The sequence below is a fragment of the Pelophylax lessonae genome, assembly GCF_965119305.1.
Source record: "Pelophylax lessonae genome assembly, chromosome: 5".
Lineage (NCBI taxonomy): Eukaryota > Metazoa > Chordata > Amphibia > Anura > Ranidae > Pelophylax > Pelophylax lessonae.
In genome coordinates this window covers 388,900,225-389,044,403 of record NC_138772.1, presented here as the reverse complement: position 1 = coordinate 389,044,403, position 144,179 = coordinate 388,900,225, and positions in this window count along the sequence as shown.

Genomic DNA, 144,179 nt, shown 5'->3' with positions numbered 1-144,179 from the left:
CCCTCCCCTGGCAGCTGGGGGAGGGCGCATGCTCCAGCACTGCCACCCCTGAGTTGATATCCCCCTCAACCTGCAACTCGGCAAACATGTTAGGGTGTACCAACTCAGGACTGGCCTCCCTGACTCTCCTCCCCCTAACATTCCTAACAGTCACCCAGCTGCGTACCTCTGCTGCTTGCATCTCCTCTATTCCTTCCTCCTCTATGCTGGCCCCTGCCAGCGCCTGATGGGTAAAGTCCAAGCTCCTTTCCAGGTTGTAGATGCCACGCAGTCTTGTCACTGTGTTCTCTAGATCCACGATGTGGGCTTCCAGAGCAACAAGTCGCTCACATCTTGCACAGCAGTATTCTTCCTCGCTTGTTTCATCAAGGAACGCATACATGCCGCAAGAAGTGCACTGAGTGGCATCCCCAATCCTGTCGGACATTATTACCCTCTACTCTATGGGGATAATATTAACGACCTGCTCTTCCTTACCTACACTACCTCTAACTTCCCTGGTACAAAACCTGGGGTACCCACCAGTCGCTAATACCCTCACCAGTCACTAGATACTCACCAGTCGCAAGGATCCTCACCAGTCGCAAGGATCCTCACCAGTCGCAAGATACTCACCAGTCGCAAGGATACTCACCAGTCGCAAGGATACTCACCAGTCGCAAAGATACTCACCAGTCGCAAGCTACTTCACCAGTCGCAAGGATACTCACCAGTGCAAGGATACTCACCAGTCGCAAGGATACTCACCCGTCGCAAGGATACTCACCCGTCGCAAGGATACTCACCAGTCGCAAGGATACTCACCAGTCGCAAAGATACTCACCAGTCACAAGGACACTCACCAGTCGCAAAGATACTTCCAGTCGCAAGGATACTCACCAGTCGCAAGATACTCACCAGTCGCAAGCTACTTCACCAGTCGCAAGGATACTCACCAGTGCAAGGATATTCACCAGTTGCAAGGATACTCACCAGTTGCAAGGATACTCACCCGTCACAAGGTACTCACCAGTCGCAAGGATACTCACCAGTCGCAAAGATACTCACCAGTCGCAAAGATACTCACCAGTCGCAAGATACTCACCAGTCGCAAGATACTCACCAGTCTCAAGGACACTCACCAGTCGCAAAGATACTCACCAGTCGCAAAGATACTCACCAGTCGCAATGATACTCACCAGTCGCAAAGATACTCACCAGTCACAGGGATACTCACCTGTCGCAAGGATACTCACCTGTCGCAAGGATACTCACCAGTCGCAAGGACACTCACCAGTCGCAAAGATACTCACCAGTCGCAAAGATACTCACCAGTCGCAAAGATACTCACCAGTCGCAAGGATACTCACCTGTCGCAAGGATACTCACCAGTCGCAAGGACACTCACCAGTCGCAAAGATACTCACCAGTCGCAAGATACTCACCAGTCGCAAGGATACTTACCAGTCGCAAGGATACTCACCAGTCGCAAGGATACTTACCAGACTTCCCAGGTACTCAGTTGCAGAGACAGTCACACAGCAGTCAGTCGCAGTACAGACAAACAGCTATTGATTTCTTACAGAGTACAGTCACACAGCTTTCCCCCTGTTTGCAGCTGCTGCTCTACTCACAGCTGCTGACACACACACACACACACTGGGACGGATGTCTCCTCCTCCTCACTGGGCACGGACGGTCCTCCTCCTCTTCTTCCAGGCACTAAGGAAGGCGGGTTCTGACCTCCGCCGCCGCCGCCGCTCTCTGCCTCGGCTCCCGTCCTCCACCTCCGCTCAGTTGCTGGTCCCTGCACGGTGCACCCGCACCCCTTGTGCGGCTTCCCCCGCACGTGTCCCCGCAGCTCCTCTTCCTTCCTCCTCTCTCCCTTGCCGCACGAACCGCACTATTAGCAAGCAACTTGTGTCACTATACAGTCTATCCCTGCTCCACACAGCAACCTCTAGCCACAGAATACAAAGTTCTTTGCTGTCAGGTGAATGCCTGTTGGCTAATTTTTGGGGCCTGTACTGACCGACACTTACTTCTTTATCCTGTGAATGCCTAATTTTTCAGACTGGCATTGAAAATCAATGGGTCTGTAAACGTTCCGCTAAATTGTGGAACGGATGCGTACCCATTTTACAGACGTGTGAATAGACCGTATATGTATTTGACATGTATTTACTGGCTGCTGTCCATTCTGGCTGATTTAGAAAAAAAATAAATACATTTTTTGGCTGAAAAAAAAACAAACAAACATTTTTTATGGCAACATTTCCAATAGCAATACTTCGGGTATGTCAGTGTCCATGTTGTGGGACTATGTGTGCACAGCTAGTAAGTATTTTGTGGCTGCAAATATGACCTAGAAAAAAGTGAATGGGGTCTGCCGCGAACTTGCGGTTCGCGAACATTTGAGAAAGTTTGTGGATGGCGTTCGCAAACTGCCCCATCCGATGTTCGTCCATCACTATTTCTGAAAAGTCAGGAGCAGCTGCAGAAGATGTATATGTGCCAAGGCTCTGGTACTTTGAGAGCCTGCGCTTCCTGACTGAGCAGTCTGAACCAAGACCATCCCTGTCAACTCTGCCTTCCACTTCTGCAGAGGGCCCATGTCCTGAATCACAAGAGGAAGATGTAGAGGAGCCAACCTTGACACAGGTGTAGGATTTAAGAATATATTGTCTCCGACTAAACAAACATTATCTCGGCAATATTTGAGCCTAAAAGTTATTGTAAAGTCTGTTATTTTGTGGAAAAAATCTAAGAAATATGTGATAATTTCTCTACACTACAACATTATAATAATGTACAAATTTCCTACACAGGAAAGTGTAAATGTGGAGGAGCCAAGTGGAAGCATAGCATCAGGGCAGCCAATACCCACACAACCTCCAGAAAAAAAAGAAAAAAAAAACCTGGAGGATGCCACTTCTTGTACTTAAGCCATGCCTCTGTGGCCCTCCAAAGAAAGCCAGATGAGGCAGATTCTTTTGGCTTTCTAACTGCCAACAAATTGCGCCTTATGTCAGAGGAGCAACACCAAATGGCTGAGGTCCTCCTTCTACAGGTGCTCAACAAAGGTGTCCAAGGCGAAATCCATGCACACACACACCTTTCTGACTATCAACCACCACCTCCACCTCCACCACAGTCACCACAGCCGCATGGCACTCAGTGGCAATATGCACCTGATCCCCACCAACCAGCATGGTCTCAAGATTACCACTATGCACATTTATAAATGCAATTGATTTATGATGTGTTTTTTATGTTTCAGATTATTATGTTTTATTTTGTATATTTGAGCACGGAATGCACTTTTTGTTACAGCGATATATGTTTGAATTAGAAGATCTCTAGGGTGATTTATGTTGTTTTTATTTTTTAAATAAATAAAATGGTTCCAACAATACTTGGCTATCTTTTTATAAAGAAAATGGCATCTTTGGAGTAGGCAGCAATATATGTATTATACGTGTATGAGAAAAAGGAGAAAGGGACACAAAAATAGTTTTGTATTTTACATTAATAATCCACTGATAATGGTGTTGTGTTAACACCATGCAACATGCATAATAGCCAAATCATTCACATCACAACAGAACACATGCCTCTTTAAATAAGTGAAAAATAAATATCAGCAGCAGCTTCATTCTTCTCACAATAACCAAGATGAGCATGTGCACTGCATTTCAAAAATGAATTTGCCTGCCGCGAGAAGAATGTTCTTTCTTAATACAATTGCTAGTTTACGTACCCAAATATTTCCAGGTCGTTCTTTGCTTCCGATCATGCGTGTTCATATTTTAGATTTTTGTCAGATGAATTCTGTACAGACCTCCCCGAAAATCAGATGTTCTTTTCACGTACGTCAAAAATTATATAGCCTGCACATCAGGATTTTTTCGTCCGAAAAGTCGGGATCGGCTGTTCGAAAGAACTATACTAACAATCCGAAAATCGGCAGATCGTTCGTTGGACGAAATTTTCCTTTCCAATTTTCGTATCGTGTGTATGGGCCTTTAGGGTTGCCCTGATTGTTAATTTTTTTGTAACTCATTTGACTGCATTATAGCCACTAGATGGAGTTGAAAATCATAGGGAATACATACATTAGACACATTACACATTTGGGAGAGGGGAGACATTCACACAGTGGATTTTTTTTTTTTTTTTTTTAAACATACCCCTGAGTTTCCATCTTCATGCACAGTTTTATCATGAGTGTTTTCAAAAGCTTCATGAAAGATATCACCTACACTTTTACTTACCTACTGAAAGTAAGATATGAGGCTTAGAGAAATAGGATGAGCTTTAAAGTAGAGATGTGCAGGGCATTACTAGATTACCTATAATATAGAGTCGTTCTTGGAATCTGCAATTGTTTTCTTATGTCGACAGTGATGAGCAAATGAGTCCTATCCAGGTGACAAGTATCAGACAGAACAAGAAAAATCTCCTCTATTGGAACATCATTTAATATCTGACAAATATAAATCTGATCAAGAAGGAAGCAAAAGCATTTTAAATGACAGATGTTCTTTCCAAAGATGTTGCAGTTTTGGTTCTGAACAAAGATTGCTTTAGGGTCATAGTTTCCAAGGTACTGGTAAATATCAGTTAACATTTACACCATATAGGTGCATTATTTTAGCGACCCACATTAGAGCCCTCCTAAACCATGTCTATCCTCCATCCATAATCCACAAATATTTATTCATTCATTATGGTGGGATAATGAGCAGAAACATGCAAATAATCCTTTCATGTCCCTTGGTCAAAACCTGTTTGGTTATAATTATTTAGTAAATAAAGTGTTAATGCACTAAAAGTGAAGCTACATTGAATATTTAAGAGATTCTAATTTTATTTCAGAGTGTTGATGCCAGTCATTGATAATAGTAATGCAGAGCACAACACATGACATGTACAATAAAAAAACACCAGGTGCTAGCCTGTTGGTCATTCTGGATGTCAGTAGGGCAACCTAAGCTTATGGACCTATTGCTGTTGGTACATCTGTTGCTGTTCCCTTACTTATTGTTTTCTGTACAGGATTGAATAGTTTTGCAAAGTGTTCCTAATTAATATAATGTTCACCATCTGCTTTCTGGAGCACATAGGGATGATTAATAGACAAGTGACAAATGTCTCTCCCATGACCCTAAAAACAGATTGGATATAGTGGTAGAACCCACTAAGGAGTGCATGCGTTACTTTCAGCTTATGCTTTGTATCATATATCATATTCATATATAGAATTTACACATGCAATGTTCTGGAATGTCCTAGTTTGATGGATATTTATGCCCTAATATTCATATCATTAAAATATTACTGCAGGTTTACCAGCCTCCTTGGTCCTAATGCAGTTTTCTTTTAAATTATTATTCAGAAACAAATTCCAAGAAGATTACCATGCATACTAATTATGAGAAAATAAACAATAAACAACAGCAATAAAAATATACCTAATAAACAATAAATAGCACCTGTCATTGAATATCATTAGACTGGTAGACTTCCTATGACAAATATAATCAACTTTGAGATCTTCGAAATTACCTAATAAATATTGTACAGTCTTAAAATGTGAAATAGTATTACTTAACCACTTCAGCCCCAGAAGGTTTTAACCCCTTAATGATCAGCTCATTTTCTGTGATACGGCACTATGTTATTTTAACTGACAATTGCTATCAACTGTTATCTTTCTTTGAAAATGTTTTTTTCCTCTGAACACCAATTGCATTGCATTGCATTTCTCTCTGCAATGCCAAGGAAGAAAATGTAGAAGATGTTGTCTTGAACTTATTAGCAGTGGGGTTGATTTACTAAAACTAGATAGTGCAAAATCTGGTTCAGCTGTGCATGGTAACCAATCAGCTTCTAACTTCAGCTTGTTCAATTAAGCTTTGACAAAAAATCCCTAAGCCACTTTTGGACTGGAAGGATTTGCCCCCCTAATGACCAGCCCATATTTTGCGATGCTTCTCCTATGAATCACAGGAGTGAAGTTCGTTCTGCACTCCTGTGACTTATTTTCAGCTGACACTGCACTCAGCCGGTTCAGGCTCAGGAAAAATCCCAATCATATGGTTGGGATCCACCCAGATGCCTGGACTGGTACCTGGGTATGCCTCTAAGCTATGCCCTGAGAGACTGAGCCGGCCCTTCCACCCCCTCCACAGTCCAGCACTCTAGGGAGCGCTGAAGGGAAGAGCAGAGAGCCTCTGACTGACAGTCCCAGCTCTCCGCTCAGAGCGGAGGGGGGTAACTGAGTAATTAGTGATTGTTCAGTTCTCACTGCAGAGCCAGCGGGGGACAGATGTAGCATTGGATCGATGCTGCAGTCACCTAGGTAGGTGTAAATGTTTTTTTCTTTTTTTAATCCCAAACTTCTCTTTTAAAGGAGATGTATGGTGGTTATGTATTTTAAAAAAAATATGTTTTAGTCAAGTGAATATGATATGTTGCATATTAATATACTGCAGTCTTCTATCCATCTAGCAGATGATTCTCTGGTCTCCTTATTACATATTAGGTTATTTTAACTGTGCTGAAAGAAGCCTGTTTGCAGAACAGGAATGAGTCATCATCTTATCACAGGGCTAAAGTACAAGGTTTTTATCAAAGTAATCTGCAAAGTAAGCTTCATTTGCTGTACTGTCTTTTTAGCTAACCCATACTGCTTCTGGGTTTATGCTATATATTTGAAAAAAAAAGATAAAAAAGCAACATGAAGTGCAAGTCTTGCAAGTGATCCACACTACAAATAAAGCACCTATAGCTCTCCAGTTGAACTCTGCAGCAATTAAAAAGCTGAGCGATCAGTAGTCATGTGACCGTTCAGTTCTTGCTCTTAGAGCCAATGTGGGACAGCTGTAGCATCACAGCAGTGCTCCAGCTTAGAGGTGAGTATGAATGTTCTTTTTTTTTTTTTCAAAACAGTATACTTTTCCTTTAAAGTATATTTCCACTTTTGCAGCCAATTAGGATAACATCTACTTTAGATTTTCTATATGTTCTCATTCACATAGCATAACTTAAAAATATTTTAAAAATGCAGTTTGCCTAATCTAATTACTTTTTTAAGTAGATTTGAACACTACCTGTCTTTACAAAGGGTTAAAGTTTTGGAGGCTGGGTTTCATGCACTGTATGTTAATGAAGACAGACTTAGGACAGGCTTACTCTGACATTGTTCAAAGATCCTTTCAGTCAGTAAGTACACCTTCTCCTGAGAAACATTTAAAAGGTAAAAAAAAAAAAATCAGGTATGCTGTGTGAATAGAAGCGCATAACAAACATGTAGTGTGGCTTTCTCAAATTTAAAGCGGAGCTCCACCCAAAAGGGGAAGCTACGCTTGTTTGCCTCCCCCCCCCTCCGCTGCCACATTTGGCACCTTTTGGGGTGGAGCAGGTACATTGTTTTGACAGGTACCCGCTCCCAATTAGGGATGATCGAACGGTTCGGGTAGACCATCGGTTCGGCCCGAACATTGGGTGTTCGAGGTTCGGCCGAATTTAGAACTTTTTGCCCAAAAAGTTCGGAATTTGGCAACCAGAACCGACCAAAATGCAATGGGACAGGAAATGGGCTTTAAAAGCCCATGATTTGACCAGAACCATTAGCAAAAGCCAATTGGGGGGGGCAGGAGAATGCTAGGAATGTGATTGGAGTGACTAGGGGGTCCATAGACCAATCATTAGTGAATACGCCCCCCAGTATATAAGATAGCCCCCGCCAAATTCCTAGCATTCTTATACGGGACATGGAAGAGAGTGGAATGCTGTTCTGTTACTTCTGTTACAAAGTGTAACAAAGTGTCATTTAGCATTTATTAATGTGAGGAAAGGGATATCTAGTGTAGTTAGAGTGCTCTTTTACACTTTAGTTAGCTTTAATTTATTCAGTTTCTGTAGGGAAAGTGTTAAGTGTAAGGGGACCGTAGTGTAGTGTAGGGTTAACTGACAGTGACTGCTATGGCAGGGTGACCAAACCCTTCCATAGCAGGGTGACCGCTATAGAGAAAAGCTAGTTTCTCTCAAGTCACTTTCGCTGCAGTAATATGGCTTCGCCGCCGCCAGCATTCTTTTTGGCTGCAGGCGTTGCTAGTGATTTTTTGAGCACATGTTTGGAGTCAGACATGACATCTGAACATGTGTATAGGGGGTATATATACACACCCATGTCTGTATATATACACCTAGACATATATAGGTGTGAAAGGAGCAGAAAAAAATACTTGCGCTAATGAAATAATTAACACCAATATATTTACGCTCCTATCACACCTATATATGGCTAGGTGTGTATATACATATAAGTATGTGTGTATATACACCACTATACACAAGTTCAGATGTTTTGCCTGCCTCCAAAGAACCCAAAAAAATGCCCAAAAAAACGCTAGCGTAAAAAAAAAAAAAACTCCCAGGTGTGTTGTTGCAGGCATTTTTTTGGGGTTTTGGAGGCAGGCAAAACATCTGAACTTGTGTATACGGGTATCAGGGCCGTCTTTACCAAGGGGCAAACCGGGGCAACTGCCCAGGGCCCAATATTTATCGAGGGGCCCAAAAGCAGGCCAGGTCCACTATCACCGCTATTTTCTGTCACTTGTAGCACAGAAGCACAAGTGACAGGGCGCTGCTCAGTGGCGTCGGCAGGGGGGGGGGGGGGGCTGACAGGGGCTATAGCCCAGAGTGTTCCTCCAAAAAGCCCTGGGTCTCCTTTTCATGTTATATAACTATTAGCCCCGACTCTGTTCCTCTCCCTCCCTTCTCCGATGGCTGCCCCGTCCTCTGCTCTGTGTGTATACCGTGCAGGTGACGGCTCGGGAGGTGTAGCTGTGTCCTATCCATGCCCCGCCCACACTGCTCCGTCCACTCCAGCATGTCTGCAGCCCAACCTCATACCATGAGCTTCACACACATTCCTCTCCCCCTCCCCCTCCTGTCTGCTCCATCTGTGAGGGAAAGGTGGGCGGGAAGATTAAAAAGAAGCAGCCGAGCGACAGCCTGGAACTGCTGAATGAATGGGACAGTGAGCCCTCAGGATTATTCCAAGTGAGTGATCACTTTCACTGACCATACCTTGCTCTCCCCTCTCTCCAGTTGCCCTCTCTGTCTCTTTGATCCCCCCTCTCTGTCTCTCTGATCCCCCCTCTCTGTCTCTCTGATCCCCCCCCTCTGTCTCTCTGACCCCCCCTCTCTGTCTCTCTGATCCCCCCTCTCGGTCGCTCTGATCCCCCCCCTCTCTGTCTCTCTGATCCCCCCCTCTGTCTCTCTGATCCCCCCCTCTCTGTCTCTCTGATCCCCCCCTCTGTCTCTCTGATCCCCCCTCTGTCTCTCTGATCCCCCCCTCTCTGTCTCTCTGATCCCCCCCCTCTCTGTCTCTCTGATCCCCCCCCTCTCTGTCTCTCTGATCCCCCCCCTCTCTGTCTCTCTGATCCCCCCCTCTCTGTCTCTCTGATCCCCCCCCTCTGTCTCTCTGATCCCCCCCTCTCTGTCTCTCTGACCCCCCCTCTCTGTCTCTCTGATCCCCCCCTCTCGGTCTCTCTGATCCCCCCCTCTGTCTCTCTGATCCCCCCCTCTCTGTCTCTCTGATCCCCCCTCTCTGTCTCTCTGATCCCCCCCCTCTCTGTCTCTCTGATCCCCCCCTGTCTCTCTGATCCCCCCCTCTGTCTCTCTGATCCCCCCCTCTGTCTCTCTGATCCCCCCCTCTCTGTCTCTCTGATCCCCCCCTCTCTGTCTCTCTGATCTCCCCCCCTCTCTGTCTCTCTGATCCCCCCCCCCTCTCTGTCTCTCTGATCCCCCCTTTCTGTCTCTCTGATCCCCCCTCTCTGTCTCTCTGATTCCCCCTCTCTGTCTCTCTGATCCCCCCCTCTCTGTCTCTCTGATCCCCCCCTCTCTCTGTCTCTCTGATCCCCCCTCTCTGTCTCTCTGATCCCCCCCCTCTCTGTCTCTCTGATCCCCCCTCTCTGTCTCTCTGATCCCCCCTCTCTGTCTCTCTGATCCCCCCCTCTCTGTCTCTCTGATCCCCCCCCCTCTGTCTCTCTGACCCCCCCTCTCTGTCTCTCTGACCCCCCCCTCTCTGTCTCTTTGATCCCCCTCTCTCTGTCTCTCTGATACCCCCCTCTCTGTTTTTGCCACTTTCTGTTAATAAACTCCTTCCTTCCCATCATCTCCCCATACATTAATGTACTGTATCACAGAATTACTTCATTAACTTTATCCATTTAGTCCCTATTCATACTGGTGTGATGCAGGAAACCCTGTGATTCAGTGTCGGTTCTCGCATCACACCAGAATTGCGCAATGGTTCACACTGAGATCTGCAAATCACTGGGGGTGTCAATGTAAAGTTAATGACACCCCCAGATTGGTTCAAAGATCACAGTGCAAACTGTGTAATGGTGCAGGAATCGGATCGCATGGGTTTTAACACCCATGCGATACAATTCCAATGAAAACCAAAAATAGGGACCTGCACCATTTTGGTGCGAATGCAATGCGATTTGTATGGCTGAAATCACCTTGCACAGACATCCTATTTTTATGTATGTCCCAAGAACGGAGGTGGGGGGGGCCCAAGAAAATGTTTGCCCAGGGCCCAATCAGTATTAAAGACGGCCCTGACGGGTATACATACCACTATACACAAGTTCAGATGTTTTGCCTGCCTCTAAAGAACCCAAAAAAATGGCCAAAAAAACGCCTGCTACTAAACTGGCAAGGTGTGAAAAGCGAGAAGCAAACAACCTGTTCTATAATTGCACTAATACAAACAATCCTTTTTTTATGGTTCTGTACATGCTACAGAGCTGAAACTTCACAGGTACACTTTTTAGACCCCCCCCCCCCCCCCAGATAATTTTTTAAAATTTTTTTTTTTCAATAATTGGCTCTCTATCAAAAATCTATCAAAAATTAAAATTTTTAAGAACTTTTTTTGTGTGATTTTGTGTCTGGGGGGTGTAAAAGGTGTACCTGTGAAGTTTCAGCTCTGTAGCATGTCCAGAACCAGAAAAAAAAGATCATATAGTTGTAAAAGGAGGGTCCCACCATCCCTGCTCTACTGAAAAATTATCTTTTTTTCTGGTTCTATACATGCTACAGAGCTGAAACTTCACAGGTACACTTTTTAGACCCCCCCAGATACTAAATCCAAAGAAATGTTTTATTTTTTTAAATTTTTTTTTAATTTTTTCAATAATTGGCGCTCTATCAAAAATGACAATTTTTAAGAACTTTTATTTGTGTGATTAATAGTCACTGGGGTATGACCCAGAACCCTAGGCACTTTTTAGGGGCATTTATTGGGTTTTAGGGCTACAAAATGGTGTTTTTTGATTTTTTTTTTTGATTGATTGATTTTTGATTGTTCTCTATCAAAAATTACAATTTTTAAGAACTTTTTTTTTTTTGTATGATTTTGTGTCTGGGGGGTCTAAAAGGTGTACCTGTGAAGTTTCAGCTCTGTAGCATGTCCAGAACCATAAAAAAAAAGATCATTTGTATTAGTGCAATTATAGATCTGTAATATGGCTTCGCTCTTTTCACACCTTGCCGGTTTAGTAGCAGGCGTTTTTTTGGGCATTTTTTTGGGTTCTTTAGAGGCAGGCAAAACATCTGAACTTGTGTATAGTGGTACATATACCCGTATACACAAGTTCAGATGTTTTTCCTGCCTCAAAAGAACCCAAAAAATGCCCAAAAAAACGCCTGGTATTAAACTGGCAATGTGTGAAAAGCGAGAAGCCAACAACCTGTGTTCTAACTTCTGTGACAAAATACAAACAATATTTTTTTATGGTTCTGGACATGCTACAGAGCTGAAACTTCACAGGTATACTTTTTAGACCCCCCAGATACTAAATCCAAAGTCAAAATAAAAAAAAAATCTCTTTTTTTTTTTTTTTTCAATAATTGGCTCTCTATCAAAAATGACAATTTTTAACCACTTTAATACAGGGCACTTCCCTCCCTTCCTGCCCAGGCCAATTTTCCCCTTTTAGCGCTGTTGCATTTTGAATGACAATTGCGCGGTCATGCAACACTGTACCTACACCAAATTTATGTCATTTTCCCCCCACAAATAGAGCTTTCTTTTGGTGGTATTTGATCACCTGTGCGATTTTTACTTTTTGCTAAACAAATAAAAAAAGACCGAAAAGTTTGAAAAAAAAAAAAGTTTTTTTGTTTATGTTATACAATTTTGTAAATAAATACGTTTTTTCCTGCACTGATGAGCACTGATGAGACTGCACTGACAGGCACTGATGAGGAGGCACTGATGGGGTGGCACTGATGGGGTGGCACTGATAGGCAGCACTGATAGGCGGCACTGATATGTGGCACTGATAGGTAGCACAGATATGCAGCATTGGTGGGCACTGATAGGTGGCACTGCTGGGCACTGATAGGCGGCATTGATGGACACTGATAGGTGGCACTGACGGGCACTGATAGGTGGCACTGACGGGCACTAATGGGCACTGATAGGCGGCACTGGCGGGCACTGATGGGCACTGATGGGCGGCACTGACGGGCGGCACTGATGGGCACTAATGGGCACTGATAGGCGGCACTGGTGGGCAATAATGGGCACTGGTGGGCGACACTAAAGGATGGCAATGATGGGCACTTGTGGGCAGCACTGATAGGGAGGACACTGGTGGGCATCACTGATGGGGAGGGCAATGGGGGGCTCCCTGAGCCCTGATTGCCATCCCTGGTGGCCATAGTGGGCATCCCTGGGGTCATAGTGGGCATCCCTGGTGGATCTAGTGGCATCCCCCCCCCCGAGGGTCTGCACTGGTAATCAATGATCTGATTACCAGTGCCGACCCCCCCCCCCTGTCAGGGGAGCCGCCGATCGGCGCTCCTTTACTCGTGCCTGTCAGGCACGAACTAAGGAAAGCCGATCAACGGCTGTTCCTATTTACTATGTGACCAGCCGTGATTGGACACGGCTGATCACATGGTAAAGAGCCTCCGTCAGAGGCTCTTTACCGAGATCGGAGATGCAGGGTGTCAGACTGACACCTCGCATCACCGATCGCCGCTCTGCGCGCCCCCGGGGGGCGCCAAGAGCTGTGTTATCCTGCTGCCGTCATATGACGTCCGGTCAGGATAACACAACCACATTCCCGCCGTCAATTTGTAATAGGGCGGGCGGGAAGTGGTTAAGAACTTTTTTTTGTGTGATTAATAGTCCCTGGGGTATGACACAGAACCCTAGGCACTTTTTAGGGGCATTTATTGGGTTTTAGGGCTTCAAAATTGTGTTTTTTGATTACCGAAGTTCGGGTCCCATTGATTTCAATGGGGTTCTGAAATCCGGGCCAAACTTTCGGGAAGTTCGGATGTTCTGGCCGAATCGAACTTTTGAAAAGTTCGATCATCCCTACTCCCAATTCCAACTGAGCCAGAAGTTTGGTCCCCCTCCTTCCCCCACAGCCTTCTGGAACAGTTCACTCATGTACTTCGCTCATGAGGCCGCAAGGCATCACTGCCAGATTCCCTTAGTCAAGATTGTGGTGCCAGCACCCAATAGCTGATTGAAGAATCATCCCTGGTGAGGACACCGCTGGATGCCAGGACAGGTAAGTGCCCTAATATTAAAAGTCATCAACTACAGTATTTGTAGCTGCTGACTGTTCTTTTTTTGGGGGAGCCTGGAGCTCATCTTTAATTGCAAATATGGAAGTATGCTTTAGAAACCACAACATTCTATGCTAGACTTTTTAATATTATTATTCAGGATTTCTTTAGAGCCAACAGATTGTGCAGTGCTTTACAATATAAAGAAATACAGTACAATTACAAAGCAGTTCAATATATGAGGTGCAGCTTACAAGTTAAGAGGACATGCTAGACTTTTGCCCCTTAAATATAAAAAAAAAAGGATATTTTTTATTTTTTTTGCTCACTCTTCAAAACTGATTTAGAAGTTGAGTTCCTGTTATGTCTTGTTTTCAAAAAATAGTCATCATAAAGCAGCCAAATCTAATTATTGAGACATTACACATGAAAAGGAAGTTTCAAACGAACCTTGCACACATGTAAATCTATTCTTGCCATTCCTGTTACTTTTTTCTCTTAACAAAAAAAAAAAGAGGTATATTTATTAAATAATGTAATTAGATGTTCAGCATACATTTGTGGGTCATGAATACTAAACCACTTTTTTTTTGTCTGATATTTCCCATATTGTTTGCTGTTACTTTTTTTCCCTCATTTATTTGGAGACACATTTTCTTTCCTTTGACAATTACAGAAAACCTATGCCATTTTAATTACACCACACAGAAAGTGTAGTGTAGGTCTAGTTTGTGTTATTATTAAGTCACAATTAAGGAACAGAACCGTTTTCACAGCTGTCAGTAGAGAAATTGCAGATTCATGCAAACTAAAGAAAATATGTCCATCTTATAAAAAATCCCACCATCCCAAGTTTCCTTTCTTACATTTTTTAGATCATTTAGAGGTATTAAAAAGGAGGAAATTAAAACAGAAACATTGTTCCACAAAATGTTAGATTTAATTCAGACAACCAACTTATTAAATCTAAAAGTATCATTAATATGCTTCTATTAGATGAAATTGTAACTGGTCTGTAAAGTTTTAAGGAGTAGAAGTAAATGTTAGTTGTGCCATTGACATGGTACTCAAATGAAAAGTAATTTTAACTTAGTTGACTCCATGAAGGCACCATCGAATGGTTGGATGAGCGATTTTTATACTTTTTCATCTAAATATTTGAATGAAATTCTACAGGTGTAAGGCCAGCATTAAACCAAACACATACAACCCAAAATTATTATTATTATACAGGATTTATATAGTGCCAACAGTTTGCGCAGCACTTTACAGTGTGGGGAAGACAATACAGTTACAGTACAATTCAATACAGGAGGAATCAGAGGGCCCTGTTCGTTAGAGCTTACAATCTAGAAGGGAGGGTCAAGTGAAACAAAAGGCAGTAACCGAGGGGGATGGGCAGAGGGATAAAATGGAGGTAGAGTTGTTAGGTGTGAGTAGGATAGGCTTCACTGAAGGGGAGGGTTTTCAGAGATCGCCTAAAAGCTAATAGAGTAGGAGATAATCGGACAGATAAGGGTAAGGAGTTCCATAGGATTGGAGAGGCTCTGGCAAAGTCCTGGAGGCGGGCATGGGAGGAGGTGACAAGGGAGCTAGATAGCAGGAGGTTTTGAGAGGAACAAAGTGAGCGATTAGGTTGGTATTTTGAGACTAGGCTAGTGATGTAGTTGGGGGCTAAGTTGTGGATGGCTTTGTAAGATGTTGTTAGTATTTTGAATTTGATTCGTTGGGTGAGCTGAAGCCACTGGAGGGGTTGACAGAGAGGAGTGGCAGACACTGAGCAATTGGTAAGATGGATGAGTCTGGTGGCAGCATTCATGATGGATTGAAGGGGGATAGCCTGTGTAGGGGTAAGCCAATGAGAAGGGAATTGCAGTAGTGAGGCGCAAGATGACCAGGGAGTGAACTAGGAGCTTTGTTGTGTCTTTGGTTAGAAAGGGGCGTATTTTGGAGATGTTGTGGAGGTTAAGGCAGCAAGATTTGGACAGCGATTGGATGTGGGGCTTGAAGGAGAGTTCAGAGTCCAGGACAACACCTAGGACCTTGTCATGCAGGGATGGGCTGATAGTAATTCCATCAATATTAACAGAGAGATCAGGGGAAGGGGCACGTGGTGGAGAAAAGATTATTAGCTTGGTTTTGGAGGGATTGAGTTTGAGGAAGTGGTGTGACATCCAGACCGATATATCAGATAGTAAATTAGTGATACGTGCGGCGACTGAGGGAGAGAGCTGAGGGGTGGATAAATAGATTTAGGTATCGTCAGCGTAGAGATGGCATTGGAAGCCGTGGGAGGCTATCAGCTGACCCAGAGAGGAGGTGTAGATTGAAAATAGGAGGGGTCCAAGAACAGAGCCTTGGGGGATCCCAACAGAGAAGGGAAGAGTAGAGGAGGAAGTAGAATTGTACATAACTCCCAGTTTGGAGACAGCTTCCATATTGGAGACAAGTGGTTTCAACCAGGGGTGAGAGCTACCCCAGCCAGTAGCCAGGAGATCTCTTCCCAGGAGTCAGGGGGGCTTCTATGGAGGTGTCAGAAGAACCCCTATCCAAAAGCCATGAGTAGGCCATACAGCGGGGTGCTGCAACCAAAGGCTAAGTAAGCCAAGTGAACCAGGAGAGCTGGGCAACGCAGTCAGAGGAACTGCACCCACCTGTGTCCTCTGCAACCTCCTCCACAGCGAAGCCATAGCTGACAGCGCAGCTAGGGATCGGACCGGATCGGCTTCAAAAAGGTTCATTAAATTGCCCTAACTTGATGGATATGCTATGTACATGAGGATCTATCGTTCATAATATATTTCTATGGGAGAGTGTAAACCTGTCTAATCAGATGAGAGTGGAGTACGCGATCCGGTCAGCTGATTGAGGGGCTCATCCGAAATATTTGAAACGCTGGTTACCCCTGTAGTGGTGTCGCCCTCTGGTGAGTGCGGGAAGTGATAAGAGGGGAGCACTGATTTCCTCATCTAGCACCCACGTTTTTCGGAACTCTTTTCTCCATTCTCCTTGGATTTTATTCACTTATTTATGGACTTTTTATAGGATGTCTTTTTATATTTGAAACATTTTTTATCAATCTGTATTGAAGTTTTAGAACATACAGCCCAATATCTTAATTTTACTTATTCACCTTTTTTCACTTATTTATTTATATATTACCCCTCCTGAGATCACTGTAATTGGTCACATCTAGCTTATTGGCTAGTTTTCACGTGCATTCTTGTTCACTAATTTTTCCATTTGTTTACCAATTGGTTTATTTAATATTCACCTTTTTGGTCACATTTTCCATACTAGTAGTTACTTATACCTATAAGGTCACTGTCACTAATTTGCACTTATTCATTACTGCATAATTATTTATTAATATTATTTATTATTTGTTATTTGTGCATTGTACCATATATTGGCTTTCGGAATATTGGTTTATTATATTTATAGGATATACTTATTTATTTATTTATAAGGTCACTGCCACCACATTTGCACCTATTCACTATATTAATTCACAATTTTATTTATTTATTAATATTTATTTTTGGGCATTTGTGCATTGCACCAATACTAGTTTTAACCACTTAAGCCCCGGAAGATTTTTCCCCCATTCCGACCAGGGTTTTTTTTGCGATTCGGCACTGCGCGACTTTAACGGACAATTGCGCGGTCGTGCGACGCTGTACCTGAAACAAATTTTACGTTCTTTTTTTCCCACAAACAGAGCTTTCTGGTGGTGGTATTTGATCACCTTTTTCTTTTTACTTTTTGTGCTATAAACAAAAAAAGAGCGTCAATTTTGCAAAAATACCAATATTTTTCACATTTTTTTATATGAAATTCCCAAAAAAGCAAATGTAAAAATCAAAATTATTTAACAGTTTAGGCCAATTTGTTTTATGCTACATATGTTTGGTAAAAAAAATCGCAAAAAGCGTGTTTTGATTGGTTTGCGCAAAAGTTATTGCGTTTACTAACTAAGGGAAAGATTTTTGTCATTTTTGGTGTTTTTTTTTTAACGCGTAATGGCGGTGATCTGCGATTTTTCTTTTTGCGGTACTGCGACATTGCGGTGGACAGATCGGACCCTTGACTGACATTTTTGACACTTTTGGGGTTACCAGTGACATTACTGCAGTAATCAGTGCTATATATATGCACTGTTACTGCAAAATGACACTGGCAGGGAAGGGGTTAACTTTATTGGAGAAGGAGGGGTTAAGTGTGTCCCTAGGGGCGTGCTTCTAACTGTGATTGGACATGGCTACTGGTGTAGGAACAGTGATCAACGGTCCTACATAGTAGAACCGTATGATCACCATTCCTACACAGGGGAGAATGACAGGCGGCTTGTTTACATCAGCCGCCTGCCTTTCTCCCTCTCTACCGACGATCGCCAAGTGACCGGGTCACACTCACGGACTTCATGGGGAACGAGCCGGGGCGCGCGCGCCTCCGCTGGCGCGCGCTCGCCCGCTATTGGCTCACAAGCAAGTGACAGGCAAGTGACGTATATATACGTCACTTTGCCTGGCCGGGGCTGACCGCCGCAGTATATGTACTTGCGGCGGTCAGCAACCAGTTAAATATTGGTTCATTATATTTATATGACATACTACACCCTATTTATTTCCCTTTATTTATTGTGTGATTACATCTGGCAGCGCCAAATTACCTCCCCATTCACCTTACTTATGAGTATAGTTTACACTATATTTTGAGGTAGGCAGCAGCCATTCCTACATTTTTCTCTTTTACCCATTAGCGCGGAAATTTTGACTTATATACAATGGCTGAAGTTAACCCACTGGTTGCCTACAGCCTGACCACTGTAAACACCCCAGGCTCTGGCCAGCAGCCTGGAAAGAGCAGTGACAATCCAGGATGAGAAGAAGGGGAGCTGTCACTAGAAATGCCCCATCTGTCCTGATCCTCCTACACAGCCTGTAAGCAGCACATTGATCAAATTGATCACTTAAAGCCTGCCTCTGCTGGTACCTAGTACCAACACATTTCGGCATAAAACAAGGCCTCATCAGTGACAGCAAAAAAAAATCTAAAGTATCAAAAGGCAGAGCTGTTTATATCTCCAAATATAACTGAAAAGTTGCCAACATGTTGATTTTCAAAACTACTACCAAACAACCAGACATATTCGTTGTTTTCGATTTGCTCATTTATAACATGGTGCAAAGGAAGCCTAGCCACAAGCATTTTTTGAGTGTTTGCAATAGGGCTAAGCTGTGTGGACATTTTACATTTACATTTTTTTTCATGCTTTGGATTGCAGGATAAATTGACCCTATACCTGTGTGCATGATTAGGTGTAAAGAATTGTACACTCTATGTAAGGGATTCTTGGAATCCCAGTGTTTCAGGACATACCTTGAAATTGGTGCTTAAAAATGATTAAAGGATTATTTTCCTACTATTTTCTCCCAGGGTAACCGCATTGCCAGCATGTATGGCAGTAACAGACACCAACACATTTTGTTCTCTTAAGTAGGGACCGACTAATTTAAACACTACATAAATGTCATGTTGCTTTGGTGTCAGTTTATACTGGAGGGTCTAATCCCAAGTCCAAATATTAGACATTTACCTTAATGGTCTCTCTGACAACAAACACTCACAATGACATTCACATTTTCAGTGTATTCCCTAAATGTAGCAATTTAGAACATCTGTAACTCACAAGGGAGAATGAATAGTAAAGAATGAGATATAAACTGCAGACCAAAACATTTTTCTGCAGTAATCATTTATCAGGCTGAATTTCTACCATTAAACATTAGGGATGATATTAGGGTGAAAATTAAACATAACTGTATTTATCAGTGTACAGGTATGTCCTGGTCAGGAAAAGTAATTGAGCCCTTTGACTAACCAGCTGTGTTAAGCAATCAGTAATTTAAATGTGCCAAATAATAACTAAGTAAAAGAACTTACAGTGCCTTAAAAAAAGTATTCAAACCCCTTGACATTTTCCACATTTTCTCATGTTACATCCAAAAATGTAAATGCATTTTATTGGGATCTTATGTGATAGACCAACACAAAGTGGCACATATTTACACAGTAAAAACAAAAAAGATAGGGAGGCAAAACCCCTCTCATATGCCTTCCAACAAAATAGGACTTTAAAGGATGTGGGGCCGTCACATATAGATGAGCACTTCAACAAAAGTCAATTTTTTTTTTTTATATATATATATATATATAGAAACAGATGTATTCAGTATACAGAGTTAAAAACTTGTCATAAAGATATAAATAAGCAGAAAAAGCACAAGTTACATCAACTCCAATGTAATCTATGATTGCACATTTGTTGGGGAAACCCATTTAGACGGTCCAACATGTTTTGTGGAACATTTTGTTCATACATTGCTTCCTCAGGGACCATTAATGTTGGCTAAATTGTTTCTACAAACTTAAAAAGAAAACAGGCAATGAAAAACATAAACATAAATTCATATAATAAACAATTGTCATATCATAATAAACCAAAATTATAATTAATGTGCTCACCATTTCAAACTGTAAAGAACCTTTTGTCAATTGAGCATGGACAGCATGCGGAAAGTCACCAGCAGTGGCCATATATCCACCCGGCAGCAAGAATACCGGCGGGGGGTTGGGATTGATGTACACCCGACCGTGCCTATGTTACTCGGGCAGGTAGGTATTCACTTCACTTGGAGAGTGCAGGGGACTATAGTTGTGCCACCACAGAAATGTGCCGATCAATGAAGCGTCAAATCTTTAAGACATAGTGGACAGCCATATTTTACACCTCCCCTTTAATTTATTAGGAATATCTTAATCTAATTTGTAGGATAATCAATCATACTGCTATCCATGTGATATCATATAACAAACTAACCCAAAATTTTGACTGCATTTGTTTTCAAACTTCTTAGGCTCCATGTACACGGGACGTTGTTAAAAGTCCCTTTGAATGCTGGAATTTTTAGGACGTTTGAAACGTCCGTTCAGTCGCGTTTGTACCCGCGTTTAGCGGGCGTTTAGCAGCGTTTGCGGGCGTTTGCGTTTAGAAGCGTTCCTAGAGGTCAAAAAAATTATTCCCCTTTAAAATGGAAAAACGCGAACGCTAAACGCGGGTCAATGCGTTCAGACGCGTTCAGGCGCGTTTAGACGCGTTCGGACGCGTTTGTGCGTTTGAAACGCCGGGAAACACACGTTCGAACGCAAATAATTGCGTTCTAAAAACAGTCCCTGAACGCAACTGCCTGCAAATGACTGTAAACGACCTGGTGTACATGGACAGATAAGATAAAATGTAGATGGGTTCAGGGGCTTCTGAAAAAAACGCCCAACTGCTCCTAAACGGCCATTTCCAGCGTCCCGTGTACATGGAGCCTTATACCTTTTAATCCCTCCAGTAACACACTTTCTGTCCTATATTCACAACACTCACTTACTGTACTGTATTTATGGATGAGCAATTTTTTCACGCTAGGACAGGAAGTATCACCCCCTCCTCATCTCCATCACATAGGAGGCAATGTTCTGTAGTCTACAGAGAGATCTGAGAACTATGCTGATAACAGTCAACAGAGGTAGAGTGCATGGGAATTTATCAGCTCACAAGATTTCTGGTAGGTAAGCAGACACTTATTAAAAGACGGGGATCAGCGTTGCCAACCTATAAGATTGAAATGACTGGCATTTCCAAAAGTTACAAAATTAGTTTTAAGTGCAATTTCAATTTATGCCTCCAACAAGTACATTAGCAATGTGATTTAAGGTAGCTATTAAGGCAAAATTATATATTTATAATATTTATTTTATTTTCAATATAATAAGTAGTTCAGGGACAGGACTTAGGAGGGCAAGAAATTTGAATGGGTAGGTACAGACACATGAAATTAACTCTAACGGTGACACTGACAGCAGTGTACAGCAGCACAGATAATGATGACACCTCACCGACACAACATGTCCCTTCCTGAGTCACAGTGACAGTCTCTCTTCATGCCAGGTGGTTCCTTCAGTCCACTCCAGTCCCAACAGCACTGACAGTGCTGCTGCTCCCAGCTTGCCTTGCTGAGGCTTCGGCTGCTCAATGACATCACACGACATGTTCAGGCATCGCCTCTGCCAGACCCGCCCCCTGCAAGGCCCGAACACACTGTAGCAGGCACTCAGATGGTCTCGGCCAGCTCCAGGTGGGAACTGCACATGCATGTCACAGCCATATTTTTTACTGCCAATCTTCTCCTGTCAGTGCCATTTACTGGCAGGAAAAAAGTGCCTGTTTTTTATTGTCTGCTAGTAACAAACCTAACAGTTGGCAACACTGATGGGGATAATTGTTCAGCTGCCTTAATATTACTATATTACTAGGTGTGTATGCATGTATGGTTTCTATAAGTATACAAATTTAAAAAACAGTTCTGTAAAAAAAAAAAAAATTGTCCACAGTCATATGTTAATACATCTAAGAAAGCATTGGTGCAGTCACAGTTATATCTATAATAATGCCAACAGTACAGGTTTTTATTAAAAGAGATCTTGTAATGCAACCTATGTGTGTATTATATTTTATATTATTTTTGTATTACATTGTCACTAAACTTTGTTTTGAAATGGTTGCTTTTACTAAAATATGTTTTGTTTGTAGCAAGTTGCTGTATGTCTTTATTGTCATAAAGACATGGATGAGCAAGTTTGGGGTGGAGGAACTTGACTGGCCTGCACAGAGTCCTGACCTCAACCCCATAGAACGCCTTTGGGATGATTTAGAGTGGAGACTGGCAGCCAGGTCTTCTCGTTTAATATCAGTGCCTGACCTCACATGTACGCTTCTGGAAGAATGGTCAAAATTCCCATAGACACACTCCTAAAACTCGTGAACAGCCTTCCCAGAAGAGTTGAAGCTGTTATAGCTGCAAAGGGTGGGTCAACTCAATAGTGAACCCTACGGACTAAGACTTGGATGCCATTAAAGTTCATGTATGTGTAAAGGCAGGTGTCCCAATACTTTCGACAATATAGTGTATGTTGGGTCTTGTCAACCAGGACCCTGGACCTATGGTGTGAAGATATTTATTCTGCTGAGGGATTTACATACACTAACAGCACAGAAAAGTGTTTACTCAAATTCAGCGTCCCACTAATATTACAATGTTGCATAACCTTGTGCTGGCTGAAACTTAAAATGGTACCCTAAGCAAATTCTTAAAAACACAATAAATGTGACTCCAGTCATATGGAAGCCACAAAGGGTGCACAATTACACAAGTTTCGCCCTCTGAACAAAGAGGGAATGAACTCGAGGAGTGAGTGGGAATGAACTCAGGGAGCATGACTTTTATTGGTTCATGGTCTTCTAAAACCACCAATGAAATATACCCTGCTCTTTTTAATGAGTTTGTGAATTGAGAGCCTTTTTGTCTATCAAGGCTTCTCATGAAGAAAGGGACCTGTTTTGTAAGTAGACACTTTCACTTTGCCCATGCAGGGTAAAGCAGCAATCTCTGCAAATGGATCCCTGATGCTTTATCCTCAACCTTGCCAGTGCTCACCCGCCGATCCTTTCTCCATCACCACAAGTAACATTACCTTCATTTCCAGGTATAGGGGAGCATGCAGCTTTATCACCTGTGACAGCGCCCAGACCTAGCCAAGTAATGTCACTGCTCCCCCTGGTCACTGACACCAGGTTCATAGAACAGCAAGGGAGCACAAGCAAGGTGAGTACAGCAAGGTTTTGGGGTCCCTTTCAGAGACACTGTCACTTTACCCTACCTGGGATAGACAACATTGTCACTCTTTAACAATTTTTGATACTCTAAACCATGTAGAGCAAAATATAGAGAGCAGATCATAAGATAAATGGATTCTTTTAGTTCAGCTTCAAAGACATGGTTCTAAATTGCTTACATTTTAATGTCATTTCTATGACATGGCTTTTTGTCAGAGTTCCCAATATAAAAATTATTAAGTTTACCCGATACATTATCCATCATTCACTGTATAGCTATTAAAATTCAAAAATCAAACAAGGAAGCTGCAATGCAAGGCTAATTACCTGTTATCACAGATTCTCTGTTTGTAGAATTCATTAGAGATATTGGATCACTTCCAGTATAATACCACACATTCATAAAGACATATGTCAGTTTATGTATAACCTAAACAAATAGTCATCAAACACTGTTTCACACTGACAATAAACAATTTTTACTATATTAACAAAAATGTTCAGATTACTTTGTTTAATGTCTCTCGTAGCTTCAGCATATTATATTAATGATACATTTATGGTAATAGAACTATGACTTTTGTTAATAGTTTGGCACATCTTCCAAAAGATTATAAAGGCATAATGTATGCCATGCTGTGACAGATGGCATTTACATCCAATGGGATTTGCATTTTATGGCACTGTATGAGCACGCTTGCTGTTTTGCTTAATATACAGCTTCCTAGGTCCCTTCGTATAAAACATTTAGGTTATAGGAACAAATATATTTTCTTCATATGGTATACCTGAATGTTGACGGAATTCCTTTCTTAACCACTTTACCCCCAGCCACTGTGCTGCTACTGCGGCACAGTGGCTCGTTCCCGTCCAGCGACGTAGACCTACGTCGCTGGACTCCTCCCCCTGTAGGCGGCGCTCGCACGCCGCCGGAGGCGCGCTCCCGCTGTTTTCAGTCACAGCGGGAGTCGCCGCCGCTCTTCCCCGATCGTCGAGGAATCGAGTGAGGAGATCCGCCCGCCTGTGTAAACAGAGCGGGCGGATCTCCTAAGTGACAGGGACTGACAGATCGGAGTGTTCAGCATAGCTGAACATCCGATCTGTCCTTCTGTCACTCAGTCACCTCCCCCCCCCCACACATCAGTAAGCACCAGGCATACATTAACCCCTCCCTCTCCAATAAAATTAACCCCTTCACTGCCAGTGTCATTTCTACAGTAACAGTGCATGTATATAACACTGATTACTGTAGTAATGTCACTGGTACCCCCAAAAGTGTCAAAAATGTCAGTCAAGGGTCCGATCTGTCCGCCGCAATGTCGCAGTCCCGCAAAAAAAATCGCAGATCGCCGCCATTACGCGTTAAAAAAAAACACCAAAAATGACAGAAATCTTTCCCTTAGTTAGTAAACGCAATAACTTTTGCGCAAACCAATCAAAATACGCTTATCGTGATTTTTTTTACCAAACATAGGTAGCAGAAAACAAATTTGCCCAAAATTTAAAAAAAAATTGATTTTTACATTTTTTTTGGGGGGGGGGGGGGAATTTCATATAAAAAAATGTTAAAAATATTGTTATTTTTTCAAAATAAACGCTCTTTTTTTGTTTATAGCGCAAAAAGTAAAAAGCGCACAGGTGATCAAATACCACCAAAAGAAAGCTCTGTTTGTGGGAAAAAAAGGACGTAAATTTCGTTTGGGTACGGCATCGCACGACCACGCAATTGTCAGTTAAAGTCACACAGCGCCGAATCGCAAAAAGTGGCCTGGACGTAAGACAGCAAAATCCTCCGGTGGTAAAGTGGTTAATCTATTGTCCTTTTATTCAAAAGTGTTCTCTGTCTTTAATAATGGGGCAAAAGGGTATTTGGTATTTGTCTCAAACAAATTAGGGCAGATGGCCCATCAAAAAACCCTAGGAAATAAAACTTTAATTCTGAAGATGAATGGAGCTAAAATCTCCTGGTGCTAAGACATGAGCCTTTTATTTTAAAAAGTAAGATTTTTTTTTAATTTAATTTTTTATTTTTTTATATGAGATTACTTTGGTCCTGAATTTTCTTTTTTCTCAGACTTTGAAAAATTAGCCAGTGATTTTGACTCTTCCAGAAAAATTCAAACTCAATTTAAAATTTTCAGTAAAATATATTTTCTAATTATTACCAATGCCCTTTATATGAATGATAGATATATTCCAACCAAAAGACATGGAGGATAATTTACTAAAGGCAAATAGGCTGTTCACTTTGTAGGGGACGTTGCATTTTGAAAGTAAATTTCACTTTGCAAGGAAAGCTCAATCACATGAAAGGGGAATGTTAGGAAAACAGCATTTTGCTAGCACATGATTGGACAATGAATATCACAAAGAAAAAACAATTTAGCCCCCCTAAATTGACCATCTCATGGGTAAAAACATCACTAACCACTTCCATACCGCCTGCCATCATATGACATCTTTAGGTTTGAGTGAAGATATCTGAATGATGCCTGCAGCTGCAGACATCATTCAGAAATCTTTTTTTTTTTTATGCCGCCGATTCCCTGCACTGTAAAAACAATGTTCAAACCACACATGTGAGATATTGCCGTGAAGTTTAGAGTGAGAGCAATAATTCTAGCACAAGACCTTCTCTGTAACTCTAAATTGGTCATTTGTAAAAAAAAATTAAAACTTAGCCTATGGAGATTTTTCAGTACCGTAGTTTGTCGCCATTCCAGGAGTGTGTGCAATTTTAAAGCATGACATGTTGGGTATTTTTTTACTCAGTCATCTTTCACATTATACAAAAAAACGGGGCTAACTTTACTGTTTTGTGTTTTTGTTTTATTCATGAAAGTTTTTTTCCACTAAAAAAATTGCGTTTGAAAAATTGCTGCTCAAATACCGTGTGACATAAAAAATTGGAATGACAGCCATTTTATTCCCATAGGGTCCCTGATAAAAATATTTATATATAATGTTTGGGGGTTCTGAGTAGTTTTCTATAAAAAAAATTATGATTTTTACATGTAGGAGAGAAATGCCAGAATTCGCCCCGGTATGAAATCGTTTAAATATCAAAGTCTATTAAACTGGACTTTTGTTTGGTACCAATAATATGTTAAAATCTAACCAAAGTCCTAAAACGGAGCTCCGGTCAGTTTTATTTTTTTTTCTCAAAAGCACCTCCATGATACCATGATAGTCACAGCTTATCTAAAGCAATAATGGCGAGGTGCGACGGAAGTGGAGATCTTTATTAACCCTACAGCTAATACACTTTGAAAAAAAAATATATATTCCTAACATTAATGCCATTACAATCTGCAACGCCGGGGGTCAAATTTCAAAGATAGGGTGGAACTCGGCTTTAACCACTTGACCTCTGGAAAATGTAACCCCTTCATGATCAAGTGATTTTTGCAATACAGCACTGTGTTATTTTAACTGACAGTTGCGCGGTCATGCAACGCTGTACCCAAATAAAATCGTCCTGTCCATGTCCTTTGTCCATGTCCTTTTTTCCCACAAATAGAGCTTTCTTTTGGTGGTATTTGATCGCCTCTGCATTTTTTTATTTTTTTGTGCTATAAGCAAAATAAGAGTGATAATTTAAAAAAAAAAAAAAAACAATATTTTTTACTTTCTGCTATAAAATATATTGATTTTTTTTTTAATGTAATTTCTTCATAAATTTAAGCCAATATGTATTCTGCTACATATTTTTGGTAAAAAAAATCCCAATGAATGTATGTTGATTAGTTTACACAAACGTTATAGCGTCTACTAAATGTAGGATATTTTTATTTACTTTATTATTTATTCAATTTATATCATATTTTTTATTTTTTTTACTAGTAATGGCAGCGATCAGCGACCTATAGCAGGACTCCGATATTGTGGCGGACATTCTGACACTTTTTTGGGACTAGTTACACTAATACAGTGATTATGCACTGTCACTGTACTAATGACACTGGCTGGGAAGTTAACATCAGGGATGATCAAAGGGTTAACTGTGGGACTAACCAGTGTTTATGTGAACTGCGTGAGGTGCTTTTACTAGGGAGTGAGATGGAATTTATTCCCTGCTTTGCAGGGACACACATCCCATCCCTTCCCTCCTGTCAGAACAGCAATCTGCCTGTCTCTCTACTTAATGGTCGGCAGGCATGCGCACCCCCTACCCGGAAGAGTCGGATCACTTATATATACGTGATCCGGGGCACAGATATGGAGTTTAACCACTTAAGGTCCGCCCTATAGCAGTTTTGCTGCTACATGGCAGACCTTAAGTGGTAAAAATCCATATCTTTAATTGTACACCATAAAATTGCAATTACATAATAAAATCACATACAACAAATGATTAGAGTATAACTAAAGACAACATTTTTTTTTTTTAGTTTTGGATAGAGTGGAGATAGATCAGAACACCTGTCATTTTTATTGCTGTCTGTGACCCAGTTTAGGAGATATACCCTCTCTATTTGTCCTGTTTACCATCATCATTGAAAGTGAAAGTAAAAGAAATTCCCAGAAAAGTAATACAGGGGAAATCTTCCAATGGGGACAAAAGTTCTGGTGAGCTGGGGGGGACTTCTCCTACTTTGCAAGGATTTCCTTTCACTCCAGGAAGTGAGGCAAATTCTCTGAAATGGGGTACAAATGGCAAAAAAAATCTGACAGAGTTTATAACTAGTGATCGACCGATTATTGGCAAAGCCAATATATCGAGGGCCGATATGCACTTTCCCCGATATATCGGAATCGGCCACCAAGGTGACCGATATTGCCGATATTTCAGGAAAGTGCTTGTACCGGAGTGATACCTACAGCTAGAGGCATCACTCCGGAACCGGCGTCCATAGCCGATGGTCGGCTGTCTTGTAATGAAAACTGATGCGGCTGAGAAGCTGCTCGGCTGTCGTTACAAGTAGCCGGACCTACCACCGCCCCACCGGGAGACCCAGGCAATCAACCTGCAGGGCCGCCGAACACCCGATCAAAGCCGCATTCAGCTCTGATCGGGTCTCCATGTAAAAACCCGGAAGTGATGTCATGACATCACTTCCGGGTACTCAGCGCCAGATAAAAAAAAAAATGACAGCATTCAAAACAGCCAAACTTGGTGTTTTGAATGCTTTTAAGTGAAGAGGATGGGTTTGGGGTATTTTAGACCCCCCACATTCCTCCACAAGAGTATTTTTTTTAAGTAAAAAAATAAAAACATTTTTTTTAAATGTACGAAAATATCGGTCAATACCGATATGCAATTAACATAATATCAGTATCGGTATTGGCAATGAAAAACCAATATAGGTCGATCACTAGTTATAACCCTTACTTGCTCTATCTGAAAATGATAAAATAATTTCCTATAGTTCTACTTTAATGGTTAAAGACAGGTCATTCATACACATACATTTGAATTTTTTTCAGGTGACATTTTGTATTACACGACTTTCTCTCTCAACACATTTCATGAACAATGTTCACTTCCTCAGGAGTAGTTGTAGAAGAAGAACTACTGTAGGAGAAGTGGTACAGTATATGGGTCTATAGTGTACAATAATAAACATAGCATGTTATATTCATAGATATGAACATCCACTTCCATCACAAATATTCACAATTATATTGCATAGCCAAAAAAAGTGTACATTATCAAATATTTTTTAATAATGTGTAATATAAATTCAATTTAAATTGAAAGGCTTTCATAATATATAAAGTATTTGTTAGATTCATTCATTTTCAGCAATCCTGATGCCTAAAATATAAATTGTCATTTTAACCAGATTATTCCTCAATCAGTGATTTTATTTTGGCTAAGCTAAGTTCTTCTTGAGTCATTTTGCTCTTGCTGCCTTTCCTAATCACTCCTGCCATTTCCTATTACAGAAAGGATTGAGAAACAAAAGTGACAGTAGGTGAAGATACAGACACTGGAAGACAGAGGTTATTTGTTAACACAGAGGGGAGATTCAATCTGACTTTTCTTGGGAAGAGATCAATCTGATGGGTTTAAAAACCTTGTTTGACTTTTATTGTTTCCCTGTGGATAATCCAGTGCCGGAGATGTCCCCTCCGCACAGCTCAGGTAACCTGAAAGTGCATGTTTGTGCATAAATTTAAGAGAACAGCCTTTGTATACTAATATCTAAAATATAAACAGTAGCTAGTGAACCCATTTGAATTCTCAATATTTATGCATTACTATGACCTAACATGTGATCTCTTTCCTGCAGACGTTATACAACCACATAATGAGAACCAAACAAAAGATTCAAAAACATAATGTTCACTTATTGTGTATATTAAACAAAATGATTCATAGTTACTGTACATACAGTACCTCACAAAAGTGAGTACACCCTTCACATTTTTGTAAATATTGTATTATATCTTTTCAACACTGAAGAAATTACACTTTGGTACAATGTAAAGTAGTGAGTGTAGAGCTTGTATAACAGTGTAAATTTGCTGTCCCCTCAAAATAACTCAACACACAGCCATTAATGTCTAAACCGCTGGCAACAAAAGTGAGTACACTCCTAAGTGAATATGTCCAAATTGGGCCCAAAATGTCAATATTTTGTGTGGCCACCATTTTTTTCCAGCACTGCTTTAAGCCTCTTGGGCATGGAGTTCACCAGAGCATCACAGGTTGCCACTGGAGTCCTCATCCACTCCTCCATGATGACATCCTAAAGCTGGTGGATGTTAGAGACCTTGCACTCCTCCACCTTCAGTTTGAGGATGCCCCACAGATGCTCAATAGGGTTTAGGTCTGGAGACATGCTTGGCCAGTCTATCACGTTTACCCTCAGCTTCTTTAGCAAGGCAGTGGTCATCTTGGAGGTGTGTTTGGGGTCATTATCAAGTTGGAATACTGTCCTGTGACTCCGTCTCCAAAGGGAGGGGATCATGCTCTGCTTCAGTATGTCACAGTTTGTTGGCATTCATGATTCCCTCAATGAACTGTAGCTCCCCAGTGCCGGCAGCACTCATGCAGCCCCAGACCATGACACTCCCACCACCATGCTTGACTGTAGGCAAGACAATCTTGTCTTCGTAGTCCTCACTTGATTGCTGCCACACATGCTTGACACCATCTGAACCAAATAAGTTTATCTTGGTCTCATCAGACCACAGGACATGGTTCCAGTAATCCATGCCCTTAGTCTTCTGGTCTTCAGCAAACTGTTTGCAAGCTTTCTTGTGCATCATATTTCGAAGAGGCTTTCTTCTGGGATGACAGCCCAGGAGACCAGTTTGATGCAGTTTGCAGCGTATGCTCTGAGCACGGACAGGCTGACCCCCCCACCCCTTCAACCTCTGCAGCAATGCTGACAGCACTCATACGTCTATTTCCCAAAGACAACATCTGGATATGATGCCGAGCATGTGCACTCAACTTCTTTGGTTGACCATGGCGAGGCCTGTTCTGAGAGGAACCTGTCCTGTTAAACCGCTGTATGGTCTTGGCCACCTTGCTGCAGCTCAGATTCAGGGTCTTGACAATCTTCCTCTAGCCTAGGCCATCTTTATGTACAGCAACAATTTTTTTTCCAGATCCTCAGAGAGTTCTTTGCCATGAGGTGCCATATTGAACTTCCAGCGACCAGTATGAGAGATTGAGAGCGATAACACCAAATTTAACACACCTGCACCCCATTCACACCTGAGACCTTGTAACAGTAACGAGTCACATGACACCGGGGAGGGAAAATTGCCAATTGGGCCCAATTTGGACATTTTCACTTTTGTTGCCAGCGGTTTAGAAATGAATGGCTGTGTGTTGAGTTATTTTAAGGGGACAGCAAATTTACACTGTTATACAAGCTGTGCACTCACTACTTTACATTGTAGCAAAGTGTCATTTCTTCAGTGTTATCACATGAAAAGATATAATAAACAATTTACACAAATGTGAGGGGTGTACTCACTTTTGTAAAATACTGTATTTTTGTGAAGTAAAAGTATATAAACCTTTGCTTTCGATAACCTTGTTTAGTAATTGCTGCAATTAAATATTTTCGGAAACTTTTGATCAGTCCTGCATGTCGGCTTGGAGGAATTTAAGCATGTTTCTCAAAACAGAAGAGCTTCAACGCAGTGTGGATAGCCTTCCTTGCATGATATGCTCACATAAGGTCCTTCCACAACATTTTTTTAAGGTTAATGTCAGGACATTGACTCCAAAACCTCAACTTCTGCTTTGATCATTCCTGGTAAATAGACTTGCATGTTTAGGGTTGCTGTCTTGCTGCACAATCCCACTCCACCTCTTCCCCTCCCCTCCCCTCAAATCACAAAACAAATTATTTCATTTTCATATATAAGCCCATTTTGAAGGCTTATATACAAGTAATTTGTAGTACAAGGGGTATGGGGGTCCAGGTACTTTCCTGGGGGACCTGTATCAATGTAAAATATTTTTATAAAAACAATACTTTCTTCAGGAACAGCGATTTTAAATATGTTTAAAGTGCAACAATAAAAATGAAAAATTCCTTTAACCACTTGCCGACCAGCCACTGTAGTTATACAGCGGCAGGTGGGCTCTGTTAAGCGAAATGACATACCTGTACGTTGCTACATGTAGCAGATAGTGGGGGCACGTGCACACCGCCGAAGGTGAGCAAACATGCTGAATGGCTAGAGGGGGAGTCGGGGGAGATACCCCATGGAGACAGAACGGCAGTCTGCCTCTGCAAACCGCTGTTCTGTCAGTGATGAACACAGGGATCTTGTGTTCCTCCTATTTAGGAACACAGGTCTCTGTTTATGCAACGAGTAAAACCCTCACACAGTTAGAAAGCATCACATTTAACCCTTTGATCGCCCCTGGTGTTAACCCCTTCCCTGCCAGTGTCAATATTACAGTAACAGTGCATATTTTTAGCACTGATTACTGTAGAAATGTCACTGATCCCCCAAAAAGTGTCAGTTAAGTGTCTGATCTGTCTGCCACATTGTCGCAGTCCCGCTAAAAATCGCTGATCGTCGCCATTACAAATAAAAAATAAATAAATAAATAAAAATGACATCAATTTATCCCCTAGTTTGTAGACGCAATATATTTTGTGCAAACAAACCAAAATCAATATACACTTATTGGTATTTTTTTTTTACTAAAAACATGTAGCAGAACACATATTGGCCTAAATTGATGAAAAAATTTGATTTTTTAATTTTTTTTATGGGTAATGTTTTAATGCAGAAAGTAAAAAATATTGTTTTTTTTTTCAGAATTATCACCTTTTTTTTTGTTTATAGCGCAAAAAACAAAAACTGCAGAGATAATTAAATACCATCAAAAGAAAGCTCTATTTGTGGGGAAAAAAAAGGACATACATTTTACTTGGGTACAGTGTCGCCCGACCGCGCAATTGTCAGTTAAAATAACGCAGTGCCGTATCGCAAAAAAGGGTCTGGTTATTAAGGGGGGTAAAACCTTCCGGTTCTTAAGTGGTTAACCACTTCCCGCAAACCGACCTACCTGTTCGTCGGTTTGAAGAAGTGGTTGTACCAGGGTGATGCCTGCAGATAGAGGCATCACCCTGGTACCGTTTTTTTAAAGCCAGCGGTTTGATTTCTAGTGATAACAACCGATGTGGAGCAGCAGCCGCTTGGTCGTTTTTACAAGGAGCTGGGGGGGGGGGGGGGCACAACCCCCCGCTGCATTTCGCTGCTCCACCTGGGTCTCCCATCCCACCAGGAGACCCGAGCAACCAGTCTGCACGTCCCCTGGTCAGAGTCCCCAACAAAGCCAGATTCAGCTTCGATCGGGATTCTGATGTAGTAACCTGAAACAATGTCACTACGTCACTTCCGGTTTACTCAGCTGCAAATGGCGCAGATTTAAAAAAAAACAACATTATTAAAAAATGCTAATTTTGGTGTTTTGAATACTTTTAAGTGCAAAGGAGGGATTTGGGGGTCCCTTCATAAAGAGTACTTGTCACTGCCTATTACTGTCACAAGGCATGCTTACATGCTTTGTGACAGCAATAACAGTGATCAGATTTTTTTTTTTATAGGGACAGTGAAAGAAATGAAAAATAAAATAAATAGGGAAAAAAAATTTAAAATGTTAAAGCGCCCCCGTCCCAGCGTGCTCACACATCAAAGAAAACACATACCATACGTAAGACTCGCCCGCAAATGGAAACGGTGTTCAAATCACACATGTGAGGTATTGCGGCAAACATTAGAGCAAGAGCAATAATTCTGGCAAAAGACCTCCTCTGTAACTCTAAACTGGTAACCAGTAAAAATGGTTAAAGAGTCGACTATGGAGATTTTTTAAGATATTGTGGTTGCTAGATGTCGCTATTGCACGAGTGTGAGCAATTTTAAACCATAACATGTTAGGTATCTATTTTATTTACTCAGCTTGACATTATCTTTCACAATTTTACAAAACATTTGGGTTAACTTTACTGTTTGATTATTAAACCAGGTATTAGTACTTTTGGCAGTGTGGGCAGGTGCCAAGTCCCGCTGGAAAATAAAATCAGCATCTCCATAAAGCTGGTCAGTAGAGGGAAGCATGAAGTGCTCTAGAATTTCCTGGTAGAGGGCTTTTCAGAGTGGGACTTAATAAAACACAGTGTAGCACCACTAGCAGATCATCACTAACTGTGGAAACTTCACACTGGACCTCATGCAACTTGGATTATGTGCATCTCCACTCTTCCTCCAGACTCTGGGACCTTGATTTCCAAATGGTGAAAAGGAGGCAGTGTGAGCTGAGGAGAGCAGTCAGATGAGAGACTTCAACAGGTCATATATCTGAGGTCGCATCAGCCATCCTTTGCATACCAAAGCAGGATAGGATTTCAGGATCACCTAAGGTTTAATATCTGGGTCCGTTTTGGTTACAAGACACCTGAGACCGCATCAGCCATCTATCTCACAGTGATTTCATGCAAGATAGGATTTCAGGATTGCTCAAGGCTCATTTAAAGGTTGCTCTGGTAAGAGTTTAAGATACCCTCTGTGTGTTGAGTGCCAGCCTGGGTGACTTGGAATCTGCATGATCTTTGGAGCAGGGATATCCCTATACGCCCTTACATTTTCCTTTTCTGGTAAGGAGTTAAGCTGGTGGTGGGACGCTGTACCTATTCATCATGTGGCTTGTACCGTTTCCAGTTATTGTGTGATTATAGCATGAATTTGGACTTACTTTGGGAGTGTTTGATCACCTCCTTTTTGAACACTTTTTGTTTGATTACACGAATGTAACACTGGACTTTATTTATTGTTTTGCACCTGTTGATTGTTTATTGTGATAAATGTGTTATGATTTGTTCTCATCTTTATCACTGATTAATATTTTTACGTTTGATCATTCACATAATTTTGGTATAGCGCACCTGATTCACACCCCTTTTTGATTTCCAAATGAAATGCAAAGTTTTCCACAGTCCATGAGGATTTAGGGAGCCATGTCATCGGCTGGTGTTGGTCCACTGTGTTTTATGAAGTCCAAAGTCAGCGCAGCCCTCTACCAGGAAATTTTAGAGCACTTCATGCTTCCCTTTGCTGACCAGCTTTATGGAGATGCTGATTTCCAGCAGGACTTGGCACCTGCCCACACTGCCAAAAGTACCAATACCTGGTTTAATGATCATGGTATCACTTTGCTTGATTGGCCAGCAAAATAGCCTGACCTAAACCCCATAGTGGGGTATTGTCAAGAGAAAGATGAGAGACACCAGACCCAACAATGCAGACAAGCTGAAGGCCGCTATCAAAGCAACATCTATATAAAATATATGAGTTTCACTTTTTGAAACGAATTACTAAAATAAATAAACTTTTTGATGATATTCTAATTTTATGAGATGCATCTGTATTATTTGTACCTAAAAATTACTGTTTAATACTATGTTTTTCTTGATTTAGATTTAGATAATGGATTTAGATAATGGAAGTGAGCAGAGCTAACTTCATTCACTAAGCTCTGGGGAAATGTATCTTTAATAAATCCACCCATTGTTTCACTAAACTCAATATAGATAGCAAAATCTATGATTATTGTCAAAAATCAAGTTTTGTTTCTGCAATTGTAAATGTGGGTAAATTTCTGCGCTAAAGTGAAAATATATAAAAAAAACTTATGTATACATACAAAGATATTAAATATGTGAGACAAAAAATGTCACAAAAAGAACTCTCAAATAAAAAGTCTATAAAACCAAAATAATTTTTTTCAACACAGCGCATGTGAAAAAAATTATTAATGAGAAGTCCTAATAATTGGATCCAATATGAATAGCAATCCAAATTGGTGAGCGCTGTTCCGTAAACCTTGTAGATGAAAAAGGAGAATGCAAGGGGAGGCTGCTTACCAGAAATAGATGGTTACCCAAATTAATGGATAAACCCAAATGCGTTTTTTGAAAAGATAAATGGTGGCAGGATCCTCTCAGTGCTCTTCTTAATAGTGCCAGACAGCAAGCAATCAGAATGGATGATCACTCCGGGATCATAAAATGAAGGAATGGGGGAAAAACATAGCGTGATACCGTACAGGACAAATGGAGGAAGAGATAAAGGTGGGAGATTGAAATCACACTTAGAACTCCTTATATCCCGTGTATCTGAAAAGGGTCACAGATGAAAAAAGAACCACAAGTCCCAGCAATGACTAAACACCCGTGAAGTAATACCAAACAGTGAGCATCCAATTATTCTGCTTAGCAGATGAAGTAGGTCGCCCAATCAAGGAGTAGACCACAACAGGCTTGTATAAACACTCACGGGGATGTGTACTGATGGTGACTTGTATCAGATATGCTGAGATGAACTATAAGGCTCATATCCCAAGTAAAAAGAAAAAATGGGAACGGACATAGTGTAAAACCATAAAACCAAGTACATTTATTTAAGGCAATTGAACTCACATGATATACATCGTAACGAGCATGAATACCAAGGACTGCAAACAGAAAAAGGACAGCAGAGTCCTAGCAGATCGTAGCAAGCCGGCTCTGGGGGCATGGTAACGTCACGTCTGATGCCACCCAACGCGTTTCTCCATAGGCTTTCCTTTCCTGCTGTCCTTTCTCTGTTTGCATTCCTTGGTATTTATTTTTTCAAAAAACGCATTTGGGTTTATCCATTAATTTGGGTAACCATCTATTTCTGGTAAGCAGCCTCCCCTTGCATTCTCCTTTTTCATCTACAAGGTTTACGGAACAGCGCTCACCAATTTGGATTGATATTCATATTGAATCCAATTATTGGGACTTCTCATTAATAATTTTTTTCAAATGCACTGTGTTAAAGAAAATTATTTTGGTTTTATAGACTTTTTATTTGAGAATTCTTTTGTGACATTCTTGTCTCATATGCACGTATTTAATATCTTTGTATATATATATATATATATATATATATATATATATATATATATATATATACATATTTGTTTGGGGTTTAGCGCAACACATATAATACTACCATTGTTTCTGCAATTGTCCTTGTATATAAATGTATTCCTTAAAGATGTAGCCTGCTTAAATAACTCTTTAAAACTCACAAAATTGACAAATAATAAATTAGCATTTAACATAGTTCAATGTCTGCTAATAAGGGACATTTCTTTATGACTGAGTGTACAATACAAAATAATCTTATCTCTGATATGCAGAATACAGTTCTGTAACCCTTCTTTGATCTTATTTCAAAGCCATTCTTTGGATTTCAACATCTGTTACATTTGTATATGTAATAATATTAAGGATATATATATTTTTGTCTCCTAGGAATGGTTATTTTAGTTATCTGTAGAATAATTTGTTAAAGGATTCTTGATTGTTGGATTCGTGTATAGGCCAAATTTCTTACAATCTTTGTCAACGTAAGAAGGGTATTTATTTATTATTTATTTGCAGTATGTGTCACTTAGGTAGCAGTGCTAGGAACTCACCACATAGACTACAAATAAAAAAAACACAGGTTTATATCTTTATGTAGTAAGTCAAAGCTTCATATCCAAAATAACCGCTTATCAATAATAGCTTAGTAGTTGTTCGATTTTCGGTAGTGCTACAAAAACTAGACCTATACCTGACCAAAACTAAAACCTTAGAAGTATGTAACAGTTGTTTCACACCATGCCAAAGCTTATACATTCTTGAAAGTGCTACACTGTAATCTAGAAAGATAGTTGTTATCCTCAGTGCTACCGTAGATATTCAAAGGGTTAATATACCTTTAACGACTTTTGCTAAAAATATGCCTATGCATTACAATGTCCTTGGTACAATAATGTGCAGTGCTCCTTTTAGTAAAATGATACTTTCTCGTTACAGTGTAAAAATTGTCTCCACATCATGCTGTATCTCTTTGCAGCCAGCCAGTTAACATCTCTTCTGTGAATATTTTACCAAATAGGTAGGTATTATTTAATACTTTCTTGTTAGGCTGCTTATTCTATTACCCTCCCCTCTCCATCCTAAAGATTGCATAATGTGCCGGAAACTCACAAACGAGCACTTGGCTGACATTGTTCCCTACCCATGCATGTGCAGTCTGCTCTGTGGCATTCGTAATGAAAACTTGGGAGAATTCTGGCCTAGGGCAAGACCTATCTGCCAAATGCATACAATTCTCTATCCATATGAGGAGCCCATCTCTGCCTGGATGTTGCCTGATAAGAAGCTTGTTGAATGGCTTTGCAATCCTCTAGAACAGTGTTTTTCAACTCCGGTCCTCAGGGCACACTAACAGGCCAGGTTTGCAAGAAAACTGAAATACATCACAGGTGATATAATTTGCTGCTCAGTGATTGCAGTATACTAGTCTGCATCTCCCCAAGGTAATACTTAAAATCTGGCCTGTTAGTGTGCCCTGAGGACCGGAGTTGGAAAACACTGCTCTAGAAATCATTGCCACACTAGAGTGTGAACTGCACAAACCTCTTAGTAAGTTCTAACGAACATAATCAACTGTTATCTGGTGCCAACTGTTAGCTTTCAATACAGTATATCCTAATTGCATGATAATTTATTTTCCATTTTCTTTGTGAACTATGTGTAGCACTGCTCCCTCAGGAACTGCTGAATATTGACTCTTCGGGCTTCCCTGGGTACCAGCACATGGTTATAATTAGATAAAGTTGCTGACTCCCTCCTTGCTCCTGTTAGCTCTTCACAGAAATAAACAGTCTATGGGTGTTGTTTTTTGTTGTTTATTGGTAATTGGGATAGGGGAAGGGAGTAGTGGGATACCTCAACTGAACTATTCACATAGATGAGGACTTCTATCTTCAGAACTTCTTTAGTACTTAGGAACAGCCAGGCTGTCAATCCACACTGCCACAAGTGTAGAGGGGGTTAAGTGTCTTGCTCTCTTTACTCTCTGACAAGACGACTTGGTGAACAACATCTTATCTTCAGGATACTCTCTCTTTAGCATCCACTTTCAGTTGACACCCATCCACTGACTATCCTAGGAGCAGGGGTGGCCCCCTTCAGGTCAGGCCCCTCAACACAAGTTTCTGTACTCACTGTACTGCAGAGACATATCCTCCAGTGTCGCCCCTCTCAGTCAGCTTCCCTGGACCTCTGGGTTTAGCTCCTCATTGCTACTCTCCAGGCCCTCAGGACGACTCCCTAAAGGCCGCATGGCACCTCTACAAAGGAGGAGGCAGCCGCCTCCTCCCTCCAGGAATCTGCTTCCCAATGAAAGACCTCGAGCACATGTGCTCCTGGCTTTTATACAGTATCCCAACATGCACTGAGGCAACTTTCCCTCTGTCAATCGTCAGGACTGTATCAAAAGCCCATGCACCCATTCGTCAAGTTTCCTCCCACTGTCCAACATGCCTCCTTATTGGACCAGTGTAAAACACTCTCTAGACAGAATTAGTTGCACTCTGATCACAAAGAGCAGACCTCACTAACCGATCCTGCTCTCTGGTAGGCAGAGGACAATATAGATTTACCTGCAGCTCTTCCGGCAAGCAGGCAGAGCACAAACTATACTCTCTCACTAGCACCTATCTAGGAGGGTGCTTCATATGGTTTTGCCTGAGGAGCTGTAGGACAGTGGTACTGATGCGTATAGTGAGTATGTAGAGGATTAGCATATAGGTGGAATACCTAAGAGCCCATAGGCAAGTCTGTCTTGTGTAAGAGGAAGTTGGAGCTGTACTAGTAGAGACTCTATCCAGAAGGTTAATGAGAATTAAAACAGTCTCAGGAGATAGCACAACATAACATTTAGCCCCCGTTCACATGCAGGCGACGCGACCTCGGAGCGGCCGCCACGGACTTCATAACATTGAAGTCTATGGCGGTCGCCTCCTGGTCGCCCCAAAGAAGCTCCGGACCCTTTTTCTAGGTCGGAGCGACTTGTGTCGCTCCTATTAGAACGGGTCCGCAGCTTCCCTATGGGAGGCGACCTGCGGCGACCTGTGAGGCGACCAGGTCGCCTCACAGGTCGCCCTAGTGTGAACCGAGCCTTAATATAAAGTGAACCAACCCAAAATAATACATTAAACAGGTATTTTTTTGAGAAATATTTGCAAACTTTTTTTTTTTTTTTTTGTTCAACAAAGCAACCACCACAGCTATTTTAAATATACTGTACAAATGTGTTTAAGCATTTTTACAGCATTCCTTTTACTTTTTAAAGCATTTAAAAATATTAATTGCACCACTTCATTGCTTTAACGTGAGCAGAAATGTGTAACATTATTTTAAAATGTTGCCAAATTACACTGAAATTATTTCCTGTATTTCCATGTCTTGGAAACTCATTCAAATGTTCTAGATAAAATTGTCCAACAGCTAAGAAGGGAAGGTTTATACTATGTTATTTAATCCAAAAGCTCATGAATCATAAACAGCTCCACTGAGCCAAAACATTGCTTCTAATCTAGTCAATTTATTCAGCACTATATTCTGCACAAGTTTTCACATTATTAATGTAAAGCAAAATGAGAGAGCTGCGATGAAATAGTTTGTCTCTCCAAACGGATGATAGATGTATTTTGTTCAGATAGCGGATTTACTTCTGCTTTAATGAGATATGATTCAATCTTTCAACTTTAGTATATAGACTGTCCATTATCCATTATTTTAATGTTTGCACACAGCCACCAACATCAATAGAGAATTTAGATAACTAACTGGTAAGCATACTAGCCTACAAAATTCTCCTTGCACAATTACATCTACAAGTGAATGTACTACATACACCTAGTGTATGCTGTCTTATTTTGCTCACTTTCATTTTTCCCTATTTATGGACCCTCCTGTAAGGTAGTCATACAGTATCTCCCAAAAGTGAGTACACCCCTCACATTTTATTATATCTTTTCATGTGACAACACTGAAGAAATTATACTTTGCTACAATGTAAAGTATTGAGTGTACAGCTTGTATAACAGTGTAAATTTGCTGTCCCCTCAAAATAACTCAACACAGCCATTATTGTCTAAACCGCTAGCAACAAAAGTGAGTACACCCCTAAGTGAACATGTCCAACTTGGGCCCAATTAGTCGTTTTCCGTCCCCAGTGTCATGTGACCCGTTAGTGTTAGAAGGTCTCAGGTGTGATTGGGGAGCAGGTGTGTTAAACTTGGTGTTATCGCTGTCACTCTCTCATACAGATTAAATGAGTTAGCAATAAAGGGGTCATGGAGAGAGGTGAGTTTGTTACAGACAGAGCGAACCTTTAAAAAACGCACAAGAGAAATGGAGTCTGGTCTTGGCTAGAAGAGGAATGGAAACTAAATTGTGTGGATTGTGGCTGCTACCAGAGGGTGCAGGGTGATGGGCACAGTTAAATGATGAAGGCCCAGGGTTTGGGGATATATCTCCAGAGATTAGGAGGATTAGAAGGATGAAGGAGGTAATAATGGAGTGTGATTTATATGAAGGTACATGCCCCAGTGTCCTGGAGGTTTTATTAGCACGTGGATTTAGAATTAGTAGGAGTTGGTGATTGCAGTAATAAGGAGAGGACAGAAATGAGGAAGTTATAAAACGGTTGTGGGGTAGAGAAGAGCAATGAAGGAAGGAGATTTTAAGGACAGAGGACACAACTGTCAGAAGGAGTAGTAGAGAGCGCACGTTATAGAGTGGATGAAGAGCTGAAAGGGTAAACAAGGTCACCTGCAGTCTGTTTGGTGTTTTTCAAAGTATTTTCCTGTGTATTTTCCCTTCATATAATCGCTGAAGTGTAGAGTTGACAGTGCTCCCAATTAAACAAATAACCCCCCCCCCCCCTTATAGAAAGAACCCCAGCAGCAAATGTGCCTCCCTCATAAAGGTGGTTTAGTTTTATACTGTTAGGGGTGAGGGTGGTTGCTTGCCAATTAACTAATCAGGTGCTAATGGAGTTTGCTGACTAGCAGAACAAAGTTTCCACTTCAGAATCAGACTTGCAAGAGGGCAGAGCTGTAAAGATAAGATTAGGTCATAATTTAGGTAATTTTATGTTCTAAAGGAGAAAATAAACATCACAATGTGGACAGGGCTAGAGATGGTTAAGCAGCAACATACGTACCAGATGAAACACCCAAACAAGCAAAGCAATCAGTTTTTCAGTTAAGGATGGATGTGGAGCAGCAGCAACGTACCAGATGAAACACACAAACAGACATCTGTTTTTAGTTATGAAACGCACAAACAAGCAAAGGTATCAGTTTATACTTTTTCAGTTATGGGTGGATGTGGAGCAGCAACAACAAACCAGATGAAACACACAAAGAAGCAAAACAATCCGTTTTCAGCTATGGTTGATGTGGGGCAGCAGCAACATACCTATGGAGGAAATGAGAATAAATCTTCATATGAGACATTCAGGTGGAGCAGAGTCAAAGTGCTCCCACTTAAATAAATAACTCCCACTTCTAGAAAGAACCCCAACAGCAAATGTGCCCCCAGCAAATGCATTTCTAAATGCACAAAATACAACTGAATACTAACAATTACAGGCAATAACAGCAGGGGTAGTTGATACATGGAATATCTAATTGCCTCCTGGGGATCATGCTTTATTGGAGGGTTTTTTCTTGCCTTCCTCTGGATCATATGTGGCATAGGAATGTATATATGGAGGTTTTTTTCTATTTTATTTTATTTTTTTGTGTTTTTTTTTTTTTGGTTGAACTAGACGGACTTGTGTCTTTTTTCAACTATGTAACTTTGTAACTACTGCTTCAAATAGACATGAGATTGTCACCTTACCAGGTCAAAGTTTGTTGATACTCTCTTATCTGGAGACAGCTTTAGGGATTTTTTCTAGCTGTGTGCAAGAGAGTAAGGAAAATTTTGATTTTCTGCTTTGACTAGAAGAGAAGCAACTCTCAAAACCAACCATTACCTATGTTAAGGTAAGGAACCCCACAAGGATATATGAAAGGTAAATCATATATAATAAAATCATTTTCACAGTTCACCAATAATCTTTTTTATATCGTGAAGAAAGGTGCAACATCACAGACAGACAAATAATAAAAGCTCAAAATAGCATTTGACATTTGGACATGAATGACATGTTCATAAAAGGTTATCTAGCAAAATATTATAAGTCCTACACCTTCCAAAAAATAGCATTATTCCACTATTACCAAGATAAAGTTCACACAGGTTCAGATAACTCGGGAGCTTATTATGCTGATATGAGTTAATATTACACCTGTATATATGTTTAAGAGTTAGCAAAATAGATTTTACCAAATAGGAATTTAAAATATTTTTTGTTCTGAATAAATATTAGGGCTGGCAAAAGTGTGCATGTTTATTGAACTGAATAAAATTCAAAATGTCCAAAAAGATTCCTAGTGCTTTCATATTGAGGCTGCAAAAGGATACTACTATAAAGTTCTGTAAAAAAAAAAATCAATTTACTTCTGTAATTGATGAATGCGATTGATTCTGAAGAAGGCAAAAACCTTTAAAAAGTAAAGCCTAATTTGTCACAGCATGAAAGGAAATCCCTTCTTGATCCATAAATACAAACAAAACTTCCTGGACCAATATTCAACAATATTATGTGTTACAAATGTAAGTTGCCATTTATATTTTGTGCAGTTGAAAACACATACAGACTTTTTACAAGCAACAAAGTCTATATGATGTAGAATATTCCTATTTAAAACTATTGAATTTGTAACATGTTTTGTGAATTTGTTTCTTTTTTCTGGAAAAAAATCCATGAATAAAATCTGATATATAAAAAATCATCAAAGTCAGTTAGAACGAGTTTCCGTAGAAGACTATTGCACAATTTCACAGTAGGATGAGGAATTGGACGTGCAGATAGTGGGAGGGTGGCTGAAGGGAGACAGGAAGGGTTGAATAGTTAAAGGTTGGATGAAATTAATAAGTAAGGGATACCAAATAGACAGGCATTAGGGAGTTAAGGGTGATGAAGGAAGAGGATAGGGAGTAAATGAAGTGAAAGTAAAGGTTAATAAGGAATGAGGATTAGATTAGATAAGATGTAGAGGGTTATTCGGATATGTAACCCTATTAGCTTGTTTTCCCTTATGTGTCATGTCCAGTGCCTGGGCAGGGTAACCTACAGCCCAGGGCAAACATGCCAAACTGCCCCCCCCCCCCCATGTCTGAGCATTATGTGTGAGAAAAATTCCCCCCCCCCCCCCAAAAAATAAAGCAGGCACTTCTCTGCATGCTTAACCCCAAGCATAAATTCCACCCCCCCCCCACCAGTACAAATTCACCCCTCTGCTGAAATCCCCTCTCTTAGCACAAATATTTTCCCCCTCCATCCCCCAATTGCCCCCCCCCCCCAAGAATAAAATCACCCCTTCTAGCACAAATCATCAATTTCCCCTACGAGTACACCCCCCCACACACACACACACACACACACACACTCCACATCCTCCTCCATGCACAAATATCACCACCCAATCCCCCTCCTAGCAGAAATCTCCGCCCAACAAAAAAATTATTCTCCAAGCACAAATCCCCACCCCCCTCTACTATTTTACCTCTCCTAGCACAAACCCCCAAATCCCCCCAACCTAGCACAAATCCTCTTTCCCCCTCCCAACACAAATATTCCAGAGTCATTACTCCTAGAACCCCGTCTCCCAATTTCTCCTCCTAGAAAAATTCTATACCCTGCCACCCCCCAAACTCCCCTTGTATTGTAATCAAACAATATTGAACATATGTAGTACATCTCTTTAATAAATGCACAGTTCCCCATATTGAATTGTGTAAATACCCTAAATGGGAATTTATAAAATAGTGCTAATACTACCAAGTTCTGCCAGAAATGCACTCAGCTACTAAATCTTTTTGTTGACTGAACAGTCACAGTTCTCCTAGTGTTTTCTGCTAAACTACTCCCACTTTCAGATTTTAATTAAATAAAGGTGAATCAGTCTGTATTCCAAGATAAAGGCTAGGAGGGCCAAATAAACACAGGACAAGTGTAAATGTAGTAAAAGAGGTTTTTTTTTTTTTTGCTTATCAAATATATCAAAATGCTTCTGACAGCATAGTTAAAAGACTAAAAGAGTGCAAATAAGAGAAGCTCACTGTAATGTTTACATACACTTTATCCCTACATACACTTTAATTGCCTCTTCTTAAGGGACAGTGCTTACAGTTGCGCTAATCAATCCTCATAATTGAAGTCCCTCTATTTTCAGTTGCCTTTCTCTCCACTTTTTCCAGTTCTTTATCCACTTCCATACCGGGCCATTTCTTTATCCCTACATACACTTTAATTGCCTCTTCTTAAGGGACAGTACTTACAGTTGCGCTAATCAATCCTTATAATTGAAGTCCCTCTATATTCAGTTGCCTTTCTCTGCACTTTTTCCAGTTCTTTATCCACTTCCATACCGGGCCATTTCTGGCACTCCGCTCCTACGTGTAAAAATCATCATTTTTTTGCTAGAAAATTACTCACAACCCCCAAACCTTATCTATTTTTTTTAGCAAAGACCATAGGGAATAAAATGGCAGTCATTGCAACTTTTTATGTCACACGGTGTTTACGCATACATTTTTCAAACGCGTTTTTTTTGAGAAGATTTTAGGAATTAAAAAAAAAAAAAAACACTGAAGTTAGCCCAATTTTTTTGTATATTGTGAAAGATGATGTTACACCGAGTAAATAGATACTCAACATGTCACGCTTTAAAATTGCGCACACTCGTGGAATGATGCCAAACTTTGGTACTTAGAAAATCTCCATAGGCAACGCTTTAAACATTTTTTACAGGTTACAAGTTTCGAGTTGCAGAGAAGGTTTGGGCTGGAATTGTTGCTCTCACTCTAACGTTCACGGCGATACCTCACGTTTCGATTGAACGCCGTTTACATATGTGGCCGTGATGTACACATGCGTTCGCTTCTGCGTGCGAGCATGTAGGGACAGGGGCACTTTCAATTTTTTTTTGTTTATTTTATTGTTTATTTTATTATTTTTACACTTTACCTTTAATTTTTTTTATCACTTTTATTCCTATTACAAGGAATGTAAACATCCCTTGTAATAGGAATAGTGCATGACAGGTCCTCTTTATGGAGAGATCTGGGGGTCAATAAGACCTCAGATCTCTCCTACAGTCTGGAAAGCCTGAAAAAAAAAAAACGATCCGAGATCACGGCAGTATTGACAACTGCAATATATTAATGTCACGCCCAGGCCTCCGAGAGTCATAGAGACTGCCAGGGTCCATCTGGTTCTTTGGCAGTCTCTATGGTGTACTTCTGCCACTGGCTCTCTGATCGCACGGGAAGCCGGTAGAAGCGCCGGAGGGAGGCGGGAGAGGGGGGCTGTCCCCTCCTGCTGCCTGTAAGAACAATCAAGTGGCTGAACAGCAACTATGATTGTTCTTACAGTGCAGGGAATCGCCAGCTTAAAAAGCTGAAAAAGCTGCAGGCATCATTCAGATATCCCCACTTAAAGCCCAGGACGTCATATGAAATCCAGCGGTAAGGAAGTAGTTATCTTTTTTGTGGACTGGTGTATACGCCACAGTGTACAAAGTGTAGTGGTGTGGGGAGAGTGTAGTAGTGTGGGGAATATAATGTATAGTACAGCATACACAGTGCAGCAGTTTGGGGTACACAGTACATTGCATAGTGTACAGATGTCAGTGGTTCAGACCATGTACTGTAGGATAAATCAAAATATATGTAACATGCAAACCAGTGTACATTATTCATCATTCCTCAGCAGATTGCAGTGATCAATATTATGTAACATGTAGCAAGGTGCACACAGCATAGTAATCAGAATTATATAATGTACAGTATAGATTGTTTGTTGTCCAGATTTCAGGAGTATGAAAGGTAAAGCAGGTTATGCTACAGAGTATAGCAGTAAGAAGTATGTAATGTGCAAGACATTGTACACAGTGTAGTGGGCCTGAGCATTAAAGTGTATGTAAACCCTCACATACACCCAGTGAAGTGAACAGCCTCAGATCATACACAAAGATTAAACAAATCTCCCTACATAAGTTTTATTTGTATATGTGCTATCTTCAGCTTTCTACACTGTTTAGAAAGTGAACATCGTGTTAGAAATGTTTCATCATGTTCTAGCACTAGGTGTGGAGTCTTGGCATACACTGGGTGACAGTTGATTGGAGGAAAGGTACACCACTCCCTCCACATAGGCAGAGGAAGGAAGAAACATGCAGAGCTGTGCTGTAAATAGACAAGCTCTCTGCTAATCTATCCCTATGCACCCACCCTGACACAAATTTCCATCTACTTGTATCTCCTGTGTTGGAGAACTTGTCAGAAGTTATCATGCTGATAACAGAGGGACAAGGCAGCAGAAAGACACGAGACTTAAAGCGGTTGTAAACCCAAAGTTCAAAAAAAAAAAAAAAAACCTGCAAGACAAAGGCATAATGAGCTAGTATGCATCGCATACTAGCTCATTATGTATTACTTACCTTAGAACGAAGCCCCGACACGGACCCCCGGACATCGCTGCGGGCGCTGCCATGATCCCTCGCTGTCTCTTCCGGGTTCGGCGGCTCCGGCGCGGTGATTGGCTGGAAGAGACGGCTCCGGCGCGATGATTGGCCGGAGCCGCGATGACGTCACTCCCACGCATGCGCGCGGGAGTGATTTTCCGGCAAGCTCCCGGCAAATAGATTGAAGGTCCCCCCGGACCTTCAGAGCGCATGCGCCGCTCGCGCGAGCGGCTGCATGCACTGTAAATATCTCCTAAACCATGCCGGTTTAGGAGATATTATTTGTACCTACAGGTAAGCCTTATTATAGGCTTACCTGTAGGTAAAAGTGTAAAAAAGCGGGATACTACCGCTTTAAGGCTTTGGAGAGAGATAAGTAAACACTACAGATAAAGGCCACATTTCATAAATGGGGTTTACATGCACTTTAAGCTTTAAGAGTATGTATTTTGGAGGATGAATATGAGGGACACTGGTAGACAAAATTTAGATCTACTCTAGATCACGAGAGTTGACAGAAATAAGAAAGTTGAAATGCTGTTCGTAAGGCAATGTTAGCCTACAAGGCCTAACTCAAGTAGACTTCATGAGTGAAGAAAATGCAATGTGGTAAAACAAAGTTTTACTTTGTAAAGAAATTCTAATCAAGTGCAAGAAAAACTAAAAAAAGCATTTTTGCTTGCACATGATTGGATGATGGGAATCAGCAGAGCTCCCCCCCTATTTACTAAGCTCTGGAGAAAATATGTTTAAAGGCAGTTGCAAAGTACACAGTCTATTTGCCATTAGTAAATCCACCCCAATGTGTTCCCTGGTTTGTGCTTGTGTGTGCATACCTATCTACTGAAAAAAAATATTCTTTTAAATATGAATTCTAATATTATGATATTGCAGCAACATTTTAGAATTTTCTAAATCAGAACAATATCATTGTTAAAATTGTTTCCATGAAATTATAGGCCAAAAGAGGGAATTGCATTTTTAGTGTTTCAAATACACTTTCCTTACCAAATGGTAATATGGTTTCAGATAAAAAAGTCAAAGGGTTGCAATTTTTGATCTTTCATCTAAATCATTACAAAAAAAAAAATCCTGTTTTATTTTGCTTTAAATGGTACATTTCCATGTAGGAAAAAAGTTTCATACTGTATATATAATACATACCTTGGTAAATGGCCAAATCAAAATCTCTTATAATTTAATAAGACTCTCGTGGTTTCTGCTTAGGGGAGTAGAGACAAATTGCAGTTAGTTTAAGTCAGAGATGCCCAAATTCACTGTTCATCATACTATTTGAGGGCCATACTGTGGTCAGAAGGAGTACAAAATTTCTCAGATTCCCTAAGTTCAGCGGGAAGAAAAAATGTCCCCTTGTTTGAAATCAGTTGGAATAATAATGCACCTGTATCCCTGGTTAGTGGGAATAAAAAGCCGTGGTCATTGAAATGAATAAAAATATTGAGGCGCTAACACATGAGTATAACAACCGGTCACAAATAAATGGTAAACTCAATATATCGTAATAAATTTCACCAGAAATTACGTGTATTAGTGCAAAAAATATATAAAAATATAAGAAAAAAACCTATATAAATGATTACCAGTGCATAAAGCAAACGTGAATGTATGATGAACAATATGGTAGAAGTACTTGTGCAATCTTCCCAAACTCAACAGTGCTGGTGCTGTAGGTGGGCGTACCAACTAATATAGCCAAAAAATTATATCAATAATAGTGAGTGGGGTGCTTCATGCAAAAGTCTGTGTACAAAAATCTTCAAAATAAGATGGAGGCTACAAATTGTACCAGATGTGTAAAAAAGTGCTTAAACACACATATAAATGTATATAAGTGATACACAATAAAATATAAGAAAGTCCAAATATAATTGTGCAAAAATTCCAGGTGAAATGGTGACAAATCTTGTGAAATTTCTCAGTTCTTCTTTTTCACTCGGTGGAATATAGAAGTGATGTAAAAAAATGTCTGATCCTTCACCAGTGAGCTGACCAGAAGCACTAAGGATTCTGGGGACCTATAGTGCATGTAGAGCTATTTACTCTTGCAGCGACACCCTCCTCCTAGGTGAAGATTCAGGTATATTTCTAGTTCTGTGTTCTTCTAACTGGATGGCTCAAATCCCAGGTGGCTCAAAAAACCCATGGAGAGGTACTCATAGTGCAGTATATTTTATCATAAAATGTGAAAAAAATTAAAGAAAAATCTCACATTTATAAGTGCCTCTTAAGACACTTTGCAGCAGGCAATAAATCAAAGTCACTGGGAACCGCTGTATAGTGTGTACTCTGCGTTCCACGCTTCAGATTCCCGCAACCTGGAAGTGACGTACTGGACCCTCAATGCATTTCGCTGTCATATCGTCATTAGGAAGTATTGGTACACCCAACTACAGCACCAGCACTATTGAGTTTGGGAAGATTATTGCACAAGTACTTCTACTATTTTGTTCATCATACATTCACGTTTGCTTTACGCACTGGTAATAATTGATATAGGTTTTTTCTTATATTTTTATATCGTTCTTTTGCACTGATACACGTCATTTCTGGTGATATTTATTACGATATATTGAGTTTACCATTTATTTGTGACCGGTTGTTATACTCATGTGTTAGCGCCTCAATATTTTTCTTCATCTTCATTTAAGTCCACTACACTTAAATTTGAAGGCAGCTTCACTATATACACTGAGTTCATTTAAAGGGAGGGGCCTTTACTCTCTACATTGCCCCATACCTAGTGGCCATTGAGAGCAACAAATTTCTCTGCCTCCGTGGTCATTCGGAGTAAAACAATTCCCCTGCATCCAAGGTCAGTGAAAATAGAAATGCCTGTGCCTCAGCAGGTTAGAAAATGCCCCTGCATCTGACGTGAATAGAGTAACAAATGCTATTGCACTGGGAGGTCAGTGGAAGAAAAAAATGCCCCTATGTCACTGGTCAATTGGAGTAACAAATTCTCCAGTGTCAGTGGTAAAAAATGTTCTGGCTTTAATGGGCATCTAAATGGGACAAGAACAACAGTTAAAATGGGAATACCAGAAGCAATCAACCCTTACAGAACTTCTAGATATATCCCACCCTTTGAAATAATGTTTTTACTGGTTGTTGTTATTCCTGTTAGGGAAATTCTCTCCACTTCCTGTTGTGCATAACACATTTATTAGATACTGTAGATAGAAGAGAACAGAAAATCTCCCCAGCAGGGACATAGAAAATAGCATACCTCCCCATTTTTTGAGATGAGAATGAGGGACACCTATTAGCAAAGGTATGTAGGCATTGGACACACCCCCTGTCACACCCCTTAAAGCAAAATTATAACAAAAAAAATATTATTTAAACCCACAAGTGCTTTTTTTTTTTTTTTACCTCTACTGTTCAATACTGTACAATACTGGCTTTTGAAATTTACAAATGCAGCAAATTTGAAATTAGATGAAAGGTATAGCACTGGGAAACATGTTTTGAAAGGTAAAAAGTGCATTTTATATACAATTATATAGATCAGACCAAAATGAGGGACACATGAGGAGGAAAGAGGGAGAGAGGGACTTTGTTCCAAATCAGGGACAGTCCCTAAAAATCAGGGACAGTTGGGAGCTATGCATTAGTAAAATGTTAACAGAGGTTCTCACAGTTCTCTACACATCTAAAATGTGTAAGACAAGTTTTTTTTCTAGCATTGGGCTTTAATGGAAGACAAGAAGGTAAGCAACTTTGCCCTGTTGGCTTATTTCTGTAGATGTTTATGTTTTTATACTTGAGTTATTTGCATATTAAAGTTTTTATTGCAACAATGGCTGTACATTTGTCTGCAAATTGCTTTTGGTCATCCACACATCACAAACAGCCAAATTCTTTTTAATGTGTAAGCCTTGTAGTGGGAACATTTATAATATGCTATAATAGTTTCTCTATTTTTAGAGTACATAATGGCTTGCTGGTATGAGAGGAATGTTTGAAAATGTTGATGTTATTCATGAATATTTTGCCAACACCTAAAACTCAGCAATCAGTGCCAGGCTAATCTACAAATATGCCATGCTTAACCACTCCAGAAGAATAATTTTTACAGAGTCGTATCTGTTAGATAATAAAATGAGTTACATTATATGGAATGTACTCATAAAATGTTCTGACAGCTATCCTTTGAATCTATATCTCTGTAAATCCAGGTTGCTATATTTAAAGGCAAACTCCTTCACAATAATTTAGGTGATAGCTGATGAAATCTGATTTTGACCTGCAACTGTTAAACACAATGATGTTTTCTGAATATTAACTTCATAGGTATATAACCAGTGACGGTCGTAACTGCGTTTAAGTAAACTGCGTTACTTAACGCAGTTACTTTTGAGGGTAACGAGTAATCTATCTGATTACCTGTGCCCTCCCTGTAACGCTGTTGCCGCTATTTTCGACTGCTATACCGCAATTACATCTACCGCCACTAGATGGCAGTAGATGTAATTGTAATTCCCCCTCTCTATGACCGCTGTCTGGAGAGAGGAGGAGGAGGAGACTCAGAGGACTCAGACTGTGAAAGAGCACAGCGCGCCAGGCCGAGGAGGAGGGTATAGAGCAGGGGGTCCTCAAACTACGGGGTCCTGAACAAGGCCCGCCGGCCGGGATGGATGGATCATTCATGTTTTACAGGGCTCCATCGACTGCCTGTCACTCACTGTACAGGCCATTCGCAGGACAGACAGGTGCTTCCAGCCAATGAATATATATAATTTATTTATTTATATAAATAAATTACCAGACTGCTGCTTCTGTATATATTTATATTAAGAGTGCTTCTTGAGCCACAACCTAGAGGAGCCAAGGAGGAGGGACTACTGAGCTCTCCAGCGTGTGCTGCTAGCATGCAGCGTGATGCACTTCAAATAAAATATGTGTATTGAAATTCGTTCATATTTTTTTCAAACTATAGTTCGGCCCCCAACAGTGTCTGAGGGACAGTGAACTGGCCCCCGGTTTAAAAAGTTTGAGGACCCCTGGATAGAGCATGCGGCGGCGACCCATTGCCACTATGCCAGCCTGCACGGCCATATAGATATATTAAATATCAAAAAATATAGTCCAGGACTCCACCAGGAAGTCCACCACCGCACACAGCCAGCCAAGAAGAGAAGAGAGAGGCGCAGACAGACAGGCCTGAGGCCTGGAGGAGGATGGAGCCAGACGGACCCGGACCACAGTGTGCCAGTGCCTGCCAGGCCACACCACCACCAAGCCAGCACAGCAGGTACCAAAAAAAAAAAAAAAACACTCACAGACTCATCAGTCACACTGCCACCCCCACCACCAGTGTGCCACACTGCCGCCACCAGTGTGCCACACTGTCACCACCAGTGTGCCACACCACAACCAGTGTGCAACACCACCACCACCAGTGTGCCACACCACCACCACCAACAGTGTGCCACACCACCACCAGTCTGCCACACCGCCACCACTAGTGTGCACCACCACCACCCGTGTACCACACCACCACCAACAGCCAGCCACTCCAGGCAGAAGGTACCAAAAAACAAAAAATACAGTTACTCACACAGTCAGGAGTACTCAGGACTCAGACCCCCACAGTGTGCCACACCACCACCACTATTAAATATCTTATAGAACGTAATTGCATTATAGAATAGTAAAAAAAAGTCGCAATTACTTTGCTGAGTAACTAATTACTTTTTCAATGTGGTAACTGAGTCACTAATTCAATTACTTTTTGGGAGAAGTAATTTGTAACTGTAACTAATTACTTTTTTAAAGTAAGATGACCAACACTGTTAACCAATGGCAAGGTAAAATAATCTCTGTTGCATACAGTGGTGCAGAAAAATGAAGACACCTTATTTAGTAGACAGAAGGATTTAGAAGTATTAGTATAAAGTAGAGCTGCTCGATTAATCATTTAAAAATCGTAATCTTGATTCACCCACCCCCCCACAATCTTAAAACGGCGTGTCCTCAATTCATTCAGAGCTGTTGTCTGCTCACTCACCAATGGCCACCAATTATTGGCCATCAGGGTATGATGCATGGTGAAATGAGAAGTATTGTTGTACTGTTGTAATGATCTAATAATTGTACTTTAATTGCACCCTTTTTTTTTACATGATATGGTGGCTCGCATAGGCGGGTCAATAGGTCCACGCTGAATTTAGTCTGTACCCGACACAGGTAAGCCCCAGCAACTTTGTATGCTGGGGCACTTCATGCCACTGGTAGTAGAGACAGATAAAATCTTCTGCCTCCCTATGTCCTAGGTTACTGTCGGAACATGGTGGATTTTTCCCTGTGTCGGTGGGTGGTCCTCGGCCTCCCCTGGGTTGAGCTGTTGTCTGTGAGACGACCGAGAATGCCGTACACACTGGGTGAATGAGTGTCGTTGCCAGGCTGCCGTTGCAATGAGAGGATGCGCGGATCTGCGGTGACGTCAACATGCCCGATATGACGCCGCGCATGTGCAGCTCATATAGGATGACGCTGGGAGCCGCGAGGAGTTGACTTGTCATCTGCCTCAGATGGAATAGGATGGCCAGAAAGAGAAGGGGAGATGCAACCCCGCCAACGGGAAGTAATACAACAAGGAGTCCGACCCCCACTAGCATATTGGTGAGTAGAAGGAGGGTTGTTACATTATTTAATAAATAGAAGATGATTGGGATTCCCAGCCAATCTTCCTCATAATTACCTAGGAGGAGATTAAGGCTTAATGTGATAGAAGTGGTCTTCTCCCTATTTTAGGGCCATTTTATGGAAGAGGCAGCATAGGGAAAATAGGGAAGTATGTGATTTAATTTCTTTTATACACACTTCCTCTTTATACATACTTCCTCCTTCCTTCTTACTTAATGAGAGTTAATATGGAGGAATTCTGTACACATATATATATATATACTTACCTCTTTCAACAGAAAACAATCTAGGCGGAAGGTGGAAAGATTGGGAGGTCATAGAGACCGAATTAGGCTCTTGTATGGACCACTATAGCGTGAAAGGACAGACCTGCAGTTGCCAACAGCAAGGGTGTCAAGGGTGCAATTAGTTGATTTGCTGTATAGATACAAGTACTCATTAGTGCATCATATATCATATACTGAAATGAAGGAATTGTAGCCTATTGTTTCTATACTTTTCGGATTAGTAAATAATCCCTGATAAAAAAGATAATCTTATACTTTTGAAACGCGATGGATGTTCCCGTCTGGAGCAGCAACTTCTGTACCCAATGTGCAAGTAAAATGTCTAAGATCCGACTGGAAATTTACCACCTGCACCAAATCTGAAATACTCATAATATGGTTGTGTTCATCCCTTAGAGGGAATTGCTAGAGATTTTTATCATCTTATTCAAGTAATAATGTTTACTGATGTTGTAATAAATATGGATATTTTTTTAAAAATGTTGTAAAGTGTTACAGTCACAAATTGCCAAATATAGTCCTGGTAACAGAGAGGGTTTTCTTTTGTTGAGACATATCCCAATAGACTAAAGGCTGAAATTTAAGCAAAATGTAGTCCAACAAAATACCGACATAAAGGGGGTGATCCTTTTTTCAACTCAGTGATTCTGTTTTTGATTTTTTTTTTCTGACATGTTACTGTTATATCTTCCACTTGGATTTTAGAAGTTGCACTAGTAAATATTGCTGGATAAAACAAAAACTGTGTATGTCTTCATTTCAGGCTGAAAAGCAACAAAATGTAATTATTTTAAAGGGGGTGATTCTTTTCTATACCCACTGTACATGGGTGACATGGGGTGTTAAAATCCATCCACACTATTTATGTATGTTGTTTCAATTTCACAAAGATGTCCCTGATTTGCAGATGCTTTGTCACTTGTGTTTGGATGTTAAGTCGTTTGGATGATAAAGCTTTTGTCTTAAAAACATTTAAATCACAGGGGTGAAAACTCTTTTTAGCTTTAAAAATATAGGAATGTGAGTTTGTATATTACAACCAGTTGGGCTTACAACCAAGTAAGTGTACCACTACTCCCTTGGGAGCTGCTGGTTACGGGTTCCCCTGGGTTACCATTAGCAACAACATAGCAGTTTGACATTTTCCCAAGTGTTTTAGCTCAGTCAGGAAACAGGCCAGTAGCTTTGGTTTTTGTGTTTTTATTGGATAGGAGAAGGGAATGAGTGGGATACTCCAACTTTATACACTATGCACAATAGACTGGGACAACTTGAAAATGCTGAGTAATGCTGAGTAACGCTGAGTAACGCTAGTCACGGGTAGGCCGCTGTTTCACTTTGCCCTTAGCTGTGAAGTATATTTGAATGAGCTTTCTGAGGTAAGCTGTATCCTGAGGTAAACTGTATCCTGAGATAAACTGGACTGTACTGCAGAACAACTTCAGGGCCCTTCCTGGCACCCCCTTTGTTCCTAATCTTCAGGGCCAACTACATGGCACCCCCTTTACTGATAGACTCCTTGTGTGAGCTAGCTTCTTGATCCCCTGACTTCTCTGGAGGGGTTCCCTCTCCTAGGCAGACCCTTAGGCAGATCTCCTGGTACTCACGATACTGTTTTTCCCAAGATGATTCTGCCAGCAGCTCCACCTTCCTCATACTTGCAGGAAGAGAGACAGCCGTCCACCTCCTCCTGGGACTTTGCTCCCGCCAAAAGACACCCTGTCACATGCTCCCTCAAGATTTATTGCCCATCCCAGCATGAATTGCGGCAATGCCCGCCCACTGGGACAGCTATAAACCCTGGTGTGCTACTGGTCATGTTTCCTCCACTGTCTAACAAGCTTCTTTATTGGATACAGTGGGAAGACTCCCTTAGACCCAATAAATCATGGAAACATATGTCAGACCAAACAAACAGATCAAGCTCTCCTAAAGAAGCAGAAAAGAGCCACCAAATGCGTTTTCCTCACACCTACCTAGGAGGGTGCTACATAAGTGTAGCACCCTCCTAGGTAGATGCTAGGAAAAGTATATGTGTGGCCCTGTCTGCTTATCAGGGGGGCCTGATCAGTTAGTTAGGCTGTCATGTGTTTCCAGGTGTAGTCTGGGGAGTCTCCCCACTGTATCCAATGAGGGCTATTGTTGGACAGTGGAGGAAACCTGGCCAATAGCGCACCAGGGTTTATAGCTGTCCCAGTGGGCGGAGTTTGCCGCAATGCACCCTGGGATTGGGTAAAAACCTGGCGGGAGCATGTGGCAGAGCGTCTTTGGTGGGAAGCAGAGTCCCAGGAGGAGGCTGACGGCTGTCTCTTCTCCTGTCAGAATGAGTGAAGGTGTCCTGGGCAGTCAGCCTGAAGCCAAAAAGAAACAAATCACCGCTCTGAAAACAATCAGCTGAGCCAGATGGATCCCGAGCAGCTGTGGCAGTCCTGTAGGAATGGGTGCTCACCAAGGTCCGTGACCTGAGGAATCCATGTGAATGAAGAAGAAAGTGGCACTTCCAGACCCAGGAACTTGGAAACTTGAGTTTATTTCTTCAAATCATAGGTACAACATCAGACAAGACCACAAGACAGACTGGACAGCAGACGCGTTTCACACCTTGTGCTTATTCATAGCAATGAATAAGCACAAGGTGTGAAACGCGTCTGCGGTCCAGTCTGTCTTGTGGTCTTGTCTGATGTTGTACCTATGATTTGAAGAAATAAACTCAAGTTTCCAAGTTCCTGGGTTTGGAAGTGCCACTTTCTTCTTCATTCACACAGTCAGCCTGAAGGACTGGAGGTTGAGCTGGGCTGCAGAAAGGGATCCAGAGTGTTGCTGACCAAGTGGAGCTGCTGGACAGAAGTTTCCAGGAAAAACAGTGTTGTGAGTACTCAAAATTTGCCCAGGGGTCTGCCTAAGTGAGGGGGGCACTCCAGAAGGTCAAAGGGATCCAGGAGCCAGCTAACCCGTAGTTGTGGCATAGAAAAGGGGTTTTTTGTTGTGTTGAAAATATATGATAAACAGTTGTGCAAATATCATGTGACATAAAAAATTACAGCTATCATCTTTTTTTCAACAGGGCCTCTGCATTCAGAAAATATAAAATGTTCTGAAGGGTTTAGGTAATTTTATTTTATGTTAATAAAATGCTCTAGAGGGGAACTGATTAATCACTTGCCGACTGCAATACATATACAATATATACGTTGCGGTTTGCAAGTGGTTTATTGGGGTTATGGCTGAAGCAATTATTCTCATTACCGTTTTCACAAGCGAGAAATGATCCAATGGTGCGGCCGGCTGGTCACATAGGTGAACAAAGACCAGTTCATCTTTGATCGTCTCTAAGGCCTTGGAGGACCGGAGCGATGGCATGATGCCACTTCTGGTCCAGGGTGAAAGTAATTTTTTTTTTTTTTTTAAAGCAAAAGTTAAAAAAAAGTTTTTTGATCTTTTGTTTTAAAGCAAAGGATTGATTTGTCATTCCTATTTGTATTACAAGGGATGTTTACATTCCTTGTAATAGAAATAAAGGTGATCCAAAAAAAAAAAAATGTAAGGAACCGTGTAAAAAAATAAATAAATAAGAAAACAAAAATATAAAGTGCCCCAATCCCTCCGTGCTTGTGCCCAGAAGCAAATGCATACGTAGGTCAAGCACGCATACGTAAACAGTGTTAGAGCGAGAGCAATAATTCTAGTGCTACACCTTCTCTGTAACTCTAAGCAAGTAACCTGTAAACATTTTTTAGAGGGTCGCCAAGGGAGATTTTAAAGTACTGTAGTTTGTCGTCATTACACAAGTGTGCACAATTTCAAAGCATGACATGTTAAGTATCTATTTACTCTTTACTCATCTTTCAAATTTTACAAAAATGGGGTATACATTGTGTTTTGCTTTTTAAAATTCAATACACTGTATTATTTGCATTTGAAAAAATACTGTGCAAATACCATGTGACATAAAAAATTGCAGCAATTGCCATTTTATTCCCTAGGATCTCTGCTATATCTATATATATATTGTGACAGGAAGTCAGGAAAATCTATGGGTGTTGTCACTGACGGGAGATATATTTCTGCTTGGTTTAGACAATTCACTAATTGCTATCAGGTGTCGGCTGCAGAGGTAGGCAGGAAGGTGTACGGAAGTTGAGAACACTTTCAGCTGTTCAGAATGAGGCAATTAAGATCTCTATAACTTGTCCAAAGGGAGTCTATTGATTGCTGTCTCCTGAGGCTGTGTAAGCTGGGGAGAGCAGTCAGATGAGAGACTTCTAAAGGTGAGGTGTTGAATTTTTTCTGTGTAAAGAAAACACAAATGGACATTTGAGTGTCTGCTGTAGAACCAGCAGGGTCTGCCCAAAGAGTAGGTTGGGAAGACTCCTTAGATAGGTTCCGGTGTGTGAGAAGGTAGACGCCCACAGTGGCCAGGATTTATTTTGTGTTTTATTTTATTTTGATGTTTTTGCTGCATGCACTGTTTTGAAGAAATTGGAAGAATAAACCATAAACTGTTGTTTTCAACCACTCCTCGGCTATCTCCCTGTGTGACGAACCCCCCCCCAAAAGGGGTTATCCACACCCGCTACCGAGCTAATCCCTCACATATGGTGGAGTGCCGCGGGCAGTTAAAGTAAACCCAAAAAAATGGAGGAAATACTGAAACAACTGATTATATCGAATGCAGCCCAACAGCAGGCAAATGCAGCTCAACAGCAGGCAAATGCGGATTTTCAGCGGAGCTTTGCAGCTCAACAACAAGCTCACCGAGAGGCCATTGAAGGCGTGGAACAGAGACACCAGCAGCAAATGGAGGCCATTGTGAAACAGCTTCAGAGACAGCAGACCGAGGTTGGGAGTCAGGCCAGTAACATACCGACTTTTCGGGTAAACCACTTATTGCCAAAGATGACTACAGATGAGGACCCTGAGATGTTTCTGACCACGTTTGAAAGAACAGCGGAGAAAGAGAGTTGGCCTAAAGAACAGTGGGCTGGACTAGTGGCCCCCCTATTAGCTGGAGAAGCCCAAAAGGCATATTTTGACTTGGAACTTGCAGATGCAAAAAACTATGATCGATTAAAAGTGGAAATATTGGCACGTTTTGGGGTAACCTTGGATGTCCGTGCTCAGCGGGTCCACAATTGGAGTTATCAGCTGAAGAAACCACCCCGGTCGCAGATGTATGACCTCATCCATTTGGCTAAGAAATGGCTGCAGCCAGAAATTCTGTCCGGACCAGAAATTTTGGAGCGAGTAGTCATGGACAAATTTCTTAGGTCTCTTCCTAACACCCTGCAGAAATGGGTAAGCCATGGTGGTCCGGAAACCGCAGACAAATTAGTAGACCTGGTCGAAAGGTACCTAACAACTGAGAATTTGACCTCTTTTTCCAGAGATGCACAGACTTTTCACCCCAAGACCAGACCCTCCCCACCTATAAGTAAGACTGCGTCAGGGGATGGGGGTGGAGAGAGGATCCAAAGAGCAACTCGAGGTGTTAGTAGGACTACTACTAATGTTTGGCGAGAGCGACCTGGAAGACCCATCCCACAGGAGAGGACTGGAAGGTTGATTTGTTACCGTTGCCGGGAAGAGGGACATGTAGCAGCAGTTTGCCCAGCGGTTTGCCCAGTGGATGATGAACCCATGCATTGTGACTTTCTGACAGAGAGACGACAGTCTTTTTTTGCAACCACATACACTGCAGTAAAGGGGAATGAGAAACCTTTATATAGAATGTGTTTAGATGGTAAAGATGTTGTGGTATTGTTGGATTCAGGTAGCCTGGTTACCTTAGTGAGAAGTGATCTAGTGGTGAAAAAAAACGTACATCCTAGGAAAATGGCGGTAGTTTGTGTACATGGGGACACTCGAGAATATCCGGTGACTACAGTTTCCTTTGAAACCTCCCTCGGTAACTTGTGTCACCAAGTGGGTTTAGTTCCCAAACTGCCACATGACGCCATTGTGGGAAGGGATTTCCCAAAATTCTGGGAACTCTGGGATTGCCCAGATTCCCCAGTAGGTGGTTCTTCTGAGCCTGAACCATCTACTCCAGAATCCTCTAACTGTGAGGATTATCCTGAGTTTCCGTGCTCAGTCTTAGCCGGGGAAACACCAGTCCCTAGGGAGGAGCCTGCTACCTCAGAAGAGGAACAGCGGCCGTTAGGGTTGGATGACCTTAAAGTGCACCGAGAAAATTTTATCACTGAGCAATTGAGGGACCCCACATTGCTAAGAGCCCGGGAGAATGTAGTGAAGATAGATGGGGAGCTAGTTAACCCTGACGAGAGGATTGCCCTCCCTTACTTCATTATTGAGAGGGACCTCTTATATCGAGTGTCACAGAGGATAGAGGACACTGTTGAGCAACTGGTAGTGCCTAAACCGTACCGCAAGATGGTTTTGGAACTGGCCCATGGGCACATTCTTGGGGGACATTTGGGAGCAGAAAAAACCCGGGAGAGAATCACCCAGAGGTTTTATTGGCCTGGGATCACTAAGGAAGTGGAATTGTACTGCTCTTCCTGTCCAGTGTGTCAGATTAATGCACCCATGCCCCATTTCCGTAGTCCTTTGGTACCCCTGCCCATTATCGAGGTTCCTTTTGAGAGGATCGCCATGGATTTGGTTGGGCCCTTACTGAAGTCCACAAGAGGGCACCAGCACATCTTGGTGATAATGGATTATGCCACCCGTTACCCAGAAGCGATTCCTCTCCGAAATACCTCTGCTAAAACCATAGCCAAGGAGTTATTTCAAGTTGTCACCCGGGTGGGTCTACCTAAGGAAATCCTAACTGACCAGGGCACCCCGTTTATGTCCAGGGTGACAAGAGAACTTTGTAAACTCCTGAAAGTGACCCAGTTACGTACCTCAGTATATCACCCTCAAACAGATGGGTTAGTGGAGAGGTTTAATAAAACGTTAAAACAAATGTTGAGGAAGGTGGTGGATAAAGACGGAAAGAATTGGGATTATCTGCTCCCTTATCTGATGTTTGCCATAAGAGAGGTTCCCCAATCATCCACAGGGTTCTCTCCGTTTGAGTTGCTGTATGGGAGGCACCCCCGGGGCCTACTTGACATTGCCAGGGAAACATGGGAGAGTGAGAGTTCCCCTCATCGAAGTGTGATTGAGCATGTTGCCCAAATGCAAGATAGAATTGCCCAAGTGATGCCGATTGTGAAGGCACATTTAGCCCAAGCCCAGTTGGCTCAACAAAGGATTTACAATCGTGGGGCCCAGGTCCGTTCTTTTGCACCTGGTGATAGGGTGTTGGTGTTGGTCCCCACGGTCGAAAGTAAATTCCTAGCCAAATGGCAGGGGCCCTATGAAGTATTGGAGAAAATAGGGATGGTGAATTATAAAATTAGCCAACCAGGAAGACGAAAACCTGAGCAGCTCTATCACGTGAACTTGTTAAAACCATGGAAGGATAGAGAGTCCTTGGTCGCTGAGACTACCCGAGTTTCTGCTCCAGTTCACCTGGCTGTCCCTGAAGTTGGGATAGCAGAGACTCTGTCCAAACTTCAGAAACAGGAGGTTAAAGAATTTGTGCTCCGTAATAGGGAGAAGTTTTCAGACCTGCCAGGTTGGGTCTCGGGAGTTAAACATGACATTATCACCACCCCAGGGGATAAGGTCAAGTTAAAGCCTTATAGAATTCCAGAAGCCCGGCGAGATGCCATTCGCCAGGAAGTAAAAAAAATGCTTGAGTTGGGGGTGATAGAAGAGTCAAATAGTGATTGGTCCAGTCCCATTGTCTTAGTGCCCAAACCAGATGGAAGTTGGCGGTTTTGTAATGATTTTCGCCGCCTGAATAAAATCACTAAGTTTGACACCTATCCTATGCCCCGCATAGATGAACTAATTGATCGCCTAGGCACTGCCCGGTACATGACCACGTTAGACCTTACCAAGGGTTATTGGCAAATTCCTCTCTCGGGGTCGGCCAGGGAAAAAACAGCATTTGTAACTCCAGACGGATCTTTCCAATATCGGAGGATGCCTTTTGGGTTACAGAATGCTCCTGCCACATTCCAACGCACCATGGATAAGACCCTTCGGCCTCATCTAGCCTATGCTGCTGCATACCTCGATGACGTGGTCATTCACAGTGAGGATTGGGACTCACACTTACCAAAAGTTCAGGCTGTGTTGGATTCCATCTGGAAAGCTGGGTTTACAGCCAATCCAAAAAAATGTACCATTGGGCTAGAAGAGGCGAAGTATCTGGGGTATACCATTGGTAGAGGTCTAATCAAGCCCCAAATAAACAAAGTTGAAGCTATTAAGGATTGGCCACGTCCCACCAGCAAGAAACAGGTTCGTGCATTTTTGGGGATTGCAGGTTATTATCGCCGTTTTATTCCCCATTTTGCCTCACAGGCTGCTTCCCTGACCAATCTGACCAAAGGGAAGGAGTCTGTCATGATCAAATGGACTCCCGAGGCAGAAACAGCTTTTCAGGCTTTAAAACAGGCCTTATGTAGCCAGCCAGTTTTAAAGTCGCCTGATTTTTCACGAGACTTTGTGGTCCAGACAGATGCATCAAATGTGGGTTTAGGAGCTGTACTGTCCCAGATTATCAATGGGGAAGAACACCCTGTTATGTACCTCAGCCGAAAGTTGAAGGCCCATGAAGAGAATTATGCCACCATTGAGAAAGAGTGTTTGGCGGTGAAATGGGCCTTGGATTCTCTCCGATACTACCTCCTGGGTAGACAGTTTGAACTGGTGACGGATCACGCCCCATTGAAGTGGATGGCACAGAACAAGGAGACCAATAGGAGAATAAATAGGTGGTTTCTGGCCCTTCAGGAATTTAGTTTTGTGGTAACGCATCGCCCCGGTGTTCAAATGGGGAATGCAGATGGTTTGTCCCGTGCACATGCGTGCCTGTCAAACTGTGTCCCAACCCTAGGGTTGAAACAAGAGGGGGGGGTATGTGACAGGAAGTCAGGAAAATCTATGGGTGTTGTCACTGACGGGAGATATATTTCTGCTTGGTTTAGACAATTCACTAATTGCTATCAGGTGTCGGCTGCAGAGGTAGGCAGGAAGGTGTACGGAAGTTGAGAACACTTTCAGCTGTTCAGAATGAGGCAATTAAGATCTCTATAACTTGTCCAAAGGGAGTCTATTGATTGCTGTCTCCTGAGGCTGTGTAAGCTGGGGAGAGCAGTCAGATGAGAGACTTCTAAAGGTGAGGTGTTGAATTTTTTCTGTGTAAAGAAAACACAAATGGACATTTGAGTGTCTGCTGTAGAACCAGCAGGGTCTGCCCAAAGAGTAGGTTGGGAAGACTCCTTAGATAGGTTCCGGTGTGTGAGAAGGTAGACGCCCACAGTGGCCAGGATTTATTTTGTGTTTTATTTTATTTTGATGTTTTTGCTGCATGCACTGTTTTGAAGAAATTGGAAGAATAAACCATAAACTGTTGTTTTCAACCACTCCTCGGCTATCTCCCTGTGTGACGAACCCCCCCCCAAAAGGGGTTATCCACACCCGCTACCGAGCTAATCCCTCACAATATATACATATATATCTCTGCTATATATATATATATATATATATATATATATATATATATATATATATAGATAGATATATATAGATATATAGATATAGATAGATATAGATATACTGATTTTAACGTGTAAACAAAAAATGCCAGAAATAGCTTCAAGTGGTTAGGAAGGCAGTTTTTAAACATTAGGGAGGCTTTGCAAGTCTAATATGTATAATTGCTACTTTGCATTACATTGGTGAGTCAGCTAGCCTTTTGGATAAATTCTCTATTCCTGCAGATTGGGGTACAGTCATGTATGGTATGCTTCATTGGCAGTCAAAGAGTTAATTCGCTTCTATATTTAATTTTAAATATTCCATACAGTTGGACATGAAAAAGCTTCATAGATCTGTACAAGAACAAAACCTTTTGACAAGTATTTTTCCTTGCAAGTTCCTGCTTTTACAGGTTTAATTTCTCATACCAGAAGACTATTTCAAAGGAAGTAATTTCATATTGTGTCATCATTATTCCTTACTTCAACTCTTTTTAGGTTGGATATATCCTTTATGTCAGTTTTCTCAGGTGCAGAAAATGTATCATATAAACTGTTACCGTGCTCCGAAATACATTTAATTCATAAGTTATAATGAACACAGAACAGTTTACAAGTGTGAAATTGTCCAATCACATGAAACATGCAAATTGATTTACTATTAACGTTTACTGAGACGTAGCTGGAGGTGCTAAAACTGTAATCAGCAGCTACATAATTGAAGAGTCGTCTAAGATGAATGACATTAGGAAAGCTACAGTAACTAAAGGTATACATAAAAGACAGTTCATAAGAATTATTCCTCTACTGCCCTACGTACATTACAACTTTTTTTTTTTAAATCTAGGTTTCTTAAAGATACTTGAAATAATTCAGGACAGTGATATCATCAAGCACTGTAATAATTAATGAATTTACAGCTTAATTCCAGACAAACAAGTAAATACTAGAATAAAATACATATCAGAAGCTGTTTTACCTGACAGAGTATTTGTATCTCTGACTTCTGGTTATGAGATTTATACAACCACGCCACATAACATAGCCAGGTGGAACAAACTTTCTCTGCTACAGGTATAGAATGTAGAAGGAAGAAAATTATGTCCTACCTCCAACTACAGCCTGCTGATTGGACAAATAGAGCCACAAAAAGCTGAATTTTTCATTGTAACCAAGGGCACCAACACTGCCAGGACACCCTTTGTAAATTATAGGTTTAAAGACCCTATTATTTGTCCATTACCCCCCCCCCCCCTTTACCAGCCATTCCTCTCAGAGTTTTTATTGGCACTATTAGTGGGCGGCTGGTAATCAGCATGGGTTTACAGAAGGATCTTCTTGCCAGACCAATCTGTTAACATTCTACATGGAGGTGAGCTGTGATCTAGATAGGGGGAGACCAGTGGATGTGGTATATCTGGATTTTTCAAAGCCAGTCAATACAGTTCCCCATAAACACTTAATCTACAGCTGAGGTCTGCAGGCTTTGAACATAAGGTTGGTTTTTGGATAGAAAACTGGTTACAGGGGCGCATCCAAAGGGTGGTGATAAATAACATATACTCAGACTGGTCTGGAGTGGTAAGTGAGGTACCCCAAGGTTCTGTCCTGGGACCAATTCTGTTTAATTTACTCATAAAGATATAGAGGATGGGATAAATAGCTCAATCTCAGTTTTTGCAGACGACACAAAAATAGACGGGGCAATACCTTCACAACAGGATATAGCAATCTTACAGAAAAACCTGAACTACCGCTGACACCTGAATCTGTGGTGGGTAAGAACGCGCTCCTTAGCAACAAGTACACATTCCTTAAATATCCGCATACTTCGACCACTACTTAATTACAGCATGCATTTTTTTTTTACGGAAAAATTGTTTATTTATATTTAGCACCTGAGCTTGTTCTTGTTCGATTCAAATGTCCTCTCTGCCAGTTAATAAATGTATTTATTTCACCTATAATAAAACATTCATTCTGTCTGAAAATTTTTATTGGTTCAGACATAAATAAGAGGGGAGCCATAGTATAACTTCTGTTAATGTTTTCCATAATGATCTCACTTATCTGTAACATCTACATTTTAGCTGCATCAATAATTTGGAGTTTGGAAACATTAATGCATAGAATTAAGAATACTCCAGAAAAAAAATTCTGAAAACTAATTGTGTCAGAAGAAAGATCCTGTAAACCAAACCGACAGCTTTATTGTATCTAAATAATTCATGCTGTTTTGTCAGAAAATCATCAATTATGCTATGTCGCAAAAAGCAATTATATTTATTTTGCTTATGTAACGGCTTCAATTAAAGCTTTCAGACTGTATCACAACAGACAATTCTTTGTAATGTTAACAATTTAATTACATGTCACTGTTGTACATGTGACACTCATTTTATAAGGTTTAGTATAACTAAGAGTCCTTGGACCTTGAAATAGAGTTGAACTGGCCTTTACAGAACAGCAGCAAACAACACAAATTTTAAATTTTTTGTTGTGATCATTATAGGAATAAACAGCTGATTACTTGTGTTGTTTTATCTGAATATCACATTTAAAAAAAAAAATCATGTTTCCTCAAATGTATGTAAGTATTTCAATCGCGCCAGGGATGAAGTTCTTTGTATGGTAAGCCGCAAGTTCAAACTAACTATACGTATATAGTTAAGTATGCATAAATGAGTAAGAAAAAGTAACCTTGAGATGTGGTATTTAGTGTATAGCCATATGGGAAATAATCAGCAAAATACTATATTCAGCAAAAAAAATTATTGCAATTATTAAAATGTGGTGATGGTATGACCTTCCACTTCACCTCAGGTGCTGAATGGTAAGGTAGCTCACTTACCAAATTTTGTGGATTCCTGTTGGCGTACGCCAGCAAGAATCAGTCTGCGCTTGTACACTGCTCCGGATTTTTGCTTGTAGATGAGTTTGGATCCTTTGGAGGCGGATGTTGCTCAGGGTAAAAAGGAAAAAAAGCTCCTCATCGTGTAGAAGGTTAAAAACTTTTATTGAACTCTTCACACGAACATCAGAAATAAAAAACTTGTCACTCCCAATCACTTCAAACAAAGTTCAAATCGTATGCTCAATCCGGCAAAAGTGCAAAAAGTAAAGCTATGTCTCCGCTCTAGCCCTTTCTGAGCTCCTTCCAGCCTCGCGGCTGCTAATCGGAGATCTGCAATTTGAACAGTCGCGTAGTGGCGCCGTACCCGGAAGTGGGGACTCGGCGTGCGGTTCAGCAGTAGGCTCAGAGCGAGGCAGCGTGCATACCAACTTGATGCGTTTCGTCAGAGATATGACGTCTTCCGAAGACCTTACCATTCAGCACCTGAGATGAAGTGGAGGGTCATACCATCACCACACTATTATTATTTGCACTTAAAGGACTTTATAGCACTATTGCACTTTTTCTTCTAGCCAGCACTATTATGGACTACAATTTTTATTGAAGCACCTGATTGTCACAGTTTTATAGGAATATATGCTTATTTATTGTTATATATTTGGCACCAATTTATGCACTTTATGGATTTTATTCACACATCCAGCCTATATTTGTATTGAGGGGTACATTTTAATTTTAATAATTGCAATATTTTTTTTGCTGAATATAGTATTTTGCTGATTATTTCCCATATGGCTATACACTAAATACCACATCTCAAGGTTAGCGCAGTTACTTTTTGTTACTCATGTTTCTTCAAATGTTGGGCCCTTTATGCCAGACTCCAAGTAGATGCTGCAAACAATGGAATTGACTAGACTGTGAGTTGACTTACCTCCAACAGGCAATGAATTTCACATATTTGTGACATTACCCTAATATAAACTGTAACAACAATGTATTTCTTTTCTTATAACCCCACTAACTGCTTTCCAAATAGTATTGAAAATGATCGAAATTGCATAATTTATGGGAAAGAATCAGCACACTGAACATGAGCACCATGCTGAAAAACCTGTTATATGAGACTTTTAATTGATCAATTTAATTGATAGGTTTTGTCAGAACCTTTGTGAAGAAATAGATATATTTTCATAATTTCGACATGGATGTTTAAAACTGTATGGACCCAGAGACAAAGGATCAACTTAAGGCTGCAAGTCACACAAGTTTTCAACGTAAGACATTCTGTATTTGCAAAGGAAGTGTTTACAGGTCTCATGATAAGATCAATGAGTGTGTACTTTCTTTCCCACCTTGAGCCTAGAAAAAGCTGTTTTTAATATTTACAAATAAGACTTGTGTAGCACCCTCCTAGGTAGGTGCTAGGAAAAAAGCATATTGTTGCCCTGTTTGCTTATCAGGGGGGCCTGATCATTCAGCTAGGCTGTCATGTGTTTCCAGGTGTGCCTGTTGAGTCTGGGGAGTCTATCCCAGAGGGCGGAGTCTGCCACATTGCACCCTGGGGTGGGGTATAAGTCTGAGGGGAGGACATGACAGAGCGTCTTAGGTGGGAAGCAGAGTCCTAGAAAGAGGCTGACAGCTGTCACTCCTCATGTCAGAGGAAGCAAGTGTGTCCTGGGCGGTCGGCCTAGAGGACTGGAGGTTGTGCTGGGCTGCAGGAAGGGATCCAGAGTACTGTGGACCAAGTGGAGCTGCTGGGCAGAAGTTTCCAGGAAAAACAGTGTTGTGAGTACTCAAAACTGCCCAGGGGTCTGCCTAGGATAGGGGACCACTCCAGAAGGTCAAAGGGATCCAGGAGTCAGCTAACCAGTAGAGAGGTTTAGAGAAAGGGGTTGCCTGTGTCTAAACCCTGAAGAGAAGTGAGAGAAAGGGGGCTCGGGTGTGGGCCCTGAAGTGCTCAGCAGTGTATACAAATAGCTACCTCAGCAAGGAGTGCATATGGGAGCTTAAAGGGGACTTTTTTATTCAGAAAAGCAGTCACAAGTCAGTTCAGCATTAACAGGTATCAGGCCAGCGTTAACCAGCGTAAACCGGCATTGACCAGCATCCTGCCAGCATCAAGTCTGCGCCAATCGGCATTTTTCAAGCGTCTACGCCAAGTTGTGCATAGTTGAGCCAAAGGAGTATCCCACTCATCCCTTCTCCTATCCAAGTTACAAAATAAATACAAAAACCCAAAGATACTGGACTGGTCATGGTCTCAGTGCTCACACTTGAAGAACATGCCTAAATGTGCTGTTGTTGCTAGCGGTAACCCAGGGGGACCAATATCCAGCAAAACGGCTGGGAATCTTGCTACATTTGTGTAATAAGCCCTGAAACCAATAAACATCAACTAACCTTCCAAGGCAAAATACACAGTGTCCAAGCAGAATATAAAGATAAACCCTGGTCTATGTATGCAACACTGAAGGATCTCCAACATGCATCTGTACACAGACGTAGAGAAGGGACAACATACTCTGGCCAGTTTAAAACCTGAAAACCTGTCTATAATATTTCACCAGCTAAAGGACAGCATAAGAAAGTTGTTTATACTGAATATGAAGGGAAAAGAGACAAATGGAAATCAAGAAATCATTTAAAATATGTGGATACTGTACAATGTATATCCAACTAGAAATGTTATCATGTTTATTGGCGTACAACCTCTATAGTCCATATTATGCTAAGATGGAACTATGGTGTTTATTCAAGTATTGATGAGAATATGCTAATAGAAACCACACCATTTCTGCATACATAAGAGCTTATGATGATGTTACTATGACCGCAATTATAATTTCCCTTAAAATGGGTTCAGTCAAAATCGTATTGTCTACGCGTGTAGTAATAATCTCATTATGTATTACTCTGATTAGAATAATCATTTTTTATATATATATATATATATATATATATATATATATATATATATATATATATGTAGCTTAAGTATATAAATTATTGTTTTTAGATATATACTGTACACATATACGGTATATATACCTATATAGTTCTTTGCTTTTGCATATAAATGATCACAGTATATAGGAAATACACTTTTTTTATAATAATATGACTATATTTGAATTATTGCTGCAACAGAAATGTGTGCTCATATGTTGGTAGTTACCAGATCTCCTAAACATTATATATTAGAAATATTACATAGCCCCGCTTGTTATTATGAGAAAGTGAACATACTTATACCAGATTTATTTATATTCCATTAGGGATGGGCGAACATTTCGGCCCGAGCATGAGTTCAGGCTGAACATTTGCCTGTTCTACTGTTCGCCGAGCATCTGGATTTGCAGGGTGTTCACCGGGTATTCGCCCCGACTAACACCCTGCAATGCACTGTGCAGTCTTCATCTTGATTGGGCACAGCAAATAAAAAATAAAAAAATTACTATCCCTCAAAGTAAACCCATCTGCCCACCTGACCCGGAAAAAAAGAAAAAGAAAAGTGCTCTCCCCTCCTGGGAGGCCTCCTGCCATATGCCCGCTCTGCACTTTGACATTTCTTATATAGGCAAGGGGCGGGGCCACCTTCTATGTCACCTGCTGGCACTGCCTCCTTCTGACGTCACTAATTTGTTATCTTTTAATAAAGGATTAAATCTGTTTGTTTATTAATTTTGTACAATTTTTTGGGTGAATGGATAGGGGTACTATGTACCCAATACCTATTCACATGGGTCTTCTAGATTCCGATAAGCCCCCCACCAGCAGACTCCAACAACCACAGCCCAGGGTTGTCAGGAAGAGGCCTCTTGTCCTCATCAACATGGGGACAAGGTGCTTTGGGGTGGAGAGGGGCAGAGCCCGCATGCCCAAAACCACCAACCCCCCCCTCCCATGTTGAGGGCATGTGGCCTGGTATGGTCCAGGAGGGGGCGCTCGCTTGGCCAGGCTGCAGATAAGGGTCTGGTATGGATTTTGGGGTAAGGTTCCCCTACAAATCCATATCAGACCGAAAGGGGCTGGGGGGGCCCAAGTCGTTATTTTCTTTATTCTTTTAATAGCCAGGTGCCGAAAATTGTGTCCATAAGTAATTTTAAATGTGATTTGACTAATTTTTTTGTGCTGTGGGATGCTTTATGCATGCTACAGATGCGCCACTTTACAGGCACTTCAAGGTTTAAGGGGACCCCCCACGCACTATATTTAAAGGAATTTTTCATTTTTATTGTTACACTTTAAGCATAATTAAATTCACTGCTCCTGAAAAAACTATTGTTTTTCTTTTTCTTAATGATATATGTCCCTCAGGGCAGTACCCAGACCCCGATTCTCCTTTTATGGGCAATTATTTGCAAATAAGCCTTAAAAAATGGGCACTTTTGATTTTTCTTGTTTGGTTCTCATAGACTTCAATGGGGTTCACCAATCAGGGTTGTCCAGCCCATCCCTACATTCCTTGTCTTAGAATGACACCTGGTGGTTCAGAGAGCCAATGCTTAAACAAATAATGTCAAGTTTTAACCGGATGACCCAATTAAAAAGAAGTTTCACCTTCTGGGCTGAGCTTATTAAAATTTTGATGAGCTCATTGTTTGGAACTGAATATAGGACAAGTGAAGAAGGCCATAAGAATCACATTTCACACACAGGACTGATCACATCTGACCACAACATCAGGACATCAACCAAGGCATCCATCAGAGATACACCCACCATCACGCCTCAACATCTGATACCTCAGGGAAATCAAGACGCAGCTCCAACCTAACGTGACGCCATTTTGGAAAGCCAGTCATTTTAGGAGACTCTGGTAACAACCATTGCAAGCCAGCAACCATATTTAAAGGGTAATTATAATACAATGACATTTTACTGATTTGTTGCTTAACTTGATAAGCCAATGGATTTATTTATTGTAATACCTAAATTGATCTCCCCCGACATTATAACCATTAAAGTTTTTCTTTAATTCTATTTTTGTTTTTACAATTTTAATTATTTAATATTATTGCACTATATATATACCATTTGTACGTAGTTTAACGCTTATTCCTTCTGCAGACTATTGTCTGATAGTCAGCAATACAGTATCTCACAAAAGTGAGTACACCCCTCACGTTTTTGTAAATATTTTATTATACCTTTTCATGTGACAACACTGAAGAAATGACACTTTGCTTTATTGTAAAATAGTGAGTGTACAGCTTGCATAACAGTGTCAATTTGCTGTCCCCTTAAAATAACTCAACACACAGCCATTAATTTCTAAACCGCTGGCAACAAAAGTGAAAATGTCCAAATTGGGCCCAATTGGCAATTTTCCCTCCCCGTTGTCATGTGACTCGTTACTGTTACAAGGTCTCAGGTGTGAATGGGGAGCAGGTGTGTTAAATTTGGTGTTATCGCTCTCAATCTCTCATACTGGTCACTGGAAGTTCAACATGGCACCTCATGGCAAAGAACTCTCTGAGGATCTGAAAAAAAGAATTGTTGCTGTACATAAAGATAGCCTAGGCTGTAATAAGATTGGCAAGGCCCAGAAACTGAGCTACGGTGGCCAAGACCATACAGCAGTTTAACAGGACAGGTTCCATTTAGAACAGGCCTCGCCACGGTCAACCAAAGAAGTTGAGTGCTCATGCTCAGCGACATATCCAGAGGTTGTCTTTGGGAAATAGACATATGAGTGCTGCTAGCATTCCTGCAGAGGTTGAAGGGGTGGGGGGTCAGCCTGTCAGTGCTCAGACATACACTGCACACTGCATCAAATTGGTTTGCATGGCTGTCGTCCCAGAAGAAAGCCTCTTCTAAAGATAATACACAAGAAAGCCCACAAACAGTTTGCTGAAGACAAGCAGACTAAGAACATGGATTACTGGAACCATGTCCTGTGGTCTGATGAGACCAAGATAAACCTATTTGGTTCAGATGGTGTCAAGCGTGTGTGGCGACAACCATGTGAGGAGTACAAAGACAAGTGTGAAATGTAAACGCATCCGCGCTTAGGATAATTTTAGATTCCTGGTATTTAGTATTGGCTGCAGCCCACCTTTATACTATATTACTAAGAATATAGTGAGAATGAAGAGAAAGGAGGGGGAAGGTGTATGGCGCTGCCAAAAACTGCTGATGTTTCAATATGTTCAAAATTTAGGCGTTATAGACACATACAAAATAAATCACCACTATAAATAAAGTGTCCAGTGCATCCTATGTGTCTTCCTTTTGAATGTGCAATACTAAAAGATACAAATAAATAATAAATATTGGTGCTGAAAAGTGGATATAGAATAAGTGAAAATTGGTATGATGAGAAAATTAGATGAAATGTATGAATTAAAAAATGGATAAGGGGGTGGATTGTACAAAATAAAAATAAATATATAAAAATATATAAAAATGAATCCACTAAAAGTATGACTTAAATAAGGTGCACAATAGGTAAATAAATATTATAGCAGCAATGATACAAGAATAAATAAGTCCGTTACACCTAAAAAAGAACAAATAGTCCCACAATGCAAGAAAATTCCTAAAAAACTTGGCAAAGAAAGTGACTTGAGTGCAGGTGTTCTGATGAAATATTAAAGGTGCTCAGGTATATGGTGACCGTTCAGTGCTCCCCGCACCCCTTGGACCGCACTCACCAGAACTATGTACCCCTGCAGGGGTATCAGGCCTTGTCTATAATCCTGGATCTTCTCCACTGACCATCAAAGTGGTTGGGTGGTCCGATTATCTACCCGAATCTTGTGAACCAGGTTCCTTGATGTTAGGGTCCGAAGGTGTATCGATATATGGGGGAAGAAGGCTCACATAGAGTAGTACTGCTAAGTTTTAAAATACTTTATTGTATATAAAAATTAGGTACTCACAAAGGGAATAGAGGGTAATGGCATAGAAAGCAATAATAGCGCACTTCCGGGACGCCGTGCGTTCCACAGGGCGGATGTGCGTTCCACTTAGGCGGATGTGACGCGTCACATCATCACGCCATCTCCGCCTGGTATAAATAGGCGGAGATGGCGTGATGACGCTACTCCTGAAGACGTCATCACGACGAAACGTACGTAGAGCGTCATCGCGTCACATCCGCCTAAGTGGAACGCACATCCGCCCTGTGGAACGCACGGCGTCCCGGAAGTGCGCTATTATTGCTTTCTATGCCATTACCCTCTATTCCCTTTGTGAGTACCTAATTTTTATATACAATAAAGTATTTTAAAACTTAGCAGTACTACTCTATGTGAGCCTTCTTCCCCCATATATCGATACACCTTCGGACCCTAACATCAAGGAACCTGGTTCACAAGATTCGGGTAGATAATCGGACCACCCAACCACTTTGATGGTCAGTGGAGAAGATCCAGGATTATAGACAAGGCCTGATACCCCTGCAGGGGTACATAGTTCTGGTGAGTGCGGTCCAAGGGGTGCGGGGAGCACTGAACGGTCACCATATACCTGAGCACCTTTAATATTTCATCAGAACACCTGCACTCAAGTCACTTTCTTTGCCAAGTTTTTTAGGAATTTTCTTGCATTGTGGGACTATTTGTTCTTTTTTAGGTGTAACGGACTTATTTATTCTTGTATCATTGCTGCTATAATATTTATTTACCTATTGTGCACCTTATTTAAGTCATACTTTTAGTGGATTCATTTTTATATATTTTTATATATTTATTTTTATTTTGTACAATCCACCCCCTTATCCATTTTTTAATTCATACATTTCATCTAATTTTCTCATCATACCAATTTTCACTTATTCTATATCCACTTTTCAGCACCAATATTTATTATTTATTTGTATCTTTTAGTATTGCACATTCAAAAGGAAGACACATAGGATGCACTGGACACTTTATTTATAGTGGTGATTTATTTTGTATGTGTCTATAACGCCTAAATTTTGAACATATTGAAACATCAGCAGTTTTTGGCAGCGCCATACACCTTCCCCCTCCTTTCTCTACAAAGACAAGTGTGTCTTTCCTACAGTCAAACATGGTGGTGGGAGTGTCATGGTCTGGGGCTGCAAGAGTGCTGCTGACACTGGGGAGCTACAGTTCATTGAGGGAACCATGAATGCCAACATGGACTGTGACATACTGAAGCAGAGCATGATCCCCTCCCTTCGGAGACTGGGCCACAGGGCAGTATTCCAACATGAAAACAACCCCAAGCATACCTCCAAGACATCCACTGCCTTGCTAAAGAAGCTGAGGGTAAAGATGATGGACTGGCCAAGCATGTCTCCAGACCTAAACCCTTTTGAGCATCTGTGGGGCATCCTCAAACAGAAGATGGAGGAGTGCAAGGTCTCTGGCATCCACCAGCTCCATGATGTCATCATGGAGGAGTGGAAGAGGACTCCAGTTGCAACCTGTGAAGCTCTGGTGAACTCCATGCCCAAGAGGGTTAAGGCAGTGCTGGGAAATAATGGTGGCCACACAAAATATTGACACTTTGGACTTAATTTGGACATTTGCACGTAGGGGTGTACTTACTTTTTGCCAGCAGTTTAGACATTAATGGCTGTGTGTTGAGTTATGTTGAGGGGACAGCAAATTTACACTGTTATACAAGCTGTACACTCACTACTTTACATTGTAGTAAAGTGTAATTTCTTAAGTGTTGTCACATGAAAGGTATCATAAAATATTTCAAAAATATGAGGGGTGAACTCACTTTTGTGAGAAAATGTATATGGTTATTTTGTCCACGGGGAGAATTTAATCATTTTGTTTTATTTAATACATAGCAATATATATATCATCGAATATCATATACGATCTTGTTATTTTACGTAAAATTGTTGTCTATGTCCATCCACTAATCTAACTATTTATTTTGAATATTTGACTTAGTGAATAAATATTAATATATTTCCATATTCAGTCTGTGTTCATATTGATCATTGTGTTATTCCAAAGAAATAATACATTGGTCTAAAATTACTCAAAATAACGAATCGTTCAGGCAATTACTGATGCACAACACATAACAGTTTGGAGGTGAACAGTGAAAAAGTCCCCTAATTGGATAGTGTATTATTAAAAAATATTTGAAGACATTTTCCATGTGATTCAGGATGTCAGCAGACTGCACATATATCCAATAGAGATACAGTATGTAGAGTACCTAGGGGAAGAACTTGTTGGAAAGAGAGCTTAGGAACAAGAATTTACAAAATATCCTGGAGTTAGGCTTTAAGTGCCGTTTACTTGCTTAACTACTTGCCTACTGGGCACTTTCACCCCCTTCCTGCCAAGGCAAATTTTCAGCTTTCAGCGCTGTCACACTTTGAATGACAATTACGCGGTTATGCAATGCTGTATCCAAATGAAATTTTTATAATTTTTTTCACACAAATATAGCTTTCTTTTGGTGGAATTTATTCACTGCTATTTTTTTTTTTTTTTTACAAAAAAAAAAAAACAAAAAAACAAAAGACAGAACATTTTGAAAAAAAATTTTTTTTCTTAGTTTTTGTCAGTAAATTTTGGAAATAAGTAGTTTTTCTCCTTCACTGATGTGTGCTGATGAAGCAGCACTGATGGCCCGTGATAGACTGCACTGATGGGCACTGATGAAGTGGCCCTTATGGGCACTGATGAGGCGGCACTGAAGGGCACAGATTAGGTGGCACTGATGAGGAGGCACTAATATACCGCACTGATGGGCACTGATAGGTGGCACTGATGTGCAGCACTGATGAGCATTGATAGACGGCACTGACGGGCACTGATGGACACTAATGGACAGCACTAATGGGCAGCACAGATAAGCAGGCACTGACATGCACTAGCTAACATCACTAATAGGCACTGATTGGGGTCACTGATGGGCACTGATTGGGGTCACTGATGGGCACTGATTGGGGTCACTGATGGGCACTGATTGGGGTCACTAATGTACACTGATTGGTGTCACTGATGGGCACAGTTGGGGCTTTACTGTAAACAGTGCCCTGATTACCTGTCCTGGTCACCAGGTAGAGCTGAATGTCTCTCCTCGCCACACACTCTGACAGTGTGAGGCGAGGAGCGCCGATAAACGGAACCTCCGCAATTACATGTGACTGGCTATGATTGGACATAGACGATCACAGGGGTAAAGAGCCACGTCATCTCTGGCTCTTTACCAAGATCAGGAGTACTGTGGAGTAATTTTTAACATAAGTAACCCCATAATTAACCCTTCATTGTCAACTGCAAGCTAGATTTGAACACAGTCTGTCCTAACAAAGGAATAAAAGTTTAGAATTAGCCTTCCTGCATTTTATGTTAACGAGGGATAGCTCAGTCTGTTTACAGACAAAGACACTATGAGACTGTCCAGAAATTCTTAAGAATCAGGCATGACATCTTCTCCTTAGGGTACCTTTGCACAAGTGTTTTGCAGTAGTACAAATCCCAGTGGCAGGAATCTGCTGATTCCTGCTTCTGGGTTTGACAGCTGCAAGCAGCTTGCATTTGTGCAGAGTGCGTTTGAGTTTGCTTCCAAAATTAAGTGTACAGTCCTGCGGCCAAAAGCTGCTCTCCCTTCCCACATCAGGGTTTTTATTTTGTGGAGGTTTACTTTATTTTGTTTTAATTTATTACTATGGCTCAGGGCTTTGGCTGCATACACTTGGTACTGACATTGATTGCTCATCAACGCATACTAGTGCAGTAAAGCTGAGTTCACCAAAGTACCACATAATTATATCTATTGCCAAAAATGTCATGACATTTATTTTAAAGTTGGACAGACAGGTCTAACGTCAGATGTACAGGTTCTGCACACAAAGGTAGCAGGTTTTTTTTTTAATCACTTTAAAAAACACTCCCTTGCATTTCTGGCTATGGCCATCTTGAGTAAGGGCAAATGATTCATGTAACATTTACTGCCAGGTATCCATCTGCCCTGAGTGCAGGCATGCATACAGGAGGGTGTGCCTAGCTGAAAAAAACCCTCCTGCCTTCCTGAAGACCCCTGGGATGTATTGTATGACACCATTTGCCTAGGCCTGGAAACCTATGAAAGTGTTTGTGAGAAGTCACTGTGCAGCCTTTATGGCTGGGAAATGTAAAACCCCAATGCAGAGGACACAGCGGCCACAGATGTGTGTGTGTCGCATAGTGAAGATGTGACATGAGGATTGGTGGAGTAAGGTATTCATTCCATGCTACATTCTCAAAATGCTTTAGGTCTGTTTGCTGGGTGAAGTTGACCAGGATGTCGGTTGTTCTGTTAAAAAAATGGGCATTTCTGTCATCTGACCTCCAACCTCACTGAGTAATGTGCCTAATATTCACTTAGAACAGCTCTACAAGTGTTGGTGCAGTGGAGAGTGAATAAGGAGCTACTTGGCATCTGGCCAGGTAAAGGTTCTCTTCCTGCTCTGCAGCAGCAGTGCTCACATGTCCTAAGTGTGAAGAAGAGAGACTCTTTAAATTTGTGTAATGCAGTCTGGTGCCCCTAGGGGGCAAAGAGCAAGGCATTTCTGCCGACAATGTGATGGTAGTGTGTTGTTTTTAAAACAACAGACAGCGGGTGGTACTGGTGATGGGTGTCCAGGTGGGAACTTTATTCCCTGGACAGAGTTCATTGAAGTCTATATGCTCAAAACCATGTTATTATCAACCCCCCCCCCCCCCTCGACCAGGCCATTATTTCGGATACGCCCTGCATTATTTTAACTGACAATTGCGCAGTCGTGTAACGCTGCAACCAAATAAAATGTATGTCTTTTTTTCCCCACAAATAGAGCTTTCTTTTGGTGGTATTTCATCATCTCTGCGTTTTTTTTATTTTTGCGCTATAAACAAAAAATGATTGACAGTTTTACAAAAAAAATATTTTTTACTTTCTGCTATAAAACACATCCAATAAAAAAATGTAAAAATCGAATTTCTTTATCAATGTAGGACCATATGTATTTTGCTACATATTTTTGGTAAAAATAAATGCCGATAAATGTATACTGATTGCGCACAAGAAATAGCATCTACAAACTAAGGGCTATTTTTATTTATTTAGTTATTTTTTCCTAGTAATGAAGGTGATCAGCGACATATAGAGGGAATGCAATATTGCAATGGACAATTTGGACGCTAGCTGACACTTTTGACACTTTTTGGGTACCAGTGACATTATTATAATGGTCAGTGCTAAAAATATGCACGGTCACTGTACTAATGACACTGGCTGAGAAGGGGTAACATCAGAGAAAATCAAAAGGTTAAATGTGTTCCTAGCAAGTGCTTGTGTACTGTGAAGGGGGGGGGGGTGCATTTACCAAGGGAAGGCATAGATCCCTGTCCTTGCTTTGCAGGAACACAGAATCAATGCCTCCCTACTAGCACATCGGCAATCTGCCTTGCTTACATAGGCAAATTGCCGTTCTAACTGTGTACTAAACAATCAAGTCCGCGGTACCTGCCTCTGGGCTACCACCGTGCCCTAACTGGAAGAGCCAGATATATACGTGATCTGGCACACAGCGTCAGCCCTGTATCAGTAAGGACTATCAATATGCACTGTCACTGTACTAGTGACACTGGCTGAGAAGGAGTAACATCAGAGAAAATAAAAAGGTTAAATGTGTTCCCAGCAAGTGCTTGTGTACTGTGGGGGGGGGGGTGCTTTTACCAAGGGAAGGCATAGATCCCTGTCCTTGCTTTGCAGGAACACAGAATCAATGCCTCCCTGCTAACAGATCGGCAATCTGCCTTGCTTACATAGGCAGATTGCCGTTCTGCCTGTGTACTAAATAATCAAGTCCGCGGTACCTGCCTCTGGGCTACCACCGCGCCCTAACTGGAAGAGCCAGATATATACGTGATCTGGCACACAGCGTCAGCCCTGTATCAGTAAAACTGCTATAGGGCGATCAGCAAATGGTTATAAACTGACAATTAGACAAAAATTTTAAAAAATACATTTTGGGATTTTTACACTTAACAGTTTTTTTTTTAAATGAATGTTTAAAAACATTTTATTGCATTTCTTAACTCACTCTAATGCTTTCTTTACCATTGTGTTTCTTTCTCATTGCATGATGAGTACATCGATAAATAGTCCCAGTTACAGCTGCAGCAAGGATCATTATTGATAGCTTAGATGGTAATCACATTATCACACAACATGCTGGCTGGTTACTGATCTCCATCTTGTCCTGTCAGTACCAGCACAGTTCTAGAACTATCAGCGCTCACAGGTGGGTGCTGATAGTTGTTAAGTAGAACATAAGTTAACTTTCTCCCAGCAACACAGACCAGTGCCTGAGAATGTTAATATACAGATTATAGTCATTAGTGACCCACCACTGGTACACAATGTAACTCACAAAGCCATAAATAAACTATTAACTGACAACACTTAAATTCTACACTGAACAAAATTATAAACGCAACTTTTTTGTTTTTTCCCCCATTTTTCCAGAGCTGAACTCAAAGATCCAAGACTTTTTCTATGTACACAAAAGGCCTATTTCTCTTAAATATTGTTCACATATCTGTCTAAATCTGTGTTAGTGAGCACTTCTCCTTTGCCGAGATAATCCATCCACCTCACAGGTGTGGCATATCAAGATGCTGATTATTGCACAGGTGTGCCTTAGGCTGGCCACAATAAATGGCAATCTAAAATGTGCACCTTTAACACACAGCACAATGCCACAGATGTTGCAAGCTTTGACGGAGCGTGCAATTGGCATGCTGACTGCAGGAATGTCCACCAGAGCTGTTGCCCATGAATTGAATGTTAATTTCTCTACCATAAGCCATCTCCAAAGGCGGTTCAGAGAATTTGGCAGTACATCCAACCGGCCTCACAACTGCATACCCACGTGTAACCACACCAGCCCAGGGCCTCCACATCCAGCATCTTCACCTCCAAGATTGTCTGACACCAGCCATCCGTACAGCTGCTGCAACAATCGGTTTGCATAACCAAAGAATTTATGCACAAAATGTCAGAAACCGTCTCAGGGAAGCTCATCTGCATGCTCGTCGTCCTCATCAGGGTCTCGACCTGACTGCAGTTCGTCGTCGTAACCGAATTGAGTGGGCAAATGCTCATATTGAATGGTGTCTGACACTTTGGAGAGGTGTTCTCTTCACGGATGAATCCCGGTTTTCTTAGACCTTTGAGTTCAGCTCATGGAAAATGGGGGCAAAAACAAGTGTTGTGTTTATAATTTTGTTCAGTATAAGTAATCTGCAATCCTTTAGTTGCTCTACATTGTAAACAATATTGACAGAATCCTTCCAGCCATCATTTTAATAAAGCTGCTGAACAGAAATGTGTTTTCAGGATTACAAAGACTTATTTCTTTTCTGAATATTTTTCCTGGAGTATAATTTGTTGAATGCAGACTAATAAACATATTGAATCAACCTTTCATCTCTCACAAAAGCTTGCACCATTTAGAATTAAATTAAATTCTTTATTATTGTAAACAATTCTTTACCAGAACACATAATCTAAATTAAAGACTTACAGCTTAATTGTAATTCAGAAGGCTATGCATCATAATTGATTGAATACAAAAAGCTGTCTGATCCATTTTCTTGTATAATAATATTGTCATTAACCTGCGCACAGATGGAAATGGTATATGCAGGAGAAAAGTGGAGCTCAAACAATTCTTAAAGTCTGGATGGAAAATCTATTTACAATGTGCGGTGTTGTATATAATGAAAGACAAAGGGTTTTTTTTTTTTCTTGTCATTTGGCAGTTGTAATAACTGCTATTGATGTCTTGTGGTTTAAATTGTTGTAGGATATTAACATTTTGTAAAGGTCGATTGTATTCCAAACTTACACATTTAACCACTTGCCAACCAGCCACCGTAGTTTTACGGCGGCAGGTCGGCTCTGTTATGCGAAAGGACGTACCTGTACGTCGCTTAGTGTGGCAGATAGTGGGGTGCACGCACGCACTCATTGGCTAGAGAGGGAGCCAATCAGAGTGTCCGGCAGATGTGATGGCCACCGGGTAACCGCAATCGCTCCCCATGGAGACAGAATGGCAGTCTGCCAATGTAAACAAGGCAGAACACTGTTCTGTCAGTGATGAACACAGGGATACTGTGTTCCTCTAATTTAGGAACAAAGGTCTCTGTGTTCATCCAGTGAGTAAATCCCCCACACAGTTAGAAAGCATCCCCTAGGGCCACTTTTAACCCTTTGATCGCCCCTGATGTTAACCCCTTCCCTGCCAGTGTTATTAGTACAGTACCAGTGCATATTTTTATTTATTACTGTGGTAATGCCACTGGTCCCCTCAAAAGTGTCAAAAGTGTCAGTTATGTGTCGAGTCTATCTGCCGCAATGTCAATGTCCCGCTAAAAATCGCTGATCCCCGCCATTACTAGTAAAAAATAAATAAATAAAAATGACATGTCAATCAATATACACTTATTGGGATTTTTTTTTTTTTACCAAAAATATGTAGCAGAATGCATATTGGCCTAAATTGATGAAGACATTTTTTTTTTATTGGAAATGTTATATAGCAGAAAGTAAAAAAATATGGTTCTTTCTCAGAATTGTCGTTTTTTTTGTTTATAACGCAAAGAATAAAAACCGCATCGGTGATCAAATACCACCAAAAGAAAGCTCTATTTGTGGGAAAAAAAGGACATCAATTTTATTTGGGTACAGTGTCACACGACCGCGCAGTTGTCAGGTAAAATAACATAGTACCATATCACAAAAAAAGGCCTGGTCATTAGGGGGTAAAACCTTGTGGTCCTTAGGTGGTTAAATTCAACAGATTTTAAAAGGAAGAAATAATAGCAACTGTGTCGTCTATATGAAGCAATTAAATTCTGTAAGTTATTTATTTATTACAATCCTTTAAACGAATAAGTCACACGCTAAAACATGTGAGTGCACAGGTTAAAAAGTGAGAGCTGCCATTTGATTGGTTGCTATATGCAACACAGTTTACTTTTATAGGTTTTCACATATCGGTTTCAAAATTATATTTTAATGGTCTAGTTTTTAACAGGCTTATTCTCTAAGTAAGAATGATGAGGTACAAAGGGCAGAAAGTTCTAGCAACTAATCAGAAATTGTTTTTTTAGAGGTGAGAATAATAAAACAACCTAGGTACACCTAAAGTTGTAATTTTACTAACTTGCTCTGTGCTGTCACGGATAATTCTTAACCTACAGTACGTACTGATTGACAGAGGTACCTTGTTACTAAGTAGTAGTACAAACAAAGCACAGAGCGGGTCATCGAAGAACACCTATTCATTACTCACAGTAACATCCACCAGTGCACTGAGGAATGCCAGGAAATGTAGGTCCTCCGTGATATAATTAGGTACCAGCATCATCCTGTTTATAGGTCACCCCTCTAAAGCTGAAACTTTTAAATGGATTTTAAAATTTAGATGGACACCTAAGCACTGGCCCCAACATCCAGATTTAGGGAGGCTTCTTTCCCTGGCAGGGTCCTATGGAGCCAGCTTTGTGCGCATGCTCCTGGCTTGGAGCTGTGTGTTAGTATGCTGAGTGTTTGCCCCCAAAAAACATTTTCTCAGAGGTTTAGGCATTAATGGCTGCATGTTGAGTTATTTTAAGGGGACAGCAAATTTACACTGTTATACAAGCTTTACACTCACTACTTTACATTGTAGCAAAGTGTCATTTCTTTAGTGTTGTCACATGAAAAGATATAATAAAATATTTACAACAATGTGAGGGGTGTACTCACTTTTTTGAGATACTGTATTTAAAAAAAAGGTTGAGATTCACTGACCAACAATGTCTGGGGAGGAAGGCAGTAGGGCTAATCCAATGCTCCCAATTCCTGTGAAGGATGTGGGGCCTCTACGTAAATCCAGACAATCTGCTTTGGTGCATTTAACACATGTTTAGTCACATATTATCTTGCGTTGAGTTGAGTGCATCACAGTGGACTAAATAATCAGACGTGCACAAAGTTGCGTTAAGAACATGCATTGGAGTATAATTCATAATGAATGGTACAATAGTACGCCAATCCACATAACAAGTGTTACTGCACAATCTTGGTATAAATGCACCCTCACTGACCATCTGGGAAGAAGGAGGGGGGCAGGGGAGAGAGAATCTACTGATCACCAATGCCTGGAAAGTGGTGGGGGGAATTTTCCCTCCCCGACCACCAGTACCTTGGCAGGAGGGATTCTTCCTCTCACTAACAATGGGGATTTTCTTTACCCATTGATCATGGTCAGTTTTTCTTTCCACTGACAACCAGTGCCTTGGGAAGGAGGATTATTCCTTCCACTGATTCATATGTTGGACAGGGGAATTCCTCCTTCTACTGATGTACATACTGAGAGGTAGGGTTTGTGCTCTCACTGACTTTGGCAACTGGGAATTCTTTCACCCACTGGCCACAGTCATTTTTTTTTTCCACTGACCACCAAGGCTTTTGTGTTTTTTTCCTCTCAATGACTGCTGACGCAGAACATTTTTGCCTCCCACTGACCAGTAGGCAGGAATTTGTTACATGTTTCAAACATTTACACTCTGCATCATGTGCTGTGTGTTCCATTCCTGATATCTACATTCTATAAGCTATGCTATATTTCCAAAAGTATTGGGAAACTCATTTTTCACGCACATGAACTTTAATAGCATCCCAGTCTTAGTCCGTAGGGTTTAATATAGAGTTGGCCCACCCTTTGCAGCTATAACAGCCTCAAATCTTCTGGGAAGGCTGTCGACAAGGTTTAGGAGTGTGTCTATGGGAATGTTTGACCATTCTTCCAAAAGTGAATTTGTGAGGTCAGGCACTGGCAAGGCCTGGCTCGCAGTCTCCGCTCTAATTCCTTCCAAAGGTGTTCTATTGGGTTGAGGTCAGGACTCTGTGCAGGCCAGTCAAGTTCCTCCACCCCAAACTCACTCATCTAGGTCTTTATGGATCTTGCTTTTTGCACTGGTGCGCAGTCATGTTAGAACAGGAAGGGCCAACCCCAAACTGTTCCCAAAAGTTGGGAGCATGAAATTGTCCAAAATGTCTTAGTATGCTAACGCCTTGAGAGTTCCCTTCACTGGAACTAAGGGGCCAAGCCCAACCCCTGAAAAACATCCCCACACCATAATCCCCCCTCCACCAAAAAATTTAGACCAGTGGATGCTTCTGTATCATTCCCATAGACACACTCCTAAACCTTGTGGACAGCCTTCCCAGAAGAGTTGAAGCTGTTATAGCTGCTAAGAGTGGGCCAACTCAATATTGAATCCTACAGACTAAGACTGGTATGCCATTAAAGTTCATGTGCATGTACAGGCAAGTGTCCCAATACTTTTGGTAATAGAGTTTATGTTGTGCATTACATACTCTTGACTGATGAACTGTATATGCTAATTTATATTATATAGTCGTGACTGCTGCATTCTGTAAGCACTGCTGTACATTAAATACAATTGACCGCAATGTTTATTGTCTCAAAAGTTGTTTGTTGCTATGTAGTCCCTAATTATTTTAATAAAGCTAAACTGCAGGGGGAATAAAAGTGCCCTTTCAGTGAGGCTTCCCCAGCACCACAAGGGTTAAATGTTCTTTTGAGTCTAGGGGTCACAAATAGCAATTTTACTCACCTCATCTTCAGTTCCTGCAGGTTCTTCTTCCATATGCTCCAGCTGTCTAGGGACAGTCCCCTACTTGAAGATAAGGTAAGTAAAACTGCTTTTTGTGGTATCCATACATAAATGAGCAGCCATACTGCAGAAGAGCACTTTTTATTTTCCCTGAGATCAGCTTCAAGGTACGATCAGACAATGTGTTCGTTGTTTGCCTTATATTCTGTGCAGAGAAAGACATGTAATTAAAGAGTTTCAGTTATAAAAATTTGATACTTTTTTGCTGAGGTTTATGTATGTCTGTAAGACTCCCATTTGTGCTACTGTAATCAGGGATTTTTTGTTATGAGTGCAAGAAATATGGCATACATTATGTGCAGGGACGTACTGACAGGGATCCCAGTGGTCCCAATTGTGACCCGACCCCATACTCCAGGGGGCCTGTGTGGCTTCCCTGTACACCTGCATAGGGGAGGTGGCATGTAGAGGAACCGATGCCCTCCATTTCCATCTGCAGCCACTGAAATCCAGCTTCTCCTCCTCTCCCTCCCGCAGGCATTCAGCGGCTGCAGGAGGAAATGGAGGGCATCGGTTCCTCTATAAGCCGCCTCTCCTAAACAGGTCCTACTGCCAGGTGTGTGCCATCTCCAGTTCATCTGCTGCCTGAACTCCATAGTGCCCAGCACAGTGTAAGGGAGCCCCAAAGGAAGTGGGGTGGGGGGAGAGACATGATGGTCCGGTAGTGCGTGAGAGGAGCTGACAGTGGCCACCTGGAACAGTGGCAGCATGGCGGGAGCAAGCATGTGCCAGCCCAGTATGTCAATAGTAGCATGTCTCTGAGCCCGCCCCGCCCTCCTGTCCCTGAGCCATATACCGGTCAGTGGGAAGGGGAAAGAGGACTTGTTATCAGGAGGGGATTGGAGGCTGGTAACCCCACCCCCTGTCACTAAGCCTATCCACCCTACTGTCCCTTAGACTTACACCAATCAGTGGGAGGTTCACTTTCCTGTGTGGCTCACTTACTGTCCGGGAGAAAGGTGTCAAAGATAACAGGAAGAGAGGAGAATTCTACCCAAAAGAAATGCAGCCAGCATTCAAAATCTGACAAGTATTTTAAACCTTCATGAATATTTCCAAAACTACAAAAAGAATTTAGGTAAATTTGGCTAAAAGAGTTTACTTTAATATAGTCAACGTATGCAGGCCTTTTTTTACAAGTCAATTAAGATTAGCAAAAGGAAGTAAGTAGTAACCTATAACAGCAAATCAGAAATAATTACTTGTTGATCTAAAGAGTAGATTTAACAGAAAAGTATCATTGCTTTTTAAACTGTCTTATTAAGCCCATGTGCATTCCATTTTGTAAGGAAAAACGTATTCTCAAAATCAGCACTCAAAATGCTTAGCATTCCAGACGCTGAATCCCATATGTTTACATAAGATCCATTTTATAGTAAGCAAAAAATGTATATCAAACAAAAGGCTTTTAACATAAGAGGAAAATATCTTCCCACTGCAAACCTGCTTAAACAAGGATATTATTTTCTTTTTAACAGAGTATGTTTTGATTATTAGATACCTTCTGAGGATTTATGAAACCATTAGTCTTGTTTTGTATATGTCATGGTTACAGCTTTTGAGATGAAAAGGAGCAATTAATCAGAATGTATTCTACCTAAAAGAAATAACGTTCTGCGAATCTTTTGCATCTCATCTCCATACATTGCGTAAAAGCAAAGATTTTGGTTTATAATTAGCTGTAGTATGTCAAACATGGTTGAATATAATGAGTCACAGAGTATAACCTGACATACTGTTAACATTTTACCTGTTCCTTGATGGTTTTGGATTTTCCGTTATCTGCTATGAATATAACAAACTATATGGAATTATTTAAGCTTAATTTCATAAATCAATCCACATCTAATAAAAGAAATACAGAGTTAAAGGGCCATTATATTTAAAGGGGAAGTACAGCCTAATACCTTAAATGCTCCCCTGCAATCATTAATGTGAGCGGAGTTCAGCCTTATGTGTCAAAATGAAAAAATCCCAGTTTTTCTACCTTTATTTTGCAGTATTCAGTGCTGTCACATGACTTCAATTCCTCTTCCTGCTGTGTCCAAGAGCAGCAAGTGGGTGTGGTTACTGAAAGCTAGTGACATCACTTCCAGGGAGAGACACTGTTCCTCTGTAGCCAGTGGGCTTATAGAGAATCGGAGGAGCTGATCATAGGTTCCCGCCCAGTGTTCTCTCATCTGTAAGGATGCATTGTACATCCTAATTCATGAGAACATGAAGAAAAAAAAAAGAGCCAATCACACAGGACACAGGGGGGAGGGGCAGCACACATATACAGTATAGCTGTGCTGGGCTTTGAATGAAGACTACCATAGGGGAAGGAAGCTGGACACAGGGGGTGGGGGAACTGTCAGTGTAGCTGGAAGTGCCCTGGGGTCTCAGCTCACAGTCTACAATGATCATAGTACAGGCAACCACACTAAGTCTACGTTTCCATTAGTGCGACTAATCAATGGCACCCATTCCCATCTATGCGGCTTTGAAAATCAGCGACTTTAAAAAGGTATCTGCACTACTTTGATGCAACTTTTGATGCGACTTTGATCCAGAGGGTGTAAAGTTGGATTGAAGTTGCATCAAAGTCGCACTCTAAATCACAATAGTGGAAACGTAGACTAAAGCTTTATTTCCACAAGTGTGACTTGTCATGCGACTTTGGACACACAAATTCGCATGACAAGTCACAGCCCATAGATTTCAATGGCACCCATTCCCATCTATGCGACTTTGAAAATCAGGGGCCTTTAAAAGATACCTGCACTACTTTGATGCAACTTTTGGTGCGACTTTGATCCATAGAGTGGAAAATTGGATCAAAGCTTCACTCACTTCACAGTTGCACTCTAGCCTAGTGGCTACATTTCCACTAGTGTGACTCTTACTTTGAGTGGAGCTTTGATCCAACTTTACGCTCTCTGGATCAAAGTCACATCAAAGTAGTGCAGGCACCTTTTCAAAGTCGCTGATTTTCAAAGTGGCATAGATGGGAACAGGTGCCATTGAAATCAATGGGCTGTGACTTGTCATGTGACTTTATGTGTCGCATGACAAGTCGCACTAGTGGAAACGGAGCCTAAAACTCATTACTCACATGTAATGAGCAATAGAAATTGATCTGTATCCTTCTATTGAATGTTCCTTTGTACCTTATTTCTTTCATCTAATGCTTCGGTCACGTGACCCCCTCCTCTCTTTTTCCCTCTCCCCCCCCCTCTCTCTCCCTCTCTCCCTCTTTCAGGAGAAGCTGCTAGCCTAAATGAGTTTAGGAAGACAGGAGGAGATCAGGTTCTGTGAAGGATAGGAGGGATGGGGGTGGGGCTGGGCAGGTCTAGGCATACCTTTCTAAGAAATACCGACAACCTTTTCAGGAAGTAAAAAACAGCCTAGCAAATTCAGATAAAGGGAGATAGCATTGTCGGTGACGAACAGGAAGAAGCTGTTTGTCTAGTTTAGATAATACTTTCTAATCTACACAAGCAGCTAGCCAGAAAATTAATAATATCAAAGATAAAGATATTATTATACTATCAATAAGAAAAATGTCATATTTGACTGGAGGTTCCCTTTAACCACTTTACCACCGGAGGATTTTGCTGTCTTCCGTCCAGGCCACTTTTTGTGATTCGGCGCTGTGCGACTTTAACTGACAATTGCACGGTCGTGCGACGCAGTACCCAAACGAAATTTACGTCCTTTTTTTCCCACAAACAGAGCTTTCTTTTGGTGGTATTTGATCACCTGTGCGATTTTTACTTTTTGTGCTATAAACAAAAAAAGAGCATTTATTTTGAAAAAATAACAATATTTTTCACATTTTTTTATATGAAATTCCTCCCCAAAAAAATGTAAAAATCTAATTTTTTTTAAATTTTTGGCCAATTTGTTTTCTGCTACCTATGTTTAGTAGAAAAAATCGCAATAAGCGTATTTTGATTGGTTTGCGCAAAAGTTATTGCGTTTACTAACTAAGGGAAAGATTTCTGTCATTTTTGGTGTTTTTTTTTAACGCGTAATGGCGGTGATCTGCGATTTTTTTTGCGGGACTGCGACATTGCGGCAGACAGATCGGACCCTTGACTGACATTTTTGACACTTTTGGGGGTACCAGTGACATTACTGCAGTAATCAGTGCTATATATATGCAAAAATTATACTGTATACTATTATACTGTAAAAATGACACTGGCAGGGAAGGGGTTAATTTTATTGGAGAGGGAGGGGTTAATGTATGCCTGGTGCTTACTGACGTGTGGGGGGGGAGGTGACTGTGTGACAGAAGGACAGATCGGATGTCCAGCTATGCTGAACACTCCGATCTGTCAGTCCCTGTCACTTTGGAGATCCGCCCGCTGTGTTTACACACAGCGGGCGGATCTCCAGAATCGATCCCCGATGATCGGGGCAGAGCAGCGGCAATCGCCGCTGCTCCTCCCCTGGCCCGACTCCCGCTGTGAATGAACACAGCGGGAGCGAGCCTCCGGCCCACAAGGGGCGGAGTCCAGCGACGTAGGTCTACGTCGCTGGACGGGATCGCGGCACTTTGCCGCAGTAGCCTCCATGTGAGTGGAGGTAAAGTGGTTAAACTGAAAAAAGTGACCAAAGGTACATTATGCAAAATAATTACTAACATACATAACTGTAATTATAAATGTAGCCAAACCTAAACAGAAATTGAAATCATTTTTATAATAGCATGTTCCTTTTTTTGTCTATTGTTATATCATGGCCACATTAGGCAAAAAAAAGCAAAAATCTTTATTCTCTGTTCATCCCCTAAAATAGTTGTACCTGTTTATGTTATTAACAAATATTTCCATGAACCAGTTTACACACTTATGTCATTTATATTTGGAACCCTAAAACCTCTATACTTTGGCTATTTTCTGGTGCTACCAATTTTTGTGATGTCACGGAGAAAAGTTTTTAGTATAACAATTCTGATGCCTTCTAAGCCCCATTCCTAGCAACAATTAGAAATGTTCACCAACTATTTAAAATCTATGTAAACCCTGAAATTTTAAATCTTTAAAAAATGTTTTACATGACAATTTTATTTCAAAGTAATTTTCAATATTTTTAAATCTGAAACTTTCATTAAAATAATACCTGATGATCCTGACATGACCTGTTGAGCTGCCTGATGTAAACCTGTTGATGTGCATGATTCTTCTGTAGTATGCTAACATCTAATGGTAGCTTTGGGCCACTACAACTTGTTTACTATAGTGATTTTGGCATCTTCCTCTTCCCTCCTAGGTAAACTTTCCTCACTCCCTTCCTTCTTCCTTGTTCCTTCAGTCAGTGTTAGTTATTATCAGAGACGGGGCTTAGCAAAGTCATTGGAGTTGATTTACCAAAAAATGGAGCGTGCAAATTCTTTTGCAGTTGTGCCTGGTAGCTAATCAACTTCTAACTTCAGTTTGTTCATAGTTAGGCTGGCCATACACTATACAATTTTCTTATTCAATTTCCTTTAGATTTACCTTAAACTATGTAGTGCAAGGGCCTGCCTGACTGCATACAAATTGAAAGTGTTTAGGTTTGACCCTATATTACATGGTTTTGGTAAATCTAAAGGAAAGTTGAACAAGAAAATTGTATAGTGTATGGCCAGCCTTAGTCTGGTTGACAAAAAACATAAGTCAATCTAGTTCAAAAATAAGCGATTCGATTAAGCTTTGGGAATAAAACCTGGAAGCTAATTAGTTTCTATGCAGAACTGCACCAGATGTTGAACTCTCCGGTTTATTAAATCAACCCCATTGTCTTCTTACGCTTCAAAAGTGCTACAATTAGCTGTAGTACAATTGCATTGGATTTATCTTCTGTGTCTTATGGAAGGGTAATGCCTCGTACACACGCAATGATTATCGGCCAACCGATCTTCCGACTTTTGTCCAGAGTGGTGTTTTGTTGGTTGGAATGTGCCTAGACTGCACACGAATTTTCTCGGCCAACAAAAATCTACTTCAGAAGTGATGTCATGTGCTGGTTTACTTTCCGTGTGTTTTTCTTCTCTGAGCATGCCCAGTCTTGCTCATCAGATTTTTGTCTGCCGAAATCTGTACTGATTGACGGAAAATCGGCCGTTGTGTTGACGGCCAACAAACATTTTTAGCCTGCACACCAGAGTTTTTTCAGCCCAAAAGTCGGAGTCGGTTGTCGGAAGCATCATTCTAACAAGCCGAAAATCGGCCGATCGGACGTTGGCCGAAAATTCCCGGCCAATAATCGATGCGTGTGTATGGGGCTTTAGGCTGCCTGTGGTGCCAAGTCAGAAGGTGGCCATTCTGCCCAGACACGGTCGGCAGCCTAGATCTAAGGAGATATGTCAAGACATAAAATGATTTGAAACAGAATACCCCGTCTTTCAAATGTGCTCATGCATTGACACCCTTTCACACAGGTTTCCTGTTGAGGATAGAATAGTAAAACCAATTAACAAAAATAATTATAAACATTTTCAAATTTTGAGGCTTGGTGTTGCCCCTTATACCCTGCTTCCCAAGCAGTGGCTATAAGTCCAATGATAAAAAATACAGCTCAAAATGCTTAGCACAATGAAAGTGAAAATTCACATTGCTACGTGAACACTTCGTAATATTTGAGCAACTCAATCCCAGTGTGTCAGCCAGTAGCACAAAAGTACATGTGCTTTTCTGGTGTCTGCACACACCTCCACTTCAATATATGCCGCTTGTTTTCAATAGTATTTTATTTTTCATGTCAAAGGTGAATTTATGATGTGCATGTATATTTAACACATGATACAGACTAATATTTATTATATGAGGTACTGAGTGGTTTGAGATTAGAGGTAGGATAAATATGAGGAAATTATCATAATTAAAATTATATTACACTACGCCCCTGTTTTAAAATTAAATTATATGTCCAATGCTGTATAATTATAGCTGTTAAATATTTTAGTTCAATTTCATCTCTTTTTTTTTTTTATTAACATGACAGCTTGTTGGCCAGAACATTCATATCTAGTTTTAGAAATGAAATAAAAATAGGTCATTAATACATTAAATATGAAAACCTTGAGGAACCTCCAGTTAAACATCAATTAATTCTCCTTATATTGCAAATCAATTCTAACTAATATATCAATTATTCATTGTACCTCTAATGTCTGGTTAAACATAGGAACTGGGTTTAAGAAATAAAATCTTTTTTAGACATATACCTGGTTTTCTATAATCTCTTTGTTGGACAAAGTACTATGCAAATACATAAACCAGGAAGCATATTGTACAACATAAGAGAGCACATTTTTCAGTTTGGACCACAATGCTTAGACATGGCTACTATTTTTTGGTGCCCTTTGTACACAATAAGAATATTAGTTCCAAAGTTAAAGGATATGTAAATGTGATGTGATCACACATCTTGTTAAATTTCTTTACATGTAACTGTGATCACTAGAAGTTCATAAAAGATTTAATAAGGTAATTACATTTCAAAAATGATTTTCAATCTTTTTAATACTGAAGCTTTCTATAGAATATTACCTGATGATTCTGTCATGAAGATTCTTGTGCAGGTTTTTTCTGTTATTGAGTGACAATGTGTTGTCCTTGTCTACCAATCGTGCTCTTGTGATGTCACCCTTTCACTTGGGCTTCTGGTTTTAACACACCTTATGCAGGCATGGTCCACCATTGGCTCCATCAGGAAACCCACTCTGAGAAATGCCATGCAGTCATCATTGGAGTGAAAGTAGTCGGGAAGTGGCTGCACACAGACTTGAGAAGCTGAGCAGCACTGAGATGCAACAAATAATAAAAAAGATTAGAATATGTATTTTATTAAAATTGCATCAGTTTATAATACAATTAATACATTGATTTTAGCACATTATGCAGGACTTGAGTTAAGGCTATTCAAGCTACAAGATTGCTCTACTGTAGTTCAGTGGTAATGACAATATTTGGCACATAGGTCAGAATAAAATAAAAAAACATTTAATTGATGTTGCATATATGTGTTTTACTATATGCATACAATGTTGTTTAACTAGTAAACATTTAATACACAGCACAGGATTCCCAGCCCAGGGCAATCTGGGCTATCTAAAGGCAGATCACAGCAGAAGTGGTCTGCTTTTTCAGTTATTCTGAATGAAACCTTGCATAGGACCACCCAATAAATCCCATCGGCTCAGTCACTTATTTGTGTTAAAGAGAAGTTCCACCCCCCAGGAAAAAAAGGTAAAATCAGAAGCTACAAAAACTGTAGCTGCTGACTTTTAAATATTATAACTTACCTGTCCAGGGTTACCGCGATGTCGGCGCCCGCAGCCAATTTTGGTGTCGGTACTCAGATGCTGCCGCCGCCATTCAGGCTAAGGGAACCCGGCAGTGAAGCATTTTGGCTTCACAGCTGGTTCCCTACTGTGCATTCACGAAACGCACTGCACTTTTTAATTGGCCCGGTGGCAGAGGAAGAAAGAGGGGGGCCGAACGTCTGAGGGACGGCGCCCCGGTGATCTCTCTCAGAAGTGGGGAAGGGTACCTGTCAAAAACAGGTACTCGTCCCCCCCCCCCCCCGAAAGGTGCCAAAAGGGGGGAGGAAGCATATAAGCGGAAGTTTCACTTTTGGGTGGAACTCAGCTTAGGGTTGGCTTGAGCTATTAACCACTTAAGCCCCGGAAGATTTTACCCCCTTCCTGACCAGGGGGTATTTTGCGATTCGGCACTGCGTGACTTTAACGGACAATTGTGCGGTCGTACGACGCTGTACCTAAACGAATTTGGCGTCCTTTTTTTCCCACAAACCGAGCTTTCTTTTGGTGGTATTTGATCACCTGTGCGATTTTTTGATCATGCGCTATAAACAAAAACAGTGCGTCAATTTTGCAAAAATAGCAATATTTTTCACATTTTTTTATATGAAATTCCCCCCCAAAAAAATGTAAAAATCAAAAATTTTTAACATTTTCGGCCAATTTGTTTTATGCTACCTATGTTTTGCAAAAAAAATCGCAAAAAGCGTATTTTGATTGGTTTGCGCAAAAGTTATCGCGTTTACTAACAAAGGGAAAGATTTTTGTCATTTTTGTTGTTTTTTTTTTTAACGTGTAATGGCGGCGATCTGCGATTTTTTTTGCGGTACTGCGACATTGGAGCGGACAGATCGGACCCTTGACTGACATTTTTGACACTTTTGGGGTTACCAGTGACATTTCTACAGTAATCAGTGCTATACATATGCACTGTTACTGTAAAAATACACTGGTAGTGAAGGGGTTAACTTTATTTGGGAGGGAGGGGCTGTGTGTGTCCCTAGGGGCGTGCTTTCTACTGTGATTGGCTGTGGCTTGAGCTGTAAGGACACTGATCAACGGATCTACATAGTAGATCCGTGTGATCAGTGTCTTTACACCGAGGAGAATGAGAGGCAGCTTGTTTACACAAGCTGCCTGACTTTCTCCCTCTCCCCCGCCGATCGCAGAGTGGCCGGCGGACATCGAGTCCGCCGGTCACACGCGCGGGGGGGTCCGTGACCACGCGGGAGCGGGAGCGGGAGCGCGCCTCCGGGGGCGCGCGCTCGCTCCCTAGACCCTCACAAGCAAGCGACGTAGACCTACGTCAGTTTGCCTGTGAGGGGCTGACCGCCGACGTAGATAGTCGTGCGGCGGTCGGCAAGTGGTTAAACCTTGTAAACTACAAATTTTTTATACAACAGAAAATCCAAACTTATGATTCAGCTGCACATTTACCAGTTTTACATCATTCCCACTTTAGCAATTGTTCTCTAAATGATGGTAAAGTATTACTAAAGGCAATTTTTTTTTCTAGTTAAAATAACAAACATGTTATACTTACCTGCTCTGTGCAGTGGTTTTGCACACAGCAGCCTTGAACCTCTTCTTCTGGGGTCCTCAACCAGTGATATTGGCTCCTCCTCTTCTTCCTGTGCCCCCATAGTAAGCCACCTGCTATGGGGGCACACAGTATGTGCCCCCACTCCCGAGCTGCTTGTGTCTATGGAGCCACGCTCCAAATACACACACAGCAGGGCTTGGCCCTGCCCTACGCTTCCTCCTCACAGCATTTGATTGACAGCATCAGAAGCCAATGGCTCTTGCTGCTGCCCAAGTCCCTGTGTCAAGAGGAAGTGAGGGGAGAGAAGACTGCAGCAACTCACAGTGCTGGATCGATTAAGGACTTGGGTAAGTATTTAGGGAGGAGGGCAGCAAGATGTAAAATGTTTTTTAACTTAATGAAGGGAATGCATTAGGTTAAAAAATGTTTTGGTTTTAGAACCACTTTAATATATTTGCAAGCAACATAAAACCAAAACAAAACCTACATTCTTGCTATGGATGATCTGAAAGCCAAGTCACAATCACAAGGTATCCTATATGTCAGTGATGGCAAACCTATGGAATGCGTGCCACAGCGCACACTGGCCGGCCATTCTTTATGAGGTGTATCTCCTCCACACTGCACCCTCCCCCCCCCCCCTAGAACTACATCTCCCACATGGCTCTGGGGCCAGGGGGTTATGTGTCTGAAATGGGCGTGGATGAGACAAGGCAGTGCTTTTGGGTTGGATGAAGTCACACCGACAACAGACGCCAGACCCGGGTGAGATCCAATAGGCTGGTGTCACCTGCAGCCTGACGCTGTCTGTTTATTGTCTCAGCATATGCCCTCCATACTTATCAGATACTCTGCTCAGGGCCACTGACAGGGGGTTATACAGGGGGATTGGTGTGGTGGGAAGGGAGGAAAATTACAGGACACTGCACTGTGTCTCTCCTTTCAGCAGCTGTAAGCCATCTTCTTCACCTCTCTCCCCCGCTAGCTTTCAGCTGCTGGAAGGAGAGACACAGTGCAGTGTCCTGTAATTTTTCTCCCAAACCTGAGCCCGTGACTATTTCTGCCCAGTGCTGCTATATTGTGTACAGCTAAATCATAAAAAATAGCAAAGCATTAATTTGCAGATAGTGTGACATTCCAATGTAAACAGCACTATTTATATATAAATAGCGCGCATTCATATGTAAATCATGTGACTGGCCATATGCAAATCCTGCCCCTCCCCCAGTTCCCACCCACCATCATCTCCTGAATGGTGCCAGAGAAGTGGATGCAAACAAATGGAAGCAGGCTTGAGATATGCTCGCCACTGCCATGCTGGATGTTCCATCAGGTACAGCATTCAGGTTTCTGTAATACTGGGTCAGCAGTGAGCAGATGGAGGGGAGGGGGTTAACCATTTGGAGTGCAATGGTGAGCAGTATGGTGGGGTGCAAAGATGGGCAAAGAGGCAGTGTGCAGATATCTGCAGCTTTGTGGAGGTGCAATAGTGAGCAGAGGAGGTCATGTAGAAGTAAGCAAAGAGGGGGGCTTTGGGGTGCAAAGATGAGCAGCTGGATTGGGGTGCATTTGCATATGCAGCAGCCCTTGCTGTCCTTCTGAGAAGCAATCTATGGTGGATGGATTTTCAGAAGGCATTTGACAGGTGGCTGGGAGGCGATATATCACCTTCTCACCACCGGTATTAACCCACTGGCACTTTAAAATAGATAAGTTGGCTTTGTGTTGCAGTTTGGGCACTCAGGTTCGAAAAGGTTCGCCATCACTATTATATGTCAACACGTGAACATGTGGGCTTAACTGAAAATATGTATATAAGAGAGGAACTGTGACTCATCAATTTGTTGGATCATAAACCTTTTTAAATTGGAAATATCAGTCCCCACATTTTTCACAACCACCAAACTGGATCATATGCAATTATTCTCTGATATGGAGGATTTCTTTGGGAGATTAAGGCTAAATGAATAATTCCCCAGAAACAAAAGCAACCCAATGGTAATGTTATGTGACAAGAATAGAAAGCACAGCAATTTCACAACTCTAGCAGGATGTAGCCCTAACTGGACATGTCAATTGACAGCTGTAGACTGCAAGTTACATTCCTGATATGCACCCAGATAAATAAAAATGTGTACAATCTTTCAACACTGAAATGAAAGGCTGTACAGACATTGCACAACCAGCAGATAGAGGAGTGCGGAAGTTTTGATGGACACAAAGTAAAGTATATACACAAAAAGACAACTTGCCAGATGCTACTTACTATGAATTACTGGATCATGGTCTGACCCCTGACTTTACTCGACAGCTAAAAGTTATCATCAAAACACTACCAACCCACATATGTTCAGAACGCAACAGTACTCAACAGAACTCAGCAGTGCATTTCCAGATAATCCAGCAATTGGGGACTCCTCTATGCTGTTGAAGATCCACAAGCTAGGAAATCCAGGCATACCCATTATAACAGGTTCACTCATACAGCTGCAGCAGCTTTGAGCCTCTTATAGTTGGCTGCCCACAGTGGGACTGAACAGTGTACCTCCTTCACCTATACCACAACATTCCTACAATAACTAGGGTTGGAGCCATCGCTGACTGCAGAAAATTTTAAAAAAGCTTCTTCTAAATGCAATTGTGGACTGTTTGAACAGAAAGGGAACCCTGGAAGGTAGGTATGTTTAGCACACTATGCTGCTATACCCATATGGGACAGCATAATGTCATTTTTTTGTATAGCTGAACTTACACTTTAAGTACACTTTTATTGTGTAAAAAGTTGTACACACTGAAATGAATCAGTTATAATGAATTAAAGTTGGACTAAATTATAAAACAAATTATAGTTACGTAATTAATTTGATCATAATATACTTGTAAACTACCCATGCTTCTTGTCATGCTTAAGTGGATATGTGCATTTATGACAAATGTTTCCTTTCTGCTCAGGCAATATACCAATTTCCTATAAAGGTGATTGATTTCCTCTTCCCACATGCAATAAGGCAAACTGTCACCTCACCATCCCTTCTGCAGTTCTATTGAGAAAGCTTCCTCATAAGGGTTAATAGGATGGAAAACATATTGCTAGGACAAGGCTTATGCCTCGTACACACGCATCGATTATTGGCGGGGAATTTTCAGCCAACGTCCGATCGGCCGATTTTCGGCTTGTTAGTATGATGCTTCCGACAACCGACTCCGACTTTTCGGCCGAATAAAATCTGGTGTGCAGGCTATAAAATTTTTGTTGGCCGTCAACACAACGGCCGATTTTCCGTCAGTCAGTACAGATTTCGGCAGACAAAAATCTGATGAGCAAGTCTGGGCATGCTCAGAGAAGAAAAAACACACGGAAAGTAAACCAGCACATGACATCACTTCTGAAGTAGATTTTTGTTGGCCGAGAAAATTCGTGTGCAGTCTAGGCACATTCCAACCAACACAACACCACTCTGGACAAAAGTCGGACGATCGGTCGGCCGATAATCGTTGCGTGTGTACGAGGCATTAGTATAAATTCCCTTCTAGATTGTAAGCTCTAACGAGCAGGGCCCTCTAGTTCCTCCTGTATTGAATTGTATTGTAGCTGTATTGTCTTCCCTCACATTGTAAAGCGCTGCGCAAACTGTTGACGCTATATAAATCCTGTATAATAATAATAATAATAATAAGATAAAAACAGGGGAATGCTTTGCAGGGGGATGGAAGGCTTGGGATTTATTTCAGATCCTACTTGGAGATGGGAATTAAGCGGAAAAAAAGATGTAAATGTATTGCCGGAAATGTGGAATTCATAAAATTATTTCTGATTATTAAACAGTATATTTATTTAAATATTATTATTTAAGATGTATTCACAATTTTTTTTTTTATATTGTACAAATGTTACCTGCAGATAGTGTGTTTTGTTGCATTGACCCCCAGACCCAGACTTATATGGAAATAGTGCTAGTTACTTGGTTGCCATATATTTCAGCCTGTGTACATTCTAAATAATGAAAGGGATTTTTTTCTGTAAAGTTGTAGACAAAGTATGGTAACCAGGTTAAAAGTGATTTTGTTTTTCTCTAAATGTTATAGTTTCTCAAAAATAATTGTTTCTTTTTCTCCAGGTCAGCTTGCTAGGATCAATCAGGTTACATATGTAAAAGCCTGTATTAGATCCTGTGACATGGCTGACTCTGATGCACTACCTCAGGCAGAGAAAATTGTTTTGAATTTGAAATTCTGATCGCAGAATGCTAGAACAGCAGTATCAAGTTCACACACTTGATTATAATGTGTGATTAATTCTGATTGCCAGTCAGTGAACATATTGCTCCAAGATAATTGTAGTAACATTTTCTTCAAACAAAGGGCATGTAATGTGATGAAATGAATACTGATTAGGCATCCGCAACTGTAAGCAAGTGTTTTTCTCGTAGCAGGCTTCAACTCAAGGTTTATATCCACTTTAAGAAAAAAGGAAAGGTAATAGATAATATGATGGTATATCAAAATAGGCATACGTTTACCCAGGGCTTTTTTTCGGCAGGAACACGGGGGATCTTAGTTCTGGCACCTCCTGCACTGAATGTATGTAATGGCACGGGATGCTGGGGTGTGCCGCAGGGTCTATTGATGCTAGCTGCTGGGGAATCTATTCTAGCTGGAGGGAATATATTTTTGCATGGGGGTCTATTGTTGCTGAAGAGGTATATTGTTGCTGGTGAGGAACCTACTGTTGCTGCGGGTTGGTCTTAAATTGCTGGAGGGGTCAGTTGTTGCTGGGAGAGATCAACTCAGAGGGGGGACTATTGTTGCTGGCTGACCGAGAGTCTATTGATGCTGGCTGTGGGGAGATCTATTGTTGCTGCCGGTAGTCTATTGTTGCTGGAGGGGAAATGTTGTTGCAGATGGTACATTGTTACTAATGGGATCTATAGTTGCTGGCGGGGGCCCTATTGTTACTGGCTGCAGGGAATCTATTTTCCAGCTTTTCTTAGCATTGCCAAATTCCATACAAATTACTTAGCGCCCCAAAATGATACAGTACATGGTTCTGTGTTCTGGGATTCTTGGAGGTGGGTAGGGGGTGTAACCAAGGAATGGTGCTCAGAGGTGCTTAGGGGGGCAGAGAAAAGGGCTGACTTTGAAAGGGGGAGTTCCTGCGCCTATTCTCTAAGAAAAAAAAGCCCTGCATTTACCTATCTGCCATAACAAGAAGACTCCAAGGTTCTACAGTGTTAGATCATGTGGCCTAAACTCTGAGTTTGGTCACATTGCCTGCATTTAGATGCTGATGCCAGCATATTATTTATTCAACTTGACTAAAGACTCTGTTGATCTTAAAGCTGCAATAGGTTCCTACCATGTTGTTAAGTCACATTACCTAGAACTGGAGTATTTCAGGATTTCCTTGCTATGATTGTTGAGTAAGTTAATTCTTATTTTAAGCCCTCAACCTGCTTTGTGCTAAATGCCCGCCTAATTCTGCCGAATACATTAAAATTTTAGGTTTTGGTCTGTTTTACTGTTGAACATAAAAAAAGTTGTTTAACAGATATATATTAAAGTTCTCTTATGACGTGGATGAGTTCACTAGTGCTAACAGTTCAAATATGGGTGGGTAAAACACTTGCTTTATCTTTGAAGGACTCCTAAGGCAGCACATCACAGTGGAAGTTTCTGGACTGCCCATCCCAACTTTAATGGACTTTCATGCTTGTTACTTTTTCCATGATGTAATTATTGCACTACCCTCGGCAGGGCTGCAGTAGATTGTATAGGTTCTTTCCCAAAACAATGCAAGGTAGCCAGGCAGCAGTCTATTCACTCTGGCTCAATAATCAGTTCTAGGGGATGTCTTCTTTTCTGGAAGTTAATTTGCTAGTAGAACTTAGGAGGGAACTTAGGAGGGGAGGGGACTTAGGGTGAGGCAGGCTACTCTTAAAAAAAAATATTTTGCTAGCAGAGGACACATCTTACTAGTATAGGTAGACTTACATAGTCTATGTTTCACGGCTGGGGACCATGAATCAGAATGAGCACATATAAAGGCAAACTTGAACAGACCACGGTTCAGGGCTGGAGACCATGAATCAGCTTTAGGCCAGATAAAGAGGCTCTATTCACAAGGTCCTGGCAATAATCAGTCCACAGGTGCTGACTCCAGTAAGGTAGTCCAGCTTCCAGTCCAAAAAAGGGGGGTCCAAGGACAAGCAGTCACCCTCCTCACCAACTCCTCAGTGTTCCAGACTTATTTAATAGAAACCTAGCATCATCTGGGCACACCCAAAGCCCCCTCTACAGGTGCTGTCTCCAGTAGGGTAGTCCAGCTTCCAGTCCAAAAAAGGGGGGTCCAAGGACAAGCAGTCACCCTCCTCACCAACTCCTCAGTGTTCCAGACTTATTTAATTGAAACCTAGCACCATCTGGGCACACCCAAAGTCCCCCCCCCCCCCGTGACTGGCTAGGCCCTGCTGAATATTCAGACTGAATATTTAAATTCTCCCACCCCAAACCCTAGAAGCTTCCTCTAGAGGCCAGGGAAGTATTTTAACTCTCAGCCTGTAAATCTCTGAGCATAACAAACCAAACAATCACTGCTCCTGGGATTACTGCAGAAGCCAAAAACTAAAAAATTACCTAGCAGCCTAACTAGCAGGGCACTACATAATATACATAATACACATTATGTATATATTAGTAATTCAAAAATGATGCTGAGATTCCCCAATACAGGTTATGCTTGATGAATGGAGCTGAGAACTTGGATGCCTTCAGATTTCCCACAGTAGATGTAAGAAACTGGCAGGCACATTCACATTTATATAATAAACAAATAGTAGAAGATTTAACCACTTAAGCCCCGGAAGATTTTTCCCCCTTCCTGACCAGGGCCTATTTTTCGATTCGGCACTGTGTGACTTTAACGAACAATTGCGCAGTTGTGCGACGCTGTACCTAAACGAATTTGACGTCCTTTTTTTCCTACAAACAGAGCTTTCTTTTGGTGATATTTGATCACCTGTGCGATTTTTTGATCATGCGCTATAAACAAAAAAATAGCGTAAATTTTGCAAAAATAACAATATTTTTCACATTTTTTATATGAAATTCCCAAAAAAATGTAAAAATCTAAATTTATTAACATTTTAGTCCAATTTGTTTTATGTTACATATTTTTGGTAAAAAAAATCGCAAAAAGTGTATTTTGATTGGTTTGCGCAAAAGTTATTGCGTTTACTAACTAAGGGAAAGATTTTTGTCATTTTTGTTGTTTTTTTTTTAACGCGTAATGGCGACGATCTGCGATTTTTTTCCGCGGGACTGCGACATTGCGGCGGACAGATCGGACCCTTGACTGACATTTTTGACACTTTTGGGGTTACCAGTGACATTACTACAGTAATCAGTGCTATACATATGCACTGTTACTGTAAAATGACACTGGCAGTGAAGGGGTTAACTTTTTTTGAGAGGGAGGGTTTGTGTGTGTCCCTAGGGGCATGATTCTAACTGTGATTGGCTGTGGCTTGAGGTGTAGGAACAGTGATCAGCGGTCCTACATAGAAGAACCGTATGATCACTGTTCTTACACAGGAGAGAATGACAGGCGGCTTGTTTACATTAGCCGCCTGCCTTTCTGCCGCTCTAACGGATGACACGCGCGGGGGGGTCCGTGACCGAGCAGGAGCGCGCCTCCGGCGCCGCGCGCTCGCTCCCCAGAGCCTCACAGGCTAGTGACGTACCCATACGTCACTTTGCCTGTGAGGGGCTGACCGCCGCAGTATATGTACTTGCGGCGGTCGGCAAGTGGTTAAAAGAAGGAGAGGGTAAGTAAAAACATACAATAATATATTAAAGGGTAATTTCAGTTTTGTTGCAGGCCTGGGACTGGCATAGCAGGTGCCCCAGGGTAGAGGGGAGGGAGGAGAGCAGACACACGTTCACTCTCCTCCCCCTTTAGTTATTGACCCGAAAGTGTCTTCACTTCCGGGTCCCCATTAATAGTTTCCCTGGCCATCAAGGCCAGGAAAGTACGTAATGCAGTGCAATGAGCAATGCATTACAAGAAAATGGAGCACAGGGGAGACATGCAGGGTCTTGTAGACCCTAGATTTCTCATTAAAGAGAACCTGTCACCAAAAAAATCATCACATGGACTTTTTGTCTCCTATGTGATGGAATAAAAAGGTTAAGTAAAACAATGTTTTATTTTTTTAATTGCAAAAAATTATACACTGCTCAAAAAAATTAAAGGAACACTTTGAAAACATGTCAGATCTTAATGGGGAAAAATATCATGCTGGATATCTATACTGATATGGACTGGGTAATGTGTTAGGAATGAAAGGATGGCACATCCTTTGATGAAAATGAAAATTATCAACCTACAGAGGGCTGAATTCAAAGACACCACAAAAATCAAAGTGAAAAAATGATGTAGCAGGCTAGTCCAGTTTGCTGAAATTTCATTGCAGCAACTCAAAATGGTACTCAGTAGTTTGTATGGCCCTACGTGCTTGTATGCATGCCTGAAAACGTCAGGGCCTGCTGCTAATGAGATGATGGATGGTGTCCTGGGGTATTTCCTCCCAGATCCGGGCCAGGGCATCACTGAGTTCCTGAACAGACTGAGGTGCAACCTGGCGGCATCGAATAGACAGAAACATAATGTCCCAGAGGTGTTCTATTGGATTTAGGAGAGGCGAGCATGGAAGCCATTTAATGGTATCAATTCCTTCATCCTACAGGGACTGGCTCCTGCAATATGAGGCCGGGCAATTGTCCTGCACCAGGAGGAACCCAGGACCAACTGCACCAGCTTAGGGTCTGTGCGTCCCTCCATGGATATGCCTCCCCAGACCATCACTGACCCACCACCAAACTGGTCATGCTGAATGATGTTACAGGCAGCGTAACGCTATCCACAGCTTCTCTTGACCCTTTCACATCTGTCACATTTGCTCAGGGTGAACCTGCTCTCATCTGAGAAAAGCACAGGGTGCCAGTGGTGGACCTGCCAATTCTGGTGTTCAATGGCAAATGCCAATCGAGCTCCACGGTGCACATTGTGCTATGTGCTGTCATTTTGTAGGGCTCTGGCAGTTGTTATCCTGTTCTTCCTTGCACAAGGGAGCAGCTACGGGTCCTGCTAATGGGTTAAGGACCTTCTGCAGCCCTGTCCAGTTCTCCTAGAGTAGAGGGGGAGGTGACCACTTTTTGCAATATCGTATAACGTTTATATTGGTCAGGCAACGCACTGATACCTTTGCTGCCATTGTGCTATGTGCTAGGAGTAGGACTGCCTGTGCAACCTCTATAGGGTCCAGGTATAGCCACATGCTACCAGTAATGACACTGACCCTGAACCTAGTGAAAAACATTCAGAAAAGATGCGTCAATGGCCTTCATCTGTAAAGCCATTCCTGTTTTGGAGGTTGTCTCATTGTTGCCCATCTAGTGCACCTGTTGTTAATTTCATTAACACCTAAGCAGCTGAAATTGTTTAAAAACCTCCTCTGCTACGTAACTGACCAGATCAATATTCCAGAAGTGTAATTGACTTGATGCTATACTCTGATTAAAAAGTGTTCCTTTAATTTTTTTGAGCAGTTTTGTTACACCCAAGCACGTAAAATCCCCCCAACCACAAAAAAAAAAAAAAAAAAAGCATGTAGCAGGGCGCCTGCGCCTGAAAACGTTGATTATAAAATATTGCTGTGCACACTGAAATGAGAGCAATAATTCTAGCACCAGACCTCCTTTGTGACTCTAAACTGATGACATATAGGGGGCTTTAAAAGCGATGCCTATGGAAAATATAGGATATTGACATGTTTAAGGTTTGACATGTTGGGTATGTATTCACTCAGTGCAACCTCGGCTTTTATATTTTACCAAAAAACAGGTTTATTTATTGCAATTTTATGCCCCTTAAAATTAACTTTTAATGTTTTATTTACTGACATTTTGTGTCTCCTAGACTTTTACGGAAATATCTTGGGGAAAAAAAAAATTAAAACTATTACTATTTTTTTCTCTAGGGTGTTTTCTTTCAGAAAATATATAATGTTTGGGGGTTTTATGTAATCTTCAGGCGTAAAAATATTTTTAAATGTGTGCAAAAAATGCAAAAATGGCTCTGGCTGTGAAAGGGTGAAAGGGCAAGTTCACCATCGGAAACATGTTACATGTTCAACCAGTAAGATGTGTTAGTTTAAAAAAAACTGTCTTGTAACTTTTTTAGCTGGCTCCTAGATTTAAAGCAACATTGTCAAGCCCTGGTATATGTTATATTATATTTTTCTTTGTTTGCTATTTTTTGCATGAAAGTGAAGTTACCCTTTAAGGCTCATATTACAAAGATGAAATTGTTACACATTTAATTGATTATTGTACTTATTTTGAGGCAAAATTTATGTGACACATATGGTTATTTTGTATATTATTTTTTTAATGCTCATATTTATTATACAAGAAAAGCACTGTGCTAAATAAAGCAGTAGAATGAGTAAGTGTAACCAAGCGTCATCTGAGATATCACACAAAAGATAACACCACTTGTTGAAGAAAAATAATATTTGGTTTATGTAAGATTAGGATAGGCAATGATATTGATACAAAATTCAACATAAAAGCAGAGAGTCACAGGTAAACAAAAAAAAAAAATAAGGCATAAGTAGCACCCTACAAAGTAGGTTCTAGGTAAAGCATAGTGGGCCCTGGATGCTTAACAGCAGGGCCATGATTTTTTCAGCTGGACTGTCATGTCTCCCAGGTGTAGCTGTTGAGACTGGGGAGTCTCCCCACTGTGCTCCATGAGAGGATTCTCATTGGGCAGTGGAGGAAACCCAGCCAATGGTGCACTCAGGCCTGTATCTACCCCAGAAAGGCAGATTCTGCTGCACAGCATTCTGGGAGTGGGTATAAGTTTGAGGGGAACGCATGACACAGTGTCTTTGGTGGGAATCAGAGTCCCAGGAGGGAGAGTAAGGCTGTCTCTCCTTCTGTCAGCAGGATCGGGTGTCCCGGGTGGCTTGCCTGAGGTGACAGAGGGCGGAGCTGAGCTGCAGAGAGGATCCGGTGTGCCGAGGACGAGCGGAGTTGAGAGGAGCCCAGTTTCAGGAAAGCATTCCCAGTTCATGAGTACTTCAAACTGCCCCCTGGGGGTCTGCCTAGAGAGAGAGGGGACCACTCCAGTGAAGGTCCAAGGGATCCGGGAGCTAGCTAGCCGATGCAGGAGTAAAAGTAAAGGGGGTGCCAGTGTTGACCCTGAAGAAAAACAGAGAGGGTGCCTAGTGAGAGGACCCTGAAGTGCAGAGAGGGTGCCTAGTGAGAGGACCCTGAAAGTAGAGAGGGTGCCTAGTGAGAGGACCCTGAAAGTAAAGAGGGTGCCTAATGACAGGACCCTGAAGCGTAGAGGCAGTGCCTAGTAAGAGGACCCTGAAGTATCAAGGGGGCACCAGCGGTTGGGCCCTGAAGTGTTAAAGTGTAAAGCGCGCAGTGTGCAGTGTACAGTGTTGAGATTTGCAGCAGCACAAGCAGTTACAGGAGCTACCTCAGTCAGGAAAGACTGGAGGGAGCTGTATGCTGGACCTTTGAGCTACCCAGAGCATCAGAAGTCAAGTCTAAGTACAGTCCAGGACTTTTGAGCTGATCACAGTGTCAGAAGTCAAGTTCAAGTATAGTTTGGCAAGTCAGTGTTTTTCAAGCGCCGGCAAGCGTTGGGCGGCATCCAGCCGGCATCAAGACAGTGCTGAAAGGCATTTTTCCACAAAGTGTCCCATTTGTACCTAGTTGAGCCAGAGGAGTATCCCACTCATTCCCTTCTCCCATCCCCAATGTCAAATAAACAAAACAAACCAAAGATGCCGGAATGGTCATTGTCTCCAATTTCACACTTGGGTATTCAGCTTAAATGGGCTGAAGGTGTCACCGGTAACCATGGCAGACCCACATCAGGCCCAATGCCTGAAAAAACTGCTACACATATAACAGTGCCACTTTAAATAAACCCAATTGCCGTGCAGGACGTAGACCTCATATTAAAGTGGAGTCCTGAAGAAGGAGGTTGATCCTCGGAAATTACGTTGCAGCCCGCCCTCTCCACTGTTCGCTTTTTGTCCCTCGCCGGTATCCATGGAGGAACCGGCAGTGGAAGCTGACGTCATCTCCGGCTTCCAGCACTGCGTTGCTGATGCCTTGGGGGAGGTGCGAACGGACACTGCCTCTTATGTTACACCGTTCTCCTCTCCTGGTCTTCGGCAGCACAGTCCATGCTGGCACCACGGGTCCCGCGTCACCCTCCAGTCCACCAACCTTGGGGATTTCAGGCCTCCTGATGTTGCCTGTCATCACATCGACCTTTGCTCAATTTTATGTAAGTGTTCAGTAATAAAGTATTGGTTTATCACTTCCTGTTTTGAACTGGCACCCTTGTTTCTTTTTGCATATCTGTTTGGAGGGATCCCACACCTCGCATAGGAGCTGCCGGTCGCCCACCCTATTCTTTGTGTGGACATTGCTTTTCATCATCTTAACCAGAGACTTCACATTTCATCTTGCCCTGGACGATTGCCTACCTTGGCACTACGTTGATGTACAGGTTTAGGGTTTCATATTAATATTTAATAATTTTTAAATGTTTTTAACTGCCACCCATTTGCACTGTCCTTTCATATTTATGGTACCATCGTATCCACGTTATATGCCACAGTGAGCGCTGACCCACCGACCTAGGCTGGTGTAGCTGTGTTTGTATGCCGCTATAAGTCACTGATTGCCTCCATTACTAGTAAAAAATAAATAAAAATTCCATAAAAATATCCCATAGTTTGTAGACGCTGTAACTTGTACGCAAACCAATCGATATATGCTTGTTGGGGTTTTTTTTTTTACCACAGATATGTAGCAGAATACATATTGGCCTAAATTGATAAAGAAATTCGATTTTTTTACATTTTGTATTGAATATGTTTTATAACAGAAAGTAAAAAATATTGTTTTTTTCTTTTTTTCAAAATTGTTGGTCTTTTTTTGTATATAGCGCAAAAAATAAAAACTGCAGAGGTGATCAAATACCACCAAAAGAAATCTCTATTTGTGGGGAAAAAAATGACATCAATTTTATTTGTGTACTGTGTTGCATGACCATGGAATTGTCAGTTAAAGTAACGCAGTGCCGCATCGCAAAAAATTGCATCATGGAGGGGGGTAAACCTTCCGGAGCTGAAGAGGTTAAAGATGTCAAACAGTTGCAAAAGGTTATTCAAACTGAAGAAAAGTATGGGCAGATTTTAGCAGTAAGGTATTTCTCTAAATGTAGAAAATAATATGTGGAACTTGTGGATTCCTTGGATGGAATAGGCTGGAGGTGATGTACATTTACATTGTTTTTCTTAATAATCCTATCCTGAATGCAGTACTGCAAAGGATAGCTAGTGTGATTAGGCCGCAGAAATCATTGGGCTGCAGAGCCTGTGCCTTTTATGTGCTCCTGCCCCCTGTTGCTCACTCATGAGATTTGTAGTTCTCTCCCAGCTGATCTAAATAAAAGGGCACAGGCGTGCGCACGGGGTGTGTCGGGTGTGCCTGGGCACACCCTAATCACCGTTGTCTGTTAGTGTAGTGCCGGCTGTCTCTCGAGAGCTTCATCTTTGGCAGGAGGGTAGTGAGATACTCGGTGGAGAGGCATCTGTGCTGTTGGCTGTCATGTCTCCCCTCCCGCTGGCACCCCCCCCCCTACTATCACAGTTTTCCACCCGGGGGGCTGCCATGAAAAACTGCATCCAAGTAGTGTGTAGCCTGCGCTGCCTGTGAAACAGGTTCACATTCAGCAGATAGTGAGGCTTGCCAGAGCCGCTCAGTGTGTGTGACACTGTCAGGTAATGTTACTGCTTGCAGGGAGAAAGACCAGCTGTCAACACGCAGCGGTGATGTTGGGGGGGGTGGGTGGGACCGAACAGCTATCAAACACCAGCCAATGGGATGGGGTCTGGGCAGCCGCTTCGTTTATGTGGCTCTGCCCCTTGCTTAAGCAGCCCAATCATTGGCTGGTGTTTGACAGCTGCTCGATCCCACCCACCCCCGACATCACTGCTGAGTTTTGACAGCTGGTTACATTACATGACAGTGTCACACACACTGAGTGGCTCTTGCAAGCCTCACTATCTGCTGAATGTGAAACTCCCCCTCTCCCCTGTTAGTGTCCATAAATGGTGCCTATCAGTCCCGCCTATCAGTGCCCAGTAGTGCCACCTATCAGTGTCCGCCAGTGCCGCCTCATCAGTGCCCATCAGTACCACCTATCAGTGCCCACCAGTGCCGCCTATCAGTGCCCAACAGTGCTGCCTCATCAGTGCCCATCAGTGACACCTATCAGTGCCCATCAGTGCTGCCTATCAGTGCCACCAATCAGTGCCCACCAATGCCGCCTATCAGTAGCCATCAGTTCCTATTAGTGCCCAGGAGGGCTGCCAATCAGTGCCCAGCGTTGCTGCCAATCAGTGCCACCTATCAGTGCTGCCAATCAGTGCAGCCTCATCAGTGCCCATCAGTGTTGCCAATCAGTGCCCATCAGTGCCAATCAGTGCTGCCAACCAGTACCCATCAGTGCTGCCTATCAGTCCCTATCAGTGCCACCTATCAGTGCTGCCACTCAGTGCCCAACAGTGCTGCCTATCAATGCCCATGAGTGCACTGAGTGCAGGGATGGAGAGATGAACTCAGCAACCAGGCACATTGTCCATGGGGGGGCTGGCCTGGTTGGGCACAACTGAAATCTGTTGATGTTTATTAATGCCACATGCCGATCTTTAGTATAATAGGTAATCACCACACAACTTTTTAGGATAAACTACTGGTAAAATAAAAAGTGTTAGTAAAAGGCTTTCTGCTAAGCACTATTAGGTGTTCACACACCACAAAAAAAATAAAAAAAAATGTGCAGCGCTAACTCACTAATGGTGGAACCCTCTAATGTATGGAAATCTTAATAAAGTTAAATATTACCACAATACCTGTCTCTGTAATATGTAGCTGCACATAAAACATACATCAAACTAAAAACAAGACATAAAAATGAAGGTGGAATCATACAGATTAACTTTAAGTGCAATAATTCCAGAGATATGTGATTTCACATGTAATACACATCAAAAGGAAAATAAAGCATCTATCTTTTTCATGTCTTTATATACCTTGCTTTGTGCACTGGTGCACATTCATGTTGGAACAGGAAGGGGCCATCCCCAAACTGTTACCACAAAGTTAGAAGCAAAAAATTGTCCAAAATGTCTTGGTATGCTGACGCCCTAAGAGTTCCCTTCACTGGAACTAAGGGGTCAAGCCCAATCCCTGAAAAACACCCCACACTATAATTCCCCTTCAACCAAATGATTTGGACCAGTGCACAAAACAAGGACCATAAAGACATGGATGAGCAAGTTTAAGGTGGAGGAACTTGACTGGCCTGCAAAGATACCTGACCTCAACCCGATAGAACCCCTTTGGGATGAATTAGAGCGAAGACTGCAAGCCAGGCCTTCTTGTCCAACATCAAGTGCTTGACCTCACTAATACGCTTCTGGAAGAATGGTTAAACATTTCCATAGACACACTCCTAAACCTTGTGGACAGCCTTCCCAGAAGAGTTGATGCTGGTATAGTTGCAAAGGCGGGGCCAACTTAATATTGAATCCTACGGACTAAGACTGGGATGCCATTAAAGTTCATGTGCGTGTAAAGGCAGGTGTCCAAATACTTTTGACAATTTAGTGTGTGTATATATGTATATATATATGTATATATATATATATATATATATATATATATACACAAGCATGTGTGTTTGAGCTTTGAGGTGCACACCCTAATGCAATAGGCTGTGCACGCCTATGTAAAAGGGTCCTGCCTGCAGCATACAAGTTCCAGCATTCAGGGCTGCATTCATTTTTGTGTCTATTAAACTGCAAAGCATGGCCATCGTGTGGCCATTTTACAAACTGCAACCAGTAACAATACAGTGTGTTACAAATAAATAACCAGCTCTTAAACATTTTTAATAATAGATAAAGAGATGTTAAATCAACAGAAAGTCCAAAATAATGTGTCTTTTTGCAGGTTTCTTTTTTTCATACACCCAGGCAAAGCAGCAATCTACTACTTGATGATCAGCAAAACTCACCAAAGCTGTTGGAGCTTAATTACAGAAGGTCAAGAAGGCAATATTTTTTAAATATGGTCTTCCCACAATCAGGTCAATGATTTTCAACATTTCGAGATTCCTCTCTAACATCAGTAAATTTCCATGGTGCATGGTTCATAAACAAGAAATCAGAGACAATTCCATAGCATAATGCTGTTTATTAGAACCAGAGCTTCAAACTGACTTACATTCAGAATGTGCACAAAGCACTTTGGGGTTGATTTACTAAAACTGGAGGGTGCAAAATCTTGTGCTACTTTGCATATAAATCATCAAATAAACCATCAAAATCAGCTTCCAGTTTTTTTTTTTTTTTTGTCAAAGCTTAATTGAACAAGCTGAAATTAGTAGCTGCTTGGCTACCATGTACAGATGCACCACATTTTGCACTTTCCAGTTTTAGTAAATCAACCCCAATATATATATATCACAAAAGGTATAAAGCCTCCCAGGAAAGGTCTAAATTACAGCATGGCCAGCATTGCTTTAAACCAGCTCATATTCGGCATACAATTGCAAAGCCAGCACAATCCTTTCACCAAACATGACCTGACATAATGATGTGTCCTGCGTGGACACTCCCTACATGTTCCATCACAAACACTTCCTCAGGGACACGTCCTCAATGCTGGAAGCAAGCTTATTTAAGGCAGCAGTGGTCGTTCTGTTTTTCAGACCTTTGCCGCAGGGTTTTATACCTTATGCATTATTTATATGTTTATATCTGTTCATTTAAAATATTTCCTTTACATTTATTGAAATTTAATTCTGTTTTTTTTTTACATTTCCATTAATTATCCTTCATGTTAGTCACAGTAGTGTTCTTAATCACAAATTTCCAAGAGCTAATTCGAAATATGAATCAGGAGCATTTCTTTGCTGGGTTATCAAAATTAGCTGCTATAGCTCATGTCAGTGACTGTGCTACTCCAAGCAAGTGATTGACAGAACTGCATCCCAGAACGCCATGACATTTTATTTTAGAGCTCCAAAATTACAGACCTCTGCAAGTTATGAGATCTTAAGTTTTATTTTGTATAATATAATAAAATATGATAATAATAGATTTTAATACAAAATAATATATATTGTGCTAACTCTGACTTACCTTCCTTTTCATCAACTTTGTTTGAACACTAAATATTGACATGGGTAGTCCCTGGAATTCATAAAGAATGTTGTAGACACTCTACAGAATGCTGTTGTGCCTCCGCATGACAAATGTTGGTGCTTTCAACAGATTCACATACCTGCTGGAAATGTGGAATTTATTTGTTACAGAAAGCATGGTGGGGGCAGAGTTTCTACTGTATATCACCACACTGTGTTTAGTGCAGCTTAGTTACACTGACAAGGAGTAAAGGTGTTTGGCAAGCAGTGCCTGATGGGGATGCTAAGAGACTAGTTCCCCATCAGGTCTGCCCCTTTTGTGACTGGCAGTGGGCAGATCTAATAGTCACTAAACAGCCCAATAGCAACTATAGACGTTCACCCACTGTTGTCCACTGTCAATCACAAAGGAGGTGAACCTGATGCAGGACTCTAAAAGGCTAGATCCCCATCAGGTATGCATTCCTTGTAATTTACAGCTACGGCAGTGGTGGATTTCATAGCTGCTAGTAAATCAACCCACTTCATGTCTGTTGTCAATCACAAGGAAAGAAGACCTGATAGGGAACTAGTCTCTTGAATCCCCATACAGTGGTGATCAAAAGTTTGGGCACCCCAGGTAAAAAATTGTATTAACCGCTTGCCGACTGCGCACAGTATATTTACTGCGGCAGTCGGCCCCGGCCAGGCAGAGTGACGTAGGTCTACGTCGCTCGCCTGTCACTCCTTCCAGAGCCAATAGCGGGCGGGCGCGCGCCCGCCGAGGCGCGCGCCCGCCTCGGCTCGTTCACGGAGGAGTGCGGGAGTGTGACTGGCGGACCCGATGTCCGCCGGTCACACTACGATCGCCGCTACAGCGGGAGAAAGACAGAGCGGCTTGTGTAAACAAGCCACCTGTCAGTTCTCCCTGTGTAAAAGTGAAGATCAAACAGTTCTACTATGTAGAACTGTTGATCTTTGTTTTTACACTAGTAGACCTGTCCCTGCACAGTTAGAATCACGCCCCTAGGACACACTTAACCCCTCCCTGTCCAATACTGTTAACCCCTTCCCTGCCAGTGTCATTTTTGCAGTAACAGTGCATATATATAGCACTGATTACTGCAGTAATGTCACTGGTACCCCCAAAAGTGTCAAAAATGTCAGTCAAGGGTCCGATCTGTCCGCCGCAATGTCGCAGTACCGCAAAAAAAATCGCAGATCGCCGCCATTACTCGTTAAAAAAAAAAACACCAAAAATGACAAAAATCTTTCCCTTTGTTAGTAAACGCGATAACTTTTGCGCAAACCAATCAAAATACGCTTTTTGCGATTTTTTTTACCAAACATAGGTAGCGTAAAACAAATTGGCCGAAAATTTTAAAAAATTTTGATTTTTACATTTTTTTTTGGGGGAATTTCATATAAAAAAAAGTGAAAAATATTGTTGTTTTTGCAAAAATTACGCTCTTTTTTTGTTTATAGCGCGTGATCAAAAAATCGCACAGGTGATCAAATACCACCAAAAGAAAGCTCTGTTTGTGGGAAAAAAAGGACGTGAAATTCGTTTAGGTACAGCGTCGCATGACCGCGCGATTGTCCGTTAAAGTCACGCAGTAAAAAATCGCAAAATAACCCCTGGTCTTTTAGCAGGAAAATCCTCCGGTGGTAAAGTGGTTAATGTGCATAAAGAAGCCAAGGAAAGATGGAAAAATCTCCAAAAGGCATCAAATTACATATTTGACATTCTTATAATATGTCAAAAAAAGTTAGATTTTATTTCCATCATTTACACTTTCAAAATAACAGAAAACAAAAAAATGGCATCTGCAAAAGTTTGGGCACCCTGCAGAATTTATAGCATGCACTGCCCCCTTTGCAAGGCTGAGACCTGCCAGTGTCATGGATTGTTCTCAATCATCGTCTGGGAAGATCAGGCGATGTCAATCTCAAAGGTTTTAAATGCCCAGACTCCTCTGACCTTGCCCCAACAATTAGCACCATGGGATCTTCTAAGCAGTTGTCTAGAAAACTGAAACTGAAAATAGTTGAGGCTCACAAAGCTAGAGAAGGCTATAAGAAGATAGCAAAGCGTTTTCAGATGTCAATATCCTCTATTAGGAATGCAATTAAGAAATGGCAGTCATCAGGAACAGTGGAAGTTAAAGCAAAATCTGGAAGACCAAGAAAAATATCAGACAGAACAGCTCGCAGGATTGTGAGAAAAACAATTCAAAACCCACGTTTGACTGCACGTTCCCTCCAGAAAGATCTGGCAGACACTGGAGTTGTGGTACACTATTCCACTATAAAGAGATACTTTTACAAATATGGTCTTCTTGGAAGAGTCATCAGAAGAAAACCTCTTCTACGTCCTCACCACAAAAAGCAGCGTTTGAACTTTGCAAATGAACATATAGACAAGCCTGATGCATTTTCGAAACAAGTTCTGTGGACCGATGAGGTTAAAATTGAACTTTTTGGCCGGAATGAGCAAAGGAACATTTGGAGAAGAAGGGGCACAGAATTTAATGAAAAAAACAAACTCTGTCCAACTGTTAAGCATGGGGGTGGATCAATCATGCTTTAGGGTTGTATTGCAGCCAGTGGCACAGGGAACATCTCATGAGTAGAAGGAAAATGGATTCAATACAATTTCAGCAAATTTTGGATGGTAACTTGATGCCATCTGTGAAAAGGCTGAAGTTAAAGAGAGGATGGCTTCTACAAATGGATAATGATCCTAAACACACCTCAAAATCCACGGGGGATTAAATCAAGAGGCGTAAACTGAAGGTTTTGCTATGGCCTTCACAATCTTCTGACCTCAACATAATTGAAAATCTATGGCTAGACCTTAAAAGAGCAGTGCATGACAGACAGCCCAGAAATCTCAAAGAACTGGAAGACTTTTGTAAGGAAGAATGGGCAAAGATACCTCAAACAAGAATTGGCTACAAAAAGCGTTTACAAGCTGTGATACTTGCCAAAGGGGGCAGTAAAAGATATTAACTCTGCAGGGTGCCCAAACTTTTGCAGACGCCATTTTTTTGTTTTCTGTTATTTTGAAAGTGTAAATGATGGAAATATAATCTAACTTTTGTTGACATATTATAAGAATGTCTAATCTGTAATTTGATGCCTTTTGGAGATTTCTCCATCTTTCCTTGGCTTCTTTATGCACATTAATACAAATTTTTACCTGGGGTGCCCAAGCTTTTGATCACCACTGTAGGCTCTGCTTACTGTCAATGTTCCACCCTGAGATTTTTTAGATTTTTCCAAATTCATCCATACAATTTCACTATCTTTTGGCTCTCTAATGCTTTATTCATGAACGTATTTCCTTTCTTACTGTGTTTTCTAGCCTCTCCCCCCCCCCCCCCCTCTTTCTGTTTGCCTGGAAAAAGCAGTGCACATTGGTTGTGATCATGATGTGCACTGCTTTATGCACACTACAAATCCTATAGCCCATAGTCCATGTTCCATAGTCCATCTTTGCAGCAAGCAGCAATGAGGGTGGCTACATTTCTACTTACAGTGGGACAAGGAACAACAAATTTAGCTACCTTCTAACAGGAAGTCAGGTCACAGCAGAATTAAAAAAGGAATTTGGAGACTTGGAGGAAGCTTTGGGCAATAGAAAGTACTTTTTTGGGGTTAAGAATACATACTTAAATATAATTTTTTTTCTATTAAATCAGAGTTTAGTGCTTTGTTCATGTTGTTTTGGAAGCATACATTCTATTGTCAAATATATTGGGGCACCTACCTTTACATGCACATAAACTTTAATGGCATCCCAGTGTCAGTCCGCAGGGTTCAATATTAAGTTAAAAAACATAAACAAAAAGTCCAGACGCTAGGTCACTGTCCCACCAGGAGGAAGTGTGCCAAGCCCAACGTGGCTGAAGAGATGGGGATGGGTATAAGGCCAGCTGCAAAGACTGCAAAGACTATATGTTTTGGGGAAAGACCCCTTATTCAGGTCAAACGAAGTTGGCTGGCACTATTGGAACAAGGGCTTAAATAAGACAATACAGGAAATGGTCAAAGGAAGAGGAGAGGAGAGGGGGATGGAAGTCCATGTCACTCATGCTAGCCCCGCCTCCAGTAAAAGGGTGCTACAAACATTAGCTACAAATGTTAAAAGCAAATAAATCTGTTGTTATCCATAGTCTAAAACGTCATATATACATGATAATATTAAAAATACTGGTTAATGAAAAAAAACTAAAACACAATTATAATATTGATAATATTGAAAGGATATGTATGGAAAGCATATACATAACCATTCATGTATATATACAGTATGTGTATGAAGGTAAGGAAACACTATCCACCATGTCAGCAATATTTCTTACAACATGGGCGCATACAAGCACTCATGCTTACATATATCAGGTGGTATGGCTCGCAAAGATTAATAAAGTGTAAAACTACAGAAAAAACACTAAAAAGAAACCACTAAAAAGAAACCACTAAACAAGCAATAACAATGGAAATAGATGGATGTCAGTTAAATGACAGTATGGGTGTCCAATTCTTCATTCAAGCTTTGAGGGGACAAAGTGTTGAGCTTATATATCCAAAGAGTCTCCCTCCATCACAACAACAAAAATCTTGAATTGTCCGTCAGAGACCCCTTGAATATATACTCAATAGCCAGGATTGATAGATCCCTGATATTCTTGCCATGATGGGTAGAAAAATGACAGGGAACACTATCATCCCCCTTTTTGATAATCCTATGGTGTTCGTCCACAGTACAGAGATGCCGTATGGTACGACCTACGTACATAAGATTGCAAGGGCAAGGCAGGACATAAATTACAAACTGAGTGGAACAAGTAATGAACTGGTTAAAGTAGTAGTTCTTTTCGGAACTATCTTTAAAAGAAGACTGGCAATTGACAAGTGAGGCAGCCTCTTTTCCTACACTGGAAAATGCCCACCCAATTGTCAAAATAAGTTCTATTGTCCATGCCTCTTTCATGTTTGGGGCTTGGTTAATTTACTTGAATCAATATTAAGTTGGCCCACCCTTTGAAGCTATAACAGCTTAAACTCTTCTGGGAAGGCTGTCCACAAGGTTTGGAAGTGTGTCTATGGGAATGCTTGACCATTCTTCCAGAAGCACATTTGTAAAGTCAGGCACTGATGTTGGATGAGAAGGCCTGGCTCTCAGTGTCAAGTCTAATTCATCCCAAAGGTGTTCTATCAGGTTGATGTCAGGACTCTGTGCAGGCCAGCCAAGTTCCTACACCCCAAACTCGCTCATCCATTTAGAAAGAGTGGAGACTGCGAGCCAGGCCTTCTCTTCCAGAAAAGCTGCAAAGGATGGGGCAACTTAATATTGAACCCTGTGTACTAAGACGGGGATGCCATTAAAGTTTATGTGCGTGTAAAGGCAGGTGTCCCAATACTTTTGACTATATAGTGTATATAGCCTGGTAAGAACAATATACTTCTTCCATAACTCTTTATATCTATATTGTGTACCTAGATCACTCTATAGTCTCTGATTAAAATTTGTAAATAATAACCCCTTGAAGAAAGTGTCATGGTAACTTAGGGAAATGCAGAAGTGCCTATGAAAAAGACCAACCGAGCCTATTTGTTAAATAGCAAAGACTAATAACATACAAGGTGGAGGGTGGATTTCTGTGTCAGGTTTGGAAATAGATAGGTAGAAGTCACATAGGTGACTAGACGTCAGGAGTGTTAGGAAGCTAGTTTACTGTAGAAATAGCAAGCAAATCTAATTTCCACCTTGAGTTTGAAAAGTATACTGGGCTCAAAGAGAGTATAAAAGTGGCAAAAAAAAAGAGTATTTATTTTACTGAAATGCTTATGACAACTTCCAAGGATGCCGGTTTGTTCTAACAATTTGTATATGACCCATCCTCAATTAAGAGAAAGAATCGAAATGAAGACAATAACCTTGAATGTATCAAAATCAATAAAGCAAATTCCTAAATGCTGACTATACTTAAAAGCAAGCAATGTAAATACACAGTCATTCTGCCACTCTGCAGAATTCAACTATAAAACCAGCATAGGGCAGGCAGGGGATAATTGCCTAAACAAATAAAAAATTGTATATTGTTGCTATTCTAGTATTGCTAACATAGAGTTAAAGAACAAACTCTATACCTTTATTCTCCTGTGTGATATTTTTACTATAAGTACAAATGTACTTATATGCTGACTTACAGCAAATAAAAGACAGGAAACAAAAAAACTTTGCATAAAAAGTCACACTCACTTTTAAGCAAACTCATGCAATCAAGTTTACTGATTTTCTCAGGATTGCCTAGTCATTTAACACCTTTTCAAGTTATGGATATGTAACACTACCCACTAAGGAGCCGCTAAATTTTGGGTCCCCCTATAGTCTACAGTCAGGCAACACACATTTTTCAACTTGCATCCAGACACAAGAAACAGTTCATGGGCTTAGTTGTTAGTATTTATGAGGTATTTAAACTAGGAAAGGTTAAAAGGGGTTATAGGTTGTCCAACTTGCCTCAAAGAACAACAAAATGAGAACAACTTCCTTCTCTGACATACTGCACCAACCGATACTTGACTGTGTTCCCTCAGGAACAGAAACAATCATTAGTGAAGTAATCCCCTCCTTGGAGTTTGATGTCCCCTAAGTGGATTTTTAGCAAAGGCCCAACTTGTAGGAGCTCTCGGTCCCCTTAATGAAAAATACCAGCCCACCTGGGCAATGTATTGGGTAAGCAATAAACTGTTCCCTGAAGACTTGCCAAAAACTTGCATCTAGCAGACTTCTCCCTTATAGGCCCTGGGGGTATAGAGGTACTCACACTGTCCTTGTCTTGCAGCTAGGGATGTAACTACTCTCAGACCTTCTGCTGTGCTGGTTCCTTTCCAGTCTAGGCAGGCTGTCCATCCCCGGTGGACTGCTGGACAGTGAAGCTCCTTCATTCAGCTTTCCTCCTTCCTCCAACCTACAGCCTAGAGGCAGAATTTCTCTTCTATGGGGCCCCCTCCCAGACTACACAGCAGCACCTGAACCATCCATCTTCCACCCGACTCCCTTGCTGGCCAGGCTCCACAATATGCATATATGCCAAATGTATTCATAGCACTCTCTCCATGCTTTTGTATTTATGGCACATTCTCCATGCTTTTGTGCAATGTCCAACAACCACAGGAAATGACCTGTCAACATTGCTAGTTGTTTTTTCCCTATTCAATGAGAGCACGCCCAAATCCACCCACTGCACAGTGGCCTTTAAAGTGCATTTAAATTCAAAATGTATTCTTGTATACAGTGGTAAGTTGTTAGAACTCCTGTTTTAATCACTTAAGCCCTGGGAAATTTTACCCCCTTCCTGACCAGGGGGTTTTTTGCGATTTTTTACTGCGTGAATTTAACGGACAATTGCGCGGTCCTGTACCTAAACGAATTTGACGTCCTTTTTTTCTCACAAACAGAGCTTTCTTTTGGTGGTATTTGATCACCTGTGCGATTTTTTGATCATGCGCTATAAACAAAAAAAGAGCGTAAATTTTGCAAAAATAACAATATTTTTCACATTCCCCCCCAAAAAAATGTAAAAATCATTTTCGGTCAATTTGTTTTATGCTACATATGTTTGGTAAAAAAAAATCGCAAAAAGCGTATTTTGATTGGTTTGCGCAAAAGTTATCGCGTTTACTAACAAAGGGAAAGATTTTTGTCATTTTTGGTGTTTTTTTTTTAACGAGTAATGGCGGCGATCTGCGATTTTTTTTGCGGGACTGCGACATTGTTGCGGACAGATCGGACCCTTGACTGACATTTTTGACACTTTTGGGGTTACCAGTGACATTACTGCAGTAATTAGTGCTATACATATGCACTGTTACTGTAAAAATGACACTGGCAGGGGAGGGGTTAACTGTATTGGAGAGGGAGGGGTCAAGTGTGTCCTAGGGGCGTGTTTCTAACTGTGATGGGACATGTCTACTATTGTAAAAACAGAGATCAACGGTCCTACATAGTAGAACCGTCTGATCTCCATTTTTACACAGGGGAGAATGACAGGCGGCTTGTTTACATTAGCCGCCTGCCTTTCTCCCTCTCTACCGACATTGGGTCCGCTGGTCACACGCACTGACTCCTTAGTGAACGAGCCGGAGCGGGCGCGCGCTTCAGCGGGCGCGCGCTCGCCCGCTATTGGCTCACAAGCCGGTGACAGGCGAGTGACGTATATATACGTCACTTTGCCTGGCCGGGGCTGACCGCCGCAGTATATGTACTTGCGGCGGTCGGCAAGTGGTTAAATAGATACTCTAGATTACTCTATTTGTTCTGGTGACCACTGATACCAAGAATGGATGTGAGGTTGTCGCTTAAAACAGAATTTTGTAGCGTCCAATGTGGAGATGTGTCCTAGAGCCATGTTCTTGGATGGAAATTTCCCCTCACTGCCTGTTTTTTCCACAGGACAAGTAATGAGAATCTTCCCAGTTGGAACACAGATGACAAAAAAAAAAACCCCTGACCGGTATTAACCATTCCTTACAAAACAAACAAAAACACTTTAAGTTTACAGAGTGCAGGCACATGGGTGAGATGTCTGATCCTTATAAGGAAAATAAAATAAGAGAGGTACACAAAGGAGTAAGTAACTAACAGCCCATATTTATCATGTTGTACCAAGAGAAAAGTTTTCATCAGTTTAAATGTCAAATGAATTCTACGTATTTGACCATTTTATAGTTTTTAAAAGGTTGACAGTCCCATATTTGTTCAAATTATTTTCTCAAATGATTTAAAGCTACTTTGCATCATAAAGGAAAATATTGTTTGCTATAATTTTAGTAACATAAACATGAGGATGTTTGATGACTCATATAAGTGCCGGTTCACACTTGTGCGATGCGAGAAGGCTGCGAATTCGCAGCCTGTTCCCGCATCGCAAACGCACCCCTGGCAGTTCAAACTGCCATATGCGACATGCTGGGGGTGTCAATGAAATGTTAACGACACCCCCAGTTTGATCGCATATTGCAGTGCGATCTGACAAGTGTGAACCACTGTGCGAACCGATCCTGATGCGGCTGGAAAAAAAGGGTGCTGTGCGTGTTTGGTGCGGATACAGTGCGAATTCAGCCATACAAAGTGTATGGGTGAATTCGCATTCGCACCTCCGATCGCATGTAATGAAGGATCAGTGCGCTCCGAATTACATGCGATCGGCGCACTCGCAAAAGTGTGAACCGGCACAAAAGCAACAGATCATAAGACAAAAAAACACATGAACTGTGAGTTTGATGTGAAGTTGCTCAATAGACTGTTAGAAGAGCTCATGTTTTATTAAAAATTGGAAAAATATAAAGAGACTAAGCCCCCATTCACACTACCGCGACGCTACTTCGCACCGCGACCTCGGAGGTCGCGGTGCGAGCAGCGCGCCACGACCTTGGAGCGGCCGCCACGGACTTCATAACATTGAAGTCTATGGCGGTCGCCTCCTGGTCGCCCCAAAGAAGCTCCGGACCCTTTTTCTAGGTCAGAGCGACTTGTGTCGCTCCTATTAGAACGGGTCCGTAGCTTCCCTATGGGAGGCGACCTGCGGCAACCTGTGAGGCGACCAGGTCGCCCTAGTGTGAACCGGCACTTATAGTTACCCATCACAACACTTACTGCAATGTGCGGCAAATACATAATGTTTGTTTGTATTGATATATCTAATAGGGATGTGGTGTTCCAATAATGTACCATACAAGGGCTTAACATTGCTAATCTCTCTTTGAGTTCTTTGTACTTGTATTTTAGCTGAACCAGTTTCTAGAACAAAGACTAGGTCTCTGGACATAGAAAATGACACAAAATATATGATCACTGAAATTATTTGTGATGCTGCATGCGGGAGATTTATATAAGAGAATTGCAACCCAGATCTGTAATGACCTCAAGCAAGTGAATTTAGTCTGATCATTTTTTATATCTCCAGGATGATGCCCCTAAAATGTCTGCTAAAATAATGGCATTTTCAAGGTCTGAGAATTTATGTCAGGCCACACTTTTGTAAAAAAAAAAAAAAAAAAAAAGTTATTTGGCTTTCTAATTCTACGTGCTGCACAATGTAGGTCAATTAAAGTAAAATGACTGCATATTCTAGTGTAGCATTTATAATTATTTTAGTTTGCAATGCTATATATGTTTGCTATTAGTTCATATTATGAAATTTGACTTTAACAAATAGATGCATTTCTAGTAGAAAGTCTGAAACAGTGATGTCTAGCTATAGCTCCTTTTTATAATGTAACTTTAACAATGCCTCATTTAAATTCCTTTAAAATCATATAAAATAACCTTTTCGAAAAAGGCTCATTTGAGGAATTATACGTTGTAATTTGGCATCTATTTTTTCTCAGTGTGGAACAGTGTTTGCTAGGTGACACTACTCTAGGGATAGGATAGGCTATGAATTCTCTACAGAGGTTAGATTAGCTCTAGTTACTAGCTTAGGCTTTAAGTCAGCTTAATGTTACAGTACAGGTTTTAGTGGGTAGTCTTAAAAAAAAAAAAAAGATGTACTTTGAATAAATAAGCAGGTTACAGGTTCCCATGACAACCAAGCTTGCCCATATCTACCTTCCCCGCTCTATGCTTCCACCTCTCTCTCCCATTGGATAGCTAAATAATAGCCCTGTTTAAGCCTTAAATTAATCTGAATCAGAGTTTATGTAGCACTGTCCCCGTGGGGCTTGATGTATGATGATGTCTTGGGCCTCCTCTGATTACCTGCAGACAGTCACACATTCATCCTTACTTCCAATGGCTCATTGCTCAATAAACAGTCCAGGGGTTTTGGTTTTTAGTATTTATTGTGGAACTTGGATGGGAGAATGCAATAATGGAATACTCCAACTGGAACTATTTACAGTTGATAAGGACAACTCTCACTTGGCCTCACCAGGTTACACAGGAAGCAGTTACATTGCTTTAACCATACTGCCACTTGTATGGAAGTGGTTAAGTTTTCTTGCTCACTCCAGCAGCAGACTTGATGCGACAGCATTATCTTCAGGACTCTCTCTAGCATCCCCTGACTCTTCTAGCTGAGGGGATGCCCATCTTAGGTCAGGCCCCATGACACAGATCTGTACTCACTATATGCAAAATCAGATACTTTCCAGTGTCTCCCTTCCAGTCAGCTCTGCAGGACCTCCAGGTTCAGCTCCTCTCTGATTCTCAGGCCCTCAGGTCAACAACCTGAGGCAACTTTTACAGGGAAAGGGCAGTTGTCCCTCCCTTGGGGACCCCACTCTCCAGTAGAAAGACCCCGTGCACATGTACCCATTTATACAGTACCCCAGCATGCACTGAGGCACTTCCCTCTGCCAATCACCAGGGCTGTACTAAATACTCTCTCACTAGCACCTACCTAGGAGGGTGCTACACCTACATAGGGCCAAGAACCTGCACCCTATTACAAAACTCAGGGTTGGCGATTTCTGCATTCTGAGAGAGAGCAGGAGAATAGCAGTGGAATGTAGGGAAGAGATAGTCTGGCCACCGCACACCTTATATGGCCTAAGTGGTTAGCAGGTAAAAGCAGCCTCAGCACGTTTCATCCAGGACACGCCGACAAATGTTTCACCCCACCCCCTAATTTCTCCATAATTAAGCCCCAGGGGCTGAGCAAAACACGTTGGGGGTGTGGTCTGGATGAATCGAGCTGAGGCTGCCTTTACCTGCTAACTACTCGGGCCGGGAGAGGCGTCTGGCAGGCCAGGTTATCTCTTTCTATTTCTGCAATGAAAGAACCTCTCTTCAGCCTGCACCCTCATTAGCCAGCTGCATCCAACTCATCAGACCTTCTCAGCTTGAATGGGGACCCCTAAGCATTAATGGTGGGTGTGGTAAAGTTAAAAAATAGCAGCGAAAGGACTTGGATATCATGCATATCTGCTACTTGGTTGCTTTACTAGCATTATAATCTATTTTTCATGAAACTGAAATAAAGGGAATATGATTATAAGCAAGCAGCTTGTACAAATAAGCCAATATGATAATTAAGGAGATAGATAAGATTATCAGGACTGTAGCAGACAAAATCTGGAGCAGCTGTGGATGGCAACCAATCAGCTTTGAGCTTTCATTTCCAAAGTTGAACTGAACAAGCTGAAGATAGAAGTGGTTACAACAATGCATAGCTGATCCAGATGCTATCTGCTCTAGTTTTAGTAAATTCCTCCCAATTAAAGCAATCACTTCACTAACCCACTGAGGCTGATTTTGTAAAGAGGTGAGAATGTTAAAACAAAAAATAATGATGATTCATTTAATTTATCCAATCATATGTGGATGAAATAAGTATATAAGAGTTTGGTTTTTATATTTGAGTGAATATTCTTAACTACACTAGTAATTCAGCCTCAACATCTCATTTATACATATGTCACCAAAAACTACAGATCCCCATTTGCTCCTACTTCTCATTATTTTTGACCTTAAAGTAACACTAAACCTTGGTTAAAAAAATATATTCTATTCAAACATGTATTCCTAACTCAGAAAAGTACCTTTTATTGCTCTCAGCCTCTTTTGTTTCGGTGCTGTGCATTGACTTCCTGTTGGAGGATGGCTATGTTTATTCTCCATGGTCCCACTATAGGAATATAGCCACCCTCTCTTGCTCACTCTTGAGATGACTTTGGACTAAGAACTACGGCTTAAGGCCCTGTTGACATTGGCATTAAAAGCAGGAGAGTTTGAGGTGCATTTTAACTCTTCTCAAACTTCTAGTAAAGCAGTCTGCAATTGATAATATATACAACACACAGTGCTGTTCACATTATCAAGACAAGAAGCATTTGTGTTGTGTCATGTTTCTGCACTTCAAAAATGAAGCTTCATGTGGAGTTTGGAAGGAGTTTTTAAAGCATCTCAACTACTTCCATTCAAGTCTATGGTATTGTACCTTAAATCTGCTGGCACGTGTTTGCAGTATCTTTGTGATGCATTTGCAGAGTGTAAGGCTTTGTTCCCAACAGCCAAAAAAAAATCTCAGGTGTTTTTTTATCGCACCTTTATGGGGGAAGGGAATTTGGGACTTTAAATGAGACTCCTGACCACCGGAGCCTCCATCTCTGTTGCATGAAAGCAAAAAAACAAAAGCAAAGTTGGGACTTTACATGAGGTGTGACCAGACCCAGATAAACATATATATAATGAAAGGGACCAAAGGATAATGTAAAATCGTATATTTATTGACGGTCTGTAGACCAGATACTGGTAAAACCAAATGTTCAATGGAAACGTGTAGCCCATGGTAATGGGGTACACCTAAATGAAACAAAGGTGAGTATACATGGTCCAAGACAAAAGTACATAGTAATAGATTATTATCCTGGTACATACAAATAAGTACATAGAACATAAATAAGGTCATAAATACAAAGTATGATAACAACAACTTATAAAAGCTGACATGGCCTGTGTTGAACTCAACGCGTTTTGTGAAAATATCACTTCATCAGGAGTAGGCATGTTGCAAGGTCTAAAGAAAATATACATAAATAAGTAAAGTAAAATATAATAAGCAAATAAAACCCCACAGCCCTATGGGGGGTATAGCTTACACTGAGGTGGCGTGATGTCCAGGGAATAGGTCCCGCCTGGGAACTGAGGGGGCGAAGCCTGCGTGTGCCGAAAAGGCACAACAATGAGGTGATAAGTGAGGTGAGGATCTCCAGAAAGGGTCACATATACCCTCCACTGATAATAAAGTGTTTATGTTCATGTTTATCTGGGTCTGGTCACACCTCATGTAAAGTCCCAACTTTGCTTTTGTTTTTTTGCTTTCATGTAACAGGGATGGAGGCTCCGGGGGTCAGGAGTCTCATTTAAAGTCCCAAATTCCCTTCCCCCATAATCATTGATTCAGGGATGGAGGTGTGGGTTACCAGCGCTATTTTTATTTTCCATTACAACAATTTTTTATTGCTGCATGCATACCCTTTATAATCTGGTCTCATTATACATATGTTTTGCCAAGTTTATCTTTTTCTTTATGATTTTACCAATATTACTGTGATCATCCTTTGCACATGTCATCTGGGTTTGCGTTTTGTTCCGGGGCTGTGTCCTTCCTGGGAACTGCGATGGGCTTCGTCCGCTTCCTGTCCCTCCTCTCTCCCCCCCCTGACTCTGTTGGGCGGGGTCTAGGTTGGAGGGCTGGGTGGAGGCCGCAGCGCGTCGGCGCCACGCATTCCCGTGCGGGATATGACGTCACTTTGTGGCGCCCATGTGCTGTCACGTGGTTGTCCATCTTGCGTACAAATGCGGAGGCTCCACTGACGGATCTGTCGGTTTGGCGGCTTCATATATTTGTGCAGCAGTGTGACGCTGGGTGCGATCCCTGCCTTTGCGCCTGCACAGGTACATACTACTTTTTCTGGCTCCTTATATCTATCATTCTGCACACTCTTTTGGCATCGTCTTTTCGGTCGTGCCAACCCACATTATCACTTAGACATATATGATGGTTTCTTTTTGGATATTTATTTTTCACCATTTTTCTAGTCGCTCATACCTTGTTCCTTTATCACACCCTTCATTATCTGGTGGTCTACTATGATACACATTATCCTTTACACTATAATTGGTTTACTTATATATTCCTCCATTACTTGGTGGCTTTCTGCATTACTTTACCATCACTACTGGCCATATTTTCTTTGTTTCCCTGGCTCTTCTAGATCCCATCAATAGCCCCATTTGTATATTTTTTATTATTACTTCATATATTATTCCTATATACCTACATTACCCCTATTCACCCCACCGATGTATATTTTATTATCAGTGGAGGGTATATGTGACCCTTTCAGGAGATCCTCACCTCACTTATCACCTCATTGTTGTGCCTTCTCGGCGCACGCAGGCTTCGCCCCCTCAGTTCCCAGGCGGGACCTATTCCCTGGACATCACGCCACCTCAGTGTAAGCTATACCCCTCATAGGGCTGTGGGGTTTTATTTGCTTATTATATTTTACTTTACTTATTTATGTATATTTTCTTTAGACCTTGCAACATGCCTACTCCTGATGAAGTGATATTTTCACGAAACGCATTGAGTTCAAAACAGGCCATGTCAGCTTTTATAAGTTGTTGTTATCATACTTTGTATTTATGTACTTATTTGTATGTACCAGGATAATAATGTATTACCATGTACTTTTGTCTTGGACCATGTATACTCACCTTTGTTTAATTTAGGTGTACCCCATTACCATGGGCTACACGTTTCAATTGAACATTTGGTTTTACCAGTATCTGGTCTACAGACCGTCAATAAATATACGATTTTACATTATCCTTTGGTCCCTTTCATTATATATGTTTATCTGGGTCTGGTCACACCTCATGTAAAGTCCCAACTTTGCTTTTGTTTTTTTGCTTTATCGCACCTTTAACACATGTCAAACTTGCATAGAGCATTTGGGGAGTGTTTTTATTGCGTCTTTAATGATCATTGTTAAGTGCCAGTATTTTGAGCAAGTGTGAACAAGGCCTACAGGATTGTGGTGTGCTTTCCAAACAAACAGAAGTCAGGAAGAATAGGAGAGGTTTGGTAGTCATAGAGGAGGTTAAAAGAGGCAGAAAAACACTGTAAGAAATGAGTTCATGAAAAATAGATTACAGGGCAATTAGGGTAGCCGATGTGTTCAGATTATTTTTGAAGAATACAATTATCATTTAGTGTAACTAACTTAGACTTTTACCTATCTCCTTTTTTATAGCCTACCTGTATTGATTTTAGTATTCTTTTGTTGACAAAGTTAATTTAAAAAATGTAAGCAAGCACACAATAAAGAAAATAAAAGAGTCATGCTTATAATTAATGCATTTGTATTTACTGCATGCTGTATATTGTGGTGTGAAAGTTGAATAGATATTAATTAATATAAGGGGAAAATGTTCATGGTTTACCATACCAGGCCTTATCAATGTAATTTTAGGATATTTCACCAATCCACCTTCCACTGAAGCAGAAAAATTGTACATATAATGGAGTTTTCTGAGCCCAGTAGAATAAACATGCTGTGAGGACATCTGTACAAGCATTTCAACTCCAGCCATAATTTTCTCTACAAAATCCGCCTCTCTGGTTCATGTATATTTCAAAATGTGTCACAACATGAAAAAAGCAGCTGCCTGTTCTAGTGTGCTATTCTACATAATAGAAAACTTTCACTCAAAATTCCTGAGCCATAGGCTTTCTGGGAAATTGGTTCAAGACATGGTTAAGATGTTATTATTCTCCATGCAATTGCAGGGAGAAGCACATCTTAAGATCATCATTATTTACTACCTACTTTGGAATAACAATTGTTCAAGTAGAGTGAATATGAAGGATTTATCTGTAATGAGGTTTCGCTTGCTGCGGATTATTGGAGTGGCGCAGATCACATGCATACATAGCACACTGGAGATGTGAGTAGCCTCGCTAATTACTTCAGTGGGAGAAATCAGAGTCCAGTGTCCGGTGTGGTGGACTTTTTCAACCTGCAATTTTTTTTTATTTTTTTTTTATAAATAGGGAAATTAAGTAGATATAACTCTATATTTCACAGTCTCTCAATCTCCAGAGGTAGCTGTCCTTACAACATCAGGGTGATCCAGAGTTAGTAATGTCCTTTGACTAAAGACGGGACTATGCAAATTTAACTGGGTTGTGATGTATTGAAAAAAAATCAATGTATGTAAACAAAGTAAATCATCGGTGATTTGATTATACGTACATTTTATAATTTTGTATAAATAAAGTTGGATATACTTTTAACACAGTTATCTGTACATGGGGATGTTGACAAATTCAGAGTCTCTTATTATCTATTTGTCCTTCTATTGTGTGATAGTAGATCGCAGACAGAAGATCCTGAGGAGCTGACCAGTGGTCTCTGGTAAATCTCCACTGTCAACCAAAAAAAGAAAAAGGGAAAGGAGAGAGCCCTTCTAGTGTAATAGATTAATTCAAAAACAAGGATAAAATGCTACCACAATAAAAGGAAAAAGGTCAAAATGGACTTACAACTGTTGAGGCTGTGGTTATCCAGCAAGCGGCCTTTCTAGTGCAAAGATGGAAAAAACTGCAGGGTCACGTAATCACTCTCTGTGCTTCAGGCATTCCCATCCTAGGTGCTCTGTGGGGTTCTCAAGTGGGTGAATGAATTGGTAAGAAGAATCTGTGCAAAAAAAAAACATTTGTAGCTCGATTGGTAGAGGCACCCAAAGTGGTTATTCAAAGGATAGGCACGGGTCGTCTGCTAGTATCAACTGGTGGTGTGCTCCACTTGGGAAATATTCTTTAATGGCCACTACGTGGAATGTAGAGTTTGTGGCAATGATTTCATCTACGTGGATCACATGTAGCCATGTGTGGATGTGTGAATATCCACATTGGGCGCCTCTGCCAATCAAACTACCGACAGGATTTTTTTTTGCGCTGACTCTTCTTACCGATACATACTTATAGCAGACAATTCGAATGTATTAAGATAAAACTGCAAAATTCTTAAGCTGACCATAGATGGATTGAAATTTGGTCAGTTCAGCAGGGAGCTTTTGTCAATCAGCAGCTGTAGGGATCATTTTTGTGGATGAAGGAAAATTACAATTTTGTTTTGATGGACACCATACAAAGAGGCAGAAAGCTGTATTTGTTTAAAACTCCAGGCAGATGTAAAAAAGACACACAGGTCTGAGTCTAGGGTGCAGATCTAGGTCTAGGGTGATGCTGGGGCAATTTTAGTTGTGCCCTACCAAGACCAGTGACATAGTCAGCAGTCTTTTACTAGTGTAGTCGAGGAACAAATGAAAGATCAGTAATGAGTGGTAGTGAAAGAAGCAAGATATTGGCTGGAGAAGAGCACAATAATCTATTAAACAGGGAGTGCGGAGCCATGGCCCTAAAGTGGTTGTAACTCTCATGAAATATGAACAAAGCATATCCCTCTATGGTGTGTACTTTTCCTAATTAAGAGTACTAGGTGTTATTTCTGTCTGATTCTTTGTTCCTCTGCTACCAGCATGAATTACTTTTAACAAGTTTTCCTGACACCAAGAGAAAAAAGCTGACGGGGAGGGATCGCCAGCACACAGCTTTGTAATTGACAGCCTCGGCCTGTTCCTGTGTGCTGTGTGATTGGAAATGTGTCCCTTCACACCAATCAGCTTTCAGAGCTCTCTGCACTGAGCTTTGCATTATATAACTCCACCTCTCCGCCCCCTGTTTTCTGACAGCTCAGACAAGCTTTATAAACTCTGGACTTTGAATGGATGTAGAGAAGAGAAGGCTGCAGGTAAACAGGTGCAACGTATGTAAGAGGATTTGTTTCATGTGTATCACCTAAGGCCAGTCACTTCATTGGGTATATTTAAAGGTTTACAACTACTTAAAATCAGGAAGTTCAGAAGGAGCAAACAGTTTAAGGGTTATCAGAAAAAAAGGTGCAAGGCAGTATTGTCCAATGAATCAGAGAGGGAGCTGTCCAGCAAGAATTACAATCAGAAACCGCAGAGGTTGCAGGTTCAGATCTGGACCCTGAAAATTGTAAACAGGATCACTTTTACATGACATGTGATCACCAGCTGAAAGAACAGTACCAGGGTCATGACTGCAGCTACAGCCATGATCCTGGTATTACCCATTTCCCTACAGGTCATTGATACATATGTTGGATGAGAAGTGGTTACCATCCCTATTTAAGCTTTTACCACTTCTAGGTGAAATCTGCATGTCCACTGTTTTCTGTGGCATAAATGAGAAGAAGTCCCCTTTTGGACATTTGTTGCCAGAAAATGTGTCTTCATTCAAAAATGTACCTTTACCTTATATTCGTTTGACATAACATTTTAGGTTTACCATTATTTTCTGGTGTTTTATTTTTATTTTATAATTTCTAAAAGTTTTATTTTAATCCACTGTCCCAGCTTCCTATACTCGCCTATTCTTCCCCCCACCCCTTACCCTTTGCTCTATTTAGCTTCCTGGAGCTAGAAATTTGCCCAGTACTTCAAAGTATGGAGGAGTATGTAACCTTCTCCATGTGACAGGCCAATCACGAAGCACCAGAATTTTCATTCTTCTCTTTCATTGAAGTCCCCGCTGCCGAGTGGGGGCAGGAGCGCACCACCGGGGGCGCAGGCTCGCCCCCTAGCTGCAGGCGCGGGACTGACGTAGGTCTATGTCGGTTCGCGCAGGAGAGCCACACAGTAAATCGGCGGCGGGTGGTCGGGAACCGGTTAATAAAAACATGAAAAGCCAACAAATATTGCACTCGCATATAATACATCAATATATTGCATTTTGTAAAGTGCTAAAAAGCCAGCATGTCATGACCATGGCAGACCACAGTACCCAAACAATGTGTGCTTCCTGCCTAAACGTCACTTCCGGCGCTGCGCTTTACATCACGTCTGGTTGCCGTGCAGCCACATCCCAAGGAAGATACGTAACACACAGCACTGGAAGTGACGATCTGGCAGGAAGCACACATAGCTCGGGTGAATTTTCATAATGTGGTCTGCCATGACCATGATATATATGCTGGCTTCTTAGCATTTAACAAAATGCAATATATATTGATCTATTACATGTGAATGCAATATTTGTTGGCTTTTCATGTTTTTATTAATACATTTTATCATACGTTTTTTCAGTATTGGAGTATCCTTTTTTGTTTCATATACACAGAGTTCTATACTCACCTCTAAGATTGAAGAACGTTGTTGGATTTTCACAACCCTGAAGGGTACAAATCCTAATTACTGAGCATAAGAGTGTGAGGCATTAACTGCTGGTGAGTGTACATCCGATTGGGAAGCGGTGACAAGTTTTGCACGTGGTGTTTTGCACTATGCAACTAACAACATCTGATTTTAGGGACTGATATATGAATACATTTAGTTACGGATATATTTACTTTCTTATGATTTTATGCATGTTATTATCACTGAGTGTGATTTAGCTATTATTTATCATTTTAGCATTACTATTTACCTTAATGTTTTTTTTTTTTTTTTTTTTTCGGTAGATTTGTTGTTTATTTATATATTCATTGCAGATTTATATTAAAGCTAAGCTTTTTGTGAGTTTTTTAGTGAATGTAATCAATCGTCATACTTTATCCTGCTGACCATTTTTAGCAATTGGAGGATATGGAGAAGGAGGAAGGGAGGGGCGTGTAATTTACCATTGTGCATAGACCCACATTTGTGACCCTTTACCCATGTGGTCTACACAGATAAGAAAAGGGAAGAAATTAACAGCTTAGAAGAGAACTGCAATTGGATTATGCTCCTAGAGGACTCCTGCTGGTCTACACAATCTCAATATGCAGTGGTGACGCAGAGAAGATGGGAGGGACAGCTGAGGGCAGGTTCAGCCAGGTATTTCACTGTACACAAAACAAATGCTTTAGTGGCTTTTCGAGTATGAACACCCTGTTACATAGAGAGAGTTTTTCATAACCTGGGTTTAATGACACTTTTAAAAAGTGTGAAACGGAGTTGCCTAGATTGCTGCACTTCAACCATCTTTAAACAGTCTTTGAGAGTTTAAAGGGATTATGTCTCAACTATTCTTTGCTAAATAATTTAATTATTATTTAACCTTAAAGGCATTGTGCAGTCACTGCTTTTTGTTCTGACTGTGACATTGACATTTAAAAGGATACAACTTGATACTTAAAAAGAGTTTTAAAAGGCTTTGGCCACAAAAGCATAGAGTATATTTCCCCTTCATTGTGCTTTCACATTGTTTCCATACAAAGTTAAATGTCAAGGATTAAGGAGTAAAACCTTTAAGTGCAAACAAAATGTTACATGAGAACTAACAGGTATACGATTGAGAGATCACACTCTAATTTCTCTTTTAGATTTTCTATGACCTTCTAAAGATGTATCCTTTCTATGTCTGTTATAATTGGTGTATCCGGACCTGTTCCCTAAAAAGTAGTTTCACGTTTTTTACTTATGTGAATAGGGCATTCATTTATCATTTTCAGCTTTATTACAATTAGGAGACTATGCAGCCATAATTCTGAAATGGAGTTACTAAAGTGAGTAGTGCAGGGAAGTAAGGTGATGAACATTTGGGTCTTCTTGTTTACAAGACAGGGCATTTGACATTAATCAATCATCCTTATGTTGCCTTTTTTAACTCTTTCATGATCATGGTAATTGTTGATGCCTACAGGCAATAAAGTACACTCAGATTTTTTTTAAATTTTTTATTTTATCTGACAATTACAGTATTAAACAGATGGCACCGCAGATGCCAAGGCAGCCTAAAGGTGTCAGTGTTCATCTGCAGGCTGAAGACTGTAAGGGCCAGTTCACACCACATGCAGTCCAGTCCAGTGTTTTGTTTTGTTTTTTTTTCTGCATTAAAAATGCATGGAAAGTAGATTATATGGCTTCCAATGGAATAGTTCACACCAGAGCTTGCTCTTCCAGTTCCAGAAAAGAGTAGCACATGCTGCATTTTTCCTGCACTGGACTGTACTGGAACGCTGTAAAACGCACCAAAAATGCACTTGAACACACATGTCCTCATTTAAGGTAAGAAAAAAGAGAGGGGGAAAATGCACTGGACTGCTTAAAAAAACGCACCAAAAGTGCATCAAAAATGCGTCAAAAACACGCATGCAGAAAAGTATCTGTAACGCATCCGTACTGGGTTTCTATGGTGTGAATTGGCCCTAATTCTTTTCAGTGAAGCCTCCTGCTTCCTTGCTACCACTGTCATAGGTAATATAGTGTTTAAGGGCCAGGTCACACCATAGAAACGCAGTCCAGATGCTTTCCAGAAGCTTTTATTGCATACACGTTTTTGATGCATTCCGGTGCATTTTTTCCCCTCTTTTTTCTTCACCTTAAATAAGGACATGTGTGTTCCAGTCCATTTTTAGGGCCAGTTCACACCAGATGCAGTGCAGTGCATTTTTTTCTGCATCAAAAATGCATGGATAGTAGGTTATATGATTTTCAATGGCACAGTGTGGTCAGTTCCAGTGCATTCCAGTTCCAGAAAAAAGTAGAAATGCTGCATTTTTTCTGCACTGGACTGTACTGGAACGCAGTAAAACGCATCAACAACACACCTGAACGCACCTAAATGCACCAAAAATGCACCAAAAATGCACTGGAACACACGTCCTTATTTAAGGTTAAGAGAAAAGAAGGGGAAAAAATGCACTGGGCTGCATCAAAAACACACTGGAACACATCAAAAATGTGTCAAAAACGCACATGCAGAAAAGCATCTGTGTTTCTATGGTGTGAACTGGCCCTTGGTGAGTTTAAAGGGCCATACACACTATAAGATTTTCTGAAGACTTTTTCCTTCAGATTTACCTTTTCTATGTAGTGCAAGGGCCTGCCAGATTGCATACAAATTGAAAGTGTTTAGGTTTGACCTCATATTATATGGTTTTGGTAAGTCTAAAGGAATAAGTGTGTTTCGGTGCATTTTTGATGTGTTTTACTGCGTTCCAGTACAGTTCAGTGAAGAAAAAATGCAGCACTTTTTTTCTGGAACTGAAATGCACTGTAACTGACCGCATTGGTGTGAACTCTGCCATTAACCTCCCTGGCGGTATGATTATGTCAGGAATTACATACCAAAAGCGGTACAATTGTTTTCATGGAAATTTGGCGTTCTGTATTACAGGCCTACAATTCTTGGTAATTACTGACTTAAATCTGACCAAAACAAGAGTCTAGTAGACATCCCAGATGTGATAAATTTGAAACGCGTGAATTATAATCGAATCAATAATATAATTTTATTATTTAATATATAATATATATAATAAAATTATATTATTGATTAGATTATAATTCATGCATTATATATTATATATAGATATATATGTGTGTGTGTGTATGTATATATATATATATATATATATATATATATATACACACACATATATATATATATATATATATATATATATATATATATATATATATATATATATATATATATATATATATATATAATATATAACGCATGAATTATAATTGAATCAATAATATAATTTTATATATATATATATATGTGTGTGTGTGTGCATATATATATATATATATATATATATATATATATATATAATATAAAATGTGTTTTGTGCAACATTTTTTTTTTTTTTTAATTTCCCTCCCTAGTTCCGCTCCCATGCAGCATTGCAGCTGCAGGGAACGGAACTAGGAAGTGATCAGACCGACGGAGGGACGGAGGAGCGGCGGGACTCTTGGCTGGCGATCTCAGCAATGAGAGATCATCGCTGGATCGCCAGGAGAAGGTAAGAGAACACCGCTGCGCTCTCTGCACATCCACCCCGAGCGTGACTCAGGGTTACCGCTCCTGCAATGAAAAATCCACCCCGAGTCACGCTCGGGATTACCGCCTAGGTGGTTAAAAACCATATAACCTACTTTCCATGCGTTTTGATGCAGAAAAAAAATGCACTGGACCGCATGTGGTGTGGATTGGCCCTAAATGATCATAAACCACGTGTCAAACTGGTCAGTGGGTAACCAGGCTGACAGTGATCACAGGGATTGAGAGCTATCAGTAGCACAAGGTGCTGGCTGGTGGGCATCTCATTTAACTAACTTCTCTGACTTAATCTGACTTCAATAAATTCACAAGTAAATAAATAAGGTTCTGTGTGTGATAGAGTACCATTTTCATATGTACTTTGTGAACCTTGTGGTGGGGTGATTTTTGGAAAATTTGATTTTTGCAAACACCATCAAATCCATTTTCTGAAGCCCATTAGGGATCAGGGATGGATAATAATGAATTAAGCTAGCGTTGTATTGCAACCTACAGGTGACAGTCAAGAGACTTTAGCACCAACCTCACACCTGAGGTGTAGCAAGCAGAGAGAATATTAGCAAATGAGGGGAGGGACTACATCCCTCAATGGACTCCCAGAAACAGCTGCTTGCAGAACCTTTCAACCAAAAAAAGCATCTGTCAAAGCAGGGATATTAACCTCATAGGACTTAGGTACAAAAGACCTGGGCAGGGTCTTACAGATCTGAGATACATGAGTCTGATTATGAGAAAAACAAGAAATGATCACTTTGCTAGTGACGTGGGATTTAAAAGAAAATGAAGGCCTGCAAAAAAACCTGCTGAATCTATTTCAAAATAGTGAATCTGGAAGCAGAAGGACCTCTTTTAGAACCATCTAGAATAACAGAAGGAGATCCGTCTGTCTAGAAAAAGCAGACAAAAACACTGACAGCTCTTACCACATGCGATGGAAAGAGATTTCTCTGGGGTGATCTGATGCAGAAAAGATAACACATCATTCTCATTAGGGTGAAAAGAAGAGACCAACCTCGACCAAAAGAAGTCCTTGGTCTCAAAGCAACCTTATCTACCTGTACATGTAAAATCATATAGGACTCTATACAGGAAAAGGCTGATAACTCAGAAACCATTCTGGCTGAAGTTATGACAACAAGAAAAGCTACCTTATGGGATAAAAGTGTAATAAATCAAAGAGACTGCCAAATGAAAGATCCTTAGGATCCAAGATCTTTATTGTACAAATGGTTACATTGAACAGGATGAAATATTAACATTCTTGGAGGCAGGGCCGGACTGACCATTGGGCACAGCGGGCATATGCCCGGTGGGCCGCCGAGGCCTCCGCTCTGAGTCCGGGCGCATTATAATGGGAACAAGTGTCCGGCCGTTGCCGCTGCTGGCCTCTCCGCGGCCAATTCCGCAGAGTCTGAGGGCCGCCGCATTACCGCAATCTGGCCGCCCGCCCCGCCACTGTCCCCGACTGCCCGGGCCCCGCATTACGGCAATCTGGCCGCCCGCTGCTATCCCCGAGTCCCGACTCCCCACTCCTGGCTAACTTGGCTCAGCTGGCAGCCGGCTCCGCAGCGGCATCCAGCGTAGCTCAGGAGGGGATGGAGTCGGTGGGTGGACCGTGTGACTGAACCGTCATGTGACTAAGGCCGGGGGTGGAGCTAGAGGCCGGAGGGGACCCCATGCTGCCTTGTTGTCACTGGAAGAAGGGAGAAGTGAGCAGTCGCCGGCGCCGCACACCACAGACACACACTGACAGAAGTGACTGAGTCAGAGTGTCAAGTGTCACTACTAGTGCCTGCCCTGGAGCTGCATTACAACACTAACACCATCACCACCCACGACCAGGACAGGAGCCAAGGCCTCAACAACAGCAACAACAGGTAAGGAAAGAAGGGCAGCAGCACAATTTACAAACACAACACCACAGACCACACACCACTGTCACCGCTGGGATTTGTGGTTCTGGGTGGCCTCCGGCAGAGCAGTGTTCTGGTCTGGAACTTCTGGCTTAGCAGCAGGCAGGCCGGCCGTAGGCGTAAAAAACAGATAACAGCTACACACTGTCACAGCACTGCTAGAAAACATGTGCCATGCCAGTTTGCTTGTTACATGTGATGTGACAGCCAGGTGCACATTTTCAAGTTGAAAATGTGCACCTGGCTGTCACATCACATGTAACAAGCAAACTGACATGGCACATGTTTTCTAGCAGTGACAGTGTTGTAGCTGACTGTTATCTGTTTTTTACACTTGCGGCCGGCCTGCCTGCTGCTAAGCCAGAAGTGAACCATGCTCTGCCGGAGGCCAGAACCACAAATCCCAGCAGTGTTGTTGTGTTTGTCTTTGTGCCCTTTCCTTACATGGCACATGTTCTAGCAGTGACCGTGTGTAGCTGTTTTCAAAACCGCTAGACACACACTGTCACTGGCTGCTGCTAGAAAACATGTGCCATGCGGCATGCCAGTTTGCTTGTTACATGTGATGTGACAGCCAGGTGCACATTTTGAATTCGCATCTGCACATCAGATCGCATGTAATTTAGGAGCAGTGCGCTCTGAATTACATGCGATCAGCACACCCGCAGTAGTGTGAACCGGCACTTAGTGCCAGTTCACACTTGTGCGGTTTGCGAGATCGCATGTAATTCAGAGCGCACTGCTCCTAAATTACATGCGATCTGATGTGCGGATGCGAGTTCAGCCATACACTTTGTATGGCTGAATTCGCAGCGCATCCGCAGCAAACTCGCACATGAACCTTTTTTTCAGCCGATCAGGATTCTGTGCAAACTGTCAGAACGCACTGCGAAATGCAATCAAACTGGGGGTGTCGTTAACATTTAATTGACACCCCCTGCGTATCGCATATGGCAGTGTGAACTGCCTCTTGTGCGGATGCGATGCGGGATCACGCTGCATATTCGCAGCCTTCCCGCTTCGCACAAATGTGAACCGAGCCTTATACCAAAACTTTTTTTTTTTTTTCTTAATTAAGCTCCTATATACTGTAAATAATATAATAAATGCTTATCTAGATAAAAGAGTTAATATTCCTTATAAGGTGCAATATTATAATAGAAAAATAAGTGAATAAAAACATCCCTGTCAGCCATAGATATGAAATAGGCAGCATAGAAAGACCACCTATATGTGCTATACGGACGTTTTTAATCACTTATTTTTCTATTAAAATATTGCACTTTATAAGGAATATTAACTCTTTTATCTGGATAAGCTTTTATTCTATTTTTTGGCGGGCTGCATTGCATTGACAGGACACTGTAACACTAAGCTCGGCACTCACGTTCTGTTGCTGCTTCTGTCCTCTCTTTTCTCCCTTACTTTGATCTGACTCACTCCCTCACTGACGTCACAAAGAAGGCGGAGAGGAGAGGGAGGAGGAAGGAGGGAGGTCACGGAAGTGCAGAGCTGTGAGAGAGACAGTGAGAGCCGGTTCACACTGGGGCAACCTGGTCGCCTGACATAGAGAAGCTGTGCACCCGTTCTAATAGGAGCGACACAAGTCGCTCCAACTTAGAAAAAGGGTCCAGAGCTTCTTTGGGGCGACCCGGAGCAACCTGCATTGACTTCAATGATATGAAGTCCGTGCCGGCCGCTCCAAGGTCGCGGTGCGAGCTGTGCACCGTGACCTGTGAGGTCGCCCCGGCAAGTAGCGTCGCCCCAGTGTGAACGGGGTCTTAATGCAGCCAACGGCTTCACAGAGCAGACGGAGCTCGCTGACAGGCGGGAAAGAGCACAACTAATCGACGGAGCAACTAATCGATAATGACAATCGTTGACAACGATTTTAATTATCGATTTAGTCGATTCAGCCCTAAAATCCTGTCATCAACCGTCCCGACGAACGCCGCCCCCCCCGCCAGGCCCCCCCCCCCCGGGCTGCTCAGTCTAAAATGCCCGGGCCTATTTTTTGTCCCAGTCCGGGCCTGCTTGGAGGCAAGGTAAGACCAAAGGGAAGAGCTACAAACTGATAGCAGTTGTTGCTCACAGCAAAATAAAGAACAACTCTGCTAACTTAGAAAGGTGTGTGTTAGAAATGTGTATATACGCATCCCTTAAGACTGTTGATATCCAGAAGTCTCATTGGTAAAGAGAGGAAGTAACAGACAGTGTTAATATAGTGTACCAAAAGCGGTAACCCCGAGCCACACTCGGGATTACCCCAGAATGACACTCACATTCCCCTGCGATCCCCCGCGTCCTCCCCAGCCATCCTGCAGGTATCCTCACACTCTCTCCCCACTCTGTGCTTGGCAGATGTTGGCACCTGTCTTCCGGTTCCCTTCCCTGCGAGCGTTGAGAAGCAGGGGGGTGGAACCGGCGGCAATTAAAAAAGTAAATAAAATAAATGACTTGATACAAAGTTGTTATCCTGACGGATTAGACTGTTTCAAGTCATTTACTTCAGAATTTTACCTGCTGACTTTTCCAGTGCCCTGCCTGTGCTTTTCCAGTTCTTTGTGCCTGGAAAATTGAGAATGACCATGGCGTCCAAAAAGCTTTCTTTTTGCGCAAAATCACTTTTAGAAGAACTGGAAAACAGTGACAGCGATATGGATTTACTTGAAGAGCTGAGCGATAGCGATTCATGGGAAAATTCGTCATCGGGTACGGAAAGTGACAAGGACAGTGACAATTCTGCAACTGAGATCAGCAATGTGCAGACTTGGTGCTCTATTGACTGCGGTACGGATCAGGCAGCGCCCCAAAGATTCCCATTTACAAGAGCACCTGGTATAAAAGTTGATGTTGACCATGACAACCTCCAATTATTTTTGACCGGTGAGGTTATTTAAAAAAAAGTTACCAAGACCAACTGGTACAAAGACTAGCAATGCGCTACACATTGGTGGTTTGCAAGATGCAGAAAGTGGGAACCAGTGACCAAAGATGACCTTTGGAAATTTCTTATATTATTGGCCTAATAATTCTTCAGGGAGTGGTGGGGAAACCCCTGCAGAAGTGGTATTGGACAACCAATTCATTATTCGCCACTCCATTCTTTAGGCATAGTCATGTCAGAATACCGATTTTCCCTCATAATAAAATATCTGTACTATAATGAAGAGTTTGATGAAACTACCATCCTGCACCAAAACTAAAAAAAATTTAGGAAGTATATTAAATGATTCTTCAGGATTTTGCATCAGGGCATGATATGGCGTAAAATCCTGCATGCTGTGGGAATCATCAACTGGCTACATTTGGAATTAAGTGATATACACTGGAAAAGGAACAAAATTTGATGGAAAATACAGCAGTTATGGAGTGGCAACATCTTCTGTTCTTTCACTGATTGAGCCATTGCTGAATCAGGGCTATTGTGTAACAACGGACAACTTTTATATGTCTCCTGAACATTATAAGGTTCTACTGCACAACAAAACTGATGCCTATGGAACCATAAGGGCTAACCAGCGCAACATGCCGGAAAATATATATTCCTCTTAAGTGCAATATATAATGTCCATAAAGTGCATTCAAAGTAAAGTGTTTAAGAGTCCACTAAAATATAAATATAACCATGGATTAAAATTCAATAAGGTGCTTGATAGATGTTTCATATAAAAGTGCAAGTGACACCACCACCGTTTAGCCACCAGATGGCCTCTCACCTCACTGAAGCATTAAACCAGCAAAAAAAAAAAAATAAAATATATAATTGTGCCGATTCATGTGAGTGCAACTCTACTTTGAATGTGAATCAATTAAAGGATAATAGCAGTGTACACTTAGATGCCTCATTATCTTTATTCACATATCATGTCCATGGGATGGTAAGAGATCGATTCAGGAAGTGGCATTCCCTATACTGGTCTTATTAGAGGATTCAATGCTGGTTTAATGCTTCAGTGAGATCGATTCAGGAAGTGGCATTCCCTATACTGGTCTTATTGAGGATTCAATGCTGGTTTAATGCTTCAGTGAGGTGAGAGGCCATCTGGTGGCTAAGCGGTGGTGGTGTCACTTGCACTTTTATATGAAACATCTATCAAGCACCTTATTGAATTTTAATCCACGGTTATATTTATATTTTAGTGAACTCTTATGCACTTTACTTTGAATGAACTTTATGGACATTATATATTGCACTTAAGAGGAATATATATTGCACTTTAAGCGAGTTTATTGATTTATATGATGCACATTGTCACTTTATTTGATTTTATATAGCGCTGTATACATATTTGTTTATAGTTCATTTCTCCTGTTAGTGAAGGAGGTTTTATATAGCTGCTGTATTTTCTTTATGTGTCCCAAATTATTGGGTCTTAACACTACACCACTTTATATTTAAGTGCGCTGATTTACCTTTTTGCATAATAAAGTGCTTGACAAATTTTGCATCAATAAAGTGATCCAACAAACATATTACTATGTAGCAAATAAGTAGCAAAAAGTGCTGCAGCGCTCCAAAATTTCCCACATATACTTTGGTGTAAAAACAATCAAACCATTTGTGTTCACATTCCAATATATCATAAATGTGCACATAAATCCAAACTCAATGTGAGATCCCAAAAACTTTCTGCAAAATTAGCGTGTAAAAAATATATGTTCCTCTTGTCTGCATGTGCTATCATCAAACCAAGTGAGTTGCCCACCACCACTTATGTTCAAAATCACTCACCAGATCAAATGGCTGGTATGATTATAAACCAGTGAACGGGTGTTTTTCCATCAGGGAATAATCATATGTAAGCTTCCTGGTGGACCAGTTAAACAATCTTCCCTTAATCTCAATCAATGTTTCAGGCGAGGAAAAATCTGACAAAGGAGAACTCGGCATAGCATAAAACCTTTTTTAAAAAAGTTCCCACATTTTTAAAAAGATGATGCAATCACATTTAAAAGTGTTTCCACTGACACAAGTATAACCGGCATGTAATCATATACGGGTTAGCTCCGACTTCTCCATTGCGGTGAGCTGACCCTACATGTTGTGATGGTGACACTTCCAACTCCCCCCCTACGTACGTTTCATTATTGGACGTCTTCGCAGGGCAGGGCAAGAACTGTCATCTGTTTCTGGGATATAGTAAATGCTACATTTTCTGGAAAAGAACCAGAAGTTGTCTGGAACCTGCTTGAAGGTTGTATTCTTTATACACTTCATTTTCCTAATATGATATACTGTATATATTTCGTATCCTGACAACATTATGGTGTCATAACCAAGATAAATGACAACACATAGAAGAGCAAATTTTACAGGTCAAAACTCAGCAGTCCTTCTACACTTTAAAGAAAAGGAGCATTCTTTTGGGGAAAGTGGATTGCAGATTACTGACAGAAAGCTTCACAAGAGATGTAAAATAGGCCATCTGTATCAAAATGGAACTATCATCCCTGAACAGGGATGGGGACCTTGGACACCATCTGTCTTCCACATATAATTTCGATGACAACAATTTACACTTTTTACCATTTAAATCAAGCAATTAACATCTAGGCGGACTGCTTGACACGAAGGATGAGATTATGTAACTAGAACAGGGTAGTTCCACAATTTCCACATTAACCATCCTGCTCTTTGATGATCAGCATCTAAACATTACCATGGTGATTGGATTAAGATGTTCTTGATACCCGTGTAAATATAAATGCTGGGGTATCTTCCTATATTTTTCTGACACTCACTGGAATTGAAGAAGTAGTTTGGAGAATATATGAAAAGTCTTTAACAAGTCTTAGTGAGTCCCATAGATCAGATTGTTCCAACAGGATTAGATTAGATCCTCTCATGTATGGAAATGTATAAAATAAACCAGAAAAAAATTGTGCTAGTGTTACACCTCATAAAAAAGCAGCAAACAAGGGGGGCGCATGCGCGACGCGGAGCTGGAAGGTGGCTAGGTGTCTCGGCTCCGTCGGAGGGGGGAGAGACAGGCAGCTTCCCCGGGGCTAATTCTACATTTTTTCGAATTATCAGCACCCCCGTGGGAACATCCCATACATCCCTGTATGGTCCACCCCTGCGACGAGAAGGGATCAACGTAGATGGCGTAACCCCTTTAGAGATGGATCCTTTTGACCCTTCATATACGAACTGAGAACTTTTGTTTTAATTTTCTTTAAATGAGGATTTGCTCCTCGGAGTGATGGAGGTTCACTGTGGGCCCCCGTCGCAGCATGGCCGCTCATCATTTGGTGGTACGGGCATGTTGTGCCGGCTGCGCCCTTCTGGGCTTCAACTTTTTGAGTTATGTTGCTGACGGCTTTAATTCAAGCGATATTTGACTTCAATGTTTATTTCTGCCTTTCTTTCTCCCCTCCCGCTGGTTTGTCCCCTATGAGCTATTTCGTGGGTGTTTGTGCCCCTGCTGGGAGTAGGTCTATGTCCTGGCCCCGG